The sequence below is a fragment of the Oncorhynchus clarkii genome, chromosome 20 (genome assembly GCF_045791955.1).
Source record: "Oncorhynchus clarkii lewisi isolate Uvic-CL-2024 chromosome 20, UVic_Ocla_1.0, whole genome shotgun sequence".
Lineage (NCBI taxonomy): Eukaryota > Metazoa > Chordata > Actinopteri > Salmoniformes > Salmonidae > Oncorhynchus > Oncorhynchus clarkii.
The window spans coordinates 36,980,254-37,124,432 of NC_092166.1; the positions used below are offsets into that span (position 1 = coordinate 36,980,254).

Genomic DNA, 144,179 nt, shown 5'->3' on the forward strand with positions numbered 1-144,179 from the left:
ACAGGGGGTACCGGTACAGAGTCAATTTGGAGGCTATTTACAGGGAGTACCGGTACAGAGTCAGTGTGGAGGCTATATACAGGGGGTACCGGTACAGAGTCAATGTGAAGGCTATATGCAGGGGATACCGGAGTACTATATACAGGGGGTACCGGTACAGAGTCAGTGTGGAGGCTATATACAGGTGGTACCGGTACAGAGTCGTGGAGGTTATATACAGGGGATACCTGTCAGTCAATGTGGAGGCCGGTACAGAGTCATGTGGAGGTCATATACAGGGTGTTATGTACAGAGTCAATGTGGAGGCTACAGAGTAGGTACAGAGTCAGTGTGGAGGCTATATACAAGGGGTACCGGTACATACAGGGGGTACCGGTACAGAGTCAATTTGGAGGCTATATACAGGGGGTACCGGTACAGAGTCAGTGTGGAGGCTATATACAAGGGGTACCGGTACAGAGTCAATGTGGAGGCTACATACAGGGGGTACCGGTACAGAGTCAGTGTGGAGGCTATATACAAGGGGTACCGGTACAGAGTCAATGTGGAGGCTACATACAGGTGGTACCAGTACAGAGTCAATGTGAAGGCTATATACAGGGGGTACTGGTACAGAGTCAATTTGGAGGCTATATACAGGGGGTACCGGTACAGAGTCAGTGTGGAGGCTATATATAAGGGGTACCGGTACAGAGTCAATGTGGAGACTATATACAGGGGGTACTGGTACAGAGTCAATGTGGAGGCTACATACAGGGGGTACCGGTACAGAGTCAATGTGTAGACTATATACAGGGGGTACTGGTACAGAGTCAATGTGGAGGCTACATACAGGTGGTACCAGTACAGAGTCAATGTGAAGGCTATATACAGGGGGTACCGGTACAGAGTCAATTTGGAGGCTATATACAGGGGGTACCGGTACAGAGTCAGTGTGGAGGCTATATACAAGGGGTACCGGTACAGAGTCAATGTGGAGGCTACATACAGGGGGTACCGGTACAGAGTCAATGTGGAGACTATATACAGGTGGTACCGGTACAGAGTCAATGTGGAGGCTACATACAGGTGGTACCAGTACAGAGTCAATGTGAAGGCTATATACAGGGGGTACTGGTACAGAGTCAATGTGGAATATATATACAGGGGGTACCAGTACAGAGTCAATGTGGAGGTTATATACAGGGTGTTATGGTACAGAGTCAATGTGGAGGCTATATACAGGGGGTACCAGTACAGAGTCAATGTGGAGGCTACATACAGGGGGTACCAGTACAGAGTCAATGTGAAGGCTATATACAGGGGGTACTGGTACAGAGTCAATGTGGAGGATATATACAGGGGGTACCGGTACAGAGTCAATGTGGAGGTTATATACAGGGAGTACCGGTACAGAGTCAATGTGGAGGTTATATACAGGGTGTTACGGTACAGAGTCAATGTGGAGGCTATATACGACGGGTACAGGTACAGAGTCAATGTGGAGGTTTTATACAGGGTGTTACGGTACAGAGTCAATGTGGAGGCTATATTCACGGGGTACCGGTACAGAGTCATTGTGGAGGCTATATACAGGTACCATACAGAGTCAATGTGGAGGCTATATACAGGGGGTACCGGTACAGAGTCAGTGTGGAGGCTATATACAGGGTGTTACGGTACAGAGTCAGTGTGGAGGCTATATACAGGGTGTTATGGTACAGAGTCAATGTGGAGGCTATATACAGGGGGTACCGGTACAGAGTCAATGTGGAGGCCTTATACAGGGGGTACCAGTACCAAGTCAGTGTGAAGGCTATATACAAGGGGTACCAGTACCAAGTCAGTGTGGAGGCTATATACAGGGGGTACCGGTACAGAGTCAATTTGGAGGCTATTTACAGGAGGTAATGGTACAGAGTCAGTGTGAAGGCTATATACAGGGGGTACCGGTACAGAGTCAGTGTGGAGGCTACATACAGGGGGTACCGGTACAGAGTCAATTTGGAGGCTATATACAGGGGTACCGGTACAGAGTCAATTTGGAGGCTATATACAGGGGGTACCGGTACAGAGTCAATGTGGAGGCTACATACAGGGGGTACCGGTACAGAGTCAATGTGGAGGCTATATACAGGGGGTACCGGTACAGAGTCAATGCGGAGGCTATATACAGGGTGTTACGGTACAGAGTCAATGCGGAGGAAAATATACAGGGTGTTACGGTACAGAGTCAAAGCGGAGGCTATATACAGGGTGTTACGGTACAGAGTCAATGTGGAGGCTATATACAGGGTGTTACGGTACAGAGTCAATGTGGAGACTATATACAGGGGGTACCGGTACAGAGTCAGTGTGGAGGCTATAAACAGGGAGTACCGGTACAGAGTCAGAGCGGGGGTACAGGTTGAGGTCATTTGTACATGTAGGTGGGGGTGTAGTGACTATGCATAGATAATAAACAGTGAGTAGGAGCAGTGTACACACAAATGGGGGGGGGGGGGGGGGGGGGGGGATCAAGCAGTTTTATGGCTAGGGGGTAGAAGCTGTTAAGTAGCCTTTTGGTCCTAGACTTGGCGCTCCGGTACCACCATAAAGGTTAAATTAAAAGATTGTTACCTCAGCCACCACATGAATGACCCTTTGTGTACTGTAGTAATTCATTAGGGGCACTACATGAATATATGCGTACTATGCTGAGAAAGCATGATGGTAGGCCTAACTCTAATCAATTTTACTAAGCATAATTAGTCACTTTCAGAAACAGTGGCGGTCGATGCTTATTTCTATTACAGCATATTGGATGACTAGTTCATATTCCATTCACCCAGCTCAATGTTACATCGATAGGCATAGGCTACTAATTGATACTCTAATTTCCCCTATACCGATCATGAGGTTGCTACAACCTAGCCTACAAATTAAAGTTTATAACGTAGGTGCACATGTCAAGAGACATATTGGGGTAATCCAGGTGACAAATTGACACATTCAATACTACCTTGCACACACTTACCTGCATCTAGCTGATCTTAGACCAGTTCGGCGTACAGAAGTTAGTCTTAAATGCTACGTCCGACTTTGGGGTCAGAATTGACACCTGTTGCACCAACCATAAATAGGACTAGTCCCAGCTAAGTCTGGCGTAGGCAACACGCTCATGAGACTTGATGCTTCATAATGATGGTTTCTAGGCAGTGGCCATTACTAGGCTGTTACCAGTTCTAAACATTGCGAGGCAGGCCGATTTGCCCACCACTTAGCAAAGCCTACCACGATGTATGCACGTTTTCTTAACCACAGCTAGATGGATCGATCAATGATCACTGTGGAATGAATATCACTGAATGACAAAAATATTGGAATAAAGTAGGCTAATGCCATTGAAGGCATTTATCATATTGTTGCTTACTGAAACTCCCAAAGCCATCCAACCGTTTTAAATACTTGAAGCTTTATACTTTAGCCATGTGTGGTCAACCAGTTCATGATTGGGACAGTATTTTCTGCTTTGAGACAAGCATGGGGACTCGTCATGATAAATCAATTAATGTCACATTTTAGTTTTCATTAAATCAACATTTTGATATTGAGATATTTGTGAAAATGTTAGCCAAATTGAGTGTTGATGATGTTAGTCTTTATTATCAGAACTCTGTGCTAGCAGGCTAGCTAACTATTTAGCCTACTGTAGTAATACAGGGGATTATTTTGCTCATCACTCACTTAGTAGCCTAGGATATATCCCGACTAAAAGCCCTCTGATAATCAATACATGTGACTTTGTTTCACTGAATCTCCGTCAGCTCAGCTATTAGTTTGCTAATATCTGATCAGACACATTTAGCATGCTATGTAGCATAAATCAGGTGGATGATTTTGCTCTAGACTCACATACTTTTGAAAATCTAAATTGCTATTATTTTCTGTGCATGTCATGAAAGCCTGCTCCCTACTAAGCGTAGAATCTGGGGTGTAATCATTAGTCCACACAGTTGCAAAATATTCTATTAAAACAAGAGTTTCTATTTGACAAATTCACGTAGGTCCCTCCACCTTTCGCTCCATTTAAGTAACATTTTGCAATCGAATGGCGGAATGAATACACAATAGGACCATCATTAAGTTTGCTGACAACAGGATGGTGGTAGGGCTGATCAACGACGATGAGACAACCTATAGGGAGGAGGTCAGAGACCTGGCAGTGTGGTGCCAGGACAACAACCTCTCCCTTAATATGAGCAAGACAAATGAGCTGATCGTGGACTACAGGAAACGGAGGACCGAGCACGCCCCCGTTCACATTGACGGGGCTGTAGTGGAGCGGGCCGTGAGCTTCACGTTTCTCGGTGTCCACATCACTAAGGATCTATCATTGTCCACATATACAAATCAAATCAAATCAAATGTTATGTCACAAGCGCCAAATACAACAGGTATTACAGTGAAATGCTTACTTACAAGCCCTTAACCAACAATGCAGTTTTAAGAAAAATACGTGTTAAGTTAAGAATAGATGAGTTAAAAATGGAGGTAATATGTACATGTAGGTAGAGTGACTGCATCGAAGTGTATGCATTAAAGTGACTCTGCATAGATAATAAACAGAGAGTAGCAGCAGTGTAAAAGGGGAGGGGGAAATGCAAATATTCTGGGTAGCCATTTGATTAGCTGTTCAGGAGTCTTATGGCTTGGGGTAGAAGCTGTTTAGAAGACTTTTGGACCTAGACTTGTGCGGTAGCACAAAGTACAGTCCATGACTAGGGTGTCTGGAGTCTTTGACAATTTTTAGGGCTTTCCTCTGACACCGCCTGGTATAGAGGTCCTGGATGGTAGGAAGCTTGGCCCCAGTGATTTACTGGCGTGAGAAGGTATGGCAATAAATAGGCCGAAGTAGCAAAGTAGTTACAATTTAGCAAATTAACACTGGAGTGATAGATGAGCAGATGATGATGTGCAAGTAGAAATACTGGTGTGCAAAAGAGCAGAAAAGTAAATAAAAACAATATGGGGATGAGGTATTTAGATTGGATGGGCTATTTACAGATGGGCTATGTACAGCTGCATCGATCGGTTAGCTGCTCAGATAGCTGATGTTTAAAGTTATTGAGGGAAATATAAGTCTCCAGCTTCAGCTATTTTTGCAATTTGTTCCAGTCATTGGCAGCAGAGAACGGGAAGGAAAGGCGGCCAAAGGAGGTGTTGGCTTTGGGGATGACCAGTGAAATATACCTGCTGGCGCGCATGCTACGGGTGGGTGTTGTTATCGTGACCAGTGAGCTGAGATAAGGCGGTGCTTTACCTAGCATAGATTTATAGATGACCTGGAGCCAGTGGGTCTGGCGACGAATAGGTAGTGAGTGCAAGCCGACCAGAGCATACAGGTCGCAATGGGGGGTGGTATATGGGGCTTTGGTGATAAAACGGATGCCACTGTGATAGACGGCATCCAGTTTGCTGAGTAGGGTGTTGGGGGCTATTTTGTAAATTACATCTTCAAAGTCGAGGATCGGTAGGGTAGTCAGTTTTACGAGGGTTTGTTTGGCGACGTGAGTGAAGGAGGCTCTGTTGCGAAATAGGAAGCCAATTCTAGATTTAATTTTGGATTGGAGATGTTTAATATGAGTCTAGAAGGAGAGTTTACAGTCTAGCTAGACGCCTAGGTATTTGTAGTTGTCCACATATTCTAAGTCAGAACCCAGAGTAGTCCAGAGTAGTGATGCTAGTCGGGCGGGCGGGCAGCGAATGGTTGAAAAGCATGCATTTAGTTTTACTAGCATTTTAAGAGCAGTTGGAGGCCAAGGAAGGAGTGTTGTCTGGCATTGAAGCTCGTTTGGAGGTTTGTTAACACAGTGTCTAAAGAAGGGCCAGATGTATACAGAATGTTGTCGTCTGCGTAGAGGTGGATCAGGGAATCACCCGCAGCAAGAGCGACATCATTGATATATACTGAGAAAGGAGTCGGCCCGAGAATTGAACCTTGTGGTAACCCCATAGAGACTGGCAGAGGTCTGGACAACAGGCCCTCCGATTTGAGACACTGAACTCTATCTCAGAAGTAGCTGGTGAACCTGTGAGGCAGTCATTTGTGAAACCAAGGCTATTGAGTCTGCCGATAAGAATATGATGATTGACAGAGTCGAAAGCCTTGGCCAGCTCGATGAAGATGGCTGCACAGTAGTGTCTTTTATCGATGGCGGGTATGATATCGTTTAGTACCTTGAGCGTGGCTGAGGTGCAACCGTGACCAGCTCGGAAACCGGATTACACAGCGGAGAAGGTATGATGGGATTCGAAATTGTCAGTGATCTGTTTAACTTGGCTCTCAAAGACTTTAAAAAGGCAGGGCAGGATGGATATAGGTCTATAACAGTTTTGGTCTAGAGTGTCACCCCTTTTGAAGAGGGGGATGACTGCGGAAGCTTTCCAATCTTTAGGGATCTCGGACGAAATGAAAGAGAGGTTGAACAGACTGGTAATAGGAGTTGCAACAATGGAGGTGGATCATTTTAGAAAGAGAGGGTCCAGGTTGTCTTGTCCAGCTGATTTGTACGGGTCAGGTTTTGCATCTGCTATCTGGATTTGGGTGAAGGAGAAGCTGGGGAGGCTTGGGCAAGTAGTTGCGGGGGGTGCGGAGCTGTTGGCTGGGGTTGGGGTAGCCAGGAGGAAAGCATGGCCAGCCGTAGAGAAATGCTTATTGAAATTCTCGATTATTGTGTATTTATCGGTGGTGACAGTGTTACCTAGCCCCAGTGCAGTGGGCAGCTGGGAGGAAGTGCTCTTATTCTCCATGGAATTTACAGTGTCCCAAAACTTTTTGGAGTTAGAGCTACTGGATGCAAATTTCTGTTTGAAAAAGCTAGCCTTAGCTTTCCTAACTGACTGCGTGTATTGGTTCCTGACTTCCCTTATAAGTTGCATATCGCGTGGACTATTCGATGCTAGTGCAGTCTGCCACAGGATGTTTTTGTGCTGGTCGAGAGCAGTCAGGTCTGGAGTGAACCAGGGGCTATATCTGTTCTTATTTCGAATTTTTTTGAAAGGGATATGCTTATTTACAGTTGGGCAAAAAAATATTTAGTCAGCTACCAATTGTGCAAGTTCTCCCCAAGTTCTCTAAGATGAGAGAGGCCTGTAATTTTCATCATAGGTACACTTCAACTATGGCAGACAAAATGAGGGGAAAAAATCCAGAAAATCACATTGTAGGATTTTTAATGAATTTATTTGCAAATGATGGTGGAAAATAAGTATTTGGTCACCTACAAGCAAGCAAGATTTCTGGCTCTCACAGACCTGTAACTTCTTCTTTAAGAGGCTCCTCTGTCCTCCACTCGTTACCTGTATTAATGGCGCCTGTTTGAACTTGTTATCAGTATAAAAGACACCTGTCCACAACCTCAAACAGTCACACTCCAAACTCCACTATGGCCAAGACCAAAGAGCTGTCAAAGGACACCAGAAACAAAATTGTTGACCTGCACCAGGCTGGGAAGACTGAATCTGCAATAGGTAAGCAGCTTGGTTTGAAGACATCAACTGTGGGAGCAATTATTAGAAAATGGAAGACATACAAGACCACTGATAATCTCCCTCGATCTGGGGCTCCACGCAAGATCTCACCCCGTGGGGTCAAAATTATCATAAGAACGGTGAGCAAAAATCCCAGAACCACATGGGGGGACCTAGTGAATAACCTGCAGAGAGCTGGGACCAAAGTAACAAAGCCTACCATCAGTAACACACTACGCCGCCAGGGACTCAAATCCTGCAGTGTCAGACGTGTCCCCCTGCTTAAGCCAGTACATGTCCAGGCCCATCTGAAGTTTGTTAGAGAGCATTTGGATGATCCAGAAGAAGATTGGGAGAATGTCATATGGTCAGATGAAACCAAAATATAACTTTTTGGTAAAAACTCAACTCGTCGTGTTTGGAGGACAAAGAATGCTGAGTTGTATCCAAAGAACACCATACCTACTGTGAAGCATGGGGGTGGAAACATCATGCTTTGGGGCTGTTTTTCTGCAAAGGGACCAGGACGACTGATCTGTGTAAAGGAAAGAATGAATGGGGCCATGTATCGTGAGCTTTTGAGTGAAAACCTCCTTCCATCAGCAAGGGCATTGAAGATGAAACGTGGCTGGGTCTTTCAGCATGACAATGATCCCAAATATTGGCAACGAAGGAGTGAAGGAGTGGCTTCGTAAGAAGCATTTCAAGGTCCTGGAGTGGCCTAGCCAGTCTCCAGATCTCAACCCCATAGAATATCTTTTGAGGGAGTTGAACGTCTGTGTTGCCCAGCAACAGCCCCAAAACATCACTGCTCTAGAGGAGATCTGCATGGAAGAATGGGCCAAAATACCAGCGAAGACTTACAGAAAACGTTTGACCTCTGTCTTTGCCAAAAAAGGGTATATAACAAAGTATTGAGATAAACTTTTGTTATTGACCAAATACTTATTTTCCACCATAATTTGCAAATAAATTCATTAAAAATCCTACAATGGGATTTTCTGGATTTTTTCTTTCTCATTTTGTCTGTCATAGTTGAAGTGTACCTATGGTGAAAATTTACAGGCCTCTCTCATCTTTTTAAGTGGGAGAACTTGCACAATTGGTGGCTGACTAAATACTTTTTTTGCCCCACTGTAAGATGGTGAGGAAATTACTTTTAAAGAATGACCAGGCATCCTCGACTGACGGGATGAGGTCAATATCCTTTCAGGATACCCGGGCCAGGTCGGTTAGAAAGGCCTGTTCACAGAAGTGTTTTTGGGAGCATTTGGCAGTGATGAGGGGTGGTCGTTTGACCTTGGACCCATAGGCAGTGAGGCAGTGATCGCTGAGATCCTGATTGAACGCAGCAGAGGTGTATTTGGAGGGCAAGTTGGTCAGGATAATATCTATGAGGGTGCCCATGTTTACGGATTTAGGGTTGTACCTGGTGGATTTGTTGATCATTTGTGTGCGATTGCGGGCATCTAGCTTAGCTTGTAGGACTGTCGGGGTGTTTGTTAACATATCCCAGTTTAGGTCACCTAACAGAACAAACTTTGAAGATAGATGAGGGGCAATCAATTCACATGGTGTCCAGGGCACAGCTAGGAGCTGAGGGGTTTGGGATGAGTTATACTGCAGAGTGAAGGAAAAGCAGCCAACAAGGGCTCAGCATATGTGGGAACTCCTTCAAGACTGTTGGAAAGCATTCCTCATGAAGCTGGTTAAGAGAATGTCTAGAGTGTGCAAAGCTGTCATCTAGGCAAAGGGTGGCTACTTTGAAGAATCTCAAATATAAAATATATTGTTTAACACTTTTTTTAAGTGTTAGTACATGACTCCATATGTGTTATTTCATAGTCTTGATGTCTTCACTATTCATCTATAATGTATAAAATAGTAAAAATAAAGAAAAACCCTGGAATGAGTAGGTGTCTGAATTTGACTGATACTGTACATACATTGCCTTGACTTAATCCACATGTTGTGTTAAAGCCTGAATTCAAAGTGGATTACACAGTTTTCGTATCTCACTCATCTACACACAATACCCCATAATGACAAAGTGAAAACTTGTTTTTAGAAATTTTACAGAAATATCTAACTTACGTAAGTATTCACACCCCTGAGTCAGTTCTTTGTAGAACTGTAGGTCTCTATCAGCTTTGAGTCGTCTTGGGTATGTCTCTATCAGCTTTGAGTCGTCTTGGGTATGTCTCTATCAGCTCTGAGTGGTCTTGGGTATGTCTCTATCAGCTTTGAGTCGTCTTGGGTATGTCTCTATCATCTCTGAGTGGTCTTGGGTATGTCTCTATCATCTCTGAGTGGTCTTGGGTATGTCTCTATCATCTCTGAGTGGTCTTGGGTATGCCTCTATCAGCTTTGAGTGGTCTTGGGTATGTCTCTATCATCTCTGAGTGGTCTTGGGTATCTCTATCATCTCTGAGTCGTCTTGGGTATGTCTCTATCATAACTTTTTCAATGTTTCACTATTTTAATTGGTATGAAATTCACTTAGTCAATTCACTTTATTGCCAGCAATATTCCACCCTGCATACCACTACTGGCTTGCATCTGAAACTAAGCAGGGTTGGTCCTGGTCAGTCCTTGGATGGGAGACCAGATGCTGCTGGACGAGGTGTTGGAGGGCCAGTAGGAGGCACTACTATTCAATGGAATATTAAAATATTCCAATGCCCCAGGGCAGTGATTGGGAGACATTGCCCTGTGTAGGGTGCTGTCTTTTGGATGGGATGTTACACGGGTGTCCTGACTCTCTGAGGTCATTAAAGATCCCATGGCACTTATTGTAAGAGTGTCCTGGCTAAATTCCCAATCTGGCGCTCAAACCATCACGGTCACCTAATAATCCCCAGTTTACATTTGGCTCATTCTTCTCCTCTCCCCTGTAACTATTCCCAAGGTCGTTGCTGTAAATGAGAACGTGTTCTCAGTCAACTTACCGGGTAAAATAAAACATTTATTAAATAGTAGGATGATCCTCCACTGGCAATATTTCATCAGCCATTAACCAGTGTGCTTTGGAGTGATGATGGCCAGAATCAACATGATATTCTGTACATCATCTGACTCTGAAGATCTTCCCTCAGAGACCAGGCCATTCCCCAAACGATTTAATTAAATGTCATATTGCATTCCGTCTTTGTTGTTCATTTGGTGAAGCCTGGACTTGATTCATCTGACTAAATGAACCAGGCACGAAGGCTACACTCCAGCCCACTAAACTTAATGGTCTTTAAATATAAATAAAATGCATTAGTGGAATGATGAGGTATTCCAGCCTAATATATCGATGCAATTCTTGATTTCAGTCCATGCTCGAACTTCTCCAACACAATACTAACTTATTACATTGGCTCTGTACTACTGTACTCCACTCCCATCTAAGTGGCATGTTACCATGGAGTTCAGTTCATGTGTTTGAGAAAGTATTGATTTTTAAATGAAACATGGAAGGTCATGTTGGCTTTGCCTCCATCTGGATAGCTTTAACAATCCAGGGCTGGAAAAAATAATTTTACTGGATGTTGAGAGAGGATTGCAGAAGAATACTTTTAGCAAGGTGATTAGATGTTTGTTAGGTTTAATGTGTGTCTAATATTGACCCGTTTGTAAGTTAGGCTACCAAAGTTCCTGAAACTTCATATCATAGTTATGACACTGTGATTACAGATTAGTACAACTAGTCAACTTTAGACGACCTTGGATGTGTCTGACTGAAACATCGTTTACATAACTATATATTAATCTCCCTCTCCTGTCCCCAAGCATGGAGATCCCCAGTATCCCACGGCTGGCAAAGCTGTCATCAAGGGGTCGTCCTCCAAAACAGGCCCACCCCCAGGAGACTGCCAGGACCACAGCTACAGCCCCTGAGAACAACAAACACAGTAAGTGACCTCTGATCACAACCATGCACAGTCACTGTGCACAGGCTTTGTTTCAGCACAGCTCTCATGAGAGCGTTTGGAAGGGAGAAGGGCATTCATTGACACGGCTGAGTTGGGCGGTAAAAAGGGCTGAGTTGACAGGAAAAAAAGGAGGAACGTGGAACATTATGACTAAATATGGAGTGAGGGGAGGTGAGGGGAGGGACACAAGCCTTCTGGAATGTCTGATGAAGGATAAGAAGGTGCACAAGAAAAAACAGGAGAAAAATGTTTTCTCCCAGAACTTTTGGAAGGGCTACAAGAAAGAAATTGAACGTGAGGATGTACCTGCGGTGAGCACCAACGAGTTCAAGCCTTGTCCTGGTGATGACCAGGATGATTCTGGTCCAGTGGGAGTGAGATTTGTGGAGAGAATGGATCCTTGTATTCTGACTGATCCATATGTGGTGTCAGGTTGGTTGGAGAAGAGGTTGGGAACTGGTGAGTTGGTGAAAGTAACTCGGAAGTGAACTTGAGGATTTATTGTGTTTCTTCTGTCCAGAGGGCGCGCTGTACCACACGACTAGGGACAAGAACTGTGAATTGCTCTCCGGAGCAGGGCGCTGTTGAAAGGAGTGGTAACGGGGGTGTCATTAAGTGTTGAGGTGGATCAGCGGAAATGTGTCAGTGCAGCCCGCAGTTTGGTGCTATGCAGACCCAGTGGAGAGCGTGGTGAAGACATTGTCTGTCTTGCTGAGTTTTGATGCAGAGTGTTCGCCCGACAAGGTCAAGTTAGGATGTCAGTTATCCCATGAGAGATTTTGTTCCGAAAATACTACTGTTTTAGGTACCAAGCTTATGGTCATGTTGCAGGAGTGTATAGGAGGAAGATTCTTAGATGTGAGTAGTGTGCCAGAGGGCATGAGACAAAGAAATATGTAGTATCCGTGGAGAAAATTGTGTTTGTTAGATGTGGGGTTACCCATGTGGCCAAAGATCGGCGATATCTGGTGAAAGAAAGGTAGGTTGAGTTTGCCAGGTTAGTACAGAAAGTGTTGTATGCTGAAGTAGTGAAGGGGGTGTTAGAGGAAGATGGGTACAGGGTGAGGGATCCTGAGGATTTCTGTAAGTAGGCAGAGACCAATAGAGAGTGGTGGGAAGAATATGTGACCAACCAGCTCAAATCAGTCTTATGTAGCAACATTTGAAATTGTGTTTTTTACATTGGATAAAAGAAGAGACTGAGCTACAAAATCGTATATCATACACTACAGGGAAAGTCATTTTGCTTTGAAAGTTGGATAAACTTGTAAACTCACTTTTGAGAAAATGGCCTTTGAATATTTTGCTACTACAACTGGAGAACCCTTTTTTGTCTACACCCATTCAGCATCGTTCACACCCTTTTAAGCTTCAGCCTCACCCATCCTCTTTAAGGGTCGATCCGAGCGTTCTGTACTAACAACAGAAGTCAAGCACCCAAGTTAACTTGCTAACATTGGCTAGCTACATTGGCTAGCTACGAACACCCCACTCTGACCATTTTACTCACCGTAGCAGAGCTGGTTAGGCTGTTTTCATGTTATCCAGAACATTGGTGACTGTAACTGTGCTGCTGGAAAGAATGTAATTACGCTTTTTTTGACACCGGCCATATTCAACGGAAGTTGAGCATTTGTAAATTCATCAGTTATTCTGCACTCTGGTACACTCAGACGAGAGGTCTCTGAAATCGGAGTAGATGGCCAGACTAAATTTACGAATGCACCCAAGATGGTTACTTGCATAGTGGAGTCTTTTGTTAAGACGTACTGTAGCTAGCTAGGTAAACAATGAGCCATAATATCAACTCATGACGTTACTACCCTGCATGAATCTGCAGGTAGCTAAACAACCAGGTTCAATGTTGGCTAGCTAACATTAGGCTATAGCTAGCCATGCAAATAGCTCTGAGATACGAATAATAAGATACACGAAATGTTAGCTAGCGAGCCAGCCAGCTAAAGTTAGCTAGCTTGATCAACAATGAACCATAATCCCAACTCATGACGTCACTACCCTGCATGAATCTGTAGATAGCTAACCAACCATGTTTAATGTTAGCTAGCTAACATTAGGCTATAGCTAGCCATGCAAATGGCTCTTTCTGTTAAAATTAGAAATGTGTCATATCTAAAAAATGTAGCTAGCTAGACTATCTTACCCGTATACATAATTCATGGACGAATGCATCTGCCGGATGCCATATTTGCCCTTTGTTTGAAGATGTAATCCGGAGACAGGTGTGTTCTCCTTAGCTATCATACTCGAATTCCACTGATTCCTCGGTCCTCCAGAAACACTTATGCAGTTTTAATACACAATAAAAAAATGTAAAGCCATGTTAGACTGGATTACCTACACATACTGACCAGCTCAAATATACAGAAACGTGCTATATGGCAGACCAATCCAAACGCATCTCTCGGCATGTCCAGCCCACTCATTATCTCAGCCAATCATGGCTAGTGGGAAGGTTGGTTACTTTTTCTGTGGCTAAACCAACTAGGCTCGTAATTTAAAGATTGTATTCGTATTTACAGATGTCATACAAGTTTGTTATTAAGGCACATGAACGTTTATGTTCGAGAAGGCATTTAAAAACGCATTTTGATAAAAGTTTACGTTCAAACGGTTCTCCTGTGAAGTGGTGACCTGCAACATATGCCTATTTTCCTGAAACGGGTCACATATGTGCTTCAGTAAGGTGGGTTTCTTAGTATTCATAGCCTTGGTAGTCAACTGTACTGCAGAAATGGAACGTAAGTCACAGAAAATAGAGGTCGTGGTGGCAGCTGCAGAGAAGTACTTGGGATTGCGAGGTTTTACTGCAGAGGAGTTGCAGGGGGTGTTGAGTGGTAGTGTTGTGTCCTCCCAGACTGTTGACCTGGAGTAGGATTAGTGAGGGTTAAATGGTGGAATGAGGTGGTGTTTTTTGTTTGTTGTTAGGACTAATAGTTGGCAGGGTAATTTTCCTTCTTCACAATTTTGTTCTATCGTATCTTAAAGTATAATTGATTGTACTGTAGGTGGCGGCAATTCACCAATAAGTGTAGTCTGCCATTAAACCTTAAAGAAGAAGAAGACAGTTTTCATGATGTGAAAGGGTCCTGCTCCAGATGGACAGTTTGATGTTACCCCATTAGACATATTGTTGATGTGAATGTGTTCTGATATGTTATATAGCTAGTTATTCAGAAGTGATAATAAAGTGAATCAGTTGTTGAAGTGAAGCTTTTGGTTCACCTGGGTCCTATTTGGATATTCTATCAGTCAGTAACCTATCCGTTTGGATAGTGAGCAAGTCTGGATGGAGTAGACTGTGGAATCTAATTCCTATCTAATAAATCAAAAGATCATGATGACTGCTAAAACAATAAGACACACTTGGAAAACCAGGCCTTCTCTAATATGAACCAGTTGTTTGGTTGCTACAACACAGTGTCTCAGGCCAGACCAATGAGAGTCCACCAGGTTCCTACACGTCCTAGGAATATTTATTTATGTTAATAATATTCAGCTATGTAACGTTACTGTGTGTGTGGGTGTGAGCATGCTCCTCATGATGTCTAACTGCTGTTTGCCATAGTGAGAGGTCTAATTTTGCAGGACAGATTTTGCAATTGGGAAAAAGGGAAAAATAGTTTCCCTATGTAATGTTACTGTGTGTGTGTGTGTGTGTGTGTGTGTGTGTGTGTGTGTGTGTGTGTGTGTGTGAACTTCAGCCAAAGCATTACTAAAGAAATGGAAAGCATGACAATACAGTAGTGTATGGTCTTGGGTAGTAATTAGATTAATTTTCTTGATCATATGCACTTACATTGGAGTTAGTGATGGCATGGAAGCAAGGCATTGAGGGGAGTGTGTGTGTGCGTTCGTGTTGTGTGTTTATTTTTAGGCTTGGGCCGTTTATACTGTATACCGGGGGGGGGAATTCTTTTAACTATAAGTTAAGTATAACTATAAGAAATCTAAGATGTGTCAAATAAATGATATCAGATCAGGGCTCCCGCTATGCATTTGGTTTGCTAATTGTCTAGATGTCAAGATCAAGCTTCTTGGTTACAACAGAGACATTCAATCCTCTCCTGGATCAAGATCCTTGTTGTCTAAATTGTTTGTGCGCCCCTTGTGTGCACATTGGGTTATACGTTTGGTAATGATGGAGTGTGTGTGTGTCATGAGAATGAGGCTGTATGTCCTTATTCCCCCTCCCTGGAAATGTAATGTATACTAAAATAAGCAGTGAATACAAATGATGGTCCAAAATGACCGACACATTATATTAATCCATAATAATACATAAACTCGGCAAAAAAAGAAACGTCTCTTTTTCAGGACCCTGTCATTCAAAGATAAATTGTACAAATCCAAATAACTAAACAGATCTTCATTGTAAAGGGTTTAAACACTGTTTCTCATGCTTGTTCAATGAACCATAAACAATTAATGAACATGCACATGTGGAACGGTCGTTAAGACACTAACAGCTTACAGACGGTAGGCAATTAAGGTCACAGTTATGAAAACTTAGGACACTAAAGAGGCCTTTCTACTGACTCTGAAAAACACCAAAAGAAAGATGCCTAGGGTCCCTGCTCATCTGTGTGAACGTGCATTAGGCATGCGGACTGCAGATGTGGCCAGGGCAATAAATGTCAATGTCTGTACTGTGAGATCCCTAAGACAGCGCTACAGGGAGACAGGACGGGACAGCTGATCATCCTCTCAGTGGCAGGCCACGTGTAACAACACCTGCACAGGATCGGTACATCCGAACATCACACCTGCGGGACAGGTACAGGATGGCAAGAACAACTGCCCGAGTTACATTAGGAATGCACAATCCCTCCATCAGTGCTCAGACTGTCCGCAATAGGCTGAGAGAGGCTGGACTGAGGACTTGTAGGCCTGTTGTAAGGCAGGTCCTCACCAGACATCACCGGAAACAACGTCACCTATGGGCACAAACCCACCGTCGCTGGACAAGACAGGACTGGCAAAAAGTGCTTGTCACTGACGAGTCGCGGTTTTGTCTCACCAGGGGTGACGGTCGTTAAGATTTGCGTTTATCGTCGAAGGAATGAGCATTACACCAAGGCTTGTACTCTGGAGCGGGATCGATAAGGAGGTGGAGGATCCATCATGGTCTGGGGCGGTGTGTCACAGCATCATCCTACTGAGCTTGTTGTCACTGCAGGCAATCTCAATACTGTGCTTACGGTCACCACGGTGGATGTATGTAAATCATTCTCTGCTTCTTCTTATTTTGAACTGATAGGAGTTCAATCTAGTGTGGTCGTCTGCTGTAATAGCCGATCCGTCACAAGGATTGATGGGTTGTGCATCCCAAGATGCCGTTCCCCAAACCACTGTTGTACTGCGCTGCTGTTTGTCTGTTTGTGGCCCGCTTGTTAGCTTGCCCGATTTTGCCATTCTCCTTTGACCTCTCTCATCTACAAGCTGGCACCGATGATCATACCACGATCATACCACGCTTAAAGTCGTTTAGGTCAGTAATTTTACCCATTCTAATGTTTAATCGAACAGTAACCGAATGCCTCGATGAATGTCTGCCTGCTTTAAGAAGCAATCCACGGCCACGTGACTCTGTAGGAGCGATACATTTTTGTGAACGGGGTGGTGTACCTAATAAACTGACCAACAAGTGTACACTAACGGTCAAAAGTTTTAAAACACCTACTCATTCAAGAGTTTTTCTTCATTTTTTACTATTATCTATAGTCGTGGGCAAAAGTTTTGAGAATGACACAAATATTACTTTCCACAAAGTTTGCAGCTTCAGTGTCTTTAGATATTTTTGTCAGATGTTACTATGGAATACTGAAGTATAATTACAAGCATTTCATAAGTGTCAAAGGCTTTTATTGACAATTACATGAAGTTGATGCAAAGAGTCAATATTTGCAGTGTTGACCCTTCTTTTTCAAGACCTCTGCAATCCGTCCTGGCATGCGGTCAAATAACTTCTGGGCCACATCCTTACTGATGGCAGCCCATTCTTACATAATCAATGCTTGGAGTTTCTCAGAATTTGTGGGTTTTTGTTTGTCCACCTGCCTCTTGAGGATTGACCACAAGTTCTCAATGGGATTAAGGTCTGGGGAGTTTCCTGGCCATGGACCCAAAATTTCAATGTTTTGTTCCCCGAGCCACTTAGTTATCACTTGCCTTATGGCAAGATGCTCCATCATGCTGGAAAAGGCATTGTTCGTCACCAAACTTTTCCTGGATGGTTGGGAGAAGTTGCTCTCGGAGGATGTGTTGGTACAATTCTTTATTCATGGCTGTGTTCTTAGACAAAATTGTGAGTGAGCCCACTACCTTGGCTGAGAAGCAACCCCACACATGAATAGTCTCAGGATGCTTTACTGTTGGCATGACACAGGGCTGATGGTAGCGCTCACCTTGTCTTCTCCAGGACAAGCTTTTTTTTCCAGATGCCACACAATCGGAAAGGGGATTCATCAGAGAAAATGACTTTACCCCAGTCCTCAGCAGTCCAATCCCTGTACCATTTGCAGAATATCAGTCTGTCCTGATGTTTTTCCTGGAGAGAAGTGGCTTCTTTGCTGCCCTTCTTGACACCAGGCCATCCTCCAAAAGTCTTTGCCTCACTGTGCGTGCAGATGCACTCACACCTGCCTAATTCCATTCCTGAGCAAGGTCTGTACTGGTGGTGCCCCGATCCCGCAGCTGAATCAACTTTAGGAGACGGTCCTGGCGCTTGCTGGACTTTCTTGGGCACCCTGAAGCCTTTTTCACAACAATTGAACCGCTCTCCTTGAAGTTCTTGATGATCTGATAAATGGTTGATTTTGGTGCAATCTTACTGGCAGCAATATCCTTGCCTGTGAAGCCCTTTTTGTGCAAAGCAATGATGACGGCATGTGTTTCCTTGCAGGTAACCATGGTTGACAGAGGAAGAACAATGATTCCAAGCACCACCCTCCTTTTGAAGCTACCAGTCTGTTTTTCAAACTCAATCAGCATGACAGAGTGATCTCCAGCCTTGTCCTCGTCAACACTCACACCTGTGTTAACGAGAGAATCACTAACATGATGTCAGCTGGTACTTTTCTTGCAGTGCTGAAATGCAGTGGAAATGTTTTTGGGGGATTCAGTTCATTTGCATGGCAAAGAGGGACTTTGCAATTAATTGCAATTCATCTGATCACTCTTCATAATATTCTGGAGTATATGCAAATTGCCATCATACAAACTGAGGCAGCAGACTTTGTGAAAATTAATATTTGTGTCATTCTCAATGCTTTTGGCCATTGCTGTACATTGTAGAATAATAGTGAAGACATCAAGTCTATGAAATAACTTGTATGGAATCATGTACTAACCAAAGAACTGTTAAACAAATCAACATACACTACTGTTCAAAAGTTTGGGGTCACTTGGAAATGTCCTTGTTTTTTAAAGAAAAGCACCATTTTTTTGTCCATTAAAATAACATGATATTGGTCAGAAATGCAGTGTAGACATTGTTAATGTTGTAAATCACTATTGTAGCTGGAAACGGCAGATTATTTAGGGGATATCTACATAGGTGTACAGAGGCCCATTATCAGCAACCATCACTCCTGTGTTCCAATGGCACGTTGTGTTAGCTAATCCAAGTTTATAATTTTAAAAGGCTAATTGATCATTAGAAAACGCTTTTGCAATTATGTTAGCACAGGTGAAAACTGTTCTGATTAAAGAAGCAATAAAACTGTCTAATTAGACTAGTTGAGTATGTAGAGCATCAGCATTGGTGTGTTTAATTACAGGCTCAAAATGGCCAGAAACAAAGAACTTTCTTCTTAAACTCGTCAGTCTATTCTTGTTCTGAGAAATGAAGGCTATTCCATGCGAAATTGCCAAGAAACTGAAGATCTCGTACAACGCTGTGTACTACTCCCTTCACAGAACAGCGTAACCTGGCTCTAACCAGAATAGAAAGAGGAGTGGGAGGCCCAGGTGCACAATTGAACAAAAGGACAAGGTCATTACTGTGTCTTGTTTGAGAAACAGATGCCTCACAAGTCCTCAACTGTCAGCTTCATTAAATAGTACCCGCAAAACACCATTCTCAACGTCAATAGTGAAGAGGCGACTCCGGGATGCTGGCCTTCTAGGCAGAGTTGCAAAGAAAAATCTATCTCAGACTAGCCAATAAAAAGAAAACATTAAGTTGGGCAAAGAACACAGACACTGGACAGAGGAAGATTTGAAAAAAGTGTTAGACAGACGAATCTAAGTTTGAGGTGTTCGGATCACACAGAATAACATTTGTGAGAATCAGAAAAAATGAAAAGATGCTGAAGGAGTGCTTGACGCCATCTGTCAAGCATGGTGGAGGCAATGTGATGGTCTGGGTGTGCTTTGGTGGTGGTAAAGTGGGAGATTTGAACAGGGTAAAGGGTATCTTGCAGAAGGAAGGCTATCACTCCATTTCGCAACGCCATGCCATACCCTGTGGACGGCGCTTAATTGGAGCCAATTTCCTCCTAAAACAGGACAATGGCCCAAAGCACAGCTCCAAACTATGCAAGAACTATTTAGGGAAGAAGTAGTCAGCTGGTTTTCTGTCTATAATGGAGTGGCCAGCACAGTCACCGGATCTCAACCCTATTGAGCTGTTGTGGGAGCAGCTTGACCGTAAGAAGTGCCCATCAAACCAATCCAACATGTGGGAGGTGCTTCAGGAATCATGGGGTGAAATCTCTTCAGATTACATCAACAAATTGACAACTACAATGCCAAACCTTTGAACTTTAGTGCATATTTTATATTTGAGATTCTTCAAATAGTCACCCTTTGCCTTGATGACAGCTTTGCACACTCTTGGCATTCTCTCAACCAGCTTCACCTTGAATGTTTTTCCAACAATCTTGAAGGAGTTCCCACATATGCTGAGAACTTGTTAGCTGCTAGCTTGTTAGCTGCCAGACTATTCCCAAACCATCTCAATTGGGTTGAGGTCGGGGGGTTGTGGAGACCATGTCATCTGATTCAGCACTCCATCACTCTCTTGATAAAATATCCCTTACACAGCCTGGAGGTGTGTTGGGTCATTGTCTTGTTGAAAAACAAATGATAGCCCCTCTAAGCCACAACCAGATGTGATGGCGTATCGCTGCAGAATGCTGCACAGTCCTTTGAGTCACTACGGTCAACAGTTCTTGTGACTCTTGGTTCACATGTATCTGTAGATAGGCCTGACATATGTCTATCTTACTAAACGTTTGTCCTCCATCTAAACCAGAAAAGAGTTAGTCAATTGAGGGGTAGTAGATATTTTTCAGCAGTCAAGACTGGGTTAATGGTGACTTTGAAATCACCACAGAGTCTGAGTGAGACATATTTTTTTATGACTGGAAGAACGGGTTCCATTCACTAACATTCACTGGATCCAATTCTCCACTCTCCACTGGTCTGTTTCACTAACATTAACTGGATCCAATACTCCACTAGGCTGTTTCAATAACATTAACTGGATCCAATACTCCACTCTCCACTAGTCCGTTTCACTAACATTAACTGGATCCAATACTCCACTCTCCACTAGTCTGTTTCACTAACATTCACTGGATCCAATACTCCACTCTCCACTAGTCTGTTTCATTAACATTCACTGGATCCAATACTCCACTAGTCTGTTTCAATAACATTAACTGGATCCAATACTCCACTCTCCACTAGTCTGTTTCACTAACATTAACTGGATCCAATACTCCACTCTCCACTAGTCTGTTTCACTAACATTCACTGGATCCAATACTCCACTAGTCTGTTTCAATAACATTAACTGGACACAATACTCCACTCTCCACTAGTCTGTTTCACTAACATTCACTGGATCCAATACTCCACTCTCCACTAGTCTGTTTCACTAACATTAACTGGATCCAATACTCCACTCTCCACTAGTCTGCTTCACTAACATTCACTGGATCCAATACTCCACTAGTCTGCTTCACTAACATTCACTGGATCCAATACTCCACTCTCCACTAGTCTGTTTCACTAACATTCCCTGGATCCAATACTCCACTCTCCACTAGTCTGTTTCACTAGCATTCACTGGAACCAATACTCCACTAGTCTGTTTCACTAACATTCACTGGATCCAATACTCCACTCTCCACTAGTCTGTTTCACTAACATTCACTGGATCCAATACTCCACTCTCCACTATTCTGTTTCACTAACATTCACTGGATCCAATTCTCCACTCTCCACGAGTCTGTTTCAGTAACATTCCCTGGATCCAATACTCCAAAAGTATGTTTCACTAACATTCACTGGATCCAATACTCCACTAGTCTGTTTCACTATTATTCACTGGATCCAATACTCCACTAGTCTGTTTCACTAACATTCACTGGATCCAATACTCCACTCTCCACTAGTCTGTTTCACTAACATTCACTGGATCCAATACTCCACTCTCCACTAGTCTGTTTCACTAACATTCACTGGATCCAATACTCCACTAGTCTGTTTCAATAACATTAACTGGACACAATACTCCACTCTCCACTAGTCTGTTTCACTAACATTCACTGGATCCAATACTCCACTCTCCACTAGTCTGTTTCACTAACATTAACTGGATCCAATACTCCACTCTCCACTAGTCTGCTTCACTAACATTCACTGGATCCAATACTCCACTAGTCTGCTTCACTAACATTCACTGGATCCAATACTCCACTCTCCACTAGTCTGTTTCACTAGCATTCACTGGAACCAATACTCCACTAGTCTGTTTCACTAACATTCACTGGATCCAATACTCCACTCTCCACTAGTCTGTTTCACTAACATTCACTGGATCCAATACTCCACTCTCCACTATTCTGTTTCACTAACATTCACTGGATCCAATTCTCCACTCTCCACGAGTCTGTTTCAGTAACATTCCCTGGATCCAATACTCCAAAAGTATGTTTCACTAACATTCACTGGATCCAATACTCCACTAGTCTGTTTCACTATTATTCACTGGATCCAATACTCCACTAGTCTGTTTCACTAACATTCACTGGATCCAATACTCCACTCTCCACTAGTCTGTTTCACTAACATTCACTGGATCCAATACTCCACTAGGCTGTTTTACTAACATCCACTGGATCCAATACTCCACTCTCCACTAGTCTGTTTCACTAACATTCACTGGATCCAATTCTCCACTCTCCACTAGTCTGTTTCACTAACATTCACTGGATCCAATACTCCACTAGTCTGTTTCACTAACATTCACTGGATCCAATATTCCACTCTCCACTAGTCTGTTTCACTAACTTTCACTGGATCCAATACTCCACTCTCCACTAGTCTTTTTCACTAACATTCCCTGGATCCAATACTCCACTAGTCTGTTTCACTAACATTCACTGGATCAAATTCTCCACTCTCCACTAGTCTGTTTCACTAACATTCACTGGATCCAATACTCCACTAGTCAGTTTCACTAACATTCACTGGATCCAATTATCCACTCTCCACTAGTCTGTTTCACTAACATTCCCTGGATCCAATAGTCCACTAGTCTGTTTCACTAACATTCCCTGGATCCAATACTCCACTAGTCTGTTTCACTAACATTCACTGGATCCAATACTCCACTCTCCACTAGTCTGTTTCACTAAATGTCACTGGATCCAATTATCCACTCTCCACTAGTCTGTTTCACTAACTTTCACTGGATCCAATTCTCCACTCTCCACTAGTCTGTTTCACTAACATTCACTGGATCCAATTCTCCACTCTCCACTAGTCTGTTTCACTAACATTCCCTGGATCCAATACTCCACTCTCCACCTGTCTGTTTCACTAACATTCACTGGATCCAATACTCCACTAGTCTGTTTCACTAACATTCACTGGATCCAATTCTCCACTCTCCACTAGTCTGTTTCACTAACATTCACTGGATCCAATTCTTCACTCTCCACCTGTCTGTTTCACTAACATTCCCTGGATCCAATACTCCACTCTCCACCTGTCTGTTTCACTAACATTCACTAGATCCAATACTCCACTAGTCTGTTTCACTAACATTCACTGGATCCAATTCTTCACTCTCCACTAGTCTGTTTCACTAACATTCACTGGATCCAATTATCCGCTCTCCACTAGTCTGTTTCACTAACATTCACTGCATCCAATTATCCACTCTCCACTAGTCTGTTTCACTAACATTCCCTGGATCCAATACTCCACTCTCAGCTAGTCTGTTTCACTAACATTCCCTGGATCCAATACTCCACTAGGCAGTTTCACTAACATTCCCTGGATCCAATACTCCACTCTCCACTAGTCTTTTTCACTAACTTTCACTGGATCCAATTATCCACTCTCCACTAGTCTGTTTCACTAACATTCACTGGATCCAATTCTCCACTCTCCACTAGGCTGTTTCACTAACATTCACTGGATCCAATACTCCACTCTCCACTAGTCTGTTTCACTAACATTCACTGGATTCAATACTCCACTAGTCTGTTTCACTAACATTCACTGGATCCAATTATCCACTCTCCACTAGTCTGTTTTACTAACATTCACTGGATCCAATACTCCACTAGTCTGTTTCACTAACATCCACGGGATCCAATTCTCCACTAGTCTGTTTCACTAACATCCACGGGATCCAATACTCCACTAGTCTGTTTATCTCAATTTCATATTTTGGTTCTATGGCATATGGGACAGGTCTAGCTTTGAAGCATTTTGGCTTGCTGTCTGGTTTCATGGTCAGTTTAACTTTTATGTCCTTCATACTGCCAAGTTCTCGTTTGAACAAATCCGCTTGTTTCCTCAGTATCCCTTGTAGGTTTGTGTCCTCTTTTGCAACCATGTGAATTTCCTACCAGTCTAGTTTGGTCATTTCCAGCCATGTGTGTCCTAGCAATGCTGGATGGTTTCCTTTCACAATGTAGAGCGGTATCTTTACCTTCTGTTTGTTGAGCTCCACCGTAACAATCACGCTTCCTCTCACTGAAGTGTGTCCACTTGCATCCGTACTGCGTTTCCATCCAGTAGCGGTGTCACCCAGTGCCCGTATCCATTGTCTGAAATGGACAAAACATGCAAAGATTCTTCCCCTTCAGACAGGGTATCACTTTGTTCATCCTCTATGTGCTCCATTTTATGCACTTTCCTTTTGTGCTCCCTGAAGTCGCTTTTCCTTTGTTCAGTACTTTTGTTTGATTGTGTCTTTTTGTTTTACATGCACGTTCGATGTGACCCTTTTTCCACAACTTCTGCAGTCTAAGACTAAGTCTTTGCACCAACACTCCTCTGCTTTGTGACCTGGTTTCCCACAGCGATAGCGTGGCTTGCCACGTCCTGCCTGGTTTTTTAACTCCGTAGACACCATATGCACTTTGGTCGATGCACTTAGCTGTTGTGCGTCTTTATTTGCCATTTCCATTGACGTACTCACTTCTATTGCTCTCTGCAATGTTAAGTTACTCTCAGTCAAAAGGCGTTTCTGAATTGCCTCGCTGCGCATGCCACACACTAACCTATCACGAATAGTGTCACTCATTGATCGCCCAAATTCTCAGTGTTCAGATAACTGTTTCAATACAGCCACAAACTGGGATATTGATTCCCCCTCCTCTTCATTTCTCTTATGAAACCTGAATCTCTCTACGATTATTACTGGTTTGGGAGAATAATGTCCTTTTTAAGGTAGTCACAATTTCATCATCTGATTTATCCCCAGGTTTTTCAGGCATTACTAGGCTGCGCAGTAGATTGAATGTTTTTCCTCCAATAACAGTCAAAAATGTTGGCCAAACGACTTGGCACAAAGTACTGTGTACGTTCTGTGTAAGAACTCCAACAACTCCATTGTTCCACAGATTCATCAAATGTTCCAATATTTCCAATCAATGCAGACATGTTCAGTGTATTTTTCTTTCTCACACTTTTCAGATGGTCCCTTACTCCCAGACCCCTTTTTTTCCCCTTTTAACTCATGCTGACTTCACTTTCTCCCGCAGTGAAACTCTTCCTATCCCTCAAGGCTCTAGTTGTCATGACATCAAAGGCTAGCTAGCATCACTCGACTGGCTAGCTCCACGTTGTTTTTGCATCTTTCTACGGCGTATTACTTATAGACGTCAGCCGATTTCAAGTTTTCATAACAATCGGAAATCTGTATTTTTGGACACCGATATATATATATATATTTTTTTTTTTACACCTTTTTTATTTAACTAGGCAAGTCAGTTAAGAACACATTGTTATTTTCAATGACGGCCAGGAACGGTGGGTTAACTGACTTGTTCATGGGCAGAACGACAGATTTTTACCTTGTCAGCTCGGGGATTCAATCTTGCAACCTTACGGTTAACTAGTCTAACGCTCTAACCACCTGCTTTACATTGCACTCCACGACGAGACTGCCTGTTACGTGAATGCAGTAAGCCAAGGTAAGTTTCTAGCTAGCATTAAACTTATCTTATAAAAAAACAATCAATCAATCAATGATAATCACTAGTTATAACTAGTGGTTGATGATATTACTAGTTTATCTAGCGTGTCCTGCGTTGCATATAATCGATGCGATGCGCATTCGTGAAAATGTACTGTCGTTGCTCCAATGTGTACTTAACCATAAACCTCAATGCCTTTCTTAAAATCAATACACAAGTATATATTTTTAAACCTGCATATTTAGTTAATATTGCCTGCTAACATTCATTTATTTTAACTAGGGAAAATGTGTCACTTCTCTTGCAACAGAGTCAGGGTATATGCAGCAGTTTGGGCCGCCTGGCTCATTGCAAACTCTGTGAAGACTATTTCTTTCTAACAAAGACAGCCAACTTCACCAAACGGGGGATGATTTAACAAAAGCGCATTTGCGAAAAAAACACAATCGTTGCACGACTGTACATAACCATAAACATCAATGCCTTTCTTAAAATCAATACACAGAAGTATATATTTTTAAACCTGCATATTTAGCTATAAGAAATCCAGGATAGCAGGCAATATTAACCAGGTGAAATTGTGTCACTCCTCTTGCGTTCATTGCACGCAGAGTCAGGGTAAATGCAACAGTTTGGGCCGCCTGGCTCATTGTGAACAAATTTGCCAGAATTTTACGGAATTATGACATAATATTAAAGGTTGTGCAATGTAACAGGAATATTTAGACTTATGGATGCCACCCGTTAGATAAATACAGAACAGTTCCGTATTTCACTGAAAGAATAAACATTTTGTTTTCGAGATGATAGTTTCCGAATTCGACCATATTAATGACCTAAGGCTCGTATTTCTGTGTGTTATTATGTTATAATTAAGTCTATGATTTGATAGAGCAGTCTGACTGAGCGATGGTAGGCACCAGCAGGCTCGCAAGCATTCATTCAAACAGCACTTTTGTGCGATTTGCCAGCAGCTCTTCGTTGTGCTTCAAGCATTGAGCTGTTGTCGACGTCACCGGCTTTCTAGTCACCACCAATCCATGTTTCAGTTTAGTTTTGTGTATTACACACACCTGGTTTCAATTCCCATATCATGTTCCTTATTTAACCCTCTGGCATACATTTCTGTTCTGTCCGTGATTGTTGGTGTCTTAAGTGGTTGTTGTATGTGCTAGTGTGTATGTATGTTTCTATTTGACATTTTTGCTTGACTTTTTTTTGAGTAAACTCCGTTGTGTTCAAAACCTGTGTCCTGTGCCTGACTCCGCTACATCTCTGCACCCAATCTCTGACAGCTGTTTATAACTTCAAGCCTATCAACTCCCGAGATTAGGCTGGTGTAACCAATGTGAAATGGCTAGCTAGTTAGCGGGGTGAGCGCTAACAGCGTTTCAAACGTCACACCCATCTGAGTGGTTGTTCCCCTTGCTCTGCAAGAGTAACGCTGCTTCGAGGGTGGTTGTTGTCGATGTGTTCCTGGTTCGAGCCCAGGGAGGAGCGAGGAGAGGGACGGAAGCTATACTGTCACACTGGCAATACTAAAGTGCCTATAAGAACATCCAATAGTCAAAGGTTAATGAAATACAAATGGTATAGAGAGAAATAGTCCTATAATTCCTATAATAACTACAACCTAAAACTTCTTACCTGGGAATATTGAAGACTCATGTTAAAACCTCTTACAACCCACTTTTTTCCATTTCCGCCTGAAGACATACCCAAATCTAACTGCCTGTAGCTCAGGCTCAGAACCAAGGATATGCATATTCTTGATTTCATTTGAAAGACAACACTCTGAAGTTTGTGTAAATGTGAATTGAATGTAGGAGAATATAACACAATATATCTGGTTTAGATAATACAATGAAAAAAACATACATATTTTTATTGTTGTATCATCATCTTTAAAATGAACAAGACAAAACAAACATTCAGATAGGATGATGGGGACAATTTCAGTGAAAAACATGAAGGCAACAGTACTTGTGCAATGTTTCAGAATGATAACTTCCAAAATGAGTGTGCTACATGACATTTATCATGAAGTCACCCAGGTGCCCCACACAAGTAGCCAAATTTACCCAAGTGACCAAATTGTTGAAGTTATACATTGTTGAATGAAATAACTATATACAAAATACCAAAATGGTATTCTAACACACACACCCAAAAAATGGAGAAAAAACATGAAAAAAAAGATATACATTTATAAAATAACACTTTCAATATTTGGAAGATCCTCAGTCCTCAGTCCTACACAATATTGTGCAGCTGATGCCAGGTGTCATAGCAGTCTCTTTCTGCTGTAAAGCAGAGGGTCACCAAGCATGTGGTGCAGGTGATGGGGGACTTCATTTTGCAAAGAACACAGCGACGCCTCCATGCTGTGCCCTTTTGACCCTGAGGCACATCCATACCTGCAGAAATACATTTAGGCAGATGAACACCACTTGTGGCAGGAGCTGGATGAACCAGCTTCAGTGGGGGATGGAAACCTTGGCCCTGGGGGCTGCCATTCGGAGTCAGTGTCACTGTGAAAGAAAATTTTCAGTTAGAATAGTTTCACATATGAGCCCTGTATCAACAGGTATAATAAACAGATATATATATATATATATATATATATATATATATATGAGTACAGGGAACATAAGGTTGAATATATTATTATAGACCTGCTAGATCTACTGTCTCATTTATATTATGACAAACCAGCTAGATCTACTGTCTATTTTATATTACGACATTTCAGCTAGATCTACTGTCTCTATTATATTATGACAGACCAGCTAGATCTAATGTCTTTATTATATTACAACAGACCAGCTGTATCTACTGTCTCCATTTGACTTTGGCCATTGTTGTGGGCCTGCCATCCCCTCAACAGCCTCAAATAGGCTATTTCATGTGAGGGTGGGGTGGGGTGGAGCGGCAAACACACGCATCTCACATTTCATGACATTACATTTTTATATATTGCTACTAACAAATTTAAAAATCACATTATATTTTATATTATTAATTTCAAACAATGGCATTAGCATGAGAAGAACTTACCAGTCCAAAACAATGTCCTCTCCGTTCAAAAAATATTCCTCCATTTGGGAATCAAAGCTATGCTAGCTAAATGAATCGTCCTCCAACAATCTCTGTTTCTTCTAAAATTGTGTGTACATCTATATCTAGACTTAGATTTAGCTTTCCCTGACTTAGTCGCCTGATTGATATATAAACAGCTGAAGATGTGCTTCACCAAACATGCGTAACATGCGTTGCACCTTCCGGTATGAAACTTCAATGGCGAATGACCCTCTTTACGCCAGAGTTTACTACATGGGTTGGTCTTCCAATACATAAACATTACATATTGCCGTTTACCTCAGCACATGGCTATCGACCAAGCTAGATTTCAAGACGATCAGTGGTAGTTGGGTTAAAATACAGTCAATCAACGAAACAGCGGTCATATCATTGGTGCACAATGATGTCATGACTTGTCTTCAAATCGGTTTCTTTAAGTCAATACGTCCCGCGAAATGACCCATCACGTTTGGTTGTGTTACAAACAAACCAGTTGATTGTAATGAAACCAAACATGAGTGGAAAAGTCACGTTTAGTGTGTGTATTTACATCGAATTTGTCGTCGAAAATGGAATGAGACGGAAATCACGACACAAGCGGTTCACAAAATGTTTCGTGTTAGGCTATAAAAATTAATTTTATCAAACAAAAGACCATTCATTGTGTAACAATGAGCATTGGGATTGCAAACAGAGGAAGATCGTCAAAGGTAAACTATTTATTTTATTGCAGTTTGTGATTTTGTTATGCCTGTGCTAGTTGAAATAGTTGTTTTTTATGGGGCTCTATCGGTGCGCAGAGAGGTTAAAAGGAACCACCAGCTTTCATATGTTCTCATGTTCTGAGCAAGGAACTTAAACGTTAGCTTTCTTACATGGCACATATTGCACTTTTACTTTCTTCTCCAACACTTTGTTTTTGCATTATTTAAGCCAAATTGAACATGTTTCATTATTTATTTGAGGCTAAATTGATTTTATTGATGTATTATATTAAGTTAAAATAAGTGTTCATTCAGTATTGTTGTAATTGTCATTATTTCAAATAAAATAAAATGTCCGATTAATCGGCAAATCTCTTCTTATTATTGGTGTCCTTGGTAGTGGTTTCTTTGCAGCAATTCAACCATGAATGCCTGATTCACACAGTCTCCTCTGAACAGTTGATGTTGAGATGTGTCTGTTGAACTCTGTGAAGCATTTATTTAGGCTGCAATTTCTGAGGCTGGTAACTCTAATGAACTTATCCTCTGCAGCAGAGGTAACTCTGGGTCTTCCATTCCTGTGGCGGTCCTCATGAAAGCCAGTTTCATCCTAGCACTTGATGGTTTTTGCGACTGCACTAGAAGAAACTTTCCATGTTCTTGAAATGTTCCATATTGACTGACGTTCATGTCTTGAAGTAATGATAGACTGTCATTTTTCTTTGCTTATTTGAACTGTTCTTGCCATAATATGGACTTGCTCTTTTACCAAATAGGGCTATCTTCTGTATACCAATCCTACCTTGTCACAACACAACTGATTGGCTCAAACGCTTGAGGACGGAAACAAATTCCACAAATTAACTTTTTAGAAGGCACACTTGCTAATTGAAATGCATTCCAGGTGACTACTTCATGAAGTTGGTTGAGAGAATGCCAAGCGTGTGAAAAGCTGTCATCAAGGCAAAGGGTGGCTATTTGAAGATATATTTTGATTTGTTTAATACTATGGTTACGTGATTGTATTATTTCATAGTTTTGATGTCTTCATCTATTATTCTACAATGTAGAATAGTGAAAAACCTTGTAGGCGTTCTAAAACTGTTGACCGGTAGTGTATATTTATTCATTATTGTTTCACTCCTCATTTCCCCCGGCTGCTCCCCCCAAGAACCCTGCCCCCAACCACCAATGGACATTTATCATTTCTACAGTTGTAAATGTGTATATTTATTATTATTATTGTTTCATTCACTTGTCTTTGCTTTTGACCTGCTCTGTTGGAGCTCGGAGCATAAGAATATCACTGTACCCTGTGCATGTGACTAATATTCTCATGTAATTGAATCAAAAAAATCTTAAATAGTTGCTATATCGGCTAATTGATCATTACTGCGTAGGTTGTTGGCCAGTAAACGAGTGGGACGAGTCTTTTTTGATGGATGTCAAATTAGGCTCTCTGTCAGTTGCATTATTTATTTTAAACCTTTGTGGCATCCCATAGAGTTCAAGGGTTGTTGACTGAATTTGTATTGATCATTATGAATTCATTTAATTCACTGTGCATCACAGCTGGATAGGCTGTCCATGCCATAAACAACTAGTTGGTCTTGAATATCTCCTCCAGCACATACAGTAATTGTCACTTTAGTATCTGTTTATAAGGACACACCTCAGATATTGCCAACACTCCCACCTCAGCGCAAGCATTTAAGACAGGTAAATTACGAATCCTGGTGCTAGGGTTTGAAAATTGGAGATCGGTGGCTTTAACAGTGCTGGCTTGACACTGGCCGAGAATAGAGCCCTCAGGCTCAAATTATTGTGACAAGAGTCCCACACCTGGTTATCCCACATCACTGGGAATCAGAGCCAGAATGGGAAAGTGAGGGAAGGAGGGAGGGAAAGAGAAGGGTGGGAATCAGAGCCAGAATGGGAAAGGGAATGAGGGAGGGAAAGAGAAGGGGGGAATCAGAGCCAGAATGGGAAAGAATGGGTAATAAGAATTTGTTCTTAACTGACTTGACTAGTTAAATAAAGGTCAAATAAAAATAGTGTTACCACATGGTTTCTGGAGATTTCCTGTGAATACCAAAGGACAACCAGTAGAATAATACTGTATTAATGTCTTGAACACTACTGTATACCGTAGCCAAGCCAATGGAACCTGTCTCAGGCAAAGCGTTCAGTAAATGTCTGGAGGTGATGGGACTTATTGAACCTCATTATACTCCTAACAGTGTTTCCATTGATGTTCTCTCAGCTGTAGCTACTATAGTGGCTGTTCACAAACTGCTTATTGTCCCCAGACACTAGCCTGGATACACACTGAATTGGTACATTTCACTGATATTGTGAAGTGAATTAGAACAGTTTGGATACAGGCTACCCAGACACACATTTTAGATTATGTTGTCACTTTTATATACAGGAAACAAACGTTTAGGACAAACCATCAAATAACGTCATAAGTGCAGTATAGGGTGGGTGAGACATTCCATACATCCTATGTTTTCCCAGAGGCCCAGTGGTTTTCCTCTTGTTTTTATACTGTAAATGTAAAACAAAGTGGGATTCATTTAGTAACAGAAGCAGCATGGTGCTCTCATCATCCTCATTGAGAATAAGTGGTGTGGTTGGGTTGTCACTCGGCCATACCCGACACACAGCTACCAGGACAGGATGTGGTCAGAGAGGGTGTCTGTGCCTGCATGCCAGAGTCATGGGAATAGGGTGTTAACCAGGGAAAAGGGTAGCACCATTAGAGCTGTATGGCCAATACGATGATGACATGAAATCATAGGATTACCTCAAAAGGCAGGGAGTCTGCTTTTTGGAAAGTATTTTAACAGAGTCTCTTGACTATGGCATAGAAGTTGCATTTAGGCACAAATCTAAGATCAGCTTTCCCTCACCAAATCCTAACCTTAACCATTAAGGTCAGGGAAGCAAAACTGTCATTAGATCAGCGTCTAGGGGCCACATCACCCTACTTTTGGGCCCCAGAGCAGACAGTCTGTTCGTCTGGTGCCCCCTGTGCGGTGGGACGCTGGTTATGCGGGGGTGGCAGTTCAACAGTGACAGGACTGTCAGGCTACCAACCCTCATCTCCAGCCCACCACACACAGACTCTGCTGACCGAGCATCTCTTTTATAGCAACTCTCTCTTTCTGCCCCTTAATATTTCCCTTTCTCTTTCTCCCTGTGTCTCATTATCTCTCCTCTCTTTCTACTCTCCCTCATCTATCTCAAAGCCTTTCTCCTCTCAACTCTCTTCCTCTCTTCCTGGTGAGAACACAAAGCTACAATCGATTTGAGTTATAGGTTGGTAATGTTTGTTTTGGGGAGAAATGTTATTGTTGTTTGGTGTTGCTGAGTTTCTATGACAACCCTTTGTCTTCTCATAATCCCTGATGCCAAGATGAGGGGATGGAGGAAGTGGGGAGGAAAGGAGGGAGGATGATTTGTGAGCCTTATTCTAAAATGTATTAAATCAGTTTTTTTCCCCCACATAATACCCCATAACGACAAGGCAAAACCAGGTTTTTAGACATTTTAGCAAGTATACAGACCCTTTACTCAGTACTTTGTTGAAGAACCTTTGGCAGTGATTACAGCCTCAAGTCTTCTTGAGTATGATGCTACAAGCTTGGCCCACCTGTATTTGGGGTGTTTCTCCCATTCTTCTCTGCAGATCCTCTCAAGCTCTGTCAGGTTGGATGGGGCACGTCGCTGCACATCTATTTTCAGGTCTCTCTAGAGATGTTTGATGGGGTTCAAGTCCGGGCTCTGGCTGGGCCACTCAAGGACAATCAGAGACTTGTCTAAAGCCACTCCTGCGTTGTCTTTGCGGTGTGCTTAGTTAGGGCTGAGCGATAAATCAATATCAATAAATATTGAGGTAATTACTTCCCTTAACGATTTAAAAACGTTTAGATTCATTTTTGATAATGTCGATATAGAATAATTAGGTACAGCAGTCCATTTCACCTCTGACGCAGCAGGAACGTGCGGAGAAGTGACAATATGCACGTGGAGAGGTATACGCCCACTAAACACTTAGCACCTCACGTGAGTAGCCACTATTAACCACGAAAAATGATTGATGTAGGCGAAAACATTGGCAGTGATAGCCATGGAGAAGGAGCAGCTTTCAATGAAAAAAGTATTGATTAAAATGGGTTAAACTGTTTCAGTAATTTGGAAGTGGTTTGGCTTTTTGAAGTCTGACAAAGAGCAGAGCAGTGTTTGGTGCAAATTGTGCCGTAGACAGGTGGCTACGAAGTCTGGTAATACGACAAACCTTTTTCAACATCTGAAGCAAAATCACTCTTTGGAACATGCAGGAAGTTTGAGTTTGTGCCACGGTATTGATAAACGCCCCTCAAGCACCAGCCAATCTAGGGAAATTTGAGTTTGCTCCACGGTATTGATGAACGCCCCTCAAGCACCAGCCAATCTAGGGAAGTTTGAGTTTGCTCCACGGTATTGATGAACGCCCCTCAAGCACCAGCCAATCTAGGGATGTTTGAGTTTGTGCCACGGTATTGATGAACGCCCCTCAATCACCAGCCAATCTAGGGAAGTTTGAGTTTGCTCCACGGTATTGATGAACGCCACTCAATCACCAGCCAATCTAGGGAAGTTTGAGTTTGCGCCACGGTATTGATGAACGCCCCTCAAGCACCAGCCAATCTAGGGAAGTTTGAGTTTGTGCCACGGTATTGATGAACGCCCCTCAATCACCAGACAATCTAGGGATGTTTGCCCGAAGCAGTCAATACTGACATCGAAAAGACGAAGACATCACAAACGCTATTATGTATTGCATTGCTAAGGACATGGGGCTTTGGTGACAAAACGGATGGCACTGTTGACTACATCCAATGTGTTGAGAGTGTTGGAGGCTATTTTGTAAATGACATCGCCAAAGTCGAGGATCGGTAGGATGGTCAGTTTTATATGGATAGGCCAGACGTAAACCATTCCTCAGTAAAAGTGTAACGCTCAATGAGTGTATAGGTGTGGAGTCAGGCGCAGAGAGCAAAAGAATGCGGGAAAAACACTCTTTAATGTCCAGAAATAAATCACAGGAACAAATAATGTGAAAAAATAAAGGACAGCGAGAAACCCGAAAAGCAAACACAAACCACTCGAACACATACATACGAACAAGCCCGCACAAACAGAAGCGGGCTGAACGAACTTACAGTGCCTTGCGAAAGTATTCGGCCCCCTTGAACTTTGCGACCTTTTGCCACATTTCAGGCTTCAAACATAAAGATATAAAACTGTATTTTTTTGTGAAGAATCAACAACAAGTGGGACACAATCATGAAGTGGAACGACATTTATTGGATATTTCAAACTTTTTTAACAAATCAAAAACTGAAAAATTGGGCTTGCAAAATTATTCAGCCCCTTTACTTTCAGTGCAGCAAACTCTCTCCAGAAGTTCAGTGAGGATCTCTGAATGATCCAATGTTGACCTAAATGACTAATGATGATAAATACAATCCACCTGTGTGTAATCAAGTCTCCGTATAAATGCACCTGCACTGTGATAATCTCAGAGGTCCGTTAAAAGCGCAGAGAGCATCATGAAGAACAAGGAACACACCAGGCAGGTCCGAGATACTGTTGTGAAGAAGTTTAAAGCCGGATTTGGATACAAAAAGATTTCCCAAGCTTTAAACATCCCAAGGAGCACTGTGGAAGCGATAATATTGAAATGGAAGGAGTATCAGACCACTGCAAATCTACCAAGACCTGGCCGCCCCTCTAAACTTTCAGCTCATACAAGGAGAAGACTGATCAGAGATGCAGCCAAGAGGCCCATGATCACTCTGGATGAACTGCAGAGATCTACAGCTGAGGTGGGAGACTCTGTCCATAGGACAACAATCAGTCGTATATTGCACAAATCTGGCCTTTATGGAAGAGTGGCAAGAAGAAAGCCATTTCTTAAAGATATCCATAAAAAGTGTCGTTTAAAGTTTGCCACAAGCCACCTGGGAGACACACCAAACATGTGGAAGAAAGTGCTCTGGTCAGATGAAACCAAAATTGAACTTTTTGGCAACAATGCAAAACGTTATGTTTGGCGTAAAAGAAACACAGCTGAACACACCATCCCCACTGTCAAACATGGTGGTGGCAGCATCATGGTTTGGGCCTGCTTTTCTTCAGCAGGGACAGGGAAGATGGTTAAAATTGATGGGAAGATGGATGGAGCCAAATACAGGACCATTCTGGAAGAAAACCTGATGGAGTCTGCAAAAGACCTGAGACTGGGATGGAGATTTGTCTTCCAACAAGACAATGATCCAAAACATAAAGCAAAATCTACAATGGAATGGTTCAAATATAAACATATCCAGGTGTTAGAATGGCCAAGTCAAAGTCCAGACCTGAATCCAATCGAGAATCTATGGAATGAACTGAAAACTGCTGTTCACAAATGCTCTCCATCCAACCTCACTGAGCTCGAGCTGTTTTGCAAGGAGGAATGGGAAAAAATGTCAGTCTCTCGATGTGCAAAACTGATAGAGACATACCCCAAGCGACTTACAGCTGTAATCGCAGCAAAAGGTGGCGCTACAAACCATTAACTTAAGGGGGCTGAATAAGTTTGCACGCCCAATTTTTCAGTTTTTGATTTGTTAAAAAAGTTTTAAATATCCAATAAATGTCGTTCCACTTCATGATTGTGTCCCACTTGTTGTTGATTCTTCACAAAAAAATACAGTTTTATATCTTTATGTTTGAAGCCTGAAATGTGGCAAAAGGTCGCAAAGTTCAAGGGGGCCGAATACTTTCGCAAGGCACTGTATATAACCCCACCCTAATAACAAAACAAGAAACAGGTGAAACCAATTAGACAAAAACAAACGAACACAGAACAAAGGATCGGTGGCAGCTAGTAGACCGGCGACGACGACCGCCGAGCGCCACCCGAACAAGAAGGGGAGTCACCTTCGGTAATATTCGTGACAAAAAGGCACATTTCAGCCCGCTTTGAGTTTGCCAAAAGGCAACTAAAGGACTCTACAGACCATGAGAAACAAGGTTCTCTGGTCTAATGAAACCAAGATTGAACTCTTTGGCCTGAATGCCAAGCTTCACATCCGGAGCAAACCTGGCACCAACCCTACGGTTAAGCATGGTGGTGGCAGCATCATGCTGTGGGGATGTTCTTCAGCAGCAGGCACTGGGAGACTACTCAGGATCAAGGGAAAGATGAACGGAGCAAAGTACAGAGAGATCTTTGATGAAAACCTGCTCCAGAGCACTCAGGACCTCAGACTGGGGCGACGGTTCACCTTCCAACAGGACAACGACCAATAGGGCTGGGCGATATGACAAATCAATTATCACAATATCTATATATTTTTTCATTTGATAACGATAATTATCATAATATTAATCAAATAATGTTTAAAAGGTGCAGATCTGCTTCAGACTTGAGAATGTGTAATGCCTGAACAAACCACTAGGCAGGTAGCGTAGCGGTTAGAGCGTTGGGCCAGTAACAGAAAGGTTGCTAGATCAAATCCCCGAGCTGACAAGGTAAAAATGTGTTGTTCTACCCCTGAACAAGGCAGTTAACCCACTGTTCCCCGATAGGCCGTAATTGTAAATAATAAGTTGTTCTTAACTGACTTAAATAGTTAAAGGTGAATTTAAAAAAATCCACAGAGGAACTCTGGAGCTCTATCAGACTGACCATCGGGTTCTTGGTTCTCCCTGACCAAGGCCCTTCTCCCCTGATTGCTGAGTTTGGCCGTGCGGCCAGCTCTAGGAAGAGTCTTTGTGCTTCCAAACTTCTTACATTTAAGATTGATGGAGGCCACTGTGTTCTTGGGGACCTTCAATGCTGCATAAATGTTTTGGTACCCTTCCCCAGATCTGTGCCTCGACACAATCCTGTCTCAAAGCTCTACAGACAATTCCATCGACCTCATGGCTTGGTTTTTTCTCTGACATGCACTGTCAACTGTGTGGGACCTTACAGGTGTGTGCCTTTCCAAATCATGTCCAATCAATTGAATTTATCACAGGTCGACTCCAATCAAGTTGTAAAAACATCTCAATGATGATCAATGGAAACAGGATGCACCGGAGCTACATTTCGAGTCTCATAGCAAAGGTTCTGCATACTTATAAGGTATTTCTCTATTTTATTTTATTTTTTATTTTTCTAAGAAAGTCGCACACTCCATGTATAAACTCCCAGCAACTTTTATTTTTTTTATCCCTTTTTCTCCCCAATTTCGTGGTATCCAACTCTATCTTGTCTCATCGCTACAACTCCCGTACGGGCTCGGGAGACACGAAGGTTGAAAGTCATGCGACCTCCAATACCAAGCCGCACTGCTTCTTAACACAGCGCCCTCCAACCCGGAAGCCAGCTGCACCAATGTGTCGGATCAAACACCGTGCACCTGGCCACCTTGGTTAGCGTGCACTGCGCCCGGCCCGCCACAGGAGTCGCTGGTGTGCGATGAGACAAGGATTTCCCTACTGGCCAAACCCTCCCTAACCCGGACGACGCTAGGCCAATTGTGCGTCGCCCCACGGACCTCCTGGTCGTGGCCGGTTACCCAGAGACCCAGAGTCTCTGGTGGCACAGCTGGCGCTGCAGTACAGCACCCTTAACCACTGCACCACCCGGGAGTGTGTATTTTATTATCAATACATTTGCAAAAATGTATAAACCTGTCATTATGGGATATTGTGTATAGATTGATGAGGAAAAAAAGGTAATTGACTCCATTTTAGAATGAGGCTGTTATGTAGTAAAATGTGGAAAACGGGTCTGAAAACGTTCCGAATGCTCTGTATTTGACTCGGTGTATTTGAGAATTTTTTTATATTTTCCAAGTGTATTTCCAAATACATTCAAATATTCAACTACTTGTCTTTTCAAAGGAAAACTATCTGAATATTTACTTCAAATGTATGTAAAAGTAAATGAGATTATTTGAAATAGTATTTGAGCCCAGGTCTGGTACATTGATAATAGGAAAGGGGAAAGCTAGGGAATGCCATAAACCAAAATGTGTCTTCCTCTCTGAATCAGACATTCACATCATCGGCACTCAAGGGCAGAAAGACAGATTTTTACCTTGTAGGCTCAGGAATGATCCAGCAGCGCTCCTACCCGCCAGGCTACCTGCCGCCATTATGTAATAATATGTTTGTAGAAAAATATAATTCAGTTGAAGTCGGAAGTTTACATACACTTAGGTTGGAGTCATTAAAACTCGTTTTTCAACTACTCCACAAATTCATTGGTAACAAACTATAGTTTTGGCAAGTCGGTTAGGACATCTACTTTGTGCATGACACAAGTAATTTTTCCAACAATTGTTTACAGGCAGATTATTTCACTTATAATTCACTGTATCACAATTCCAGTGGGTCAGAAGTTTACATACACTAAATTGACTGTGCCTTTAAACAGCTTGGTAAATTCCAGAAAATGATGTCATGGCTTTAGAAGCTTCTGATAGGCTACTTGACATCATTTTTTGTCAATTGGAGGTGTACCTGTGGATGTATTTCAAGGCCTACCTTCAAACTCAGTGCCTCTTTTCTTGACATTATGGGAAAATCAAAAGAAATCAAAAGAAATCAGTGCTACCAAATACTAATTGAGTGTATGTAAACTTCTGACCCACTGGGAATGTGATGAAATAAATAAAAGCTGAAATAAATCATTCTCTCTACTATTATTCTGACATTTCACATTCTTAAAATAAAGTGGGGATCTTAACTGACCTAAAACAGGGAATTTTTACTAGGATTAAATGTCAAGAATTGTGAAAAACTGAGTTTAAATGTATTTGGCTAAGTTGTATGTAAACTTCCGACTTCAACTGTATGTATGTAATGATTAATAACCTGAACAACATCTAGTTAAAGCCATTTAGTCTTGATCCTAATGTATGTAATGAATAATAACCTGAACAACAGCTAGTTAAAGCCTTTTAGTCTTGATCCTAATGTATGTAATGAATAATAACCTGAACAACAGCTAGTTAAAGCCTTTTAGTCTTGATTCTAATGTATGTAATGAATAATAACCTGAACAACAGCTAGTTAAAGCCATTTAGTCTTGATCCTAATGTATGTAATGAATAATAACCTGAACAGCAGCTAGTTAAAGCATTTTAGTCTTGCTCCTAATAATGTAGTAGACCTACTTGGTAAACTGTCTAGGAATTCATCTCTCTCAGAGCAATGTGGGGTTTATTTTGCTTCAACAGCTCCTATGTGGTGTCCACAAAACACTGTAGGCTGATAGAATCAACAGAACTTAGATAGAAAAGGTTTATCTTTCATAACTGTAGAATGATGTGCTCTAGAATCAATGTCCTAAGAGCCCATTCAGAATGCACAATTACACAGCAGAAATCATTGAGTATTGGGTTTTCTGTTGATTCTGCCGTTTTTAGTGTGACATACCTTCTTTGGTAACAAGATACCCCCACAACTGAGCTTGGCTATTTGTGGATTCTTGGCTCAAATAGAATGCTTTGTAATGAACTTTGTGCTATCGAATGGAGAAGTAGTGTGTGTGTGTGTGTGTGTGTGTGTGTGTGAGAGAGTGTGTGTGAGAGTGAGAGTGAGAGAAAGAGGGCCTTCAGCCAGAGTGGAAAAGTGAATGTTTCTGGGCTACCTGAAGTGACTGTCTGAGCAGCTGTAATGTTAGTGTGTTCCTACTGTCTGAAAACAGGCCAGGGAGCGACAGATGTCAGAGAGAAAAAAGGAGAGAGAGAGATAAAAGAGGGGGAGAGAGCAGGAGAGACGGGGAAGAGGTGGGAGACAGACAGAGAGGATTGTTATAATATGTCAGAGGGAAAAGGAAGGAGATGGGGAAAGAGAGGATCAAGAGACTAGGCAGGTTTCCATGACCCAGGTTTATTCGACAGAAAATCCTAGCAACGCGTGTAATGGAAACGGCAGATATAGGAGACGTTTTCTAAAGATCACATTTTTATCCGTTGGACAGGATTTTTCTTTTGTCCAACTTTCTTTATTGCGACAAATGATGACGATAAACTGTGTTCTGTCCATGCTGGCTTTCTAAATGTTGACGACCAGGAACATTTACCGGAGGAGCTGATGGAAACAGCTCTAGTGACAGGACGGTTGCTAGAAGAGAAAGAAAGAGGAAGTGAAGTGTATAGAAAGAAAAGGTGTGAAGAATTGGTGTCCAGCTGGAGAGAGAGTGAGAAGACAACTGTTAGGCCCAGCTGTTCCACACAGCCTCGTCACTATGAGGCTAGAATGACTGACTGTACTGTGTGAAACAGTAGATCCACATATGATTATAATGTACCGTACTGTATGTACATGCATCAGTCGCAGATATGCTCTTTGCTGGGCTTGGGAGTGAGCCATTTGTTCTAAACTGTCTGAGTGTCTGTTTACAAACTTCTGAGTCCAGACAGACAAAGGCTCCTATGTGTCAAAGGGAAAACAAGGGGTTGCTTTCTGTTATAGCAGTGTTGCTGTGGTGTGTGTATTTCCTAGTCGCTGTGTTTTTAACTATTTATTGCACCGTAACAAGTCAAATCAGACAGCTGTGTGTGTGTGTGCTCAGGGAAAGTGGTAGCAGGCGGCGTAACTAGGGACACATGGGTTAATTGAGATCATAAGGCAGCTGGCAATGCTCCTGGGGCCTGACTCCTTTTTTCTCCTCCACACCAATGTTGTCTTCTCTCATCTCCCCTCCTCCTCTCTGTTCATACCTTCCCTTTTCTTTCTCCTCACTTCCTCTATCCTCTCTTCTCTCATCTCCCCTCCTCCTCTCTGTTCATACCTTCCCTTTTCTTTTCTCCTCACTTCTCTTCTATCCTCTCTTCTCTCATCTCCTCTCTGTTCATACCTTCCCTTTTCTTTTCTCCTCACTTCTCTTCTATCCTCTCTTCTCTCATCTCCCCTCCTCCTCTCTGTTCATACCTTCCCTTTTCTTTTCTCCTCACTTCTCTTCTATCCTCTCTTCTCTCTCCAGAGATGTTGAGCAATGTGCAGCTGCAGCCTTAGACAGCTGGGAGGGTAGTGTGTGTCTGGTGTGTGAAAGTAGGCATTGTGTTTTGACGAAGATGGTGAGTGTGTGTGTATGAGTGTGTTTGTATGTCAGTGTGTGTGTGTTTTAGCTCTGTTTGTGTGTGTGTGTGTGTGTGTGTGTGTGGGGGGGAGGGAGGGAGGGGGGTTTCATCAGGAAATGGTGGTAGGTAGTAGCTAAGAGAGGTGGGTCTTATTCCCATAGCAACAGGAACATCTCTTACCCAATAATGAAATTCATTAATTATAACATTTTTTTTAAGAGGCCTTTATTTTCCAAGACAGCAATTAAAATGCTCAATTTCCTCCCAGCTCAAGAGCTGCACCGTTTGAATGAATCACCTCTCCTGCTGCAACACACACCCTTTCCACTGTTTATGTGAGGTGGGTGTGCGTGAATGGGTGTGTATGTAGCATATTAGTGAGAGGGTGCCTGTGTGTGAATGGGTGTGTATGTAGCATATTAGTGAGAGGGTGCCTGTGTGTGCAAACAGTATTCGACAGCAATAGTTGAGAGAGCTAATGGGCAAATGTTTTTGCACAAAGAATATCATCAGTTTTTCTGCATCATTACCATCAGTACCCAATCAAAGCTGACATGTTTATCCTCCTTGTGTTTACTGAGAGGAAAATCCCTGTGCTGTCAAGTGGTGTTTCAGTGTAAATAATAATCACATGAACTCAAATCAGTTCAACTGAAATCCTCTAACCCTGTTTCATCTCATTCTCTTCAGTTAAAGACTCAATCATGGACACTCTTACTGACAGTTGTGGCTGCTTCTTGTGATGTATTGTGTTGTCTACCTTCTTGCCCTTTGTGCTGTTGTCTGTGCCCAATAATATTTGTACCATGTTGTGTTGCTATTTTTAATCCCTGCAACCATCACCTTTTGCCTTTTGGTAGGCCGTCATTGTAAATAATAATTTGTTCCTAACTGACTTGCCTAGTTAAATAAAAAATCTTCTGTAATGCTTTCAGACAGAAAATGGCCCAGATCTAGATGTGAGCTCTGCGTTCATAGTACAGTCAAGGAAATCTTCTGTAATCCTTTCAGACAGAAAATGGCCCAGATCTAGATGTGAGCTCTCTGTTCATAGTACAGTCAAGGGCTGTTATTTGATTCAGGACTGTCAAGCTAGTGGACGTTGAGTAGGTGACTGTAGGGCTGGGTGGTATACCGTATTTTACTATATACCGGTAGTGATGCACGGACCGGTTTGGGTTTTTACTTTACCTTCTATAACGGTATTTGAATGTTTGGTTTGTTAAATGTGATACGCTGTGTGTAACGTCCATCTTTATAGTTAACTCTGCTACTTGAGTCATCCCTCTCCTCTGTCTCTCTCTCTCTCTCTCTCCACGGCGCTTTCCACACAGACCTAGTCCCACCCCGTCACTCAAGGAGTGCATTTGTTGTTGCTTGTCCACGAGATACTTGTGATCAGTCTGCATGGTCAATGCAGCACATGGAGACACTTGTGATCAGTCTGCATGGTCAACGCAGCACATGGAGACACTTGTGATCAGTCTGCATGGTCAATGCAGCACATGGAGACACTTGTGATCAACATTGATCAACAATGTTGATGACAACGATGTTTCCACTTTGATCTTAATATAAATCCACTTGCGTTCTATAATTACAATATTAGTTTGTGTTTCTTACATCTGCAAACAGCTAGTTTGTAATTTCTTAGCAAGTTAAGCTACATCGTGTTAGCCACTAATGCTAATCACTAGTTAGCTGGCTAGCAAACGTAGCTAGTTAATACAACCTGATACCAGTACTGGCAGAGGCCTAAATCAGCATGTTGTTTGTGCAACAGTATCTTCTATATTAAAGAGGAATAGGCGAGGCATGAATATGTTGGCTACATTAATAAAGATTTAATGTAGCCAAAAACTGTAGGGTCCCCCTAGGAAACACTGAACATCACTTTGGTTCCTACCCTATCACAATAACTTGTCCATGGCGTTTTCATTCGTTGTCATGCCAAACAACACTGTGTTCAAAGTGTCCACTATTATATTCTAACTATAGAATTATAATAAACATATTTACATGATTCCTAAAGGTCACAAGTGTTTTGATCTAAATCGCAATTGCAACATTTGTTTAAAAATAAAGCCTAGTATTTTTGCCCATAACGTGGCAGTGTGGAAATTATCTCAAATGAGGGCAGGAAATGCAGGAAATTATTTTAGGTTGAAGTTGAACAGTATAAACCAATCAGAATGGAGAAAGACCCATTTTGAAATCATTTAGAATATATGTGTTTCCACCCTAGGGTCACACACAAATCATAAAGCACATGTATAATTGTATTATTCAAAATGTGAAAAGGTGACTGGATGTAATTGTCAGGATCTTTAGACTGGAACTAGCCTGGGACATGGTTGGATGGACAAAGTAGGACAGGCGAGTCTCCCATTCTCCATCCTCTCTTCCTTTTCCTCTACATCCTCCCCTCTGTCTCTTTCCTCACCTCCTCTACACTCTTCCCCGTCTGAATGGTGGTGTATCTGTTAGAGTGCATTGTGTAGGTCTCCCCCTTTGACCCCATCCTCCCCCATCCCGCTCACCTCATACTATAGTGTAGCATAATGGAGTGTAAGGAGGGCTGATAGAGCAGAGATGGAACTGTGGTGGCGAAAAGGAGAGACGTAATGAACCTGCCTTCCCTCCTTACCTAGGCAGAGGGGGACGAGAGGGAGAGAGAAGGAATGAGAGGTAAAGAGAGAGTGTCGGGAGTGGGAAAAGAGAAGGAATGAGAGGTAAAGAGAGAGTGTCGGGAGTGGGAAAGGAGAAGGAGAGCGAAGGAATGAGAGGTAAAGAGAGAGTGTCAGGAGTGGGAAAAGAGAAGGAATGAGTGGTAAAGAGAGTGTCGAGAGTGGGAAAAGAGAAGGAATGAGAGGTAAAGAGAGAGTGTCAGGAGTGGGAAAAGAGAAGGAATGAGAGGTAAAGAGAGCGTGTCAGGAGTGGGAAAGGAGAAGGAGAGAGAAGGAATGAGAGGTAAAGAGAGAGTGTCGGGAGTGGGAAAAGAGAAGGAGAGAGGAATGAGAGGTAAAGAGAGTGTCGGGAGTGAGGAGAGAGAAGGAATGAGAGGTAAAGAGAGTGTCGGGAGTGGGAAAAGAGAAGGAGAGAGAAGGAATGAGAGGTAAAGAGAGAGTGTCGGGAGTGGGAAAAGAGAAGGAGAGAGGTAAAGAGAGTGTCGGGAGTGAGGAGAGAGAAGGAATGAGAGGTAAAGAGAGTGTCGGGAGTGGGAAAAGAGAAGGAGAGAGAAGGAATGAGAGGTAAAGAGAGAGTGTCGGGAGTGGGAAAAGAGAAGGAATGAGAGGTAAAGAGAGCGTGTCGGGAGTGGGAAAAGAGAAGGAATGAGAGGTAAAGAGAGTGTCGGGAGTGGGAAAAGAGAAGGAGCGAGAAGGAATGAGAGGTAAAGAGAGTGTCGGGAGTGGGAAAAGAGAAGGAGAGAGAAGGAATGAGAGGTAAAGAGAGAGTGTCGGGAGTGGGAAAAGAGAAGGAGAGAGAAGGAATGAGAGGTAAAGAGAGAGTGTCGGGAGTGGGAAAAGAGAGATGAGGAGAAAGTGATGTTAGCGGTATATGTCGAGAGAGAGAATCCTCTATGTTCTTTGTCAGAGGTTGTGGTGATGTATAGGGGATTTATTTGGCTCATCAAATGGCCTTTACACACACACTCACACGCTGTTGCACTCACACACTGACACGCATGTATACGCACACACACTCACACAGCTAAACAGTCTTAATCCTGCTGCCATAGCTGCACCTACACTGTTTATTGTATATTGACTTGACTATTGCTCTGTTGCTAAGTAGGTATTTTCCAAGCATGTGAAAATTAATCTGTGCCCCTGTGACCAAGACTATGAAGTAGGGCTGAGAATGGCCAGGGACTTTCAGAAATTTGGGGTCACTTAGAAATGTCCTTGTTTTTGAAAGAAAAGCACATTTTTTGTCCATTAAAATAACATCAAATTGGTCAGAAATACAGTGTAGACATTGTTAATGTTGTAAATGACTATTGTAACTGGAAAAGGCAGATTTTGTATGGAATATCTACATAGGCGTACAGAGGCCCATTATCAAAAACCATCACTCCTGTGTTCCAATGACACGTTGTGTTAGCTAATCCAAGTGTATCATGTTAAAAGGCTAATTGATCATTAGAAAACCCGTTTGCATTTATGTTAGCACAGCTTGTCCTGATTAAAGAAGCATTAAAGAAGCAATAAAACTGGCATTCTTTAGACTAGTTGAGTATCTGGAGCATCAGATTAGAGTGTTAGAAGGTCAAAATGGCCAGAAACAAATAACTTTCTTCTGAAACTCGTCAGTCAAACTGGCTCTAACCAGAATATAAAGAGGAGTGGGAGGTCCCAGTGCACAACTGAGTTATTTTAATGGACCAGAAAATGTGTTTTTCTTTCTAAAACAAGTACATTTCTAAGTGACCCCAAACTTCTGAACATGGAGTGCAACTGGATCGATTTTCCACCAATCACTACTATCAAGTGTTTTCCATCTATGGTTTGTTCTACAGTAATTGGTACAAAAACATACATTTTTCTGAGGGGGGGGGTTCTATGCCTGTGAAAGGAGGGAGCTGTGTGGGTTGTGAATTAAACCAATGATACAGTAAATAGTTATCTGACTAAACCCTGTTATCTCTCTCTCAGGTACACCCTGTAGTGAAAGAGGGGAGGGAAAGAAGAAGGGGCGTCCTGAAGAGCAGGAGCTCAGGAGTATCCCTGTAAGTATCTACTATCCCTTCCAATCCCTACTTCCTATGTAGGAGTGTGTGAAAGGCATGTGTATATCATCTAGCTCCCTCTCTGCAGGCTAACATGATGGTCCAGTGGAAGGAGGAGTTTAAGAAGAGGTCCAGGGTAACGTGTCCTGGCTCAGGCTGCTGGTTAGAGTTCCCCAGCATCTACGGTCTCAAATACCACTACCAACGCTGCCAGGGGGTAAGACACCACATCATCTCTCTCCTCGCCCACATCGTCCCTCCTCACCCCCTTCGTCTTTTCCATCTGTCCCCCACTATCTCTGATATATTTATTGCACCTGTTGAATTAGATTTTGTACTTTAGATGCATCAATATCTTTCTCCATTTGACCTCCTCCCTCTTTCTTCCTATGTCTCTCAGGTGACCCTAGCAGAGAGGTTGAGTCATGGCTGTCCGGACTGTAAGGCGGTGTTTGCCACTAAGGTCAGCCTCCAAAAGCACAAGCTGTGGAACCACCCCATCGAGACCAAGGCTGAGCCCAAACTACACAAGACCCCTGTGAAGGGGACCGCCAGGAAAAGGTGACATGAGTCAGGGATTTTCACCGCAAGACATACAGCTTACCTACATACTGATTAGATTGTACCAATGTGTCTTCTCTGTCCAGGCCTATGGAGAACACACCACTGTCGCCTGTGTTCTTCAAAGTCAAAAAGACCCAGGAGGTGTCTAGTCCCTCCCAGAACGGGGAGTGTGCCCCCCAGAGGGGAGAGAGGAAACAGCACCCACACCCCCAGCCCCCTCAGCAGCAGGCTGACACCTCCCCCAACACCTCGGAGGGCAGCGAGAGCGAAGATGAGGGGAGCAGTCTACTCCCACCATACCCCAATGAAGACCATGAGAGGACAAGGCACAGTAAGATTCAAATATGTTGATGAATAGGATCTTTTTGTTAGAGCCCGACCGATCTTATCAGCCAATATTAGCCTTCCACAGAAATATCAGTCTTTATTCCACAGATATATATATATATATATATATATATATATATATATATATATATATATATATATATATATATATATGGCATAATACGCAAATAAACAAAGTCAAAGATGGCCCAGAAAATATCAACTTTGCTTGGTCACTTTTCAGCATATTACAAATGTGCTTGTTACAGTGTCTACAAGAACTGGAGCACATGACTTGACAAGTTGTTTACAGTTTTTGACCAATCACAAAGGAAATAAAAATGTTATCACCTCACAGATCATCAGCTGACTACAAGTCTACTGCCTAGCCTAACTCTAGTGTGAAAGCTGAACAGGGTTGCCAGAAATGGTTGAAACTATTTTAGTGGGGTTTGTGAGGGTGTAGGGTTTTCAGGTGCATGGGGGGTGGAAATGGGGGAAGGTATCGTTGAGGGTTATGATAGAGGAAATATTACTATGGGGGATTTACCAGTAAATGGGGGGCAAACACAGGAGAATAAGTTTATAAGATTAATAAAAATGTAACCCCTGGGCTCCATTTCTGAAATAAAACAAAAAGAGGGCATCTTTGAGAAGCATTTGGTAGACTTCCATATTGGCATTACCAGAGAATTTAAATCCTTTTTTGTAATAACATAGTATATGGGATTGATTTTAATAAATTTGGCTGAATTAATTTGATTAATATTATGGTGTTTCTATTCTGAGAACGGATGGATGTAATGGAAAATATGGCGCTGTACAACGTAACGGTGTGCTCTTAAATTAAATATGTATTGGCTGAGCTCATAAGATAAGAGTAGGGCTGGGCGATATGGCCAAAACATTATATCACAGTATTTAAAAAAAAAAAAAGTTGTGAGTAGTGAGTGATCCTATTGTGCTTTATGAGTAGTGATGTGATCCTAGGGTGCTTTATGAGTAGTGAGTGATCCTAGGGTGCTTTATGAGTAGTGATGTGATTCTAGGGTGCTTTATGAGTAGTGAGCGACCCTATGGTGCTTTATGAGTAGTGAGTGACCCTAGGGTGCTTTATGAGTAGTGAGTGACCCTAGGGTGCTTTATGAGTAGTGAGTGATCCGAGGGTGCTTTATGAGTAGTGAGTGATCCGAGGGTGCTTTATGAGTAGTGAGTGATCTGAGGGTGCTTTATGAGTAGTGAGTGATCCTAGGGTGCTTTATGAGTAGTGAGTGATCCTAGGGTGCTTTATGAGTAGTGAGTGATCCTAGGGTGCTTTATGAGTAGTGAGTGATCCTAGGGTGGCAACACATACACTCTAAGTGATTTTGCCAATTTAAGTCTTTCTCCATTCTTATTATTTTCTACTGTTCAATTCAACTTCAACCAAAACAAATGTCAGCACTTTTATCATGTCTGCATTTCATGCACTCAATTGCAGAGGTGGAAAAAGTACCCACTTGTCATACTTGATTAAAATTAAAGATACCTTAATAGAAAATGACTAGTAAAAGTAAAAGTTAACCAGTAAAATACTACTTGTGTAAAAGTATTTGGTTTTAAATATACTTCCGTATCAAAAGTAAATCATAAAACATACTTAAGTATCAAAAGTAGAAGTATACATAATTTCAAATTCCTTACATTAAGCAAATCAAATGGCACCATTTTCTTTTCTTTTTTTTACGGATAGCCAGGAGCACACTCCCACACGCAGACATAATTCACAAAATAAATATTTGTGTTTAGTGAGTCCTCCAGATCAGAGGCAGCAGATGACCAGGGATGTTCTCTTGACAAGTGCGTGAATTGGACCGTTTTCCTTTCCTGCTAAGCATTCAAAATGTAATGAGTACTTTTAGGTGTCAGGGAACATGCAGCGGAGTAAAAAGTACAGTATTTTCTTTAGAAATGTGGTGAAGTAAAAATAAAAGTTGTCAATAATAAAAATAGTAAAGTACAGGTAACAAAAAAATTACTGAAGTAGTACTTGAAAGTATTTTTACTTAAGCACTTTACACCACTGCTCAATTGAGAACTTCCACACTGCCACGTAGGGCTGGACGATGTGGGCAAATAATCTAGGACTTTTAACAAAATGTTGCAATTGCAATTTGACTTGCGAATTTGAGCAAAACTGTTGGAATCATGGAAATAGTATAACTATTCTACTTCAATATTTAGAATATAATAGTAGGAACTTTAAATGCAGTGTTGTTTGACATGACAACGAATTAAAATGCCAGGGAGAAGTTATTGTGACAGGGTAGGAACTAAAGTGTTGATATGTGTTTCCTAGTAGACCCTATAAGCTTTGGCTACGTTGCGTGTTTTCTCTTAGCTACTTCATGTAGCTAACATAGTCTTGCTTTGCATATTCCTCTTTGATTTAGAATATACTGTTGCACAAACAACATGCTGATTTAGTTCTACACCAACACTGGTATTATCAGGCTGTATTAGCTAACTATGTTTGCTCTTACTCAGTACATTTATTAGCTAGCTAGCTATTTATTAGCATTATCGGCTAACAATTAGCATATCACATGTTTTAGGGCAACTTGCTAAGAAAAGACAAAATAGCTGTTTGCTGATGTGAGAAACACAAACTACTAGTGTCATTACAGAACGCTAGTGGATTTATATTTTTATTTTTATTTATTTTACCTTTATTTAACCAGGTAGGCAAGTTGAGAACAAGTTCTCATTTACAATTGCGACCTGGCCAAGATAAAGCAAAGCAGTTCGACAGATACAACAACACAGAGTTACACATGGAGTAAAACAAACATACAGTCAATAATAACGTATAAACAAGTCTATATACAATGTGAGCAAATGAGGTGAGAAGGGAGGTAAAGGCAAAAAAGGCCTTGGTGGCAAGGTAAATGCAATATAGCAAATAAAACACTGGAATGGTAGTTTTGCAATGGAAGAATGTGCAAAGTAGAAATAAAAATAATGGGGTGCAAAGGAGCAAAATAAATAAATAAATTAAATACAGTTGGGAAAGAGGTAGTTGATAGGGCTAAATTATAGGTGGGCTATGTACAGGTGCAGTAATCTGTGAGCTGCTCTGACAGTTGGTGCTTAAAGCTAGTGAGGGAGATAAGTGTTTCCAGTTTCAGAGATTTTTGTAGTTCGTTCCAGTCATTGGCAGCAGAGAACTGGAAAGAGAGGCGGCCAAAGAAAGAATTGGTTTTGGGGGTGACTAGAGAGATATACCTGCTGGAGCGTGTGCTACAGGTGGGAGATGCTATGGTGACCAGCGAGCTGAGATAAGGGGGGACTTTACCTAGCAGGGTCTTGTAGATGACATGGAGCCAGTGGGTTTGGCGACGAGTATGAAGCGAGGGCCAGCCAACGAGAGCGTACAGGTCGCAATGGTGGGTAGTATATGGGGCTTTGGTGACAAAACGGATTGCACTGTGATAGACTGCATCCAATTTGTTGAGTAGGGTATTGGAGGCTATTTTGTAAATTACATCGCCAAAGTCGAGGATTGGTAGGATGGTCAGTTTTACAAGGGTATGTTTGGCAGCATGAGTGAAGGATGCTTTGTTGCGAAATAGGAAGCCAATTCTAGATTTAACTTTGGATTGGAGATGTTTGATATGGGTCTGGAAGGAGAGTTTACAGTCTAACCAGACACCTAAGTATTTGTAGTTGTCCACGTATTCTAAGTCAGAGCCGTCCAGAGTAGTGATGTTGGACAGGCGGGTAGGTGCAGGTAGCGATCGGTTGAAGAGCATGCATTTAGTTTTACTTGTATTTAAGAGCAATTGGAGGCCACGGAAGGAGAGTTGTATGGCATTGAAGCTTGCCTGGAGGGTTGTTAACACAGTGTCCAAAGAAGGGCCGGAAGTATACAGAATGGTGTCGTCTGCGTAGAGGTGGATCAGAGACTCACCAGCAGCAAGAGCGACCTCATTGATGTATACAGAGAAGAGAGTCGGTCCAAGAATTGAACCCTGTGGCACCCCCATAGAGACTGCCAGAGGTCCGGACAACAGACCCTCCGATTTGACACACTGAACTCTATCAGAGAAGTAGTTGGTGAACCAGGCGAGGCAATCATTTGAGAAACCAAGGCTGTTGAGTCTGCCGATGAGGGTGTGGTGATTGACAGAGTCGAAAGCCTTGGCCAGATCAATGAATACGGCTGCACAGTAATGTTTCTTATCGATGGCGGTTAAGATATCGTTTAGGACCTTGAGCGTGGCTGAGGTGCACCCATGACCAGCTCTGAAACCAGATTGCATAGCAGAGAAGGTATGGTGAGATTCAAAATGGTCGGTAATCTGTTTGTTGACTTGGCTTTCGAAGACCTTAGAAAGGCATGGTAGGATAGATATAGGTCTGTAGCAGTTTGGGTCAAGAGTGTCCCCCCCTTTGAAGAGGGGGATGACCGCAGCTGCTTTCCAATCTATGGGAATCTCAGACGACACGAAAGAGAGGTTGAACAGGCTAGTAATAGGGGTGGCAACAATTTCGGCAGATAATTTTAGAAAGAAAGGGTCCAGATTGTCTAGCCCGGCTGATTTGTAGGGGTCCAGATTTTGCAGCTCTTTCAGAACATCAGCTGAATGGATTTGGGAGAAGAAGAAATGGGAAGGCTTGGGCGAGTTGCTGTTGGGGGTGCAGTGCTGTTGACAGGGGTAGGAGTAGCCAGGTGGAAAGCATGGCCAGCAGTAGAAAAATGCTTATTGAAATTTTCAATTATGGTGGATTTATCAGTGGTGACAGTGTTTCCTATCTTCAGTGCAGTGGGCAGCTGGGAGGAGGTGTTCTTATTCTCCATGGACTTTACAGTGTCCCAGAACTTTTTTGAGTTAGTGTTGCAAGAAGCAAATTTCTGCTTGAAAAAGCTAGCCTTGGCTTTTCTAACTGCCTGTGTATAATGGTTTCTAGCTTCCCTGAACAGCTGCATATCACGGGGGCTGTTCGATGCTAATGCAGAACGCCATAGGATGTTTTTGTGTTGGTTAAGGGCAGTCAGGTCTGGGGAGAACCAAGGGCTATATCTGTTCCTGGTTCTAAATTTCTTGAATGGGGCATGTTTATTTAAGATGGTTAGGAAGGCATTTTTAAAAAATATCCAGGCATCCTCTACTGACGGGATGAGGTCAATATCCTTCCAGGATACCCCGGCCAGGTCGATTAGAAAGGCCTGCTCGCTGAAGTGTTTCAGGGAGCGTTTTACAGTGATGAGAGGAGGTCGTTTGACCGCTGACCCATTACGGATGCAGGCAATGAGGCAGTGATCGCTGAGATCTTGGTTGAAGACAGCAGAGGTGTATTTAGAGGGGAAGTTGGTTAGGATGATATCTATGAGGGTGCCCGTGTTTAAGGCTTTGGGGAGGTACCTGGTAGGTTCATTGATAATTTGTGTGAGATTGAGGGCATCAAGTTTAGATTGTAGGATGGCTGGGGTGTTAAGCATGTTCCAGTTTAGGTCGCCTAGCAGCACGAGCTCTGAAGATAGATGGGGGGCAATCAGTTCACATATGGTGTCCAGAGCACAGCTGGGGGCAGAGGGTGGTCTATAGCAGGCGGCAACGGTGAGAGACTTGTTTTTAGAGAGGTGGATTTTTAAAAGTAGAAGTTCAAATTGTTTGGGTACAGACCTGGATAGTAGGACAGAACTCTGCAGGCTATCTTTGCAGTAGATTGCAACACCGCCCCCTTTGGCAGTTCTATCTTGTCTGAAAATGTTGTAGTTTGGAATTAAAATGTCTGAATTTTTGGTGGTCTTCCTAAGCCAGGATTCAGACACAGCTAGAACATCCGGGTTGGCAGAGTGTGCTAAAGCAGTGAATAGAACAAACTTAGGGAGGAGGCTTCTAATGTTAATATGCATGAAACCAAGGCTATTACGGTTACAGAAGTCGTCAAAAGAGAGCGCCTGGGGAATAGGAGTGGAGCTAGGCACTGCAGGGCCTGGATTCACCTCTACATCGCCAGAGGAACATAGGAGGAGTAGAATAAGGGTGCGGCTAAAAGCAATAAGAATTGGTCGTCTAGAACGTCTGGAACAGAGAGTAAAAGGAGGTTTCTGGAGGCGATAAAATAGCATCAAGGTATAATGTACAGACAAAGGTAAGGTAGGATGTGAATACAGTGGAGGTAAACCTAGGTATTGAGTGGTGAAGAGAGAGATATTGTCTCTAGAAACATCATTGAAACCAGGAGATGTCATTGCATGTGTGGGTGGTGGAACTAATAGGTTGGATAAGGTATCGTGAGCAGGACTAGAGGCTCTACAGTGAAATAAGCCAATAAACACTAACCAGAACAGCAATGGACAAGACATATTGACATTAAGGAGAGGCATGCTTAGTCGAGTGATCAAAAGGGTCCAGTGAGTGGAGAGGTTGGTTGAGGGTCACGGCGATTTAGACAGCTAGTCAGGCCAACCGGTAGCAAGCTAGCATAGGATGGAGTCTGTTGTTAGCCACCTCTTGCGTTCGGTCAGTAGATTAGTGGGGTTCCGTGTGGTAGAGGGGATTAATCCAAATCACACAACAACAACAAAAATAAGAACAATAGATATAGTTATAGAGGCCCGAGAAGAAAACATAATAATAATAAAAATAAATAAATTGTCCGATTGTCTATTCAGATAGCAGCCGGTAAGACAGCTAACGGTTAGCGGGCCGCAGATGGGCGTTCAGGTAACGTCGCGACAGAGGAGCCAGCCGGATCTCATTCAGGTAGATAACGTCGGCAGTCCAGTTGTGAAGGCCCGGTGGGGCTCCGCGTAGGCAGTGAAACGGGTCCAGATAGGTGACTGCAGCCCAGGAGTGAATGGTGGAACTCAGGAGTGATTGACGGAGCTGGCTAGCACCGGAACAATCGATGTTTGCTCCGGAATCGACGAAAGCCGACTGTCACACGGATAGCAGCTAGCTAGCTGTGAGATCCGGGTATGAATGTCCAGAGAGCAGTTGAAATCCAGGGACATGGAGAGAAAATTGGTCCGGTATGTTCCGTTCAGAGCCGCGCTGCGCCGTACAAAACTGGCGATAGATTTTCGATGGATTTTCGAGCTAAAGGATAGCTGATGACCACAAACCGTGGTTAGCTGAATACTAACGATTTGCCAGTAAAGAAGCTAACTAGCTTCTGATTAGCTTCTGGATTAGCTTCTGGGCTAGCTCCTGGCTAGCTTCTGGCTAGTTTCTGGCTAGCTTCTTGGAGTTTCTGGCTAGCTTCTTGGAGGATTACAGATCTGAGGTAAATAATACTTTTTTATAAATATAAATTGGTGAGGCTGGTTGCAGGAGAGTGTTTAGAAGATGAGTTGATGGAAAATAAAAATAAAATGTATGTGAAAAAAGTTGTAAATATATATATATACAGGACACGACAAGACGAGGACAAAAGACGTCTGAACTGCTATGCGATCTTGGAGGACAATATTAAGAAGCAACGTGGAAACATCATTGTTGTCATCAACATTGTTGCATGTGCTGCATTGCCCATGCAGACTGAATGCAAGTGTCTCCTGGTTGAGTAACGTCAAATGCGCTCCTTGAGTGACAGGGGGTGGGACTAAGTCTGTGTGGAAAGCGGCATAGAGAGAGAGAGCGGAGAGAGATGACTCAAGTAGTGAAGTAAACTATAAAAATGTACATTACACACGCCGTTAATAAACCGAACATTCAAATACCAGTATAGAAGGTAAAGTAAAAACCCAAACCGGTCCCTGCATCAATACCGGTATATCATAAAATACGGTAAAACACCCAGCCGTAATTCAGAGCATTGTCAGTTTTTAAATTCAGACCGTTTCGCTCTCGAAGCGCACACTAGACGTTCGGGCTGAGGAGTAGGGTTGATTTGAACGTTCTGGCCTTACAACTGCAGTCAAGCACCCAATCTAGTGTTGGCTAGCTTGCTAGATACTTCCAGACACAAATGAGACCACTGTGACCATTTTACTCACCCTAGCAGAGCAGTTTAGGCAGTTTTCGTGTTAACCAGAGCGTTGGTGACTGTGCTGCTGGAAACAATTTAATTACGTGTTTTTGCTGACATTTACTGGCACAGGTCATATTCAACAGGTGTTGAGTGCTGGTAAATTCATTATTCTGTGCTCTGGTACACTCAGCCTAGAATGCTCTGAAATCGGAGTAGCCAGAGCGAATTTACGAAAGTGCCCAAATGTCCATTGAGAACGCACAACGAGTATACCATTTAGCTAAGCTAAGAATGATGGGAATTATCAAGTCAATAAACGTTGGGTAGTTAGATAGCCTATTGTTAATATACTGGAAAGTTTGATATATAATTACTAATGTTAGGTAGCTAACATACCGGTACATAAAAAATCAACAACAACAAAAAATCCAATGTTATTTGTCACAAACACATGGTTAGCAGATGTTAATGCGAGTGTAGCGAAATACTTGTGCTTCTAGTTCCAACAATGCAGTAGTAACCAACGAGTAATCTAACCTAACAATTCCAAAACTACTACCTTATACACACAAGTGTAAAGGGATGAAGAATACAGTGGGACAAAAAAGTATTTAGTCAGCCACCAATTGTGCAAGTTCACCCACTTAAAAAGATGAGAGAGGCCTGTAATTTTTTATCATAGGTACACTTCAACTATGACAGACAAAATGAGAAGAAAAAAAATCCAGAAAATCACATTGTAGGATTTTTTATTAATTTATTTGCAAATTATGGTGGAAAATAAGTATTTGGTCAATAACAAAAGTTTATCTCAATACTTTGTTATATACCCTTTGTTGGCATTGACAGAGGTCAAAGGTTTTCTGTAAGGTTTTCACACACTGTTGCTGGTATTTTGGCCCATTCCTCCATGCAGATCTCCTCGAGAGCAATGATGTTTTGGGGCTGTTGCCGGGCAACACGGACTTTCAACTCCCTCCAAAGATTTTCTATGGGGTTGAGATCTGGAGACTGGCTAGGCCACTCCAGGACCTTGAAATGCTTCTTACGAAGCCACTCCGTTGCCCGGGTGGTGTGTTTGGGATCATTGTCATGCTGAAAGACCCAGCCATGTTTCATCTTCGATCGTTTTTCAACCAGTCCACAAATTTCTTGTTGATTAACAAACTATAGTTTTGGCAAGTCGGTTAGGACATCTACTTTGTGCATGACACAAGTAATTTTTCCAACAATTGTTTACAGACAGATTATTTAACTTATAATTCACTGTATTACAATTCCAGTGGGTCAGAAGTTTTACATATGTGTATTGACTGTGCCTTTAAACAGCTTGGAAAATTCCAGAAATGATGTCATGGCTTTAGAAGCTTCTGATAGGCTAATTAAAATATGTTGAGTCAACTGGAGGTGTACCTGTGGATGTATTTCAAAGCCTACCATCAAACTCAGTGCCTCTTTTCTTGACATCATGGGAAAATAAACAGAAATAAGCAAAGACCTCAGAAAACAATTGTAGACCTCCAAAAGTATGTTTCATCCTTGGGAGCAATTTCAAAACACCTGAAGGAGCCACATTCATCTGTACAAACAATAGTACGCAAGTATAAACACCATGGGACCACACAGCCGTCATACCGCTCAGGAAGGAGACACGTTCTGTCTCCTAGAGATGAACGTACTTTGGTGCGAAAAGTGCAAATCAATCCCAGAACAACAGCAAAGGACCTTGTGAACATATTGGAGGAAACAGGTACAAAAGTAACTATATCCACAGATAAACGAGTCCTATAATCGACAAAACCTGAAAGGCCGCTCTGCAAGAAGAAACCACTGCTCCAGAACCACCATAAAAAAGCCAGACTACGGTTTGCAACTGCACATGGGGACAAAGATCGTAGTTTTTTGAGAAATGTCCTCTAGTCTGATGAAACAAAAATATAACTGTTTGACTATAATGACCATTGTTATGTTTGGAGGAAAAAGGGGGAGGCTTGCAAGTCGAAGAACACCATCCCAACAGTGAAGCATGGGGGTGGCAGCATCATGGTGTGGGGGTGCTTTGCTGCAGGAGGGACTGGTGCACTTCACAAAATAGACGAAATCATGAGGAAAAAAAATTATGTGGATATATTGAAGCAACATTTCAAGACATGAGTTAAGTTAAAGCTTGGTCGCAAATGGTCTTTCAAATGGACAATGACCCCAAGTATACTTCCAAAGTTTGGCAAAGTGGCTTAAGGACAACAATGTCAAGGTATTGGAGTGGCCATCACAAAGCCCTGACCTCAATCCTATAGAACATTTGTGGGCAGAACTGAAAAAGCGTGTGTGAGCAAGGAGGCCTACAATCCTGACTCAGTTACACCAGCTCTGTCAGGAGGAATGGGCCAAGTTCACCCAATTTATTGTGGAAAGCTTGTGGAAGGCTACCCGTAACGTTTGACCCAAGTTCAACAATTTAAAGGCAATGCTACCAAATACTAATTGGGTGTATGTAAACTTATGACCCACTGGGAATGTGATGAAAGAAATAAAAGCTGAAATAATTCATTCTCTCTATTATTATTCTGACATTTCACATTCTTAAAATAAAGTGGTGATCCTAACTGACCTAAAACAGGGAATATTTACTAGGATTAAATGTCAGGAATTGTGAAAAACTGAGTTGTATTTGGCTAAGGTGTATGTAAACTTCCATCTTCAACTGTAGATGATAATTACAATTATCAATAATACTTTAGATACTCACTACTACTATACGAAGAAAGATTTATAAAGCCTTATATGAAGTAGACATTGCGTTATTGATACAATGAGGGGTGTAGAGAATAGCGTAAAAATGCAACAATCAGATTCTAGAACAGCAGCATAGAATTCTGGTACCGCGTGCAAAAATAACTCACGCTGTATGGGCCGTTATTAATACTTACTCATCAAAAGGTTAACGTTAGCTGGCTAGCTAGCCAGCAAGGTAGTTAGGCTCTATCTATCAAGCCAGCAAGGTAGTTTGCCTAGTTAGCTAGCAATCTGTGCTACTTAAGTGCAAACACTGGACTGGCACCAAAGTGAACACTTATCCTTGATAAAAAAGAATGCTGTTACTGTCCGGCATATCCGCGGGAAGTAGCACCCCCTGATAAATCACAATTAAAAAATATTTATACCTGAATAAAAATATTATGACCCTAGCAAAAAACTTGTCAGCCTCCCTAAAATCGCTATCTGACCCAAAAATCCCATATCGGTCGGGTTCTAGTTTTTGTTGCATTGTGAGGGTGAAGTTAGAAGTTCAGTGGACATGGGGGCCCATGTGTTTGACGGTTTATTGCTCTCTGTTCTCTTCTTGAGCCAGGACGGAAGCAGAAAACTCCTAAGAAGTTCACTGGAGAGCAACCCTCTATCTCAGGGACGTTCGGACTGAAAGGTAGACCCTCAGCTTATCTCTTCTCACAGCTTCTCTCACTCATGCTTGAAGTAAAATTAGGGGGAACTCACTCACCAGACCACTACTGGGTCATTTTGGTTGACTACACTCTTAGATAAAGAGGTGCGATTGATAACCGCAAATGGGTTCTTTGACTGTCCCCATAGGAGAACCCTTTGAAGAACCCTTTTTGGTTCTAGGTATAACCCTTTTTAGTTCCACGTAGAACTCTTTCCACATTGGGTTCTACATGGAACCCAAAATAGTTCTTCCTGGATCCAAAAAGGGTTCTACCCGGAAACAAAAATGGTTATCCTATGGGGACAGCCAAAAACCTTTTGGAACCCTTTTTTTCAAAGAGTGTTGGCATCTGAGAGTTCCCCATCCACTTTGTTTGTCTTAGTGATAGTGGCCCCTCTCTCTCTCTCTGTTAATGTGTTTGAACTGTCGAGGTATTCATATCACGACTCAGTGAGTCTGTCTCATCCTCTCATTCTGACACATTTTCTATCTTAACACCACTTTTCTCTAAGCTCAGTGACTCACACAGCACTGCACATGACTTGACTCTCTTTCTATATGTTTCTCATATCCTCATCTCTCGTTACAACTCTCTCCCTCTTGTTCATTTCTATTGTTCATGAATCAGCATTTCTCCTTATGTACTCCTCTTAGTCAGCATCATCCTCTCTCTCTTTCCCTCCCTCTCTCTATCATTTTACATCCACACTCATTTCCCCCCATGAAATGCAGCTGATAAATAAAGGGTATTACTCTGTCATTCTCCTGGTGTCATACTGGTGTCATACTGCTCAGCCTAACTTAATCTCTCCAGTTCCAGCTTCTATTGAACTTCAACTCTGACTGTAAATGTCATGAGCTCTGATGACCTTTTTCACTTCACTGAACCTGACCCATGTACATATGCACTCATATACACACCACTGGGGGCAAATGGAATGGCATCAGAAACATTGAAACTATGGAAACCATGTGTTTGATGTTGTTGATACCTTTCCACCTATTCTTCTCCAGCCATTACCACGTGCCCGTCCACCCCAATTAAGGTGCCACCAACATCCTTTGGTACACAGTCACACACTCTGTATGTTCCAGGTATGAACAAGGTAGAGGAGAAGTTGAAGGCTGGTCGTGTGAAGAGATTAGAGGGGGGTCTGTTCAGCGAGGAGCTCCAGAGGAAGCACCCTGGTCCAGCCTCCAGGAGAGATCTACCACCCCTCACCTCTGGTACTAATATGGCTGTTCTGGACTACTTGTGAATTTATGTTTTTTGACGAGACAAATTCCATCTCCCAAATGATTCCCTGGTACACACGTGAGACCACTTTGTGTGATACATTTTCACAATATAAAGTATTGATCGATTGGATGATTTTTTTGGTTGATTGTAGGCCGTCATTGTAAATAAGAATTTGTTCTTAACTGACTTGCCTGGTTAAATAGAGGTCACATTGGTTGGTTGATTTATTGATATATCCTCCTGGTACTCCAGCAGAGGCACAGTGGCAGCATGCCATCTCAGAGCGGGGGGAGGTGGTGTGTCCTACCTGCTCCATTGTCACCAGAAAGACCATCTCGGGCCTCAAGAAGCACATGGAGATCTGCCGAAAGGTGAGTCAATCAAAACAGAGGGTGTTTGGACCAGCTATCTAAATACATCTAAACAGTGCCAATCTTTCCCTTTCATTTGAGATTACAGCCTACATATTTACCTTACTGCTTGTAGCAGGATCCACACAATATACTGTCTCTGTTCAACTTCTGAAGTATGAATACATATGACAGAGTTTGATTTGGGGTGAACTGTCTTTAGCCTCCCTCTTCACCATTTATATCCACTCTAGACACAGTGCCACATCTGGCTTTATTTCCTCTATTTAAAGGATTGTGTTTCACACTCACTGTTGAAACTCTTAAACCCCAATATATCAGTTGACACTTGCCCTAAATAATAATAATTTTCTGTATAATATTATACTTGGTACTATGCCACATCTGTTCTGGATTCTAGCCCACTCAAACAATTGTGCTGAATACAAAAACTGACTTGCCCTCTGAGTCAATATCAGTTGCCGTATGTTTTTATAGCAACATCAAGATCAAGGGTGTCAAACTCTTTCCATGAAGGGAAAGAGACCTAGACACTCAGGTGAGGGGAGTTCCTAACTAATCAATGACCTGACTCCATCAATAAAGTACAAGGGAGGTGTGAAAACCTGCAGACACTCGGCCCTTGATGGAGATATTACTGTATCGTATATGTTGCTGTGTATAAGAACAATATATAACGTTTTGATGGTTTATGTATCATTCCAAAATGTTATATACAATTTGTTTCATCTGATATTTGCATTTCTTCATCTGAAATTAATGTTCATGGGTCCCTTTATACAGTTGAAGTCGGAAGTTTACATACACTTAGGTTGGAGTCATTAAAACTCGTTTTTCAACCACTCCACAAGTTTCTTGTTAACAAACTATAGTTTTGGCAAGTCGGTTAGGACATCTACTTTTTGCATGACACAATTCATTTTTCCAACAATTGTTTACAGATTATTTCACTTAGAATTCACTGTATTACAATTCCAGTGGGTCAGAAGTTTACATACACTAAGTTGACTGTGCCTTTAAACAGCTTGGAAAATTCCAGAAAATTATGTCATGGCTTGAGAAGCTTCTGATAGGCTAATTAAAATAATTTGAGTCAATTGGAGGTGTACTTGTGGATGTATTTCAAGGCCTACCTTCAAACTCAGTGCTTCTTTGCTTGACATCATGGGAAATCAAAAGAAATCAGCAAAGACCTCTGAATTTTTTTTGTAGAGCTCCACTAGTCTGGTTCATCCTTGGGAGCAATTTCCAAACGCCTGAAGGTACCATGTTCCATCTGTACAAACAATAGTACGCAAGTATAAACACCATGAGACCACGCAGCCATCATACTGCTCAGGAAGGAGACGCTTTCTGTCTCTTAGAGATGAACGTACTTTGGTGCGAAAAGTGCAAATCAATCCCAGAACAACAGCAAAGGACCTTGTGAAGATGCTTGAGGAAACCGGTACAAAGGTATCTATATCAACAGTAAAACGATTCCTGTATCGACATAACCTATAAGGCCGCTCAGCAAAGAAGATGCCACTGCTCCAAAACCTCCATAAAAAAGTCAGACTACGGTTTGCAACTGCTCATGGGAACAAAGATCGTACTTTTTGGAGAAATGTCCTCTGGTTCGATAAAGACCATTTAAATTTGGAGGAAAAATGGGGAGGCTTGCAAGCCGAAGAACACCGTCCCAAACATGAAGCAAGGGGGTGGCAGCATCATGTTGTGGGGGTGCTTTGCTGCAGGTGGGACTGGTGCACTTCACAAATAGACGGCTTCACGGGGAAGGAAATGATGTAGAAATATTGAAATTATAATTACATAAAAATTCTGTGAATATATGGAAGCAACATCTCAAGACATCAGTCAGGAATTTAAAGCTTGGTCGCAAATTGTCTTCCAAATGGACAATGACCCCAAATATGTTTCCAAAGTTGTGGCAAAATCGCTTAAGGACAACAAAGTCAAGGTATTGGAGTGGCCAACACTAAGCCCTGACCTCAATCCTATAGAACATTTGTGGGCAGAACTGAAAAAGTGTGTGTGAGCAAGTAGGCCTACAAACCTGACTGTTACACCAGCTCTGTCAGGAGGAATGGGCCAAAATTCACCCAACTTATTGTGGGAAGCTTTTGGAAGGCTACTCAAAACATTTGACCCTTGTTCAACAATTTAAAGGCAATGCTAACAAATACTAATTGAGTGCATGTAAACTTCTGACCCACTGGGAATGTGATGAAAGAAATAAAAGCTGAAATATATCATTCACTCTACTATTATTGTGACATTTCACATTTTTTAAATAATGTGGTGAACCTAACTGACCTAAGACAGGGAATTTGTACTGGGAATTAATGTCAGGAATTGTGAGAAACTGAGTTTAAATGTATTTGGCTAAGGTAAGCTTCTGTATGTGTATGGTTGTTCTCATACTTTTAAAACATTTACTTACGCGGTGCTTTAAAGGGAAGCATTCTACAAGGTAATTTAAGTAAAACTATCTGTACAAACCCCACATATATGATCAGTTTTTTTTCTCCATACAAACATTTCCTCTTTGAATATTTAGATTTTGGATGCTATGATTTTGTTGCTAATTTGGGTCTAGGTACCTCCATTGAAATTGCCATGGTAACGACACTAGCTGAAGCATCATTGGCTGGACAGAATGATTTTTAACTTTGATTTAACCCTTGTGTAGTCTTAACATTCTGTATTACTTCCCTTGTCCTCAGGGTAAAAAATGACCCGCTGTCAGTAAACCACAAAAATATAGCAGCTTAATTGAATTTTAAACCCCAAATCTATTTTTCATTAAGAAACATCCTGTAATTTGTCACAGACTTTGTGAATATCGGGATTTTCCCTCTTCACAATGCAGAAAAACTGCATATAGTGTGTGGACACCACTCATTTTATTACAACACACCTGTCATAATTGTTTTCTTTACTAAAGTAGAGGTTTATTATAATTACTATTATTGCTAAAGGTACTGCATAAGTGTCAACATGTTTTCTTGTTGCAAGATATAGCCTTGTATAGCAAAAATGTGCAGAAAGTAGTTTTGAATGCATTTTATTGAAGGGAAACAATAAGTCTTGAACTTTTTGGCAACATAGTGATATATTCTTATATATTGTACAATGAGGAATTCAACTACAAAATGCTAGTCTTCTCCCATTGTTTTAACCATTGCCCCCATCCACAAGGTGTATAAACAACAACAACAATAAAAAATAATAAAAGATAATAGATACAAAAACATGAAGAACATAACTCAATCAACTCTAATTGGCACACATAGGACAGTATGCAAATGTATTTTGCAGATGTATTTGTTTTGAATTGGCAACTCCTCTTGCTTGCCCCAGCTGCAGCCTCTGGTGGAAAAGGACAAGATTCAGCCCCCTGAACAGCTTTCACAAGTGCTGTTGAGGCTGCTGTGCGAGGGAGGCACTCCCTTCTTTGAATGTGTGAGGTTACAAGTGCCTTTCCCAGCTGCTCTAGGAACACCCTCTTCTTGTTCCGCTTATCAGGCATCCAGGTAGGGTTGATCTTGTTCCATATCACTAAGGCATTGTATGAGGACACATCAATGATGTTATAGAAGTTGACCAGGGGCCAGCGGGAAGTCATCCTCCTGCAACTGTAAGCTCCAATCACCTTGTCCAAGTTGTCCACACCTCCTTTGTTGTGGTTGTAGTCCAGGATGATGGCTGGCTTCCTGTCCTCACGATCACTGATCTCAGCCGTTTTGTGCAGTGTGCTCAGAGGGACCACATTCTTGTTCCTCTTTGGGAGGAACAAGGTGGGGGTGAAGGCAAACTTTGATGAGAAGGTCCTCCTTGTTGCGGGGAGTGCAGGGGGAGCTCAGGCTTGTTCTTTCTATCTGTGCCAACCATGGTGATATTCCTCTTCAGGAGCTGCTGGCTGAGGTCATTAGAGGTGAAGAAATTGTCATGTGACATTGTGCCCTCTCAGTTCATCTTTCACATCAAGCACAACCCGCATCCCCTGGCTCTTCTCCGGGCCTCCACTGGTCGGCTTCCCTGTGTAGACTTGGATCTTCCAGGCGTATCTGGATTGTGCGTCACAGGCCACCCATATCATGATGCCATACTTTGCTGGCTTGCAGGGGATATACTGCCGGAAAGGACAGCGACCTTATGACAAAAGAGATTACTATCAGTAATTAGTTTCAGAGTCACATAAAACAATCACATAAATCAATGATTTTACAGCAATACATAATACAATGAACAGTGAAAATGGTAAATTTACAGATATGAAAATAAAAATGTATTACAGAATTTAACTAGTTGCTCATCCACTGTTACTTCAGGCCCCTGGTTATAGAGGTATGGCAGACACTCCACCCACTTCTCCCAGACCTCTCTTATGGCCGCCAGTTTGTCTCTCACACATCTTGCAGGTCTTGACTCACCGTTGACTCAAATCGTGGCATTATTGAGAAAGTGTGAAAGACTTTCAGTGGCATCGTGGCATGGAAAATCACCCTTCCACTCTCTGCATCCCAGAGACTACATGTAGCCTCGCCTCGGGACTTATACACACCCGCTAATATTAGCAGCCCTATGTATACACGCAGGTCAATCTCATCCATCCTTTTCCAGTTGTCTCCATGTTTACGGAAACCCTGCAAATGCCATCGATTTTTTTCTATGGCCGGCGTGATGAACATGTAGAATGTTGAGGTGATGTCCTGGGCAACTGCATGTCTTGTGGGCCCTGGGGTCATCCTTATGACATTTTGTGCTGCCTTCCTGCCCTGGTTGTCATATGGTGACAAGGACCATGTTATTTGACTATTTTTTGACAAAAATGTCTCTCCTTCAGCTTGGGGGATTTCTTCTTCATCTGAGAATGATGCATCGTGCTCTGGGTTGTATTCTTCCAAATCTTCTTCTTCAGATACCTCCTCTTCTAAATCATTGTTTCCTTATTCCTCCTGGACATCTGAAAAAATCAGATCTCTGACCTATTGGGCACTGAAACATGCACTCATGGCTTCAGCAAAGAGGGAACTGGGAGGACTGTCATCTGCACCACCTTTATACCCTCGGACTGCATTCCCCATTAGTAGACAATGCTTTCAAGAAATGTTTATTTTGTCAGATTGTTTTTATTTTGTCTGTGAACTCGAGTCATGTGTGGGGTCATGGAGGGGAGATGCTGCTCATGCACAAGAACGTTTTAGTTTTGTCTGTGTTCAATCAGTAGAACACATCTCAATTTCTCATTGTGTGTGTGTGTGTCTTTGTGGTTTTTGTGGTGTGTAAATGATTTTAAAAGCTGCCTTGTCACAGATGACCCTAAGACAGTCTTTGTACCCTGGTGGTGTACTGTACAGCTTCCATGGAAATATGAACAAAGGCTTTCACTTTTTCTAATGTTGGGGTCACTCTAGGAAAAGTAATCAAATTTCAAGTAGAAAACATATCATTTCGGGGGTTTTCTCTGCTGTTTAACATAGTGGCGAGTCATTTTTGACCCTTAAGCCAACACAAGGGTTAAGATTGCAGTAAAGGGAGTGAAAGCTCTCACTTCTCAATATTCATCAAAATTACCATGAAATGCAAGATGTATTTGCATTGAACCCTTGATGTCCATTGTAGAATATAGCTAAGCCTTTTTTAAACTCCAGAGTAGCCTAAACAATAGTCACTTTTACTATTGCAGTAACCTACCCCTCCAGTTGGCTATTCATAGGTTGTACCTCCGTCACTCGGTCGCGTTATGCCATTGTTAGGAACGTTCTCAAGTCGCCATAGTGGTGCCCTAAAGTTGCTAATTACTATTTAGTCTAAATTACACTATAGTCAAATCAAATCAAATTTATTTATATAGCCCTTCGTACATCAGCTGATATCTCAAAGTGCTGTACAGAAACCCAGCCTAAAACCCCAAACAGCAAGCAATGCAGGTGTAGAAGCACAGTGGCTAGGAAAAACTCCCTAGAAAGGCCAAAACCTAGGAAGAAACCTAGAGAGGAACCAGGCTATGTGGGGTGGCCAGTCCTCTTCTGGCTGTGCCGGGTGGAGATTATAACAGAACATGGTCAAGATGTTCAAATGTTCATAAATGACCAGCATGGTCAAATAATAATAAGGCAGAACAGTTGAAACTGGAGCAGCAGCACAGTCAGGTGGACTGGGGACAGCAAGGAGTCATCATGTCAGGTATTCCTGGGGCATGGTCCTAGGGCTCAGGTCCTCCGAGAGAGAGAAAGAAAGAGAGAATTAGAGAGAGCATATGTGGGATGGCCAGTCCTCTTCTGGCTGTGCCGGGTGGAGATTATAACAGAACATGGCCAAGATGTTCAAATGTTCATAAATGACCAGCATGGTCGAATAATAATAAGGCAGAACAGTTGAAACTGGAGCAGCAGCACGGCCAGGTGGACTGGTGACAGCAAGGAGTCATCATGTCAGGTAGTCCTGGGGCATGGTCCTAGGGCTCAGGTCCTCCGAGAGAGAGAAAGAGAGAAGGAGAGAATTAGAGAACGCACACTTAGATTCACACAGGACACCGAATAGGACAGGAGAAGTACTCCAGATATAACAAACTGACCCTAGCCCCCCGACACATAAACTACTGCAACATAAATACTGGAGGCTGAGACAGGAGGGGTCAGGAGACACTGTGGCCCCATCCGAGGACACCCCCAGACAGGGCCAAACAGGAAGGATATAACCCCACCCACTTTGCCAAAGCACAGCCCCCACACCGCTAGAGGGATATCTTCAACCACCAACTTACCATCCTGAGACAAGGCTGAGTATAGCCCACAAAGACCTCCGCCATGGCACAACCCAAGGGGGGGGGCAACCCAGACAGGATGACCACATCAGTGACTCAACCCACTCAGGTGACGCACCCCCTCCAGGGACGGCATGCGAGAGCCCCAGTAAGCCAGTGACTCAGCCCCTGTAATAGGGTTAGAGGCAGAGAATCCCAGTGGAAAGAGGGGAACCGGCCAGGCAAAGACAGCAAGGGCGGTTCGTTGCTCCAGAGCCTTTCCGTTCACCCTCCCACTCCTGGGCCAGACTACACTCAATCATATGACCCACTGAAGAGATGAGTCTTCAGTAGAGACTTAAAGGTTGAGACCGAGTTTGCGTCTCTGACATGGGTAGGCAGACCGTTCCATAAAAGTGGAGCTCTATAGGAGAAAGCCCTGCCTCCAGCTGTTTGCTTAGAAATTCTAGGGACAATTAGGAGGCCTGCGTCTTGTGACCGTAGCGTACGTGTAGGTATGTACGGCAGGACCAAATCAGAGAGATAGGTAGGAGCAAGCCCATGTAATGCTTTGTAGGCTATAGTGCCTGGAAATACGATGACATTGCTAAAGTAGTCAAATATCTAGTAGGAAATCTTTGCCAGCATTATCATGTCATCAAATTAGTTTCAGACAGATGGTAATGTTGTCATTAGCTAGCAAAGTTTGTCAAAAATAGCTAGAAATGCTCATGTTAGCTAGCTAAAATCCAGTGACCCCCCCCAAAAAAAATATTTGCCATCTAGCTAATGTTATACTACATCTAAACTCAATTTGGCAACATCAAAATGACAAAAGGTTTTCCTAGTAATTATTTGCCTCCTGTTGAATGTCATCGTATTTCAAAGATACTTTAATGCACGTTTGATTAAATCTTCATCAGTGCTCTTTGACAATCCATTGAGTAGAATGCTCAGTCCAAAACGAACATTCAAAGCAATATTGTGACGAAACATGCAACCCATGAATAGGCTTAAGCCTATTAGCTGGCTCTTGTCTGTGGATGGGTGGATCCATATTGCTGTTGAATACCGGTGAGCAGACTTCCCGACAAAGCTTCTTCCCGTTTCCAGAGCAAAATTATGCAGCAGTTATGTTCATAAATGACCAGCATGGTCAAATAATAATAATTGCAGGCAGAACAGTTGAAACTGGAGCAGCAGCACAGCCAGGTGGACTGGGGACTGCAAGGAGTCATCATGTCAGGTAGTCCTGAGGCATGGTCCGAGGGCTCAGGTCCTCCGAGAGAAAGAAAGAAAGAGAGAAAGAGAAAATTAGAGAGAGCATACTTAAATTCACACAGGACACCGGATAGGACAGGAGAAGTACTCCAGATATAACAAACTGACCATAGCCCCCCGACACATAAACTACATAAACTACTGCAGCATAAATACTGGAGGCTGAGACAGGAGGGGTCAGGAGACACTGTGGCCCCATCCGATGACACCCCCGGACAGGGCCAAACAGGAAGGATATAACCCCACCCACTTTGCCTAAGCACAGCCCCCAAACCACTAGAGGGATATCCTCAACCACCAACTTACCATCCTGAGACAAGGCCGAGTATAGCCCACAAAGATCTCCGCCACGGCACAACCCAAGGGGGATTGAATACTTGTCCCCAATAGAAACCTTAATTTAGGCCTACTTGGTCTCAGTGCAACCATTTACTGTGGTATAACCATGTCACATCCTGAAAACATAGCCTATAAGTGTCCATCAACAGGTCTCAGTGCATCCATTTACTCTCATTTTGTGACACTATGGCTTGGCTGTGAGTTACATTTTTAATTGGTCACATCGGTGCGAGCTTAGCCGGTCACTTCAATCAAAGCTTTATAGATTTGGGACGGCTGAATGTACTACTTAACTGACTGGGAAATGTTTGAAAGGAGAGCGTGCGCAATGGTGTGATAACATCTGATGGTGATGATGCATTTCTACATTTTCACGGTGACAGGATGCACCGGACAGGCAGGGAACATAGCCCAACTGTTTCAAAAGAGTTAGAAAACCATTCGAGAAATAGAATGACCTGCAAACAACTTGAGCAACAAGCATTACAGGCCATCACAAATCAACATTCCAAAATGTTTCTGAACAAAATAAAAATGCAGATTTACAGTCACAGTAAGCTGGTGCTCTAGAACCCTTTTAAAATGTGTTTCATACCAAAATGTGCTGTATCTGGAACCATGTATTTAGAGAGTTGGGCTATTGCATTTTCGGCATTATGATAGTTTTACATGACACTGCATTATTCTATTTTACACACTTAATCAAATCCTTATTTTATTAAGTTAACCCCTGGTCAGATGTGGTGATTGACAGCTGGCACTCTCAGCTATTCGCGTTGGCTAGCTAGCTAGCGTTACGTTAGCTTTGAGCTCTTGTGTATCATGGTCCTTTTGATTATGGATCAAATCGACAGTTTATTGGCGCCTGGGGTATCTGTTCCTGTTGGCCCAAAGTGGAACATTTCTAAGCAAGCTCATGACAAGGATAGAGCCTAGATCCAGTGACACTTAGGTGAAGGGAAACAACCTAGGCTAGTAGCCTACCCACTGCAGAAAAATATTGGGCTGTATCACTCCAAAAATAAGAATCAATCCATCCTTGACCGGCAAATGAATTCCGAAAAACGTTCAATGTCCTTATTAGTCCTTACATCCTTTCCTACGGTCTATATATTTAAACTAAAACATCTTCCCTCGATTTATCCCAGGGTTTCCCAAAGTTGGCCCTGCCCAAAACCAAAACGTGCACCCAGGGGAGGCCCCAGGAAACCCAGATTTATCCAACCGAACAAACCTGTAAAACCCACATACAATTCTTCCCGAAAGTTAATTAAATGTCCTAAATGAAAACACATCTTATACACTGCTCGGCCTCTCAACCTTGGCTAAATTGATTATTTAAATGTTTATTTGTGTATTGATACTTTATTACGTGTGACTGTTTAAAACCCAATTGGGATACTTTTTCTATTGGACTTCTGTTGTTTGAAGTGGATATTTAGAGTTTTGCCACAAAACATGATTATTTGTCTCTTGAAAATAAAATTACCTTGCGATATACTTCAAACAAAATGATGTCTGTCTTTTCACAAGGCCATGTCATGATGAAAAAATAACATCTCTTTCACATATTTTAATTAATGTGCCATTTCTGAAAATTGATATACAGTTGAAGTCGGAAGTTTACATACACCTTAGCCAAATACATTTAAACTCAGTTTCACATTTCCTGACATTTAATACTCGTAGAAATTCCCTGTCTTAGGTCAGTTAGGATCACCACTTTATTTTAAGAATGTGAAATGTCAGAATAATAGTAGAGAGTGATTTATTTCAGGTTGTATTTCTTTCTTCACATTCCCAGTGAGTCAGAAGTTTACATACACTCAATTAGTATTTGGTAGCATTGCCTTTAAATTGTTTAACTTGGGTCAAATGTTTTGGGTAGCCTTCCACAAGCTTCCCACAATAAGTTGGGTGAATTTTGGCCCATTCCTCCTGACAGAGCTGGTGTAACTGAGTCAGGTTTGTTGGCCTCCTTGCTCACACACACCTTTTCAGTTCTGCCCACAAATGTTCTATGGGATTGAGGTCAGGGCTTTGTGATGGCCACTCCAATACCTTGCCTTTGTTTTCCGTAAGCCATTTCGCCACAACTTTGGAAGTATACTTGGGGTCATTGTCCATTTGGAAAACCCATTTGCGACCAAGCTTTGACTTCCTGACTGATGTCTTGAGATGTTGCTTCCATATATCCTCATAATTTTTCTTCCTCGTGATGCCGTCTATTTTGTGAAGTGCAGCAGTCCCTCCTGCAGCAAAACACCCCACAACATGATGCTGCCACCCCCATGCTTCACAGTTGGGATGGTGTTCTTCGGCTTGTAAACTTCCCCCCTTTTCCTTCAAACATAACGATAGTCATTATGGCCATACAGTTCTATTTTTGTTTCATCAGACTAGAGGACATTTCTCCAAAAAAGTACTATCTTTGTCCCCATGTGCAGTTGCAAACCATAGTCTGGCCTTTTTATGGTGGTTTTGGAGCAGTGGCTTCTTCCTTGCTGAGCGGCTTTTCAGGTTATGTCGATATAGGACTTTTTTTACTATGGATATAGATACGTTTGTACCTGTTTCCTCCAGCATCTTCACAAGGTCCTTTGATGTTGTTCTGGGATTGATTTGCACTTTTCACACCAAAGCACGTTCATCTCTAAGAGACAGAAAGCGTTTCCTTCCTGAGCAGTATGATGGCTGCGTGGTCCCATGGTGTTTATACTTGCGTACTGTTGTTTGTACAGATGAACGTGGTACCTTCAGGCGTTTGGAAATTGTTCCCAAGGATGAACCAGACTCGTGGAGGTCTATAATTTTTTTCTGAGGTCTTTGCTGATTTCTTTTGATTTTCCCATGATGTCAAGCAAAGAGGCAATGAGTTTGAAGGTACGCCTTGAAATACATCCACAGGTACACCTCCAATTGACTCAAATTATGTCAATTAGCCTATCAGAAGCTTCTAAAGCCATGACATAATTTTCTGGAATTTTCCAAGCTGTTTAAAGGCACAGTCAACTTAGTGTATGTAAACTTCTGAACTGGAATTGTTATACAGTGAATTGTAAGTGAAATAATCTGTCTGTCAACAATTGTTTGAAAAATGACTTGTGTCATGCACAAAGTAGATGTCCTAACCAACTTGCCAAAACTATAGTTTGTTAACAAGACATTTGTGGAGTGGTTGAAAAACAACCTAAGTGTGTGTAAACTTCCAACTTCAACTGTATCATGTTTTGGGATATAACTCTTCATTTGCTTTTTATTCATTTGGACTGCTTTCTTTAATGCAGTTGTAACCTCTTCATCGGGTTCAGGCCACTAGCGTACTCTGGGGAGGCTCGCTGTTAGATGCTTCTCTCTGAGGACCCCTCGGGCAGGTCCAGGGGGCCAGTAGACGCAGAGTATTGATTGGAGGGCTGGAGGAATTATACTGTGGCTGCATCTCAATACTCTGAAGTAGCTTCCTCTCCTTTAACTGTACCAATCTGAAAACACAGGCTACAGGCTGTAGGTCAAAACAATCAGGAAAGGACACAAGGACAAGAAGCCAATTTAGACTATTGAGGTATTCTAGAGCTAAGACAGTAGGTGCTTATGGCCTGTTGGACAATGTGACTATAAAAGTGACAGTTGTGCCATTAAGGAGTCAGTCACTGTAAAATCTTCATTAAAAGGCCTTCTTTACAGTTATTGGTCTTGATGATTACCTGACAAAGACCATTATAGGTGAAATGTTCCCGTGTCATTAACTCATGTGAAGGTCATTCTGGGGAACAGTGAGCAGAAAGACCAAGACCTGCCAGTGGATACAAGATATTCATAAGTTAATAGGAATGAATGACCTTTGAGTTACTGTGTGACCTTTGTCCTTTAACCCTGCAGCTCCAGGATGCCCTGAAGTGCCAGCAATGCCAGAAACAGTTCAGGTCCAAGGCCGGACTCAACTACCATACAATGGCTGAGCACAGCAGCAAGGTAAACACACACAAATAAAAACATACGCACAAACAAACACGAACACACACACAACCAAAGTTGATTGATCTACTGATCCCCTAGTCAGAAACTCTCCGATCTGAACGTAACCATTGGAGTTTAATTTGCAACATGTTACAGTGGAGGGAGCTCTGTTGTGAGTTCCTAGCAAGTAGGCGTGAGGGATTGATTTGGGATTGTGGGTGGCATGGCAGACAATTGAAGGGTTCTTCTCCTGACCTCTATTTTTTGGCTGTTTTATAGCTCATCTCATGCTTTTGTTCACATTTTGCCATTTTAAAAGTAACTTCCTGCTAATCTACACATTTTAGGAAGGGTCCCAGTCCCCTGCATGCCCGTTCGGTAATCCGGCCCTGGTCAAACAGGTTACACCTCTGACCCAATGACCCACTACACCACTACCTACCTAGAACTGTTGAGTGACCAATATAGACACCTCTGACCCAATGACCCACTACACCACTACCTACCTTACCGTAGTCTGACTATAACAAAGGCTGGTTCAACAGCAACCCAAGCCCTTACCGTAGTCTCACTATAACAAAGGCTGGTTCAACAGCAACCCAAGCCCTTACCGTAGTCTCACTATAACAAAGGCTGGTCCAACAGCAACCCAAGCCCTCCCTTACCGTAGTCTCACTATAACAAAGGCTGGTCTAACAGCAACCCAAGCCCTCCCTTACAGTAGTCTTACTATAACAAAGGCTGATCCAACAGCAATGCATGTCTTTTTTATCCCAGCAATTTTATAATATCATTACATTTTACATTTATTTATTGTTGCTGTTGTTTAAAAATGTTAATTTTATTACAACCAAACTAATTAAAATGATTCATCTAACTTCCTGGTTGTATGGTGACAAATCAGTGCATGCAATGCAACTCCTTGAGATATGTGAATAGGATCTGATCTCTAAAATGATTCACCTTACTTCCTGGTTGTATGGTGACTAATCTGTGCAATGCAACTCCTTGAGATATGTGAATACAATCTGATCTGTAAAATGATTCACCTTCCTTCCTGGTTGTATGGTGACTAATCTGTGCAATGCAACTCCTTGAGATATGTGAATAGGATCTGATCTTTAAAATGGTTCCGATTATAAAACACATTTGGGAGCTTTATAACGGTGAGTGGACATTCTCCATTTCTCTTTATATTGGATCCAGCTACTGTGAAAAGTTTGGAGGTGCGTAAAACCCTCCATAGTCTGCGTTATTATTTTAATATTATATGCCCACAGGGAGAAATGATGAGGCCGGTCAGTGTATTTCAAGTATTTAAAAGTTTTTTTCTTTGTTTAGAATTTGATTCAAATTATTTGTTCGCTTTGTAGGCCTCATCATAAATTAATTGAATCTTGCTTTTTAACTATGTTTGGCATGTCCATGCTCAGCCATAATGAAATGTACAACAGGCCTAGCCCTTATCAGTGTGAATGCTATTGAAGCCATTCAATTACTTGGAACAATGTGGACTGTAAATGGGTTCAAGTTAACGTATTTAGCAAAGAGGGGATAGGACTACATTTTGATATTTAGTTTCTGTAAGCCATTTAACAAGCTATAACGGGCTAACATTGGAATTGGAGTTGATTCCAAGGCAATACATATAAGACCGTAAATACACAACTTGAAGCAACCACGTATTGCACTGTGGAACAGGTTCTGATTGGCCAGTGAGGGGCCAAGCCTTGACACACCCACAACCTGTCGATTCATGAATACCCAACCCTTTCGCACCAAGTGCTCCAATAATTGTAGTTGTGAAAATAGCTAAAATATTTCTGACACACCCCTGAACCTATAGCGCTACCGCCTGCGCTTAGATTTACCATTGTGTTTGGTTTGTTAAAATAGAGCCCCAAGTGTCTACCAGACCCTAAAGTAGAGTGGGTTTTCACTTCTGACCAGTATGGACTTCAACACCCTACCGAGTGCTTGTGTCTGGTTTCCCCTGTCAGAAAAAGCACCTTGTTTCTTGTGATGGATGGATTGTGTGAATGGAACTAGTTTCAGGAACGGGCAATTTTAGACAGTGTCTCTCTTTAAAAAAACATTTTAATACACAACGGTGTCCATGGGCCGGATCCGGACTGCAAGTGGTTTGAGTAAAAACATTTTTATTTGTATTTTATTTATTTTTCTCAAGGAAATGTTTTATTAATGAACATTGAAATGACTAAAATGAACTTGAAACTGATATTGGACCCACATTATGGAGCTACGTTTATAATCACTCTGCCCAGCTTGCTAACGGTCATCAAGTGAAAAGCTAGACAGTCAGGGAGCATCAAAAATTATAACAGCGTTGGATAAAGAACAATTTTTTGCAAATTTTGACGGCAAGTAAATATATTGTAAAACTTCAATTAAATGCAAAGTCTCAAATAGCCACCTATCCCTTTTAATAGCCAGGGATCAGCACACGTTTCAGCATATAAACGTCCTGGGGACCTGGACAAATGTCGAACACTGAAGTCTATCTGCAGTGACCCCGTTGCAACTACGGGGGATACACGGCACTACGAGGCACAACAAATGAATGGTACTGGAAATAAAATCGGGGGTGTATGATAGGCAGCCTAGTCTTTGCAAGTCTGATCTGCAATAGATGTGTTATTATGGGTATACTGGTAATACTGGTCACAATAAACATTGTGGTAGTCTTTTCAACATTTTATTGAGCCAAGGTTGTGTGCATTAAGGAAATGGAAGCCTGGCTCAAACAGAAGAATGTCTCTTATAAGCAGCGGTTGTGTTCAGTGATTGAAGCGAATAAACTCTCGGCTATTCATTGAAGTAATTCATTTAGAGTGCGGCCCTCCGGACCTCGGTGAAGACCGAATGCAGCCGTGGTCCAAAAGTAATTTGACACCACTGTTCTGAAAGATGGATTTCTACTGTTGTTCTTTTTGGCCCAGCTGAAGTTATGATTGTTATGTCCCATTACATTATGCTGTTAACTTCCTCAGTAGAGAGGTTCGTCAAGATATCAACATGGCCCTCCCTCCTGCATTAGTGGAATGCTGCTCCATTAAGTTTGTTGAATAATTCAAAACTACGATCTCAAAAAGTATAATTTTATGTTTAGCAGAAACTCGTATCCAGAGCAATTCAGGTTAAGTGCCTTGCTCAAGTAGCGAGGCTCATTAATATATCAACAAACCTCTCTCTATCTCTATCTCCTCCTGCATTAGTGGACACACATCTCTATCTCCTCCTGCATTAGTGGACACACATCTCTATCTCCTCCTGCATTAGTGGACACACATCTCTATCTCCTCCTGCATTAGTGGACACGGCGACTTGATTTGACAGATTTTTCACCTAGTCATCTCAGGGATTCATTAATATATCAACAAACCCCTCTCTATCTCTATATCTCTGTCTCTATCACCTAGTCATCTCAGGGATTCATTAATATATCAACAAACCCCTCTCTGTCTCTATCACCTAGTCATCTTGGGGATTCATTAATATATCAACAAACCCCTCTGTCTCTATCACCTAGTCATCTCGGGGATTCATTAATATATCAACAAACCCCTCTGTCTCTATCACCTAGTCATCTCGGGGATTCATTAATATATCAACAAACCCCTCTCTCCTGCATTAGTGGACACTGCGACTTGATTTGACAGATTTTTCACCTAGTCATCTCGGGGATTCGAACCAACAACTTTTCATGTTTTTCCTCCCGCCCCATCCTAAAATATTAATGTCTCCTCTGTGTGTGTGTGTTAGAGTCAACTGATTATGATTTTTCAACGCCAATACCGATACCAATTTATTTGAGGACCAAAAAAAGCCGATACCGATTAATCTGCCTTTTTTTTTTTCTTTTTTTTGTAATAATGACAATTACAACAATACTGAATGAACACTTATTTTAACTGAATATAATACATCAATAAAATCTATGTAGCCTCTAATAAATAATGAAACATGTTCAATTTGGTTTAAATAATGCAAATACAAAGTGTTGGAGAAGAAAGTAAAAGTGCAATATGTGCCATGTAAGAAAGGGAACGTTTAAGTTCCTTGCTCAGAACATGAGAACATATGAAAGCTGGTGGTTCCTTTTAACATGAGTCTTCAATATTCCCAGGTAAGAAGTTTTAGGTTGTAGTTATTATAGGACTATTTCTCTCTATACCATTTGTATTTCATTAACCTTTGACTATTGGATGTTCTTATAGGCACTTTAGTATTGCCAGTGTAACAGTATAGCTTCCGTCCCTCTCCTCGCTCCTCCCTGGGCTCAAACAAGGAACACATCGACAACAGCCACCCTCGAAGCAGCGTTACCCATCGCTCCACAAAAGCCACGGCCCTTGCAGTGCAAGGGGAACAACCACTCTAAGTCTCAGAGCGAGTGACGTTTGAAACGCTATTAGCGCGCACCCTGCTAACTAGCTAGCCATTTCACATCGGTTACACCAGCCTAATCTCGGGAGTTGGTAGACTTGAAGCCATAAACAGCTGTCACGTTCTGATCTTAGTTCCTTTGTTTTCTCTTTTGTTTTAGTATGGTCAGGGCGTGAGTTGGGTGGGTTGTCTATGTTCGTTTTTCTATGATTTTCTATTTCTGTGTTTGGCCTGGTATGGTTCTCTATCAGAGGCAGCTGTCAATCATTGTCCCTGATTGAGAACCATATTTATGTTTTTCGATTGTGTTTTGTGGGTGGTTGTTTTCAGTCTTTGCGTGTCTGCACCAGACAGAACTGTTCCGGTTGTTTCTTTGTTGTTTTGTTATTCAGTGTTCAGTTTACTTTATTAAAAAGATGAACACATACCACGCTACGCATTGGTCCTCACCTTCTTCCCACGACGGCCATTACAGAACCACCCACCAAACAAGGACCAAGCAGCGTGGTATCAGGCAGCAGCGAGATCTGGACTATGTCATAACTTGGGACGAGATAGACAGGTGGTCGGTCGACCCAGGGAGAGTGCCGGAGCCCGCCTGGGATTCTCTGTGAGGAGGGATGCCGGCGAATGGAGTTGGCACGGCAATCAAGGAAGCCCGAGAGGCAGCCCCAAAAATGTATTGGGTGGGGGCACACAGGGAGTGTGGCGAAGTCAGGTAGGAGAACTGCGCCAACTCCCCGTGCTTACCGTGGAGAGAGATGGACCGGGCAGGCACCGTGTTATGCCGTGAGGCGCACTGTGTCCCCGGTGCGCAGGCATAGCCCGGTGCGGTACATAGCAGCACCTCGTAGTCTCCCATCTGTCCTGAGCTGCCAGTCTCCCGTCTGTCCTGAGCTGCCAGAGTCTCCCGTCTGTCCTGAGCTTCCAGAGTCTCCCGTCTGTCCTGAGCTTCCAGAGTCTCCCGTCTGTCCTGAGCTGGCAGAGTCTCCCGTCTGTCAGTGTTCAGTTTACTTTATTAAAAAGATGAACACGTACCACGCTGCGCATTGGTCCTCACCTTCTTCCCACGACGGCCGTTACAATGTGACTTTGTATGCCAGAGGGTTAAATAAGGAACATGATATGGGAATTGAAACCAACCAGGTGTGTGTAATACAGACAAAACAAAACGAAACTGTAACATGGATCGGTGGTGACTAGAAAGCCGGTGACGTCGACCGCCGAACACCCGAACAAGGAGAGGGGCCGGCTTCGGCGGAAGTCGTGACAACAGCTCAATGCTTGACGCACAACGAAAAGCTGCTGGCAAATTGCACAAAAGTGCTGTTTGAATGAATGCTTTGCGAGCCTTCTGCTGCCTACCATCGCTCAGTCAGACTGCTCTATCAAATCATAGACTTAATTATAACATAATAACACACAGAAATACGAGCCTTAGGTCATTAATATGGTAGAATCCGGAAACTATCATCTCGAAAACAAGATGTTTATTCTTTCAGTGAAATACGGAACCGTTCCGAATTGTATCTAACGGGTGGCATCCATTAGTCTAAATATTCCTGTTACATTGCACAACCTTCAATGTTATGTCATAATTACGTAAAATTCTGGCAAATTAGGCGGCCCAAACTGTTGCATATACCCTGACTCTGCGTGCAATGAATGCAAGAGGAGTGACACAATTTCACCTGGTTAATATTGCCTGCTAACCTGGATTTCTTTTCGCTAAATATGCAGGTTTAAAAATATATACTTCTGTGTATTGATTTTAAGAAAGGCATTGATGTTCATGGTTAGGTGCACATTGGAGCAACGATACGCACCGCATCGATTATATGCAACGCAGGACACGCTAGATAAACTAGTAATATCATCAACCATGTGTAGTTATAACTAGTGATTATGATTGATTGTTTTTTATAAGATAAGTTTAATGCTAGCTAGCAACTTACCTTGGCTTACCAGGCTCCTCGTGGAGTGCAATGAAATCAGGTGGTTAGAGCGTTGGACTAGTTAACTGTAAGGTTGCAAGATTGGATCCCCCGAGCTGACAAGGTGAAAATCTGTCGTTCTGCCCCTGAACAGGCAGTTAACCCACCGTTCCTAGGCCGTCATTAAAAATAAGAATGTGTTCTTAACTGACTTGTTAAATAAAGAAAAAACGGTGTCCAAAAATACAGATTTCCGATTGTTATGAAAACTTGAAATCGGCCCTAATTAATCTGCCATTCTGATTAATCGCTCGACCTCTAGTGTGTGTGTGTGTGTGTTCCATTCAACCTTGCCATCATAGCTGATTTGTTTACATCTAAGAGGAGTTATGCCCTCTGTACAACTGAAGTAAAACTGTTTAAGACCTTTGTCTTCAGTCTCTGCTCATTACATTCTGGTGCAGTAGAGACGTTCATTAAGATATCAACATATCTATCCTTTGTTAGTGGAATGGCTCTCCAATTAAGTTTGTTGAATAATTCAAAACCACTGTCTTAAAAAGTATAATAAAATATTAATGAACTAACATGTCCATAACACTTTCATTTGTGTTTGTGCGTGTCTGTGTGGGTGTATGTGTGTGTGCTTGTCCTGAATTACCTGCAGAAGTGGCATCCTTGCTAATCTGTACCCAGTGTATGTCCTCTGGTCAAATGGCTGAGCATTGTGGGAAAACACAGCAGCAGGATGACACAGTGACAGAGGTCACCTGCTGGCTTTGACCTTGTTGTTGTAACTGCCACTGTGATACACTACCTCTGATGTTTCTCTCTCTAGTACCGCCCCCTCTCTTTCTCAGTCTCTCTCTCCCTTCCTCTCACACTCTCACCACATTTCCATATCGTTCTTTCCCACTCTCATTCTTTCTCTCTCATTCTCTCACCCCTTTCCTTCTCTCTCGTGTCTGATATAGGTTTTAAGGAGAAATGCTGGTGGTTCTGCTGTGTCCCCTCGTGAATCTAAGGCTGGCGGGAGTGTGTGTTCTCTAGCCTCAGGGCCTGACTGTGACATGATTCTCTTTGCTTTGCTTTAGTGTGGGAATTACATGTATTCCTCTGATCTACCATCTTATCTCCCTCCTTTCCCTCGCAGACTAAGGATGTATATCAATCTCAATAGTCTGTAGATCTGTACAGATCTAAAAACACAAGAGAAACCAAATTGGTGGATGCTAATTTAGGCCATTAAGATGCACCCGAGCGTGTATCCACAGTTGCATTTCAATCCAGAGAGTTGTTCTCTCAATATCTGTGACCCACCACCTGGATTCCTGGAAGTTGGAAGTTTACATACTTAGGTTGGAGTAATTAAAACTCGTTTTTCAACCACTCCACAAATGTATTGTTCACAAACTATAGTTTTGGCAAATCGGTTAGGACATCTACTTTGTGCATGACAAGTAATTTTTCCAGCAATTGTTTACAGACAGATTATTACACTTATAATTCACTTTATCACAATTCCAGTGGGTCAGAAGTTTTCATACACTAAGTTGACTGTGCCTTTAAACAGATTGGAAAATTCCAGAAAATGATGTCAAGGCTTTAGAAGCTTCTAATAAGCTAATTAAAATCATTTGAGTCAATTGGAGGTGTACCTGTGGATGTATTTCAAGGCCTACCTTCAAACTCAGTGCTTCTTTGCTTGACATCATGGGAAAATCAAAAGAAATCAGGCAAGACCTCAGAAAAAAAATTGTAGACCTTCACAAGTCTGGTTCATCCTTGGGAGCAATTTCCAAATGCCTGAAGGTGCCACTTTCACCTGTACAAACAATAGTATGCAAGTATAAACACCATGGGACAATAGAGCCGTCATACTGCTCAGGAAGGAGACGCGTTCTGTCTGCTAGAGATGAACGTACTTTGGTGTGAAAGGTGCAAATCAATCCCAGAACAACAGCAAAGGACCTTGTGAAGATGCTGGAGGAAACGGGTACAAAGGTATCTATATCCACAGTAAAACGAGTCCTATATCGATATAACCTGAAAGGCTGCTCAGCAAGGAAGAAGCCACAGCTCCAAAACCGCCATAAAAAGCCAGACTACGGTTTGCAACTGCACATGGGGACAAAGATCATACTTTTTTGGAGAAATGTCCTCTAGTCTGATGAAACAAAAATATAACTGTATGGCCATAATGACCATCATTATGTTTGGAGGAAAAAGAGGGATGCTTACAAGCCGAAGAACACCATCCCAACCGTGAAGCAAGGTGGTGGCAGCATCATGTTGTGGGGGTGGCAGCATCATGTTGTGGGGGTGCTTTGCTGCAGGAGGGACAGGTGCACTTCACAAAATAAATGTCATCATGAGGGAGGAAAATTATGTGGATATATTGAAGCAACATCTCAAGACATCAGTGTCTGTCATGGTTGCCTTTTAGTTTGAAGATGTGATCCAGAGTCAGGTGTTTTATACAACAGCCTTCTGTGTTCTCTTTTCGACTCTTTTGGTAATCATCTCTCTGCTTCCACCGAGCATTCCATTGATTTCAAAACTCGGTCAACAACACTGTTGATCGCCGTTTCTTCCCCATCACTGTCATCAGAAGACCCTACAATGTCTGGTTCAGTGAAAATGTTTTTACCTAAATCAGGGATTTCCTTATTGTCTGATTCATTTTCAGAGCCAGAGACCCACTCTCTGGTGAGACAGACATACATAAAGAGTTTTGATCAAATAATAAAACAAACAACATTTAAATGCCTCTCTTGTGAAGTAGTGACACTTAATCACTGCCCAAATCTGTAGCCCCCCTCCCCTTTCCTCCTCTCTCTGGCTGTGCTGTGCAGTCCGCTGCTCTTTTTATCCGGCATGTGTTTTTTGATAAACACCTTAGTTTGACAATTGTCATAACATGCATAGAGTAACGGGATTGCCATGAAACCGTTTAATGATCCTGGCATCGCCCAAAATCACATTTTCCAGGCCTGGTTTAGGAGGGGGAGGTGTTTTGAGGGGACACTGGTACGACGCTGTGTTTCCCCCCTTCAGGCTTTGGGGAGCGAGGACCAGATGGGGGACGTGCAGTTGGAGAGAGAGGTGCTGCGTAGAGTGCTCAAACAGACGGGACGAATCAAGTGTCCTAAGGAGGTATGTCTCCTCCAACTGGGCACAGACGTCAGTTCAATGTGTAGTTTGGACATGGAATCGACGTTGATTCAACACGTTTTTTTTCTTTCTTTCTCTCTTTTCTCCCACTTCTTTCTCTTGCTATCTTCTCCAATTGTATTCGATTTTCTTCTCTATTCATGCTGAACTCCCCTCCATCTCCCTTTACCTCGCACGCTCTCTCTTTCTCCCTCCTCTCCTCTGTCTTTCTTGTTATTCTGCCCAAACATACATCACCACTGTGTTATCAATTCCTCACACTACGGTGCAGAGAGGGGAAGAGGCAGGGCTGCTGGAGACAGAGACATTTACAATAACCTCTCTTCGTCCATGGACATGTTCAATCTTTCCTCCACTTCTGTCTCATTCTTATGTCAAACAACCACAAAAAATGGTTGGTCATCTCTCCTGAGAAATATATGTTTATGTTAATAAGACTATATAAAAAACGTTAGATGAATAATAGACCCAATGTGATGGTTGCCTTCGTTAGACAAATCCATACTCCGCTCCACCAACCTGATTTCCAGTCTAATGTGAATGTTCTATTTCTCCCTTTTTAAATGTTGCCCACACACACACACACACACACACACACAGAGCTGCTCAGCCCATTTTTTCAGTCTGATGGGATACCAGTACCATCAGAAGCGCTGTGGCAGAGAGCTATCAGAGGAGGACAAGCCTGTGTTTCTGTGTCAGCACTGTGGGAAGACCTACCGCTCTAAGACTGGCAGAGACTACCACCTCTGCACTGAACACCCCACCACTAACAACAATACCAGCGGCAGAGGAGTAAGAGAGAGCTGAACGTTTACTATTGGACATAAATACAACACATTTTCCAAAAAGTAGTAGCATTAGTCACGTAAACACAGAAATAAACAAATGGCACATTGGATTCCTAATTTTAAAAATAAGTGGTGCTTTTCTTTTATGACTAGTGTGTCTTGAAATGTCCTATATGCTGTTAATTATGGAAATGAGTTCCATCTGGTTCGTTCAGCAATTCCTGTGGCAGAAATGTATGATTGATTGAATCGCTGTGAATCCTCTTCTCATTGGTCTTTGACTGGGCTGTGTCCCTCCTCTCTTCCAGATGAGAACAGAAGAGGGACAGCCTGCAGGAAGGAGGGAACAGAACCACATGGAGAGAGAGAAGGATGGGAGAGAGAGGGAGAGAGAGAGGAAGGACAACGAAAAGGGTCAGGAGTTGTCTGCGGGTAGGGAGAAGGATGGGAGAGAGAGGGAGAGAGAGAGGAAGGACAATGAAAAGGGTCAGGAGTTGTCTGCGGGTAGGGAGAAGGATGGGAGAGAGAGGGAGAGAGACAGGAAGGACAACGAAAAGGGTCAGGAGTTGTCTGCGGGTAGGGAGAAGGATGGGAGAGACAGGAAGGACAACGAAAAGGGTCAGGAGTTGTCTGTGGGTAGGGAGAAGGATGGGAGAGACAGGAAGGACAATGAAAAGGGTCAGGAGTTGTCTGCGGGTAGGGAGAAGGATGGGAGAGAAATGGAGAGAGAGAGGAAGGACAAAGAAAAGGGTCAGGAGTTGTCTGTGGGTAGGGAGAAGGATGGGAGAGAGAGGGAGAGTGAGGGGCTGGGGGAGGACTTTGAGAGGACTCCTAGTGGTAGGGTGAGACGTCGGTCTGCCCAGGTAGCAGTGTTCCACCTGCAGGAGATAGCAGAGGATGAACTGGACAAGGACTGGGGCACCAAGCGAGACGACCTGGTACCGGACAGCAAGAGGGTAAGACATACACAGGTACATACACACATACAAACACATTTAACATGTGGTCCCTGTCTTCCTCCCCCAGTTGAACTACACTCGTCCTGGTCTTCCCATTTTCAGTCCCAAGCTGCTGGAGAGCTGGAAGAACGAGGTCAAAGAGAAGGGCTTCATCTGCTGCTCCAACGGAGTAAGAACCTCTGGACAACATGTTCTGTACATTAAACCAGATAAATCCTGTATTTTAAGTAATCCAGTTGCTTTTATACATTTCAGCACTGTCAATTCTGAGCTCAACAAGTTAATGTTTTATAGGCAGAGTTTATTATTGCTGTGTCTGAGTTATTGTTCCTCTCTGTTTTCAGAGCTGTGAAGCTGTTTACTCCAGTGTGTCCGGACTCAAAGCTCATCTAGCCAACTGTAACCAGGTAGGACCTTAAAAGGATTCAAAAATATCTGACCCTGTATCACTCTGTTGAGTTCAGGGACAACTTGTACCTACGCTTGACTGGGGTATGCTTCTGTGTGCTGCAGGCAGAGGGCGATGCAGGGAAGTACACCTGCTTACTATGCCAGAAGGAATTCAGCTCAGAGAGTGGTGTCAAATACCACATCAGCAAGACTCACTCTCAGGTGAGACAGACATACATAAACAGTCCTTTACAGGTGGGCCTGATAGACCCACTCTCAGGTGAGACAGACATACATAAACAGTCCTTTACAGGTGGGCCTGATAGACCCACTCTCAGGTGAGACAGACATACATAAACAGTCCTTTACAGGTGGGCCTGATAGACCCACTCTCAGGTGAGACAGACATACATAAACAGTCCTTTACAGGTGGGCCTGATAGACCCACTCTCAGGTGAGACAGACATACATAAACAGTCCTTTACAGGTGGGCCTGATAGACCCACTCTCAGGTGAGACAGACATACATAAACAGTCCTTTACAGGTGGGCCTGATAGACCCACTCTCAGGTGAGACAGACATACATAAACAGTCCTTTACAGGTGGGCCTGATAGACCCACTCTCAGGTGAGACAGACATACATAAACAGTCCTTTACAGGTGGGCCTGATAGACCCACTCTCAGGTGAGACAGGTGGGCCTGATAGACCTACTCTCAGGTGAGACAGACATACATAAACAGTCCTTTACAGGTGGGCCTGATAGACCCACTCTCAGGTGAGACAGACATACATAAACAGTCCTTTACAGGTGGGCCTGATATACCCACTCTCAGGTGAGACAGACATACATAAACAGTCCTTTACAGGTGGGCCTGATAGACCCACTCTCAGGTGAGACAGACATACATAAACAGTCCTTTACAGGTGGGCCTGATATACCCACTCTCAGGTGAGACAGACATACATAAACAGTCCTTTACAGGTGGGCCTGATAGACCCACTCACAGTTGAGATGTTCACTCATTCAGACACACATTTTAAAACACAGATGAGACGTTCACTCATTCAGACACACAGTTTAAAACACACAGATGAGACGTTCACTCATTCAGACACACAGTTTAAAACGCACAGATGAGACGTTCACTCATTCAGACACACAGTTTAAAACACACAGGTAGATGTCATCCACTTGTAGTAACATGCAGTTGAATGTTTTCCCCTCAACATGATCATGTTACAGAACTGGTTCCGAGCCTTCAGCCACATGTTGCCCAGCAGCAGCAGCATCAGCAGCAGGAGCAAACCGCCAGACTACCAAGGGAAAACGGAGGTCAAGAACAGAGCCACCATGGGAAAGAAGAGAGGCCGCAAGCCCAAAGAGCGCCCCCCTGAGGCCACCCCCGTCCAAACAAACACTTTTTTCAGCACCACCCAAAACTCAGCCCCCACCCTGAACATGGGCCAGACCCCGGTCCCGACAGAGACAGGAAACCCAGGGAGCCTGACGCTAAACAGACAGCCCAACCAACCCACCACACGGAGGAGTAGGCCCAAGTGGGTGCCCCCTCCCTCCGAGTAGCTCTGCTTTCAACCCAAGAGCCAGAGAGGCTATGTCTATCTATCCACATTACGCCAGTAAGCTCAAGGATGTTTTGGATACCTCAAGGACTGGCGGACAGAGAACAAAACTAAAAACAACTGCACTCAGATCTTTGTGTTTTAAATATACTGTATACAGTTTGTGTCTCCTGGTATATGTTGATATGTTTATTTAGTTTCCTCCATTCCATTTCCAAGCATAATTTCAGTTAAACTATTGACAACAGGGGTTCATTGTTATCAACGTTATAGTCCTACTCTGTGTAAAAACATATTTTTTCTAAACAAAAGTAGTATTTCAAATTAATGTTGGCATTTTCCCTCTACATGTCTTTAGTTTCATGTTGTGATTGAGAGATTTTTCAAATTATATTCTATTAGGATAGTGAGGTGATACTATATCTATCTATATACAGTATATAGTCAAAGCAATGACGTCATCCCTCTTTTTTCAAGGCAGGAAGGTCAAATTTGGTCTAAAGCGATCACTCCTTTTCATTTTTGTTGTTTTACACTTTAACGTCTTTTGTTTGTTTTATTGTGTCAGCTGAATGTCGAAGTAGAGAGGTTGTTTTGATCAGTCTACATTGCAATATGCTAATTAGATGTTGTCTCTTTGTTTTCTTTGTCTTTTCTTTTCAAAGTAGTGAAAGACCACATACATCATACATCAAATCACTGTGTCCTAATGCTCTGGCTATGTACTTAGTCTTTGTTTCAATTACACTGAAATTTAGGAAATTAGCACCATTTTCACAAAATGATATGAGATTTTATCGAATCTTGGTGACAGTAATTAGACCTTGGGACATATGATTGGGGATGTTAACACAAACATTGACACTAAAATCTATATCTACACTCAAGCAATGTAAACAGAATATCCACAAAGTTTGAAGATGTGTAGATTTAGTTTAAGATAGGTTTCGCCATTGGACCTCATAGTCTGAATTAAATGTGGGAATGTTGTAGTAATTGTTCCCATTAAAATGGACAAAAATTCTCAAGCTAGAATTTTCCTAGGACTGTCTGGGAGTCGGGAGAGGAAGACTGAGAGGTTTGGATCTCTCTTTGTTTGTGGTGTATTAACCAATTTAGCCTTAAAAAAAATAAAATAATTAAGTTTAAGTTACTTTAATCTTTTAGGAAACATAAAAAGTAAAAACCTAAAATGAAGGCTTAGATGTTGTTATGTATATGGACATATTCCCGGTCATTAAAACCACTTGTCTTGCACTTTAACCCCTTTCCTCTCTTCCCCCCATTTTGTCTTTTTGCACATGAAGAGCAGAGAAAAAAAACTTGACGCTCCGGGAAGAAGATGCCCTTGGACACAGATTTATAAATCAGCCTAAATGTTTACCTTAAGAATGATGGGTAAAGACACAAAACTGGCCGTAGATCAGCTTCTAAGGGGCAGCTTCCCCCTACTCCAACCTAAACCTCCTATATGGAGGGTTGTAACCCAGGACTGTAAAATGAAACTGTGGTGTCCAGAAACAAGAACATTTAGATCTCTGTGTCCCGCTTTCCGACAGGATTCAATGAGTAGATAACAGGGCCACCTAACTAAGCTGATCCTCAGAAATGATAGACATTTTAGGCTGTTCTGCCAGTCAACTATTTCACGTAAAAGGAAATTACATTTAAATGAAATGTCTTTAATTTATGAAAATGCTAATGTGCAATCAGCTCATTTTAATATTGTATCCATAATACATACTTAAAGCAGATACTTGAATTCACAAAACAATTGTAATAATTTGATTTAAGTAAAATGTCATGAAATGTTTAATGTATATTTATATCAATGGAGCAGAATAGCTCTCTCAAAGCAGCAGACCTCTTTTATAATCACTTGTGTATATTATCTAGTTAATCTGAAAGTGGTGGCAGTTTGTGAAAAGGTTAAGTTGACATGGTTACTCTGCTTGTTCATACAGAACAGTTTTTCCAGAAATGCTATTACTTTGTAATGTATATTTCCTACAAATACAGGTGCTAAGCTCATACAGTAATGCAACAAATCTTAACCATTATTTAAAAATAATGTAAATATCACATTTACATAAGTATTCAGACACTTTACTCATTACATTGTTGAAGCATCTTTGGCCGCGATTACAGCCTCAACGCTTCTTGGGTATGACGCTACAAGCTTGGCACACCTATATTTGGGGAGTTTCTCCCATTCTTCTCTCCAGATCCTCTCAAGCTCTGTCAGATCGGATGGGGAGCGTCACTGCAAAGCTATTTTCAGGTCTCTCTGGCTGGGCCGCTCAAGGACATCCAGAGACTTGTCCCGAAGCCACTCCTGCATTGTCTTGGCTGTGTGCTTAGGGTCATTGTCCTGTTGGAAGGTGAACCTTTGCTCCAGTCTGAGATCCTGATCCTGATCCCGTTCATCTTTCCCTCAATCCTAACTAGTCTCCCAGTCCCTGCTGCTGAACAACATTCCCACAGCATGATGCTGCCACCACAATGCTTCACTCTAAGGATGGTGTCAGATTTCTCCAGATGTGACGCTTGGCATTTAGGCCAAAGAGTTCAATCTTGGTTTCATCAGACCAGACAATCTTGATTCTCATGGTCTGGATAGTCCTTCACATGCCCTTTGGCAAACTCCAAGCGGGCTGTCATGTGCCTTTTTCTGAGGAGTGGCTTCCGTTGGGCCACTCTACTATAAAGGCCTGATTGGTGGAGTGCTACAGAGATGGTTGTCCTTCTGGAAAGTTCTCCAATCTCCACAGAGGAACTCTAGAGCTCTGTCAGAGTGACCATCGGGTTCTTGGTCACCTCCCTGACCAAGGCCATTCTCCCCCTATTGCTCAATTTGGCCGGGCGGCCAGCTCTAGGAAGAGTCTTGGTGATTCCAAACTTCTTCCATTTAAGAATGATGGAGGCCACTGTGTTCTTAGGGACCTTCAATCCTTCAGACATTTTTTTGTACCTTCCCCAGATCAATGCCTCGAAACAATCCTGTCTCGGAGCTCTTATTTTGACTGTTTTTACATTGTAGAATAATAGTGAAGACATCAAAACTATGAAATAACATTTGAAATCATGTAATAACCAAAAAAGTTTTAAACAAATGAAAATATATTTTATATTTGAGATTCTTCAAAGTTGAAAGCTTTGCACACTCTTGGCATTCTCTCAACCAGTTTCATGAGGTAGTCACCTGCAATGCATGTCAATTAACAGGTGTGCCTTGTTAAACGTTCATTTATGGAATGTCTTTCCTTCTTAATGAGTTTGAACCAATCAGTTGTGTTGTGACAAGGTAGGTTTGGTATACAGAAGATAGCCCTATCTGGTAAAAGACCAAGTCCATATTATGGCAAGAACAGCTCAAATAAGAAAAGAGAAACTTCAGTACAACATTACTTTAAAACATGAAGTTCAATCAAAATATAAAATTTCAAGAACGTTGAAAGTTTCTTCAAGTGCAGTCACAAAAACCATGAAGCACTATGATGAAACTGTCTCTCATGAGGACCGCCAATGGAAAGGAAGACCCAGAGTTACCTCTGCTGCAGAGGATACGTTCATTAGAGTTACCAGCCTCAGAAATTGAAGCCCAGACACATCTCAACATGAACTGTTCAGAGGAGACTGTGTGAATCAGGCCTTCATGGTCGAATTGCTGCAAAGAATCCACTACTAAAGGACACCAATAATAAGAAGAGAGTTGCTTGGGCCAAGAAACACGAGCAATGGACATTATGGACTGGCTGAAATGTGTCCTTTGGTCTAATGAGTCCAAATCTGAGATTTTTGGTTCCAACCGTCGTGTCTTTGAAAGATGAAGAGTAGGTGAACAGATGATCTCTGCATGTGTGGTTCCCACCGTGAAGCATGGAGGAGGAGTTGTGATGTTGTGGAGGTGCTTTGCCGGTAATACTGTTTGATTTATTTAGAATTTAAAGCACACTTAACCAGCATGGATACCGCAGCATTCTGCAGCGATACACCATCCCATCTGTTTTGCGCTTAGTGGGACTATCATTTGTTTTTCAACAGGACAGTGATCCAAAAACACACCTCCAGTCTGTGTTAGGGCTATTTGACAAAGAAGGGGAGTGAGTGCTGCATCAGATGACCTGGCCTCCACAATCACCCGACCTCAACCCAACTGAGATGGTTTGGGATAAGTTGGACCGCAGAGTGAAGGAAAAGCAGCCAACAAGTGCTCAGCATATGTGGGAACTCCTTCAAGACGGTTGGAAAAGCATTCCTCTTGAAGCTGGTTGAGAGAATACCAACAGTATGCAAAGCTGTCATCAGGGCAAAGGGTGGGTACTTTGAAGATATAAAATATTTAACACTGTTTTGGTTACTACATGATTCCATATGTGTTATTTCATAGTTTTGATGTCCTCACTATTATTCTACAATGTAGAAAATAGTGAAAATAAAGAAAAACCCTTCAGTGAGTACAGTTGGTGTGTCCACACTATGGACTGGTACCATATATTCATACTTCACCCTATCAGTCTTCCGAGATGATGTGGAGAACACATCCTGTTTGAGCGTAGAATACAGCAGCAACTGCAAAAATATGTTTACACCATATTTTGTTGTAATTTACTCATTTAATGGCCCTTTTTTTTCACCTACCCTATTTTTTTCTTAGTCAAATCAAATCAAATTTATTTATATAGCCCTTCGTACATCAGCTGATATCTCAAAGTGCTGTACAGAAACCCAGCCTAAAACCCCAAACAGCAAGCAATGCAGGTGTAGAAGCACGGTGGCTAGGAAAAACTCCCTAGAAAGGCCAAAACCTAGGAAGAAACCTAGAGAGGAACCAGGCTATGTGGGGTGGCCAGTCCTCTTCTGGCTGTGCCGGGTGGAGATTATAACAAAACATGGTCAAGATGTTCAAATGTTCATAAATGACCAGCATGGTCGAATTATAATAAGGCAGAATAGTTGAAACTGGAGCAGCAGCACAGTCAGGTGGACTGGGGACAGCAAGGAGTCATCATGTCAGGTATTCCTGGGGCATGGTCCTATGGCTCAGGTCAGTTGAAACTGGAGCAGCAGCACAGTCAGGTGGACTGGGGACAGCAAGGAGTCATCATGTCAGGTATTCCTGGGGCATGGTCCTATGGCTGGAGCAGCAGCACAGACAGGTGGACTGGGGACAGCAAGGAGTCATCATGTCAGGTATTCCTGGGGCATGGTCCTATGGCTCAGGTCAGTTGAAACTGGAGCAGCAGCACAGACAGGTGGACTGGGGACAGCAAGGAGTGATAACAATAGTTAGTTGAAGTCCATCAAATGCCATGGGATGTTGAAATACGTTATTTTAACAAGTTTGATAATGCACATTAAATGTTGATTTTCGGGACACAATTATTGAGAATCCATTTGTCGATATCTAAGGATCAACAAGGAGGCGTATCTGTGTTTGTTTCTCTATTTAGTGCACTTACTACCCCTTGAAATAGGAGTGTTGTCGCCTGAGCTTTTTAGTAGTCTGGACTGTGTGTGGTGTGACTTTTGTACCTGAGGAGTCTATAGGCTAAGATGTCTTCCTTTTTTTCACAAATTCTATTTTTAATGTTTTATCTTACAAACATTTACAATTTCAACAAGTTTTAGATAAATCTTTGTTCTGAAAATGTACCATAATAGACTGGATACAAAACATTTGGTGATTGTTTATGGTGAGGAGAATACTTAGTTATGTTCTAAATGAGAAAATGTTTTTCCTATGTTGAAGTTGATCTGATCAGAAGCTATATCCTATAACTAGGGAGGCACCACACCTTTGAATCTGAACTGTTAAAAAAAAATTTTTTTTAAGTGTTGTTTACCTGTGCATTATTACCCCTCAACTAATTAATAAAAATGTTGTTGACTAAGTTTGACTGTTGCCATTATATATACAGTACTACACGATTCTATATGCGTTATTTCATAGTTTTGATGTCTTCACTATTATTCTACAATGTAGAAAATAGTAAAAAATAAATATAAACCCTTGAATGAGTAGGTGGCCAAACTGTTGACTGGTACTGTATATAATACTGTACATGAATCACATGACATGACAGTGTCATGTACCTCAACCAGTAATGCGGGGCCGTCACATATTTTATTCCCTGCCACCAGTGGTGTAAAGTGCTTAAGTAAAAATACATTAAAGTACTACTTAAGTAGCTGTCTGGGGTATCTGTACTTTACTATTTATATTTTTAACAACTTTTACATTACTACATTGCTATAGAAAATTCTGTACTTTTTACTCCATACATTTTGTCTGACACCTAAAAGTACTCTTTACATTTTGAATGCTTAGCAGAACAGGAAAAATGTAAAATTCACACACTTATGAAGAGAACGTCTCTGGTCATCCCTACTGCCTCAGATCTGGTCACTAAACATAAATGCTTCCTTTGTAAATGATGTCTGAGTGTTGGAGTTGGACATCTGATGGCTGTCAAAAAAAGTCTTAAAAAAGGAAATAGTGCCGTCTGGTTTGCTACATATCAGGAATTTGATGTATATCATTGACTTCTACGTTGTACTTTTACTCAAGTATGACAAAGGAGTACTTTTTCCACCACTGTACTTAAGTACATTTAAAATCAGATACTTTTAGACTTTTAGTCAAGTAGTATTTTACTAGGTGACTCACTTTTACTTGAGTCATTTTATATTAACGTATCTTTACGTTTACTCAAGTATGACAATTGAGTACTTTTTGCACCTCTGCCTGTAAATCACCAATCCACAAATGTAAATCACCAATCCACAAACAAACACCTTTTGATTTGTATTTGTAAATCGAGGGCTTAAGGAAAATGACTATCATAAAGATTTGCACACAGGAGAGATATGGCAGACCTGCAACTCCATATTTGGAAGCCTTTAGGTCACCTGACTTTTGACAGGGATTTGACGACAAGAAAAAGACGAGAAGTTCTCACGCATAGAAAGCGATTTCTATTCATAGTAAAAATGTTTGTACCCATAGAAAGCGTGTTCTATAAATCGCTGGTAGCCTCTCTTTCCGCTATGTTGATGCCCGCCATTCAATGCTGCAGAAATTATAGCATGGTAACCATAATATGTTAACCATATGGGTAACCACAGTATGTATGTATGTATGTACAGTGCCTTGCGAAAGTATTCGGCCCCCTTGAACTTTGCGACCTTTTGCCACATTTCAGGCTTCAAACATAAAGATATAAAACTGTATTTTTTTGTGAAGAATCAACAACAAGTGGGACACAATCATGACGTGGAACGACATTTATTGGATATTTCAAACTTTTTTAACATATCAAAAACTGAAAAATTGGGCGTGCAAAATTATTCAGCCCCCTTAAGTTAATACTTTGTAGCGCCACCTTTTGCTGCGATTACAGCTGTAAGTCGCTTGGGGTATGTCTCTATCAGTTTTGCACATCGAGAGACTGACATTTTTTCCCATTCCTCCTTGCAAAACAGCTCGAGCTCAGTGAGGTTGGATGGAGAGCATTTGTGAACAGCAGTTTTCAGTTCTTTCCACAGATTCTCGATTGGATTCAGGTCTGGGCTTTGACTTGGCCATTCTAACACCTGGATATGTTTATTTTTGAACCATTCCATTGTAGTTTTTGCTTTATGTTTTGGATCATTGTCTTGTTGGAAGACAAATCTCCGTCCCAGTCTCAGGTCTTTTGCAGACTCCATCAGGTTTTCTTCCAGAATGGTCCTGTATTTGGCTCCATCCATCTTCCCATCAATTTTAACCATCTTCACTGTCCCTGCTGAAGAAAAGCAGGCCCAAACCATGATGCTGCCACCACCATGTTTGACAGTGGGGATGGTGTGTTCAGCTGTGTTGCTTTTACGCCAAACATAACGTTTTGCATTGTTGCCAAAAAGTTCAATTTTGGTTTCATCTGACCCAGAGCACCTTCTTCCACATGTTTGGTGTGTCTCCCAGGTGGCTTGTGGCAAACTTTAAACAACACTTTTTATGGATATCTTTAAGAAATGTCTTTCTTCTTGCCACTCTTCCATAAAGGCCAGATTTGTGCAATATACGACTGATTGTTGTCCTATGGACAGAGTCTCCCACCTCAGCTGTAGATCTCTGCAGTTCATCCAGAGTGATCATGGGCCTCTTGGCTGCATCTCTGATCAGTCTTCTCCTTGTATGAGCTGAAAGTTTAGAGGGACGGCCAGGTCTTGGTAGATTTGCAGTGGTCTGATACTCTTTCCATTTCAATATTATCGCTTGCACAGTGCTCCTTGGGATGTTTAAAGCTTGGGAAATCTTTTTGTATCCAAATCCAGCTTTAAACTTCTTCACAACAATATCTCAGACCTGCCTGGTGTGTTCCTTGTTCTTCATGATGCTCTCTGCGCTTTTAACGGACCTCTGAGACTATCACAGTGCAGGTGCATTTATACGGAGACTTGATTACACACAGGTGGATTGTATTTATCATCATTAGTCATTTAGGTCAACATTGGATCATTCAGAGATCCTCACTGAACTTCTGGAGAGAGTTTGCTGCACTGAAAGTAAAGGGGCTGAATAATTTTGCACGCCCAATTTTTCAGTTTTTGATTTGTTAAAAAAGTTAGAAATATCCAATAAATGTCGTTCCACTTCATGATTGTGTCCCACTTGTTGTTGATTCTTCACAAAAAAATACAGTTTTATATCTTTATGTTTGAAGCCTGAAATGTGGCAAAAGGTCGCAAAGTTCAAGGGGGCCGAATACTTTCGCAAGGCACTGTATGTATGTATGTATGTCCAATGTAATCGAAACCCGAGACTACTATATATTCATCACGTTCATCACCCAAATAGTTGAATTAGCTGGCCACTGTGATAGCACCACTAAATGTGAAGGATATGTCATACATTGTAAGTGATTATAATCCATCCGCTGTCTCATGTTGCACAGACGATGAGCATTAAGGAGACAAGTAGTCCTGAGGCCTCTAACCATTTCCCCAGGAGAGGCATGCAAAACGTAAAGGACGGGTGTAGGATATTGGATCAGGCCTTGTAACATTATTGCTTCCGTCCCTCCCCTCTCCCCAACCTAGGCTTGACAATCTGCACACAGACAAGATACCCTCGAAACATCGTTACCCACCCAAGGGGAACACCTACTTCAAGGTCTCAAAGCCAGTGAAGTCCTCGATTGAATTGCTATTAGCGCAATTCAAGCTAGAAATTTCACACCAGGTTACACTCACCCCCTTCTTTCCTGCAGAAACCATTGATCAGGGTCAACAGCATCAATGGGATTTAATGGGATCAACCATTTTTCTGCCACTACAAATCGCTTTCTACCGTGAGAACTTCTTGTCTACACGTGAAAACTTCTTGTCGACACGTGAGAACTTCTTGTCGACACGTGAGAACTTCTTGTCGACACGTGAGAACTTTTTGTCGACACGTGAGAACTTCTTGTCTACACGTGAGAACTTCTTGTCGACACGTGAGAACTTCTTGTCGACACGTGAGAACTTCTTGTCGACACGTGAGAACTTCTTGTCGACACGTGAGAACTTCTTGTGAGAAAGTGAGAAAGAACTTCTTGTCTACACGTGAGAACTTCTTGTCGACACGTGAGAACTTCTTGTCGACACGTGAGAACTTCTTGTCGACACGTGAGAACTTCTTGTCTACACGTGAGAACTTCTTGTCGACACGTGAGAACTTCTTGTCGACACGTGAGAACTTCTTGTCGACACGTGAGAACTTCTTGTCGACACGTGAGAATTTCTTGTCGACACGTGAGAACTTCTTGTCGACACGTGAGAACTTCTTGTCTACACGTGAGAACTTCTTGTCTACCGTGAGAACTTCTTGTCGACACGTGAGAACTTCTTGTCGACACGTGAGAACTTCTTGTCGACACGTGAGAACTTTTTTTTTTTACCCCTTTTTCTCTCCAATTTCGTGGTGTCCAATTGTTGTAGCTACTATCTTGTCTCATCGCTACAACTCCCGTACGGCTCGGGAGAGACGAAGGTTGAAAGTCATGAGTCCTCCGATACACAACCCAACCAAGCCGCACTGCTTCTTAACACAGCGCGCATCCAACCCAGAAGCCAGCCGCACCAATGTGTCGGAGGAAACACTGTGCACCTGGCAACCTTGGTTAGCGCGCACTGCGCCCGGCCCGCCACAGGAGTCGCTGGTGCGCGATGAGACAAGGACATGCCCTCCCTAACCCAGACGACGCTAGGCCAATTGTGCGTAGCCCCACGGACCTCCCGGTCGCGGCCGGTTACGACAGAGCCTGGGCGCGAACCCAGGGACTCTGGTGGCACAGCTGGCGCTGTAGTACAGTGCCCTTAACCACTGCGCCACCCGGGAGGCCGTACGTGAGAACTTCTTGTTTACACGTGAGAACTTCTTGTCGACACGTGAGAACTTCTTTTACTCTTTATTTTTATTTTTATTTTGTTTTTCTATTTCCAACGGGACATTTAATTGTATTTTACAAATGATAACACATACAGTATATAGTGAATGTAAATGTACAGAGCTTTCTGGTACTTAGACTGTAAGGAAAACAGGAAGAGACATGCAGAGAAGGAAACAGGAAGAGACGCCGAGAAGCGGCTAAAAACAACGCTACGGTACAGGTCTTTCAGTGCAGTTCTCTTGTCACGCTTCAGCCTCGGAAAAAAATGTGTTTGTAAGTTCAATTCAAGCATTTAGCGAGTGATGATAATCTTGTTATTGATAGAATTGCTTACTTATCAATTTTAGTTGGTTGCATTTACTCACACAAATTGCCTTGCCTTTCATGTATGTCGTTAGCTGTATTACTTTGCTCGTGCGTCATGCAAACAAATTGTAAAACATATAATACTGAAGTGTTGTTACTGTTTCTAGTGTAATATGCTTTGATATTGTATAGAGGTGGTTGCACATTATTAGAGTAATTAAAGGAGTTAGCCAATTACCATATGAGTAACAATTAACTATATGGTTTGGCATCATGTCAGATACATGGTACCTTGACACGAGCTTTGAATTTATGCAACTTCAACTTGAAATGTATAATGTATGTATGTCGATGTGAATTGACTACTAAAGTATATTCTTTTCTGTATTTTGCAGTTTCACAACATAAACGTTTTCAATATATTCATTCAAGAAAAGTTACGTCTTAGGAGTTTTATTGAAGAATTAGTTGTTAGCTTTTTGCCTAGTTTTGCATGGGAATGCAATTCAAAATCAAAAGAAATCAGCCAAGACCTCAGCAAAAAAATTGTGGAACTCCACAAGTCTGGTTCATTCTTGGGAGCAATTTCCAGACGCCTGAAGGTACCACGTTCATCTGTACAAACAATAGTACGCAAGTATAAACACCATTAACCACACGGCCGTCATAACGCTCATGAAGGAGACGCGTTCTGTCTCCTAGAGATGAACGTACTTTGGTGCGAAAAGTGCAAATCAATCCCAGAACAACAGCAAAGGACCTTGTGAACATGCTGGAGGAAACCGGTACAAAAGTATCTATATCCTGTCACACCCTGACCATAGTTTGCTTTGTATGTTTCTATGTTTTGGTTGGTCATGGTGTGATCTGAGTGGGCATTCTATGTTACATGTCTAGTTTGTCTATTTCTATGTTTGGCCTGATATGGTTCTCAATCAGAGGCAGGTGTTAGTCATTGTCTCTGATTGGGAACCATATTTAGGTAGCCTGTTTGGTGGTTTGGTGGGTGATTGTTCCTGTCTCTGTGTTTGCACTAGATAGGGCTGTTTAGGTTTTTCACATTTCTTGTTTTGTTAGTCTATTCTTGTATAGTTTCTTTATTAAAGAACCATGAATAATAACCACGCTGCGTTTTGGTCCACCTCTCCTTCAACTCAAGAAAACGTAACATATCCACAGTAAAACAAGTCGTAGATCGACATAAGCTGAAAGGTCGATCAGCAAGGAAGAAGCCACTGCTCCAAAACCGCCATAAAAAAGCCAGACTATGGTTTGCAACTGCACATGGGGACAAAGATCGTACTTTTTGGAGAAATGTCCTCTGGTCTTATGAAACAAAAATATAATTGTTTGGCCATAATGACCATCGTTATGTTTGGAGAAAGAAGGGGGAGGTTTGCAAGCCTAAGAACACCATCCCAACCGTGAAGCACAGGGGTGGCAGCATCATGTTGTGGGGGTTCTTTGCTGCAGGAGGGTAAGGTGCACTTCACAAAATAGATGGCATCATGAGGGAGGAAAATTATGTGGATATATTGATGCAACGTCTCAAGACATCAGTCAGGAAGTTAAAGCTTGGTCGCAAATGGGTCTTCCAAATGGACAATGACCACAAGCATACTTCCAAAGTTGTAGCAAAATTGCTTAAGGACAACAAAGTCAAGGTATTGGAGAGGCCATCACAAAGCCCTGACCTCAATCCTATAGATACCTTGTGGGCAGAACTGAAAAAGCATTAGCAAGTAAGAAGGCCTACAATCCTGACTCAGTTACACCAGCACTGTCAGGAGGAATGGGCCAAAATTCACCCAACTTATTGTGGGAATCTTGTGGAAGACTAACTGAAATGTTTGACCCAATTTAAACAATTTAAAGGCAATGCTACCAAATACTAATTGAGTGTATGTAAACTTCTGACCCACTGGGAATGTGATGAAAGAAAAACAAGCTGAAATAAATTATTCACTCTACTATTATTGTTGTGGAATTTCCTGTATTACCAAATCATGAGAGAGCAAACCACACACAAGTCAGTGTTATCATAAAGTCCCATCTTTAATTATATGAGCTTCACCATAGCCCTGTGACTCTCAGATCAATTCAGTGTCCATAAATTAATTCTGAGAGTGCTTACAAAACAGTCCTTAGTATCATTTATAGTCATTTATATCATTTGGTCTCCTAAACTGAAGTTCCTATCTCGTTCTTGGTACCACTTAGAACCAAAACATTACCCCATCCAATGGCATATATCAATTGTCAATTAGATAATTAGATACTCCCATGAAAAATACAACCCCTCCTGGACAAGCTTCCAGAGAGAAGAGTGACTGGCACACAGACATTGTGGAGCCACCCAACTGGTTCCCCATTAATCACACCATCCCTTCACATGATTTAGGAATAGTTACAAACACATTCACAGATAAGACTAACCCGACCTCTCCCCTCTCTGGGCCCAAGTAATTATCCCACATAAGCATACTTGTAAAAATTAATAAAACATCTTATTTATCAATGTTACCACATTATTCTGACATTTCACATTCTTAAAATAAAGTGGTGATCCTAACGGACCTAAGACAGGGAATTTTTACTAGGATTAAATGTCAGGAATTGTGGAAAACCTGGGTTTAAATGTTTTTGCCTAAGGTGTATGTAAACTTCCGACTTCAACTGTATGCTTGGATAGGATGACAGCTTTGCGCAAGAGCGACAAACACTTTGTGTCCTGGGCACCTCACTGCATGGGAGGCCCCTTTCTCGTCAACGGTTGTCATGGATTGTGGATTTTTTTTTATATATTGGCCTATAGCCTCTGGGGTCCTAAGGGCTCCGTTTCTCTCTGTTGGTGTTGCATGGAGTAGCCCGGTGGCTGAACCGATTCTGACAACATCCCGATAGAGCCATGTTTCTGTGAAAGAGAATGTTACAATCTCTGATTTCTCTCTGGAAGGCAACCCCTTGCTCGAATTTCAACTACCTTGTTGTCAATAGACTGGACATTGGTGAGTAGTATACTCTGGAGCGGTGGGCGATGTGCACGTCTATGGAGCCTGACCAGGAGGCCGCTCCATCTGCCCCTTCTGCGGCACTGTTGTTTTGGGTCAGCTTCTGGGATTAGGTCCATTATCCTGGGTGGTGGTCCAAACAGAGGATCTGCTTCGGGAAAGTCGTATTCCTGGTCGTAATGTTGGTAAATTTACGTCGCTCTTACTGTATATCCAATAGTTCTTCCCAGCTGCATGTAATAAGACCTCTTCCTCAGCCAATGCAACTAGGCAGAGCTAGGCTAGCCACAGCCAAACATCTACACCGACGTCACACGAAGAGTTGACTGTATTGCGGGACTACTGGTCATTTCGTGTCCTCCTGTCCACTAAAAGTGGGGCGCGTACTCTGGTGGGCTGTTGGGGTAGGTTCCTTGTTACTTGTCAATCATTTGCTTATTGGCGAAATCCGCAATCAGAAAATATCTTTAAGTAAATCAATCAAAAACCTTCATTAATGCAATTGAAGACAGAAGTTGACAACGGGAACATAGCACGCATGTTTGAGTAAATTCTGCACAATAGGAAAGGGTCCAAGTTGCTTTAATATACTTACAGTCAACCCCTAGTGATGTAACTGCCTACATCAACACCTTCTACTCATGAGATCAAGCCCATGCATATACAGTTATACAAACTTGCAGGAGAGAACAATAGTTCCAGTGTTTTCTAAGGGCTCAGCAGTAATTTTCCACTCCCCAAGTTACTTTATAGTGGTATGGCTGACTTCTCTCTTATCTCTGTCACTTGCAGGGTTCTGTGTCTATGAATCTCTTTTAGCCTTGAGGCGCTTTCTCACAGACACCCTGTTTTGACTGCAATAACACACATCTCGCAGACCATTTCTTATAAGAAGCAGAGACTAGAAAAGAACATTGGAACAATATTAGACCTTGTAATGCATATATATATTGCTAATCTGTAGCCCAGGACCCTATAAATGTAGTGGGGGAGCAGTCTTATAGCCCTTCCCCTTCTATTAATACAACATAAGCAAAATCAATTATTATAATACATCAATCATTTGGTGCAGCCCCTATCATGACCCCAAGGTGAACCCCCATCTGGGCCATACAGAGAACTTTTCCTCTCCCCTCACTCACACCCCTTTCTTTGCCATCCTGCTGTAGGGGAACCGCTTGAAATCTCTCCGGGTACTCATTGACTCTGGGGCTGATAAGATATTTTGGACGCTATCCTGGTCTCCTTGTGCACAGTCTTCCACTCGTCACAGGTCTTCCCTCATCTGATGGCAACACCGCCATCCTGACAGTAGTGGACCGGTTTTGCAAAGCCGCCCACTTCATTCTCCTCCTCAAGCTACCCTCTGCCAAAGAGATGGCCTAGCTTATGATGCAGCACGTCTTCTGGATCCATAGACTCCTGGTGGACATGGTCTCTGACCGGGGTCCTCAGTTCTCATCTTCGTTCTGGAAGGCATTCTGCACACTCATTGGGTCGTCGGCCAGCCTGTCCACTGGGTTCCACCCTCAGTCCAAGGGCCAGTCAGAGTGAGCCAAGCAAGACCTGGAAACGACTCTTCACTGCCTTGTCTCCGCCAACCCCACCACCTGGAGCCAGCAACTTGTGGTGGTTGAATACTCCTGCAACACCCTCCCCTGCTCTGCCTTTGGGCTCTGCCTTTTCGCATTTCGAGTGTTCCCTGGGTTATCAGCTCCCGCTCTTCCCGGAGGAAAAGGTCGACATACCCTTGGCACAGATGTTCGTCCACCGCTGTCGCTGTACCTGGAAGAGAGCCCGGTCGGCTTTTCTCAAGACTACCTGCCTTGCTCCCCGGTATCGTCTTAGGCAGAGGGTATGGCTGTCCACTCGAGACCTGCCCCTCCGGGTGGAGTCCGGCAAACTTTCCCCCATTTTGTCTTCTGTTGCCCCGTACCCTCCGTATACATCCCACTTTTCATGTGTCTAGGATTAACTGCTTATGGGCAGGTGGGACGGTAGCATCCCACCTGGCCAACATCCGGTCAAATTGCAGAGCGTGAAATTTAAACTATAGAATTATAAATTTTTCACTTTCATAAAATCACAAGTGTAATACATCAAAATAAAGCTTAACTTCGTGTTAATCCAGCCGCTGTGTCAGATTTAAAAAAGGCTTTACGTCGAAAGCACACCATGCGATAATCTGAGGACAGCACCCCGCATACAAAAGCATGAAAAACCTATTTCAACCAGGCAGGTGCGCCACGAAAGTCAGAAATAGCGATATAATAAATGTCTTACCTTTGATCTTCTTCTGTTGGCACTCCAAAAGGTCCCAGATACATTACAAATGGTCCTTTTGTTCGATAATGTTATTCTTTATATCCATAAAAACTCAGTTTAGCTGGTGCGCCTCAGTTAATAATCCACCCAATTTCCTTCCATCAAAATGCATACAAAATGAATCCCACACATTACTGATGAACTTTTCCAAACAAGTCAAACAATGTTTATAATCAAACCTTAGGTACCCTAATACATAAATAAACAATACAATTTAAGACAGAGAATCATTATTGTCTTTACCGGAGAAAAAATACCAAAGATTGCGTTCTCTTCCACGCGCTTGGAAACACTTCAGCCAAAATGAGAGCCACCTAGAAAAACTACAATTTCTGGCTCATTTTTTCAAAAACCAGCATGAAACTCTTTCTGAAGACTGTTGACATCTAGTGGAAGCCCTAGGAACTGCAATCTGTGAGGATTTCGCCTTATAATAAAAGTGACAGCCATTGAAAACAGTGGTAGGCTGAAATTATTTGGGGGGGGGGGGGGGGTGGTTTGTCCTCGGGGTTTTGCCTGCCATATCAGTTCTGTTATACTCACAGACATAAATTTGAACAGTTTTAGAAACTTTAGTGTTTTCTATCCAAATCTGACAATTATATGCATATCCTAGCTTCTGGGCCTGAGTAACAGGCAGTTTACTTTGTGAAAATACTGCCCCCTACCCAAGAGAGGTTAAACCTATGTCTTACAGCCTTTTGTCTCCTGTTTCTAGGCCTACCTCTCTTCCCCGTCTCATCGACGGTCAACCGGCGTACACGGTGAGGCACCTCCGGAAGGTTCGTCCACGGGATTCCAGCACTGATCACGGGTCCGTCATCAAAAGAAACAGCCGATCATTGACTGCCAATGCCTACTGACTGTCAGTACTGTGTGTTAATCAATGTAGCAGGATATACAGTTGAAGTCGGAAGTTTACATACACTTAGGTTGGAGTCATTAAAACTCATTGGTAACAAACTATAGGTTTGGCAAGTTGGTTAGGACATCTACTTTGTGCATGACACAACTAATTTTTCCGACAATTGTTTACAGACAAATTATTTCACTTATAATTCACTGTATCACAATTCCAGTGGGTCAGAAGTTTACATACACTAAGTTGACTGTGCCTTTAAAAAGCTTGAAAATTTTGAAATTAGTCTTTAGAAGCTTCTGATAGGCTAATTGACATAATTTGAGTCAGTTGGAGGTGTACCTGTGGATGTATTTCAAGGCCTACCTTCAAACCCAGTGCCTCTTTGCTTGACATCATGGGAAAATCTAAATAAATCAGCCAAGACCCCAGAAAATGAATTGTAGACCTCCACAAGTCTGCTTCATCCTTGGGAGCAATTTCCAAACGCCTGAAGGTACCACGTTCATCTGTACAAACAATAGTACGCAAGTATAAACACCATGGGACCACGCAGCCGCCATACCACTCAGGAAGGAGACGCATTTTGGTAACGTGATATTACCGTGGTACCAGTGATCATACTTTTTGGAGAAATGTCCTCTAGTCTGATGAAACAAAAATATAATTGTTTGGCCATAATTACCATTGTTATGTTTGGTGGAAAAAGGGGGAGAAGAACACCATCCCAACCGTGAAGCATGGGGGTGGCAGCATCATGTTGTGGGGGTGCTTTGCTGCAGAAGGGACCGGTGTACTTCACAAAATAGATGGCTTCATGAGGGAGGAAAATTATGTGGATATATTGAAGCAACATCTCAAGACATCAGTCAGGAAGTTAAAGTTTGGTCGCAAATGGGTCTTCCAAATGGACAATGACCCCAAGCCTACTTTCAAAGTTGTGGCAAAAGGGCTTAAGGACAACAAAGTCAAGGTATTGGAGTGGCCATCACAAAGCCCTGACCTCCAATCCTATAGAACATTTGTGGGCAGAACTGGAAAAAGCATGTGCGAGCAAGGAGGCCTACAAACCTGATTCAGTTACACCAGTTCTGTCAGGAGGAATGGGCCAAAATACCCCCAACTTATTGTTGGTAGCTTGTGGAAGACTACCCAAAATGTTTGACCCAAGTTAAAACTGCTTATGGCTAACGGGATCGACTTGACAACAGCCAGTGAAAGTGCAGGGCGCCAAATTGAAACAACATAAATCTCATAATTAAAATTCCTCAAACATACACGTATTTTACATTTTAAAGATAAACTTGTTGTTAATCCCACCACAGTGTCCGATTTCAAAAAGGCTTTACGACGAAAGCACGCCAAAAGATTTTGTTAGGTCAGTACCTAGTCACAGAAAAACACAGCCATTTTTCCAGCCAAAGAGAGGGGTCACAAAAAGCAGAAATAGAGAAAATGAATCAATAATCTTCACCAGATGACACTCATAGGACTTCATGTTACACAATACAGGTATGTTTTGTTCGATAAAGTTCATATTTATTTCCAAAAAGTTCAGTTTACATTGGCGCATTACATTCAGTAATGTTTGGCTTCCAAAACATCCAGTGATTTTTCAGAGCCACATCAATTTACAGAAATAATCATCATCATAAATATTGATAAATACAAGTGTTTTGCATGGAACTTTAGATAAACTTCTCCTTAATGCAGCGGATGTGTCAGATTTAAAAAAAGCTTTACCGAAAAAGCACACCATGCAATTAGCTGAGTACGGCGCTCAGGAGTTGTTTCTACACCACTGAACAGGAATGTTTCAGATGGGACCCTTCTGATAGAAGAGACTCCTTCAGTAACTATAGTCAGTTGAACCTAATACTAATACATTCAATCTCTAAAGATATAAATCCAAGCTCTTCTCTGTCCTGGCGCCCCAATGGTGGAACCAGCTTTTACTTGAAGCTAGAACAGCAGAGTTCCTGCCCATCTTCCGAAAACATCTGAAACCCTACCTCTTAAAAGATGATCTTAAATACTCCCACTGCACCCACCCTCGTTTAAGAAACCCGGCACTTCCCACCTCCTGACTGACCTGGCTCTATGCCTGTGGGCTGCTTTTCTGCTGAGATTGGCAAGAATAAAGTATACATTTTGCTCCTCATGCTTTCACTCACACCCCACAGGCGGCAGGTGTACAGAAGGTGTTCCCTCACCATGTCCTTCTCACTTCATTCTATTCTGCCTCCCATAGACACTCGGTACGCTCTACCTCTGGCCTCAATCAGTTTCACCTCATGTCAATCTTTACCAGCTAAAGCCTCTACCAGTCCCTTGTGTTCAGCTATAGTTGGTATTTGTGGGTAGTATTTACCAGTAGTCAGTTCAGGCACTCACCTCTCATCCCAAGACCAATCTACACTCCACCCCCTATAATTTTTTGGGGAACAGTATAGTCTTAAGGGCATGGGTATTCAAATCATACCCTACATGGCCCGGTGCCTGCTGGTTTTCTGTTCTACCTGATAATTAATTACACACACCTGGTGTCCCAGGTCTAAATCAGTCTGCTTAGAGGCGAGCCATGGAAAAATGCAGTGGAACTGGCTTCGTCCAGAGTTGAGTTTGAAGGCTTTAGGGGTTAATGCATAGCAGCTCTCACAATTTTATTTAACCTTAACTTGGTCCAAGACCATGGGGAGTTATGACAAATGTTTATCTGTTCACAAAAAAGGAGAACAGTTAGTGTCCGCTAACTTTCCCTTTGGTGAACGGACTTCCTGTATAGAGAGGTCTGCTGCTAATCGTTCAAGAGTTGTTCCTACCGCCTCCCGAGTGTCGCAGGTACTTCTTCCACCACTGTTTGACACACCTTTTCTTACTTCCACAAAGCATTCCAGGATGTATGCAACGAGCATGCCCATTTCAAACAATACAGAATTAAGGGAAGAGAGAACCCTTGGTTCTCAGATGAACTAGCTGCAATCATAAGGAAACTGAATGCTGTGTGGGCTAAAGTAAGAAGGTCTGATTCAGCTGATGATTGGATGGCTTTTAATCACCTTCGGAATCAGGGCATGGCTATGACCCGAAAGCTGAAACCAGAACACTACCTCAAATCTACTACTGATAATCTGAATAATCCTTCTACATGTTGGCAAGTAGTGACGTTTTGAGGACAAAAATGATGCACAGCTCCCTAGACAACTGGTTGTCTCAAAAGGTGGTAACTGAGAGAACATGTATTCTGAACTATTTTACTCAACAATTTCTTGATGAAGGTGTATTTTTTGATAGGGTTAAAGGTCAACATGTGAAATTAACTGTGAAATTAACTGACACTCCTGAGCACTCCTTCTCCTTCTCGCCCTTCCCTGTCTCAGAGGTCCATAGAGCACTGAATGATGTCAACATTATCAACTGGCCCTGATGATCTAGATCCCCGCCTGCAGACATTAGCTCCCCCTTTAACATGCATCTTTAACCCTAGAATGTAATGAAATCCCCAGTTTGTGGAAATCAGCATTGGTCCTACCTCTTTTGAAAGGAGGTAATCCCACTCTACTGAATAACCTTCAACCCATATCTACGTTGTCTATTCTGGAATTGGAGTCCCTAGTCAATAAGCAGTTTAAGGCCTACCTCCAGGAAAACAATATTTTGAGTGGCAGGCAATCAGGTGTCAGGTCTGGCCTAAGCACTGTCACATCAACTTTTAAGGTTTTAAATAATGTTTAATGTACCCTGGACAGGAAGCTGCGTTGTGCATCTCTATTCATAGACTTGTCAAAGGCAGTTGACACCATACTGTCTTGGTGCAGAGAGTGTTGGGATTACGGGTCATGCTTTGGAGTGGTTTGTGAACTACCTATCAAATGCCTTTTTTACCCAGGCAGACGGTTGTAAGTCGGACAACATAGTGTTGTGCTCGGGAGTGCCTCAAGGATACATGTTAGGTCCCTTGTTGTTTATTATCTATATCCACAACATTGAGAGACAAATTGAGACAGCTGATGTATATTCTTATGCGGTTAACACTGTTCTCTAGTCAAGTGACAGCAGTTTAACTCTGTTCTCTAGTCAAATGGCAGAAGTTTAACACTGTTCTCTATTCAAGTGACAGCAGTTTAACACTGTTCTCTAGTCAAGTGGCACCAGTTAAACCCTGTTCTCTAGTCAAGTGGCAGCAGTTTAACACTGTTCTCTAGTCAAGTGGCAGCAGTTTAACACTGTTCTCTAGTCAAGTGGCAGCAGTTTAACTCTGTTCTCTAGTCAAATGGCAGAAGTTTAACACTGTTCTCTATTCAAGTGACAGCAGTTTAACACTGTTCTCTATTCAAGTGGCAGCAGTTTAACACTGTTCTCTAGTCAAGTGACAGCAGTTTAACACTGTTCTCTATTCAAGTGACAGCAGTTTAACACTGTTCTCTATTCAAGTGACTGCAGTTTAGCACTGTTCTCTATTCAAGTGGCAGCAGTTTAACACTGTTCTCTATTCAAATGGCAGCAGTTTAACACTGTTCTCTAGTCAAGTGACAGCAGTTTAACTCTGTTCTCCAGTCAAGTGACAGCAGTTTAACTCTGTTCTCTAGTCAAGTGGCAGCAGTTTAACTCTGTTCTCTAGTCAAATGGCAGAAGTTGAACACTGTTCTCTATTCAAGTGGCAGCAGTTTAACACTGTTCTCTAGTCAAGTGGCAGCAGTTTAACTCTGTTCTCTAGTCAAGTGACATCAGTTTAACTCTGTTCTCTAGTCAAGTGGCAGCAGTTTAACACTGTTCTCTAGTCAAGTGGCAGCAGTTTAACACTGTTCTCTATTCAAATGGCAACAGTTTAACACTGTTCTCTAGTCAAGTGACAGCAGTTTAACTCTGTTCTCTAGTCAAGTGACAGCAGTTTAACACTGTTCTCTAGTCAAGTGACAGCAGTTTAACTCTGTTCTCTAGTCAAGTGACAGCAGTTTAACACTGTTCTCTAGTCAAGTGACAGCAGTTTAACACTGTTCTCTATTCAAGTGGCAGCAGTTTAACACTGTTCTCTAGTCAAGTGACAGCAGTTTAACACTGTTCTCTATTCAAGTGACAGCAGTTTAACACTGTTCTCTATTCAAGTGACAGCAGTTTAGCACTGTCCTCTATTCAAGTGGCAGCAGTTTAACTCTGTTCTCTAGTCAAGTGGCAGCAGTTTAACTCTGTTCTCTAGTCAAATGACAGCAGTTTAACACTGTTCTCTAGTCAAGTGACAGCAGTTTAACACTGTTCTCTATTCAAGTGGCAGCAGTTTAACACTGTTCTCTAGTCAAGTGACAGCAGTTTAACACTGTTCTCTATTCAAGTGACAGCAGTTTAACACTGTTCTCTATTCAAGTGACAGCAGTTTAGCACTGTCCTCTATTCAAGTGGCAGCAGTTTAACTCTGTTCTCTAGTCAAGTGGCAGCAGTTTAACTCTGTTCTCTAGTCAAATGACAGAAGTTTAACACTGTTCTCTATTCAAGTGACAGCAGTTTAACACTGTTCTCTATTCAAGTGGCAGCAGTTTAACACTGTTCTCTATTCAAATGGCAACAGTTTAACACTGTTCTCTAGTCAAGTGACAGCAGTGACAAATGACAGAAGTTTAACACTGTTCTCTATTCAAGTGACAGCAGTTTAACACTGTTCTCTATTCAAGTGACAGCAGTTTAACACTGTTCTCTATTCAAATGGCAGCAGTTTAACACTGTTCTCTAGTCAAGTGGCAGCAGTTTAACTCTGTTCTCTAGTCAAGTGACAGCAGTTTAACACTGTTCTCTATTCAAGTGGCAGCAGTTTAACACTGTTCTCTAGTCAAGTGACAGCAGTTTAGCACTGTCCTCTATTCAAGTGGCAGCAGTTTAACTCTGTTCTCTAGTCAAGTGGCAGCAGTTTAACTCTGTTCTCTAGTCAAATGACAGAAGTTTAACACTGTTCTCTAGTCAAGTGGCAGCAGTTTAACCCTGTTCTCTAGTCAAGTGACAGCAGTTTAACTCTGTTCTCTAGTCAAGTGGCAGCAGTTTAACTCTTCTCTAGTCAAATGGCAGAAGTTTAACACTGTTCTCTAGTCAAGTGACAGCAGTTTAACACTGTTCTTCAGTCAAATGGAAGCAGTTTAACACTGTTCTCTAGTCAAGTGACACCTGTTAAACTCTGTTCTCTAGTCAAATGGCAGCAGTTTAACACTGTTCTCTAGTCAAGTGGCACCAGTTAAACTCTGTTCTCTATTCAAGTGGCAGAAGTTTAACACTGTTCTCTATTCAAGTGGCAGCAGTTTAACACTGTTCTCTAGTCAAGTGACAGCAGTTTAACACTGTTCTCTATTCAAGTGACAGCAGTTTAACACTGTTCTCTATTCAAGTGACAGCAGTTTAGCACTGTTCTCTATTCAAGTGGCAGCAGTTTAACACTGTTCTCTAGTCAAGTGACAGCAGTTTAACACTGTTCTCTAGTCAAGTGGCACCAGTTAAACTCTGTTCTCTAGTCAAGTGGCAGCAGTTTAACACTGTTCTCTAGTCAAGTGGCAGCAGTTTAACACTGTTCTCTATTCAAGTGACAGCAGTTTAACACTGTTCTCTATTCAAGTGGCAGCAGTTTAACTCTGTTCTCTATTCAAGTGACAGCAGTTTAACTCTGTTCTCTAGTCAAGTGGCAGCAGTTTAACACTGTTCTCTAGTCAAGTGACAGCAGTTTAACACTGTTCTCTATTCAAGTGGCAGCAGTTTAACACTGTTCTATTCAAGTGACAGCAGTTTAACACTGTTCTCTATTCAAGTGACAGCAGTTTAGCACTGTTCTCTATTCAAGTGGCAGCAGTTTAACTCTGTTCTCTAGTGAAGTGGCAGCAGTTTAACTCTGTTCTCTAGTCAATTGGCAGAAGTTTAACACTGTTTTCTATTCAAGTGGCAGCAGTTTAACACTGTTCTCTAGTCAAATGGCAGAAGTTTAACACTGTTCTCTATTCAAGTGGCAGCAGTTTAACACTGTTCTCTAGTCAAGTGACAGCAGTTTAACACTGTTCTCTATTCAAATGGCAGCAGTTTAACACTGTTCTCTAGTCAAGTGACAGCAGTTTAACTCTGTTTTCTAGTCAAGTGACAGCAGTTTAACACTGTTCTCTAGTCAAGTGACAGCAGTTTAACACTGTTCTCTATTCAAGTGACAGCAGTTTAACACTGTTCTCTATTCAAGTGACAGCCGTTTAGCACTGTTCTCTATTCAAGTGGCAGCAGTTTAACACTGTTCTCTATTCAAATGGCAGCAGTTTAACACTGTTCTCTAGTCAAGTGACAGCATTTTAACTCTGTTCTCTAGTCAAGTGGCAGCAGTTTAACTCTGTTCTCTAGTCAAATGGCAGAAGTTTAACACTGTTCTCTATTCAAGTGGCAGCAGTTTAACACGGTTCTCTAGTCAAATGGCAGAAGTTTAACACTGTTCTCTATTCAAGTGACAGCAGTTTAACACTGTTCTCTAGTCAAGTGGCACCAGTTAAACTCTGTTCTCTAGTCAAGTTGCAGCAGTTTAACACTGTTCTCTAGTCAAGTGGCAGCAGTTTAACACTGTTCTCTATTCAAGTGGCACCAGTTAAACTCTGTTCTCTAGTCAAGTGGCAGATGTTTAACACTGTTCTCTATTCAAGTAACAGCAGTTTAACACTGTTCTCTATTCAAGTGACAGCAGTTTAACACTGTTCTCTATTCAAGTGGCAGCAGTTTAACTCTGTTCTCTATTCAAGTGACAGCAGTTTAACTCTGTTCTCTAGTCAAGTGGCAGCAGTTTAACACTGTTCTCTATTCAAGTGGCAGCAGTTTAACTCTGTTCTCTATTCAAGTGACAGCAGTTTAACTCTGTTCTCTAGTCAAGTGGCAGCAGTTTAACACTGTTCTCTAGTCAAGTGACAGCAGTTTAACACTGTTCTCTATTCAAGTGGCAGCAGTTTAACACTGTTCTCTATTCAAGTGGCAGCAGTTTAACTCTGTTCTCTATTCAAGTGACAGCAGTTTAACTCTGTTCTCTAGTCAAGTGGCAGCAGTTTAACACTGTTCTCTTTTCAAGTGATAGCAGTTTAACACTGTTCTCTATTCAAGTGGCAGCAGTTTAACACTGTTCTCTAGTCAAGTGACAGCAGTTTAACACTGTTCTCTAGTCAAGTGACAGCAGTTTAACACTGTTCTCTATTCAAGTGACAGCAGTTTAGCACTGTTCTCTATTCAAGTGGCAGCAGTTTAACTCTGTTCTCTAGTCAAGTGGCAGCAGTTTAACTCTGTTCTCTAGTCAAATGGCAGAAGTTTAACACTGTTCTCTAGTCAAGTGACAGCAGTTTAACACTGTTCTCTAGTCAAATGGCAGAAGTTTAACACTGTTCTCTATTCAAGTGGCAGCAGTTTAACACTGTTCTCTAGTCAAGTGACAGCAGTTTAACACTGTTCTCTATTCAAATGGCAGCAGTTTAACACTGTTCTCTAGTCAAGTGACAGCAGTTTAACTCTGTTCTCTAGTCAAGTGACAGCAGTTTAACTCTGTTCTCTATTCAAGTGGCAGCAGTTTAACACTGTTCTCTAGTCAAATGACAGCAGTTTAACACTGTTCTCTAGTCAAGCGACAGCAGTTTAACACTGTTCTCTATTCAAGTGACAGCAGTTTAACACTGTTCTCTAGTCAAATGGCAGATGTTTAACACTGTTCTCTAGTCAAGTGACAGCAGTTTAACACTGTTCTCTAGTCAAGTGGCAGAAGTTTAACACTGTTTTCTATTCAAGTGGCAGCAGTTTAACACTGTTCTCTAGTCAAGTGACATCAGTTTAACACTGTTCTCTAGTCAAGTGACAGCAGTTTAACACTGTTCTCTAGTCAAGTGACATCAGTTTAACACTGTTCTTCAGTCAAGTGGCAGCAGTAGTTAGACTTTTAACAGCTTTTAACATCCATCAACATAATCTGTATGATCTGAAGCTCATTCTGAATTCATCTAAAACAAAATGCATGGTATTTACCAATACTAAACACTCTGATAACCTTGTCATTACTGCCTTGGCTAAATGCATGGAATTTACCCATAGTAAACACTCTGATAACCATGTCATTAGTACCTTGGAAGGACAATCTATAGAGCAAGTCAAAATGTTCAAATATCTGGGAGTTTGGATGAATGAGAAGTTGAACTTCACCAACCATGTAGAGAACCTTGTCAGGAAACTCAAGCTATGTATTGGGTTTTATTACTGGCACATGGTTTGTTTTTCCTTTGGCGCCAAAAAGGAGTTGATTCATTGTACTTTTCTCTATGTATTGGACTATGGTGATACTATTTATGTACAAGCCTGAAGCTCTACACTGAAGGCTCTTGACTCTGTGTACCATGCAGACCTTCGTTTTTTGTCACCAATCAGATCTATACAGTGCTGTTGGGTGGACATCACTAGCACCCCGCAGGCTCCAACGCTGGTATATTCTATTTATAAGGCCATTTTAGGAAAACTATCCTCTCTTCTAGCTTGAAATGAAAACACATACAAGCTCAGATCTCAGTCTTGTTTTATGCTACGAGTCCTGAAGAATTAGAACCAAGCATGGGAAACGGTCCTTTCATTACTCAGCCCCCTGGTCTTGGAATTCTCTCTATCTTTATACCCTGAGTGACTTTAAAAGAGAGAAAAGCGGATCCATGAGGGGATAAGATGTCAAATGAGATGGGGAGAGACGGACATAAAATACGCTAAATGTGTGTGAGCGAGTGTAAGGACAAGAGGAGAGGGATAGTGGCCAACCAAACACCATTAAAATAGTCATCAGCCTCCATCTTTACCTTAACCATTAGGGAGATTTGAAAAATGACTGACCAAGTAATAGTGATTTGGGAAAACTTAGTCAAACTCATGCTCAGTCCAATATCCATGGATAACCACGCTGCGATATCACACCTCTCATTATGGCTTCCCAGGCCGCATCTTGGCTCTAGAGTAGCACTGAACTGGCTGAATATCTATGACACTGTTAATTATAAAGTGCTTATGATTGAACCATGGAAGGAGGGGGTGGGAGAGTGCCAAATACCAGGGCTGGAGCTTTAAAGGCTGCCTAAGGTCCATGGCAATATGTGCACACACACACACACACCTCCTGGCACAGTCCTCACAGGATGGTCACAACATTTCCGTCCCGCCTACATTTAGTCAAATTAATTTTTACTATTTTCTACATTGTAGAATAATAGTGAAGACATCAAAACTATCAAATAACACATGGAATCATGTAGTAACCAAAAAAGTGTTAAACAAATCAAAATATATTTTATACTTTAGATTTTTCAAAGGAGCCACCCTTTGCTTTAATGACAGCATTCTCTCAACCAGCTTCATGAGGTATTCACCTGGAATGCATTTAAATTAACAGGTGTGACTTGTTAAAAGTTAATTTGTGGAATTTCTTTCCCTCTTAATGCGTTTGAGCCAATCAGTTGTGTTGTGACAAGGTAGGGTTGGTATACAGAAAATAGCCCTATTTGGTAAAAGACCAAGTCCACATTATGACAAGAACAGCTCAAATAAGAAAAGAGAATCAGTCCATTACTTTAAGACATGAAGGTCAGTCAATCCGGAAAATGTTAAGAAGTTTGAAAGTTTCTTCAAGTGCAGTCGCAAAAAACATGAAGCACTATGATGAAACTGGCTCTCATGAGGACCGCCACAGGAATGGAAGACCCAGAGTTACCTCTGCTGCAGAGGATACGTTCATTGGAGTTACCAGCCTCAGAAATTGCAGCCCAAATAAATGCCTCACAGAGTTCAGGTAACAGACACATCTCAACATCAACTGTTCAGAGGAGACTGTGTAAATCAGGCATTCATGGTCGAATTGCTGCAAAGAAACCACTACTAAAGGACACCAATAATAAGAAGAGACTTGCTTGGGCCAAGAAACACAAGCAATGAACATTAGACTGATGGAAATCTGTCCTTTGGTCTGATGGTCCAAATTTGAGATTTTTGGTTCCAAAAACACAGAGCAGGTGAACAGATGATCTCAGCATGTGTGATTCTCACCGTGAAGCACGGAGGAAGTGGTTTGATGGTGTGGGGGTGCTTTGCTGGTGACACTGTCAATAACTTATTTAGAATTCAAGTCACACTTAACCAGCATGGCTACCACAGCATTCTGCAGCGATACGCCATCCCATCTGATTTGGGCTTAGTGGGACTATCATTTGTTTTTCAACAGCACAATGACCCAACACACCTCCAGGCTGTGTAAGGACTATTTGACCAAGAAGCAGAGTGATTCAGTGCTGCATCATATGACCAGGTCTCCACAATCACCCAACCTCAACCCAATTGAGATGGTTTGGATGAGTTGGACTGCAGAGTGAAGGAAAAGATGCCAACAAATGCTCAGCATATGTTGGAATTTCTTCAAGACTGTTAGAAAAGCATTCCAGCTGAAACTGGTTGAGAGAATGCCAAGAGTGTTCAAAGCTGTCATCAAGACAAAGTATGGCTACTTTGAAGAATCTAACATAGAAAATATATTTTGATTTGTTTAAAAAATGTTTGGTTACTACATGGTTCCACATGTGTTACTTCATAGTTTTGATGTCTTCACTATTATTCTACATTGTAGAAAATATTACAAATAAAGGAAACCCTTGAATGAGTAGTTGTGTGTAGGTGTTCTAAAACTTTTGACTGGTACTGTACACTCTCACACACTTAGACCTTCAGGAGTTCCACTTAAATCAAATGTTGACTTAGCCCCCTAAACCATTATGATGTACACACTTAATATCATCACTGTCTAATGTCACTTCCTCTTCCTGTGTGTTTCATATCCTGGAAGGAGGAGACAACATGGTAGCCATAGACCGGATCGTACAGCACGTTTAGAGGATGTAAGAGTTCCTTGATGCACTCTCTGTGTATTTATCCAGCTTGACTGCTCTACATCTAACCAGAGTAGGACCATTTTACAAACCTCTACTAGCTCCACTGCCCCCTCTAGTGGAACAATAAAGCATTTTCTGTAATAGCACTGTGTTTCATAACTTCCTGAGAAAGATTACATTAAGTATTACCATGTTGAGCATGACCAGCGGCTTATTCAAATAAATGGCACTTTTCAGTTCATCTTCTAAAGTTGACCAAATTTAAATGGAATTGCTTTCATCCCTCATTACCAACGAAGGCAATGAGGCATTGTGTTGTTCTGGCCTGGTTTAGATCTTATCTGTTGGAAAGATATCAGTTTGTCTCTGTGAATGGTTTCCCCTCTGACAAATCAACTGCACATTTCGGTGTTCCTCAAGGTTCCGTTTTAGGACCACTATTGTTTTCACTATATATTTTACCTCTTGGGCATGTTATTCGAAAACATAATGTTAACTTTCACTGCTATGCGGATGACACACAGCTGTACATTTCAATGAAACATGATGAAGCCCCAAAATTGCCCTCGCTAGAAGCCGACATAAGGAAGTGGATGGCTGCAATCGTTCTACTTTTAAACTCGGACATAACAGAGATGCTTGTTCTCGGTCCCAAGAAACAAAGATATCTTCTGTTGAATCTGACAATTAATCTTAATGGTTGTAAATAAAACTGTGAAGGACCTCGGCGTTACTCTGGACCCTGATCTCTCTTTTGACGAAAGTTTCAAGGACAGCTTTTTTCCATCTACGTAACATTGCAAAAATCTGAAACTTTCTGTCCAAAAATGATGCAGAAAAATGTATCCATGCTTTTGTTACTTCTAGGTTAGACTACTGCAATGCTCTACTTTCCGGCTACCCGGACAAAGCACTGAATAAACTTCAGTTACTGCTAAATACGGCTGCTAGAATCCTGACTAGAACCAAAGAATTTGATCACATTACTCCAGTGCTGGCCTCCCTACATTGGCTTCCTGTTAAGGCAAGGGCTGATTTCAAGGTTTTACTGCTAACCTAACATGGGCTTGCTCCTACCTATCTCTCTGATTTGGTCCTGCCGTACATACCTACACGTACACTACGGTCACAAGACGCAGGCCTCCTAATTGTCCCTAGAATTTCTAAGCAAACAGCTGGAGGCAGGGCTTTCTCCTATAGAGCTCCATTTTTATGGAATGGTCTGCCTATCCATGTGAGAGACGCAAACTCGGTCTCAACCTTTAAGTCTTTACTGAAGACTCATCTCTTCAGTGGGTCATATGATTGAGTGTAGTCTGGCCCAGGAGTGGGAAGGTGAACGGAAAGGCTCTGGAGCAACGAACCGCCCTTGCTGTCTCTGCCTGGCCGGTTCCCCTCTTTCCACTGGGATTCTCTGCCTCTAACCCTATTACAGGGGCTGAGTCACTGGCTTACTGGTTGTCACGATTTCCTCCTCTTCCTCTGAAGAGGTGAAATAAGGATCGGACTAATACGCAGCATGGTAGGTGTCCATGGTTTTTAATAAGAAAAACTAAACATGAACACAAATACAAAATAATAAAGTGAACTGGCAACGAAACAGTCCCGTGTGGCACAAACACTGACACAGGAAACAATCACCCACAAAATACCCAAAGAATATGGCTGCCTAAATATGGTTCCCAATCAGAGACAACGATAAACACCTGCCTCTGATTGAGAACCAATCTAGGCAACCATAGACTTACATAAACACCTAGAATGAACACAACCCCATAAATCTACAAAAAACCCTAGACGGTACAAACACCCTGGATGAGACAAAAACCATACATCACCCATGTCACACAAAGATAACTAAGGCCAGGGCGTGACACTGGTGCTCTTTCATGCCGTCCCTAGGAGGTCCCTTTGACATCAGACATGCCACTCATCAGTTCTGTGTTTGACAGGTGAGTGAGCAGAACTTTGAGACACAACCTGCCCTTTGACATCAGACATGCCACTCATCAGTTCTGTGTTTGACAGGGTGTACCTTTCTCTCAGTTCTAGGTGCAGCAGGCAGTTGAATGTTGGTTTTCCCTCTTAAATACTTGATGGCTCCAACACACACTGCATTCTGTGTCTAAAAATAATCTACTGAGACATCCTTACTGACCCCTCCTCTCAGCCCCAGAGAGAGAGAGAGACCGAGAGCTATTGTCACAAATCGCATCTCAAACCACAGAAAAGGTTTCTATATCTACTACAAAAGGCTGAGTTTTTCCATTGAGTATGTCGGCCCCAGCAGATGAGAGAGAGAGGAAGTGCGTTTGGTATCTCTTTTTAGACACAGGATGTATTGGGGCCGTTGAGCTGTGAGTCGATCCTCTGTGCTTCACATCTGTATTTTAGAGACACAGTGAAGGTGTGACAGCCACAACCAGTGTGAGAGCAGCCCACACAATGGCGCAACCACTGAATGAATTACAGTGACATTGTTACTGAATAGACATGGTTGAACTATTATTTGTGAATTTATCAAAAATATTATTTGGCAATTTTACATGGAAAATGTTGTCTTGGTCTGAGGAACTGGGAAGATTGCTCACAGCGGGTTCAGCTGTCACACACATCATTGTCTCACATGATCCATTCTACATCCCTCTATTTACCGTATGTTGTCTGTTTTTATTTTCTTCATCTTTTCTGTTGTTCTTGTTGTTAAGCACCCATCACTAACACAAGAGAGGCTGCTGCCTGCAGACAGACTTGAAATCATTTACCATTTTAAATGGATCACTAGTCACTTTAATAATGTTTAGATATCCTACATTACTCATCTTGTATGTATATACTGTATTTTATACCATCAATTGCATCTTGCCGATGCCGCTCTGCCATTGCTCATCCATATATTTATATATAGAAATTCTTATTTAATTCCTTGTGTATTAGGTAGTTGTGGAATTGTTAGATTGCATGTTAGATATTGCTGCACTGTCGGGAACTAGAAGCACAAGCATTTCGCTACACTCGCAATAACGTCTGCAAACCATAGGTATGTGACCAATAACATCTGCTAACCATGGGTATGTGACCAGTAACGTCTGCTAACCATGGGTATGTGCCCACTAACTTATGCTAACCATGTGTATGTGACCAGTAACGTCTGCTAACCATGTGTATGTGACCAGTAACGTCTGCTAACCATGTGTATGTGACCAGTAACATCTGCTAACCATGTGACCAATAATGTCTGCTAACCATGGGTATGTGACCACTAACGTCTGCTAACCATGGGTATGTGACCAATAACGTCTGCTAACCATGTGTATGTGACCATTAACTTCTGCTAACCATGTGTATGTGACCAGTAACGTCTGCTAACCATGTGTATGTGACCAGTAACATCTGCTAACCATGTGACCAATAACATCTGCTAACCATGGTTATGTGACCACTAACTTCTGCTAACCATGGGTATGTGACCAGTAACGTCTGCTAACCATGGGTATGTGACCACTAACTTCTGCTAACCATGGGTATGTGACCACTAACTTATGCTAACCATGTGTATGTGACCAGTAACGTCTGATAACCATGTGTATGTGACCAGTAACATCTGCTAACCATGGGTATGTGACCAGTAACGTCTGCTAACCATGGGTATGTGACCACTAACTTATGCTAACCATGTGTATGTGACCAGTAACGTCTGCTAACCATGTGTATGTGACCAGTAATATCTGCTAACCATGTGACCAATAACATCTGCTAACCATGGGTATGTGACCACTAACTTCTGCTAACCATGGGTATGTGACCACTAACTTCTGCTAACCATGTGTATGTGACCAGTAATGTCTGCTAACCATGGGTATGTGACCACTAACTTATGCTGACCATGGGTATGTGACCACTAACTTCTGCTAACCATGGGTATGTGACCACTAACTTCTGCTAACCATGGGTATGTGACCACTAACGTCTCTTAACCATGTGTATGTGACCAGTAATGTCTGCTAACCATGTGACCAATAACGTCTGCTAAGCGTGGGTATGTGACCAGTAACTTCTGCTAACCATGTGACCAATAACATCTGCTAACCGTGGGTATGTGACCAGTAACTTCTGCTAACCATGGGTATGTGACCAGTAACGTCTGCTAACCATGGGTATGTGACCACTAACTTATGCTAACCATGGGTATGTGACCACTAACTTATGCTGACCATGGGTATGTGACCACTAACTTCTGCTAACCATGGGTATGTGACCACTAACTTCTGCTAACCATGGGTATGTGACCACTAACGTCTCTTAACCATGTGTATGTGACCAGTAATGTCTGCTAACCATGTGACCATTAACGTCTGCTAACCATGGGTATGTGACCAATAACGTCTGCTAACCATGTGTATGTGACCAATAACGTCTGCTAACCATGGGTATGTGACCATTAACGTCCTCTAACCATGGGTATATGACCAATAACGTCTACTAACCATGGGTATGTGACCATTAACGTCTGCTAACCATGGGTATGTGACCAATAACGTCTGCTAACCATGTGTATGTGACCAATAACGTCTGCTAACCATGGGTATGTGACCATTAACGTCCTCTAACCATGGGTATATGACCAATAACGTCTGCTAACCATGAATATGTGACCATTAACGTCCTCTAACCATGGGTATATGACCAATAACGTCTGCTAACCATGGGTATGTGACCATTAACGTCTGCTAACCATGTGTATGTGAACAATAACATCTGCTAACCATGTGAGCAATAACGCCTGATAACCATGTGAGCAATAACGTCTGCTAACCATGTGACCATTAACGTCTGCTAACCACGTGTATGTGACCAATAACATCTGCTAACCATGTGTATGTGACCAATAACATCTGCTAACCATGTGAGCAATAACGCCTGCTAACCATGTGTATGTGACCAATAACATCTGCTAACCATGTGTATGTGACCAGTAACATCTGCTAACCATGTGAGTAATAACGCCTGCTAACCATGTGTATGTGACCAGTAACATCTGCTAACCATGTGTATGTGACCAGTAACATCTGCTAACCATGTGTATGTGACCAATAACATCTGCTAACCATGTGAGCAATAACGCCTGCTAACCATGTGTATGTGACCAGTAACATCTGCTAACCATGTGTATGTGACCAGTAACATCTGCTAACCATGTGTATGTGACCAATAACATCTGCTAACCATGTGACCAATAACATCTGCTAACCATGTGTATGTGACCAATAACATCTGCTATCCACGTGTATGTGACCAATAACATCTGCTAACCATGTGTATGTGACCAATAACATCTGCTAACCACGTGTATATGACCAATAACATCTGCTAACCATGTGTATGTGACCAGTAACATCTGCTAACCATGTGTATGTGACCAATAACATCTGCTGACCATGGGTATGTGACCAGTAACGTCTGCTAACCATGGGTATGTGACCACTAACTTATGCTAACCATGGGTATGTGACCACTAACTTCTGCTAACCATGGGTATGTGACCACTAACTTCTGCTAACCATGGGTATGTGACCACTAACGTCTCTTAACCATGTGTATGTGACCAGTAATGTCTGCTAACCATGTGACCAATAACGTCTGCTAACCATGTGACCATTAACGTCTGCTAACCATAGGTATGTGACCAATAATGTCTGCTAACCATGTGTATGTGACCAATAACGTCTGCTAACCATGTGTATGTGACCATTAACGTCTGCTAACCATGGGTATGTGAGCAATAACGTCTGCTAACCATGTGTATCTGACCAATAACGTCTGCTAACCATGGGTATGTGACCAATAACATTTGCTAACCATGTGTATGCGACCAATAACGTCTGCTAACCATGGGTATGTGACCATTAACGTCTGCTAACCATGTGTATGTGACCAATAACATCTGCTAACCATGTGAGCAATAACGACTGATAACCATGTGAGCAATAACGTCTGCTAACCATGTGACCATTAACGTCTGCTAACCATGTGTATGTGACCAATAACATCTGCTAACCATGTGAGCAATAACGCCTGCTAAACATGTGTATGTGACCAATAACATCTGCTAACCATGTGTATGTGACCAGTAACATCTGCTAACCATGTGAGCAATAACGCCTGCTAACCATGTTTATGTGACCAGTAACATCTGCTAACCATGTGTATGTGACCAATAACATCTGCTAACCATGTGACCAATAACATCTGCTAAGCATGTGACCAATAACATCTGCTAACCTTGTGACCAATAACATCTGCTAACCATGTGTATGTGACCAGTAACATCTGCTAACCATGTGTATGTGACCAGTAACATCTGCTAACCATGTGTATGTGACCAATAACATCTGCTAACCATGTGAGCAATAACGCCTGCTAACCATGTGTATGTGACCAATAACATCTGCTAACCATGTGTATGTGACCAATAACATCTGCTAACCACGTGTATGTGACCAATAACATCTGCTAACCATGTGTATGTGACCAATAACATCTGCTAACCACGTGTATGTGACCAATAACATCTGCTAACCATGTGTATGTGACCAGTAACATCTGCTAACCATGTGTATGTGACCAATAACATCTGCTAACCATGTGAGCAATAACGTCTGCTAACCATGTGTATGTGACCAGTAACATCTGCTAACCATGTGTATGTGACCAATAACATCTGCTGACCATGGATATGTGACCAATAACATCTGCTGACCATGGATATGTGACTATTAATGTCTGCAAACCTTGGGTATGTGACCAATAACGTCTGCTAACCATGTGACCATTAACGTCTGCTAACCATGTGTATGTGACCAATAACGTCTGCTAATCATGTGACCAGTAACATCTGCTAACCATGTGACCAGTAACATCTGCTAACCATGTGACCAGTAGCATCTGCTAACCATGTGACCAATAACGTCTGCTAACCATGTGACCAATAACGTCTGCTAACCAAGGGTATGTGACCAATAACGTCTGCTAACCATGGGTATGTGACCAATAACGTCTGCTAACCATGGGTATGTGACCAATAATGTCTGCTAACCATGGGTATGTGACCATTAACGTCTGCTAACCATGTGTATGTGACCAATAACATCTGCCAACCATGGGTATGTGACCAATAACGTCTGCTAACCATGGGTATGTGACCAATAAAACACAATATGTCCTGATTTTACCCTTTCTCTCCCTGGTTGTTATGGTTACAGGGCAGACTCCGCCCACCAGGTCCAGACCCTGAGTGTTTTGGAGAGAACACCTTAGGCCAGGGGCATGCACACCAGCATCAGGTACAATACCCACTACATTTGCTGTTATTCTGGCCTCACTTTTTGACGTGACTGTAAGTTAACTGGCTAGCTAGCTAGTAGGGATAAGAACATTGCCAGCCAATATGGTAATGAACAGACCGAACGGCTGGGTCGCGTCTCTAGAAACTGAACCGATAGAACAAACAACCAGCCAGCTTGGGTAGAAACCCTAGATTTGTGCCTGGACTATATCAAGTGGAAAGATGAAATAGTTTGAATAAATAATGTTTTCAATGAAAATATATTATTTGAATATGTTGGTAACCCGTTGTATAAAAATGATAATATCGTCGAAGCCGGTGTTTGGAGGGTATATTTGCACGGCTTGCCGGCCCTTGACTTTGTCTTGAGTCTAACAACACCGTGCCAATATGTCCTCCTAACACCGGCTTCTCTGGCATCACCACTTAAATGTCCCAGGTCAGTAGCACACCACCACCAGGTACAGTACACTGGAGCCACATATTAAAGTTTTAGGACGAATACCACGTTAGCGCCTTTATTCTCAAAATGTTGGTGAGGTAACGATGCGAGACCGCTTCCGAAAACTCCCTATGAAATGAGCCGCCGTTAGCAAAAAAAACAGAGCAGCGAATTATTAAACCAACACTTTTAGAGATTAGTATTTGGGATTATAACGTCAAAGTCGGTACTGTGTTGTGGTGTTAACAAATTCCCTGTCTGCTTTTACTGGACATAGCTCATAGGTTTCAAAACCTGTCAGAAATTAACAGCACAATTCAGAAGCGTTAAATTCCGCATGGCTATGGAGGGGAAAGTGGAGCTCTCAGAACATTCAGACAGAAACCGTATTGGTCCAACTCTCTACATATATAGTATATGACTCTGCAATACACACTACACACTGTATAACTACTACTTCTATAACTAATGTGTAACTACCCACCACTACTAGTCAGGTACTGTACTAACATGACCCAGGTCAATGGCATCCACACCATCATCAGATACCAGTAATAATCACTGCACTACTCAGTATAAAGACTCAGTGACAGAGTCAGATCATAACACAGGCAGGTCAATGGTATCCACACCTTCATCAGATACCAGTAATAATCACTGTACTACTCAGTATAACAACTCAGTGACAGAGTCAGATCATAACACAGGCAGGTCAATGGTATCCACACCATCATCAGATATCAGTAATAATCACTGTACTACTCAGTATAACGACTCAGTGACAGAGTCAGATCATAACACAGGCAGGTCAATGAGATGCATAAACATGCTGTAGAAACATTAACTTCCACAGTGTGGGTTGATGTGACTTCATGGTCCATAGGGTCTCTTTCTATCTGACTGACCCCTAACCTCCTCTGCCCAGAAACAAAGAGACGAGCAGGGATGAATTCATCTTCTACTCTAAGACTGATGTGTCTGCTGATTGAGAGTGCTCTCTCCTTCCTCCCCTCACACACGTGTGTGTGTGTGTGTGTGTGTGTGTGTGTGGGTGGGCGGGGGGGTGGATGGAAACAGAGTGCAAGAGATGGAAAGACAGCATTAGAGGTCAAGATTGAGAGATGGAGAGAGAGAAAAATAAGAGAGAGAGAAAAAGAATAGAGAGAGCGGAAGGAAGAGCGAGACTGGTCTCTGGAGCAAGGAAACTGTCAATCCACCGCAGTGGAAAGTTCTCACAAACCAAAAAGACACACATACAGCAACTGCACAAACACACCAGCTAACTTGAATCGCACAGCAACTACAGTGTGCTAAAGTATGGTGTGTATGTACCACCTACTAGAGCTATAGGTGTAAATACAGTGCCTTGCGAAAGTATTCGGCCCCCTTGAACTTTGCGACCTTTTGCCACATTTCAGGCTTCAAACATAAAGCTGAGATAAGATATAAGATATAAAACTGTATTTTTTTGTGAAGAATCAACAACAAGTGGGACACAATCATGAAGTGGAACGACATTTATTGGATATTTCTAACTTTTTTAACAAATCAAAAACTGAAAAATTGGGCGTGCAAAATTATTCAGCCCCCTTAAGTTAATACTTTGTAGCGCCACCTTTTGCTGCGATTACAGCTGTAAGTCGCTTGGGGTATGTCTCTAAATGTGGGGGCCGCAAAGTTCAAGGGGGCCGAATACTTTCGCAAGGCACTGTAAATGTTTTATTGACTGAGTTCACCACTGACCATCAATCTGATCTAGTTTAGTGTGGCCAACACAGATCTGAGCTCATCCTCCCTTTCTCTCTCTTTCCACAGAGACATACAGTTTAGACACCGCAGGGAGAGGACTATGAAGGCAGAAGAGGAAGAGGTTTAGTTTCTTTATTTCTCTTCCTGTCTTTCTGTCCATCTCGCTCTAACTTTCTCATACCCATTCTCTCCAGTTCAGTCATCTAGTTCCCTCTGATCAGAAAATCTCTTTATCATCTAAATGAGCTCCCTCTAACCAGGTTTCCATCCAACCTTTTTATACGAGTAAAGTACATTGGATAAAAAATGTATGACAGGCCAAATTTCCAGAAAACGAAATATGCAAGGTGTCTTTTTGTGTCGGTAAATTGAATAATGCGAGAAACGTCGGTGGAAATACTTTTATGCGCAAATATTGATATAATACCCATCATACCGAAGTAAAGTTGGAGTCACGAGGTTGACATGTTGTGCGGTCCTCCCACTACAACTTGTCAGGGAAGCATGCAGTTTATTAGGCTACAGAATAAATAAGTGATGAACTTCACAGGGTGGTGATAATGCAAGGTGATGAGCTTGATGCTAATTTCCAATAAATATTGATGGTCTTCTTCGGGTGACAATGATCATCGAGGCTTGGCTGCTGTTTGACAAATATAAATAATATTGCTCTTTTGTTCATAATAATGTCATCATGGAGGCTACACAGTACGGGTGCTTTAGACAACAGCGAGCAGATACCTGCATAATGTCAGCTAGAGCACATGTGCCAATACCGGAATGGGCACACTGTACGACAGCAGATACCTGCATAATGTCAGCTAGAGCACATGTGCTAATACCGGAATGGGCACACAGTACGCCAGCAGATACCTGCATAATGTCAGCTAGAGCGCATGTGCCAATACCGGAATGGGCAAACAGTAGCCAGCAGATACCTGCATAATGTCATCTAGAGCGCATGTGCCAATACCGGAATGGGCACACTGTACGCCAGCAGATACCTGTATAATGTCAGCTAGAGCACATGTGCCAATACCGGAATGGGCACACTGCCATATAACCGGATGATAATGGTAAGAAAACATGATGGAAACCCATTCAGTTAAATGCTAAATGTATTTTGATGTGCACTACATCATGCACAGCCTTTTATCTGCAACAAGTCAATTTAATGGGAACACATCTCTGGTATTAAAATGTGCATATTGTTTTTATGCAGATTTTTTTTTAATATTCACGTGAAAATCTGTCACCAATTGGATGGAAACCTAGCTTTTTGATAACATCTTTAATCTATTATTAGATGTGTTTATTTGTCAGCCATTGTTATCATAATGAACAGTATACTATCTTGTACATGTTATTGTTCTTAAATGTATTTACTGTACTCAGTTTTCAGTCAGTGTAAATACAGTTGAAGTCAGAAGTTTACATACACTTAGGTTGGAATCATTAAAACTCGTTTTTCAACCACACAGTGTTGTACGAGATCTTCAGTTTCTTGGCAATTTCTCGAATGTAATAGCCTTCATTTCTCAGAACAAGAATAGATTGATGAGATTCAGAGGAAAGGTCTTTGTTTCTTGCCATTTTGAGCCTGTAATCAAACCCACAAATGCTGATGCTCCAGAAACTCAACTAGTCTAAAGAAGGACAGTTTTATTGCTCCTTTAATCAGGACAACATTGATACACCATCCAAAGTGTAATTGACTTCACCATGCTCAAATAGATAATTCATGTTTTTTTTGTTTAACCCATCTACTAAGTGGTGCCCTTCTTTGTGAGGCATTGGAAAACCTTCCTGCTCTTTGTGGTTGAACCTGTGTTTGAAATTCACTGCTCGACTGAGGGACCTTACAATTATCTGTATGTGTGGGGTACAGAGTCGCGGGAGTCCATGAAACATGTTATGTGACTTGTTAAGCACATGTTTACTCGGCCTGCCATAACAAAGGGATTAAATACTTATTGACTCAAGACATTTCAGTTTTACATTTTTTTATTAATTTGTAAAACAAATTCCACTTTGATATTATGGGGTATTGTGTGTAGGCCAGTGACCCCCCACAAAACAACCCAGATGACCCAGCAGACACAGATGCAGATCATTGGAGTCTTACAATGTTTAATAATCCAAAAGGCAGGCACAATGGTCAGGCAGTCAGGTACAGCGTCCAAAACAGGCAAGGGTCAAAACCAGGAAGACTAGAAAAAAAAGAGAATAGCAAAGGCAGGAGTACGGGAAAAATTCTGGTTGACTTGGACCATACAAGACAAACTGGCACAGAGAGACAGGAAACACAGGGATATATACACCAGGGATAATAAGCGACACCTGGAGGGGGAGGAGACAATTACAAGACAGTCCGGCTCTTCTCCAGGAACGGCGGGCAAACATCTGACCTCCTGCTCAGGGAAGAGTGGAGGCTGACACTCCATGGAGCGCTCGAAAGGGGAGAGTCCCGTGGCAGAACCGGGAAGTGTGTTCCGAGCATACTCCACCCAGACCAGTTGACGGCTCCAGGTAGTGGGGTTGGTTGAGACCAGGCACCTTAAAGGTGGTCTCCAGGTCTTGATTATAGCTCGCTTCGACCGACCGTTAGTTTGGGGATGGAATCTGGATGACAGGTTGGCCAACGACCCAATAAGGGTGCAGAATGCCTTCCTAAACGGAGATGAGAACCCCGGTCTGAAACCATGGATCCAGAAGACATGCTGCACCATGAGATGGGCCGTCTCCTTGGCAGAAGGTAGTTTGGGGAGAGGGATGAAATGGGCGGCCTTGTTGCCATCAGACAGAGTGAGCCCAGTGACAAAGTCAAGGCATGAGGTAGGGAGAATGGTTTCAGAGGTCGAGGGTGTGGCGGAGGAACTGTATAGGCAGGAGAGGGCGCCAGGCATCACAGTCTTTGACCCTGGGTGGTAGGAGATGGTGAAGTTAAATCTGGTGATTGGTTTTTATCTGGTTTTTATGGTCGGTCCAGACCAGGAATGGCTGTTCTGCTCCTTCCAGCCAGTGTTTCCACTCTTCCAATGCCATCTTCACTGCCAGGAGTTCTCGGGTTGCCTACGTCATAGTTCCTCTCTGCAGGATTGAGACGATGGGACAGGAAGGCACAGGGATGAAGCTTCTCGTCCTGGGCAGATTGCCGGGACAGGATGGCCCCCACTCCAACACCCGAAGCATCCACTTCCACCACACATTGACGCGAGGGGTTCGGATGGATGAGGATGGGTGCTGTTGTGAACCGATGCTTCAGGTCCACAAAGGCTTTGTCAACAGCCGGAGACAATTTGAACGGTACCTTGGGAGATGTGAGTGCCGAGAGGGGGGCCCCCAGGGTGCTGTAGTCCCGAATGAAAACAAAGAAACCATTGCAACTGCAACCTGGACATTAGTTGAGGCCAATCCACCACTGCTTTAACCTTTCCAGGATCCACCTGAACATTGCCCTCAGCAATGACATATCCCAGAAAGGTGATTGTAGAGTTGTGGAACTCACACTTCTCGGCTTCCACGAATAGTTGGTTCTCCAGGAAGCGCTGAAGGACCTGTCTGACATGAAGAACATATTCTTGTGCAGATCGGGAAAAAACAGGATTTCGTCAAGGTACACGAACACAAACCGGTTTAGCATGTCCCGAAGCACATCATTGACCAAAGTCTGGAAAACAGTGGGGGCGTTGGTGAGTCCAAATGGCATGACCTGGTACTCAATGTCCACTGGCTGGGTTATAGGCTGTCTTCCACTCACCCCCCTTGCGTATCTGAACCAGGTGGTAGGCATTTCGAAGGTCCAACTTGGAAAAGATGGTGAACCCCTGGAGAGGTTCAAACACAGGAGAGGTAGGGGGTAACGATTCTTGATAGTAATGTCGTTAAGTCCCCGGTAGTCAATGCACGGACGCAGGGTCTTGTCCTTCTTCTTCACAAAGACAAACCTGCGCTGGCAGGAGATGCAGACGGACGGACGGTCCCAGTGGCCAGAGACTCCTCTATCTACTCCTCCATAGCTTTGGTCTCTGGTCCGGACAGAGAATACAACCAACCCCGAGGTGGTGTAGTGCCTGGGAGAAGATCAATGGCACAGTCATAAGGACGATGCGGGGGAAGGGAAGTAGCATGTGCCTTACTGAACACGTCCATGAGGTCATGGTACTCAGTGGGGATAGCAGAGGCATCCACAGTCTTGCTAACGTCCTGAGGAAGACGACATGGGGAAGGCTGTGCTGCTTGAAGGCAGTGGGAATGGCAAAAAGGACTCCAGCCCAGGATGGAGCTTGTAGCCCAGACGGATGGAACATAAGGAGATGCAATGAGGAGGAACTGTATTGTCTCACTGTGGTTACCAGAAACCCATAATTGAACGGGCACAGTACTATGAGTGACTTCCCCTATAGAGCGGCCATCCAGTGACTTAACATCCATGGGCACAGTGGAAATACCAAGCTCCGAAGCTATCTTGGCATCCATAAGCCCCAGTCAATGAGCACTCAAAGAGACTTAGATTGGTCTCCCCACAGCACAGGAACAAAAAGGGGTGTGCAGGTGATGAGAATAAGGGAACTCCCAGTCTGACTCACCATAGCGCTGGTACCCACTAGAGACAAGGGTTTCCTTTTATTAACCATTATAAAATGTCCTAACATTTTAACAAGCGACACCAGGAGGGGGTGGAGACAATAACAAGGACAGGTGAAACTGATCAGGGTGTGACAATCTATTTTAAATTCAGGCTGTAACACAACAAAATGTGGGAAAAGTCAAGGGGTGTGAATACGTTCTCAAGGCACTGCACAAGTATGACATTAGTAAGAATATTTTTGAAAATGTTTTTATGGACTGACATACTGCCCACATGAAAAAATACTACAGTACTTAGTATATAACACTGTAGTATACTGTAGAATACTATCCTACACACCTCGATCATGTGTAGTGTGTACACATAGAATGTTAGCCTACATGGTGGTGTGTTGTGTCCTGCTGTTTACCTTTTCCGTTGCGTGGGAATTTCATATAAAGTAAAAAAGTGGGCACAAATGTCAATTCAACATCTGTTCCATGTAATTTCTTTGAAATGACGTGAAACAGTATCAAATCAAATCAAATCAAATCAAATTTTATTTGTCACATACACATGGTTAGCAGATGTTAATGCGAGTGTAGCGAAATGCTTGTGCTTCTAGTTCCGACAATGCAGTAATAACAAGTAATCTAACTAACAATTCCAAAACTACTGTCTTGTACACAGTGTAAGGGGATAAAGAATATGTACATAAGGATATATGAATGAGTGATGGTACAGAGCAGCATAGGCAAGATACAGTAGATGGTATCGAGTACAGTATGTACAAATGAGATGAGTATGTAAACAAAGTGGCATAGTTTAAAGTGGCTAGTAATACATGTATTACATAAGGATACAGTCGATGATATAGAGTACAGTATATACGTATGCATATGAGATGAATAATGTAGGGTAAGTAACATTATATAAGGTAGCATTGTTTAAAGTGGCTAGTGATATATTTACATCATTTCCCATCAATTCCCATTATTAAAGTGGCTGGAGTTGAGTCAGTGTCAGTGTGTTGGCAGCAGCCACTCAGTGTTAGTGGTGGCTGTTTAACAGTCTGATGGCCTTGAGATAGAAGCTGTTTTTCAGTCTCTCGGTCCCAGCTTTGATGCACCTGTACTGACCTCGCCTTCTGGATGATAGCGGGGTGAACAGGCAGTGGCTCGGGTGGTTGATGTCCTTGATGATCTTTATGGCCTTCCTGTGACATCGGGTGGTGTAGGTGTCCTGGAGGGCAGGTAGTTTGCCCCCGGTGATGCGTTGTGCAGACCTCACTACCCTCTGGAGAGCCTTACGGTTGAGGGCGGTGCAGTTGCCATACCAGGTGGTGATACCGTATTGATTCAACCAGTGTGAATTCCAATACATCAGTGATGTGATTTCCGCTCAAGGAATGACAAGTGGCAAGTTTGTTCACTGTTCGCAACCTTAATTTTAGGCAGGTTTTTACACCCTCAGCTGTTATTTTCTCACAAATGTTTAAATGATTCTAGTCACTATCAGTTTTTTAAAGCTTTTTGGTCTACTAAAACTTACATGCGACTTCTACTATCAAAATACGAACATCGTATTGAAAAATCACTTTGGTCTGATTGTGTTCAGATCTGGCTAACCACTTCAGGAGGTGGTCAGAGATGCATTGTGTACAGATTTCTTCTCAGTCTGGACTGGACACAATCAGGCTATCAAAATGCTATACAGTGGGAGACTACATTCGCACTCCTCCCACAAGACTCCAGAAAAGTGTTTTGGGACTGAGAGGCACCCTTTGTCACGACTTCCGCCGAAGTCGGCCCTTCTCCTTGTTCGGGTGGTGTTCGGATGTCGACGTCACTGGCTTTCTAGTCACCACCGATCCATTTTTCTGTTTCGTTTTGTCTGATTACACACACACACCTGTTTTACATTCCCTCATTACATTCCCTATTTAACCATCTGACATACATTTCTGTTCTGTCCATGATTGTTCATGTCGTTAGTGGTTGTGTTTGTGTTAGAGTTGTGTTGTATGTTCCTATTTGGAATTTTGCTTTATTCTTTGAGTACAACCCAGTTGGATTACTCTATACCTGTGTCCTGCGCCTGACTCAGTTTTCACTCTGCACCCAATCGCTGACACCTTTTCATTATAACGTTGGAGGAAATATGTTCCTAGCGTTTGAGGAAGGTGTTTTTTCTGGCCTCTTAAATGCCAGCCAGCTAGCTAATATTTACAAAAAAAATGTTTTGTTTGTCTAGAGTTATGCTAACCCGATTCCAATCCATTTAGCATTTATTGCTAGCTGTCTAGTTAGCTAAAGAAGTTGTTGTGTTATTATCATATATTGCCTATACCACAGTTTGAAGAATGCATAATGGCATTTCAATAAAGCATGGGAAAAGGGAATCCGGATACACTGTTGACACATTTAAATGTAGGGGTAGGTGCATGACGTGTTCAGAATTCCATGATCAGAACACAATGATCAGAATACTGAAGCTGCATTAATTGTTTAAAAAAATATATATATTTCACCTTTTTGAACCAGGTAGGCTAGTTGAGAACAAGTTCCCATTTACAACTGCGACCTGGCCAAGATAAAGCAAAGCAGTGTGACACACACAACAACACAGAGTTACACATGGAGTAAACAAACAAGCCAATAACACAAACAAGTCAATGGCACAGTAGAGAAAGGAAAGTCTATATACAGTGTGTGCAAAAGGCATGAGGAGGTAGGCAATAAATAGGCCATAGGAGCGAATCATTACAATTTAGCAGATTAACACTGGAGTGATAAATGAGCAGATGATGATGTGCAAGTAGAGATACTGGTGTGCAAAAGAGCAGAAAATAAAATAAAAATAAAAACAGTATGGGATGAGGTAGGTAGATTGGATGGGCTATGTACAGCTGCCGTGAACTGCTCAGATAGTTGATGTTTAAAGTTGCTGAGGGAAATAAAAGTCTCCAACTTCAGCGATTTTTGCAATTCGTTCCAATCACTGGCAGCAGAGAACTGGAAGGAAAGGCAGCCAAATGAGGTGTTGGCTTTGGGGATGATCAGTGAGATATACCTGCTGGAACGTGTGCTACGGGTGGGTGTTGTTATCGTGACCAGTGAACTGAGATAAGGCGGAGCTTTACCTAGCATAGACTTATGCATAGACTTATGCATGAACTGTTAAGTCTAGACACCGCCTTAGACTAGCCTAGTCTCTTCTTCTTTTGGTTCTTCTTCCAAGATTGTATTGGCGGACTTGCTGCCACCTACTGGGTGGGGTAAAAATGGAGATACTTTAACGAAAATATGCCTCTGCTTAGGAGACCTTCGACAGCATTGATCCTTCCTACTTTGACGTCCTTCACCCTAATAGGGCACTCAGGGAACTCTACGATTCCCATCACAATTGCAATACTGTGCATCCTCAGACTCTTCAACAATTATATTTAGTTTGCAAACACTTGACAGGTGTCCAAACCGTTTACATTTGTGACATTGAAGTGGCTTTGGTGCAAATATCCCAGCTTCTTCATCAAACATAAATAATACAGAAAGGCTTTTCTCTCATTCCCACATCCTGATCGACCTGCTAGCCTATCTGTGAGTGGCTCCTCCCCCTCCTCCCCCTCAAGCCCCACGGAGTGGTTAGTCAAAGATAGGCAGAAACTGCTTCTCCAATTGAAATAAGTCATTGATAATGTTTGCAGTCAAAGTCATGCACAGAAAATCTACATTTCGTGCCAAACTGCGCATGTGCAGGCCGTCAAATCAAAGGCACTACTTCGATAAAATGTTGAAAATTAAGACGTGCCAGTTTGTCACTTTCACGGGGTTGTAGTGATGACAGTTTCAGCTACTTAAGTCATTGGCTCCAATCAGGGTTTTGCATTTAGATTTTGAGAAAATGAACTACAAAGGACACATTTTTCTCTTCTCCCATTGACATGTCCTGGTCTGGTCTCACGATGTTACACATCTGGGCTTGTTTTGTCAAAAACATATACAGCTTTAGTCAAAATAATTTTTTTCGTAGCAGTTTTAGGAGAACTTACATAACCGGTTAGGATAATAAATGTAGCAGCTTGTGAGAATTAGGTTAAGATTAGGAAAAGTGTTAGGGTAAGAGTTAGTTCAAATTAAACAAAAAAACATTGCTGATGTTTCACCCCACCTGTTGTGAGAGGCGGTGCATTTACAACAAAAAACATAGCAACTTTTGAGACAAATTTGACAAAAGCTGTATCCCATGACCCTCTGGGTTTAGAAACTCAGTGGGTTATGCTGCGTTCAAACCACTGGGAAGTTGAAACTGGGAACTTGGAAATCTCCGACTTCCAACTTCAGTGCGTTCAAAAAACCGAGCGCTGATTTGAACGGTTTGATTTGAACGGTCATCCAACTCAGAATTCCAACTTGGGAACTCAGGCCTCTTTCTAGAGCTCTGACTTTCTGACTTTCTGACCTGATTTGACTTCGTATTTTTCAGAGTTCCCAGTTGTTTTGAATGCGGCATGAGTCCTCAAACTTGTGGTCGTTTCTGTTGCCCTGGGCACCGCCTCTCACACCGAGTGAGGCAAAAAATCAACACCTTATTCATGAAGGTTCCTCTTTCTGGGAAGGATTCTAGGCCTACTGTATGCTGGCTATCATATTGAGACTTTTACAACTGTTGTTGTCATGCTTAATTAGTGTGGCTTATTGTACTAATTATTTCAAACTTTTTATTATTATTCTTTGGAAATGTACACACCTACACCTTTAAACTTTAAAATATGCAGACTGATCTGAAAAGGTTTTGTCACACAACACAATGACACAGATGTCTGAAGTTTTGAGGGAGCATGCTGACTGCAGGAATGTCCACCAGAGCTGTTGCCAGAGATCTGAATGTTAATTTCTCTACCATAAGCCACCTCCAATGTGATTTTAGAGAAGTTCGTCCAACCGTCCTCACAACCGTTGACCACATGTATCCATGCCAGCCCAGGACTTCCACATCTGATTTCTTCACCTACGGGATCATCTGAGTCCAGCCACCTGTGCAACTGATGAAACTATGGGTTTGCACAATTGAAGAATTTCTGCACAAACTGTCAGAAACTGTCTCAGGAAAGCTCATCTGTGTGCTCGTCGTCTCACCAGGAACTGACTGCAGTTCGGCGTCGTAACCAACTTCAGTGGGCAAATGGTCACCTTCAATGGCCACACTGGAGAAGTGTGCTCTTCGTGGATGAATCCCGGTTTCAACTGTACCGGGCAGATGGCAGACAGCATGTTTGGCGTCATGTGGGCAAGCAGATTGCTAAAGTCAACTTTGTGAACAGAGTGCCCCATGGTGGCGTTGGGGTTATGTTATGGGCAGGCATAAGCTATGGACAACAAACATAATTACATTTTGTTGATAGCAATTTGAATGCTCAGCGATACCTTGTCGTGCCAATCATCCGCCGCCGTCACCTCATTTTTCAGCATGATAATGCACGGGCCAATGTCGCAAGGATCTGTACACAATTCCTGTAAACTGACAATGTCCCAGTTCTTCCATGGCCTGCATACTCACAAGATATGTCACCCATTGAGCATATTTGGGATGCTCTGGATCGACGTGTACATCAGCGTGTTCCAGTTCTCACTAAGAATCAGCAACTTTGCTCAGCCAATGAAGAGGAGTGGGACAACATTCCACAGACCACAGTCAACAGCCTGATCAACTTATATGCAAAGGAGATGTGTCGGGCTGCATGAGGTGGTCACACCAGATACGGACTGGTTTTCTGATCCACGACCCTACCTTTTTTAAAGGTATCTGTGACCAACAGATGGATATCTGTAATCCCAGTCATTTGAAATCCATAGAGTAGGGCCTAATTAATTCATTTCAGTTGGTTGAATTCCTTATATGAACTGTAACTCAGTAAAATCTTTGAAATTGTTGCATGTTGCATTTATATATTTTTTCAGTGTATGTTCTAACAATTCAAAAGGATTCAGTAACCACCTCAACCTCTTTCTATCTCAACTTTTACAAACAACTAACATTTGTACCACTTTCCCAGCACTTTAGACAAAAACGTAAAGGGTATTACATCTTGGTCTACTCCTCTGCTATTTAAATCTGGAATCAGAACAGAATTATCTACTACCAGTTGTTTTAGAAACTTGCATCAACTAATTTAGCTAGCTTCTCAAATCAAGTCAAATTGTATTGGTCACATACACGTGATTAGCAAAATGTTATTGCAGGTGTTTGGACCTTTTCAGAACTTTCAAATTCTAACGAATGGGGAGATAAGATTTATGCCACACAGCTCACTCCAACCCACTAAACTAACCTACCACTGTTTGTCTACATGTAGTTATCGTTTACCTTTACAACTAGTCTGTCTGCCTTGCACAGTAGTAAACACCCATCCAGCTTGCAGCGCTGATGTGAAATTCTATGATCGCCACCCACTAGAATCCGACTATAACATAGAAGTAGGATTGGATACAAGTAGGGCTGTGGCGGTCATGAGATTTTGTCAACCAGTATCTGTCATGCAAATAACTACAGTCTCACGGAAATTGAGCGTTAATGAACATAAACATGTTTAGCATCTCTGGTCTTCCACTCAAAGACTACAAGCATATGATGTAGACCTTTGATGTAGACCATCTACATTTTAAAAAGTCTAATAAATCCATTTAATATAGACCATCACAATATTCTGTGTTGAGCGGTTAACAAAGTGACCATTTGAAACCGGTCCTCCTATATGCTTAGTTTAGAGCTATTTATGCAACTTTAGTTGTCGTTCAGGCTATATGTTTTGGATTCTTTATATATTCTAAGGCTGCGCGATGTGACTAATGATGATTTGAAAAAGTCACATGACAGGCATGCGCTCTGCTCTGTTTCTTGCGCAGGCTGCACACACTTCATCAGTCTCTCATTGAAGGTTAATTGATGTCCAACCTCCAGTCGGTTGTAGTAATGCACCATAAAGTTGGTTGCCGACCGCCATATGAAGTCCAAAAAAGTAAATAAGAAGCCTGAGGAAGGAGGGGATTCGGTTTACCGTTTAATCTGTGGATTAATTGTTGGAGTAGAAGACCTTGTGCATTTCAGGTAAAATAATAACCCAATGTTTAAATCCCAGGACAAATTAGCTAGCAACAGCACGCTAGCTAGCTAAATTGCCATAAATGTTTAATGCTTTTCAACCTGTCCCCAAATTAATATAATTGGTTCAGAGTTTGTTTTGATATTTCAACCTACGTGTCCTGATTGTGTCTGGTGTGGGTGCTATGCCCAGTTTTGGTCAGCATGTTAGGCCTGTATTTCGAGCTTATACATACTATATACATTTTATGGAATCCATCTATTTTACAATAGTTGTATTTTATTTAATTACATCCGGTTGGATTTCTATTTGCCATATCTTTCAAACTGTGCTCTTTCCAAAAAGTTCTTAACATATGAACGTTTTACAGACACAGTATGTTTCACATTAGTTATCGTGTCATTAGTTGTTATTAGTTCCAACCTTCAGCTCCATTCAACCCCTCCCATCTACCTCTTAACAGCATCCATATTGGATTTATATTTGCCATACATTTTTCAACTGTGCTGGGATGTTCCACAAAAGTTAGGAACATTCCTATTCTCCTTGTTTCCACAGTAAATTAAAAATGATTTTTTTTGCTAAAAGTATTTATTATATTATTGATCGAGTGACTGGTCATCCAGTAGTGCTATCTGCAGGATCAATTCTTCAGCCATTCCTGGACCTGTGACCAAAACAAAGTTTTGAGAATGACACAAATATTAATTTTCACAAAGTTTGCTGCTTCAGTTTCTTTAGATATATTTTGTCAGATGTTACTTTGGAATACTGAAGTATAATTACAATAATTTCATAAGTGTCAAAGGCTTTGATTGACAATTACATGAAGTTGATGCAGAGTCAATATTTGCAGTGGTGACCCTTATTTTTCAAGACCTCTGCAATCCGCCCTGGAATCCTGTCAATTAACTTCTGGGCCACATCCTGACTGATGGCAGCCCATTCTTGCATAATCAATGCTTGGAGTTTGTCAGAATTTGTGCGGTTTTGTTTGTCCACCCACCTCTTGAGGACTGACCACAAGTTCTCAATGGGAATAAGGTCTGAGGAGTTTCCTGGCCATGGACCCAAAATTTCAATGCTTTGTTCCCTGAGCCACTTAGTTATCACTTTTGCCTTATGGCAAGGTGCTCCATCATGCTGGAAAAGGCATTGTTCAGCACCAAACTCTTCCTGGATGGTTGGGAGAAGTTGTGGAAGGATGTGTTGGTACCATTCTTTATTCATGGCTGTGTTCTTAGGCAAAATTGTGAGTGAGCCCACTCCCTTGGCTGAGAAGCAACCCCACACGTGAATGGTCTCAGGATGCTTTACTGTTGGCATGACACAGGACTGATGGTAGCGCTCACCTTGTCTTCTCCAGACAAGCTTTTTTTCCGGATGCCCCAAACAATCGGAAAGGCGATTCATCAGAGAAAATGACTTCACCCCAGTCCTCAGCAGTCCAATCCCTGTACCTTTGCAGTTATCAGTCTGTCCTTGATGTTTTTCCTGGAGGGAAGTGGCTTCTTTGCTGCCCTTCTTGACACCAGGCCATCCTACAAAAGTCTTCGACCTCACTGTGCGTGTAGATGCACTCACACATGCCTGCTGCCATTCCTGAGCAAGCACTGTACTGGTGGTGCCCCGATCCCACAGCTGAATTAACTTTGAGACTGTCCAGGCGCTTGCTGGACTTTCTTGGGTGCCCTGAAGCCTTCTTCACAACAATTGATCTGCTCTCCTTGAAGTTCTTGATGATCCAATAAATGGTTGATTTAGGTGCAATCTTACTGGCAGTAATATCGTAGCAGTGGAAATGTTTTTTGGGGATTCAATTAATTTGCATGGCAAAGAGGGACTTTGCAATTCATCTGACCACTCTTCATAACATTCTGGAGTATATGCAAATTACCATCATGCAAACTGAGGCAGCAAAATTAATATTTGTGTCATTCTCAAAACTTTTGGCCACGACTGTTCATATGGACAGTACCAAAACAAATGATCTAATGATTCTGCCTCTTCGCAGAAAAATCTGCAGAGCTGGGAAGGCTGTATCCCCCATATAAATAACATTCTGTTGGTTGCAAGAATTCTGTATAATAATTTAAATAAAAAAAATGTTGTCTTAAATCCGCCGTTGTTTTGCGTGTCAGTTCGTAAATCATGTGCCATTGAATTGGTACATCAAAAGTCTATTCCCAACTATTTTGCAATCTATATGGCACAGATGTCAATGTTTTGGTCCTTAAATGAAATTGGTACACTTTTTAATTTATCACAATTCCCTTTAAACAATTATGGTCTTTAATGGGCCGACAGACAAGTTCCTTACTTTCTCCCCCTTCCACTTCCCTCTTCCATTTTTTGTGGTAATGCTGCAATTAGTTGGTTGTAATTTTGGGTAGAGCAGACATTTCCATACGTTTTAGTTAGCTGCATGTGTGACATAACTCCAACAGTCGTATTTATTATATAATTTATGAAGATTATACCTTTTTTTTATCAATTACTATATTTGAGTTTAACCACACTATTTGTTGTATTATTTGTTTTGTCTTTTCTGGTGGATTACATTGAAATTGCAACCAACTTTCTATGACTTGTTTTAAAAATAACGATATTTGGGAGATTATTTCCTTTTCAAATAACTGAAAGTGAGACGTTGTAATCTGAATAAAGGGTAAAAGGCCTTTCTTGAACACTAATTTGCAAGAGAACCAGTTCGGATTTAAGTATAACTTTGTATGACTGACGCCTTTATTAAGAGGTCTAATGCTATAATATTTTATCATTTCTGCCCCCCGAATTCATATGCATTATATAAATAGGCACATTTAATTTTGTCTGGCTTGCCATTCCAAATAAATTTGATTTTATTTTCTCATAATTTAAAAAACTGTTTGCCAGGTTTAGGCAAGAACATAAGCAAATAAGTAAACTGGGATATGACCAAATAGTTAATCTGTAATGGTCCTAGGTGTAGCTGGTCTAGAGAGTCAGGCGCAGACAGCAGATATGAGTAATCAAACGTACTTTACTTCAAAAGGTAAAATATACAAAGTAACAAATCCACGTACACCATGAAAATACAAATAAACAATCACTCACAAAAACCATGGGGGGGGGGGGGGGGGCAGAGGGTTAAATAATGAACAGGTGATTGTGGGATTGAAAACAGGTGTGTGAAACAAAGACAAAACAAATGGAAAATGAAAAGTGGATCAGCGGTAGCTAGAAAGCCGGTGACGTCGACCGCCGAATGCCGTCTGAACAAGGAGAGGGACCGACTTCGGCGGAAGTCGTGACATAATCAGGATGATTTTTCCACAAACAGGCAGGTATTTTCCTTTCCATGGTAGGAAGATCTATTTTTGCTAAATCTCTATAAAAATGTATTGGAGTGAGATCATTTATTTATTTTGGGATACAGTTGAAGTCAGCGGTTTACATACACTGCGGTTGGAGTCATTAAAACTCGTTTTTCAACCACTCCACACATTTCTTGTTAACAAACTATCGTTTTGGCAAGTCGGTGAGGACATGTACTTTGTGCATGACACAAGTAATTTTTCCAACAATTGTTCACAGACAGATTATCCAACAATTGTTCACAGACAGATTATTTCACCTATAATTCACTGTATCACAATTCCAGTGGGTCAGAAGTTTACATACACTAAGTTGACTGTGCCTTTAAACAGCTTGGAAAATTCCAGAAAATTATATCATGACTTTAGAAGCTTCTAATAGGCTTATTGACATTATTTGTGTCAATTGGTGGTGTATCTGTGGATGTATTTCAAGGCCTACCTTCAAACTCAGTGCCTCTTTGCTTGACATCATGGGGAAATCAAAAGAAATCAGCCAAGACCTAAAAAATGGTAGACCTCCACAAGTCTGGTTCATCCATGGGAGCAATTTCCAAACGCCTGAAGGTACCGCGTTAATCTGTACAAACAATAGTACGCAAGTATAAACACCATGGGACCACACAGCCGTCATACCGCACAGGAAGGAGACGCGTTCTTTCTCCTAGAGATGAACGTACTTTGGTGACAAAAGTGTAAATCAATCCCAGAACAACAGCAAAGGACCTTGTGAAGAACCTGGAGGAAACAGGCACAAAAATATCTATATCCACAGTAAAACGAGTCCTTTATCGACATAACTTGAAAGTCCGCTCACCAAGGAAGAAGCCACTGCTCCAAAATCGCCATAAAAAAAAAAAGACTACAGTTTGCAACTGCACATGGGGACGAAGATCGTACTTTTTGGAGAAATGTCCTCTGGTCTGATGAAACAAAAATAGAACTGTTTGGTCATAATGACCATTATTAAGTTTGGGTGAAAAAGGGGGAGGCTTGCAAGCCTGAAGAACACAATCCAAATCGTGAAGCATGGGGGTGTCAGCATCATGCTGTGGAGGGACTGGTGTACTTCACCAAATAGATGGCTTCATGAGGCAGGAAAATTATGTGGATATATTGAAGCAACATCTGAAGCTTGGTCGCAAATGGGTCTTCCAAATGGACAATGACCCCAAGCATACTTCCACAGTTGTGGCAAAATGGCTTAAGGACAAAAAAGTCAAGGTATTGGAGTGGCCGTCACAAAGCCCTGACCTCAATCCTATAGACATATTTTGGGCAGAACTGAAAAAAGTGTGTGCGAGCAAGAAGGCCTACAAACCTGACTCAGTTACACCAGCTCTGTCAGGAGGAATGGGCCAATATTCACCCAATTTATTGTGGGAAGCTTGTGGAAGGCTACTCAAAACATTTCACCCAAGTTAAACAATTTAAAGGCAATGGTACCAAATACTAATTGAGTGTTTGTAAACGTCTGACCCACTGGGAATGTGATGAAATAAATCAAATCTGAAATAAATCACTCTCTACTATTATTCTGACAAACTGAGTTTAAATGTATTGGGCTAAGGTGTATGTAACTGTATGTAAATGTGAACAAGTGTATGTATACCGAGTATATCCACATGACCATCAGGCCATTTTATTGGTAAAGTAAAAGTAGTATTTTTTTGTAATCCAAATACATAATATAGTACATTTCTCATAATTTGTTTGTAATCCAGAGTGGTTAGAAAAAGTATCAAGATCCTCTATGTGGCTGTGGAGGGATTCAGGTTGTGGATTTAAAAGAAAACATGAATAATCAGCGTACCATGACACCTTTGTTTTTAAGCCCTGTATTTCTGATCCTTTGTTGTTGGATCTGATTTTAATAGCTAACATTTCAATGGCCATAATAAATAGATATGCTGATAGTGCTGTGCTCACTTGAACAGGAAGCTGGCGCAGCGGTCCTTCGTAGGCAAATTTTGTCAACAATGTCTAGCATTCTCTGGATTTATGGTGCTTTCGAAAAAACTGGGAACTAGGGGATTAAAACAAGGTTGAATCAATATTCAGGTCGTAGCTCTAGAACAGAACTAGAACTACAGAACTCTACATCAGGGGTGGGCAACTCCAGTCCCCCAGGGCCTGATTGGTTTCAAATTGTTTCTCCATCCCTAGTAAACACAGCTGATTAATCAAATTACATTCTAAACTGAAGATCATGATTAGGCGATTATTGGAGTCAGGTGTGTTAGCTGGGGCTAGGGCAAAGCTGTGTCACCAATCAGGCCCTTGAGGACTGGAATTGTCCACCCCTGCTCTAGAAAGAGGCTGGATTAACAATTCCTAGTTGGATGACCGCTCAAAACGTATTTTCCCAGTCGGAGCTTGTTTACTCCCAACTTCCCAATGGTCTTGAACTCACTGAAGTCAAGTTTTTGCAGTTCAGAGTTAACAGTGGTTTTGAGCACAGCACAAATCATGCTTCATTGACAGCATGGCCAATGTTGAATGTTTATCATTTTAAACTTGACCAGTCAGTATGAGGGAGTGTGAGAGTGATGACACCAAATTTAACACACCTGCTCCCCATTCACACCTGAGACCTTGTAACAGGAGTCACATGAACACCGGGGAGGGAAAATTGCTAATTGGGCCCAATTTGGACATTTTCACTTAGGGGTGTACTCACTTTTGTTGCCAGCGGTTTAGACATTAATGGCTGTGGGTTGAGTTATTTTGAGGGGACAGCAAATGTACACTGTTATACAAGCTGTACACTCACTACATTATATTGTAGCAAAGTGTCATTTCTTCAGTGTTGTCACATGAAAAGATATACTCAAATATTTACAAAAATGTGAGGGGTGGACTCACTTTTGTGATATACTGTATATATGTTTTTTTTTACATTGTTTGCAAACTGATATGTGGCACGTATTAATGCCAAAATAACATGCAAAGAAATGTGGGGCGAAAAACAGGTCGGCCCTGAATAACGGGTCGCCACTAGTCATATTTACCAAGAACAGCTGCAAATTCCCCCGAAATTACATCACTTTCCTTGCTTTGTCGAACAACACTATCATGAATCTAGCAAATACATGTTGTGGGTCAAATTGCATAATTTATTTAGTTCATAGCACAAATATTTCTTAGAATGTTTCTCACACTGGCTTTAGCGCAAGGGAGTTGCCTAGCAACACATGCCTTGGAGGAAGACAACATCTACATAGCACAAAAAATTCCCATGATTTGTGAATCTGACCATCAGGTTCTTGGTCACCTCCCTGACCAACGCTCTTCTCCCCCGGGCGGTCAGCTCTAGGAAGAGTCTTGGTCTTGTGTTCTTGGGGAACTTTAATGCTACAGACATTTTTTGGTACCCTTCCCCAGTGTGCCTCGACACAATCTTGTCTTGGAGCTCTACGGACAATTAATTCGACCTCTTGGCTTGGTTTTTGCTCTGATATGCACTTTCAACTGTGGGACCATAGATAGACAGTTGTGTGCCTCTCCAAATCATGTCCAATCAATTGAATTTACCACAGGTGGAAACCAATCAAATTGTAGAAACATCTCAAGGATGATCAATGGGAACAGGATGCACCTGAGCTCAATTTAGAGTCTTGTAGCAAAGGGTCTTAATACTTATGTTAGCAAGGCATTTCTTTTTTTAAATGTTTATAAATTTGCTAAAACTTCTAAAACCTGTTATCACTTTGTCGTTAGGGGATATTGTGTGTAGATTGCTGAGGATTTTTATTGATTTAATGAATTTTAGAATAAGGCTGTAACGTAACAAAATGTGGAAAAAGTCAAGGGGTCTGAATGCTTTCTGAAGGCACTGTATTTCAGTCTTCTGTAATTTAGACAGAGTGCAGTATTAGGTTGCAAACTCCAAATGTAATAAGTTTTATCTCTATATCTGACATGGTACAGGTGTCTTCTTTTTTGTAAGCCCATAACCATGTGTGTGAGGTGTATACTTTAGTTTTAAAGTAGATTTCTTTAAGACTACCAAGAAACACTGGGACCCTCAATTTTGCCCACTGCAGCAAAAGGTGAAATTAAGAGATTTAAGAAATGATTTGATCATTTTAAAAGGTAGCATAGGCTTTTAATATCACCATTGTTCCGTTTACGGTTATGGATTGGAATGTTTTTTTACTTGTTGAAATGAATTTATTGGACTGAAATCCATTGAAATGATTAATCTTGGTCTCAGCTTTTAAAATGCTGTTTTAATGATTTAATGATTCTGCACAATACATTTAAATTAAATAAACATGCATGCATACCAGTCATTTAGTTGAAATATGTCCTTGTGTAAATATGTGCAGATGAGTATGCAGATTATGAGCATTCAGCATCTATTGGCCCCTGATATTGCGATGTCATGGAAAATATACCACAACCAGAAACAGTCACAAACAGGAAAGAGAGGTGTGTGTCTGTGCATCTGTGCAAGGGGCGGGTGTTTCGTGACCCAACTGGCAGGGCCCTGATGAGTTCACAAAAGCAGCAGTAGGGTTTCTGTTAAGACCCCATAGCTAACCTGTGAGTCTACTCTCCTGTCTTCAACTGTTGCTTTCATTCTCGTCTTTGCAGTCAAACTCTAACCTGGCAAGAGTTCAAAAGAAGAGACAGTGAGTAGAAAATGATTCAAACATTTCTGAGATAAGGAAGGCATAGTGATTTGTAAAGTCTGTGTCGATGGTTATAGCAGTGGGCTAGCTGTCCATCACAAGGGCTGTCTGGGGTTCCTCTCTGTCTGGGGATCCAGGAGTCAGACGGTCTGTCATGTGGGTAAGTAGGGAGAGTCTCATTGACTTGAC

At 42.1% G+C, this 144,179-nt stretch overlaps 1 protein-coding gene across 5 annotated transcripts; it reads left to right on the top strand.

Moving 5' to 3' along the window:
- The first annotated feature begins 11,266 nt into the window (after positions 1-11,266).
- On the top strand, positions 11,267-87,248 carry LOC139376318 (zinc finger protein 512B-like). Of its 5 annotated transcripts, none has more exons than XR_011627902.1 (16): positions 11,267-11,387; positions 46,436-46,509; positions 46,598-46,726; positions 46,910-47,070; positions 47,157-47,404; positions 58,715-58,786; positions 59,903-60,034; positions 60,300-60,418; positions 72,669-72,761; positions 82,145-82,243; positions 82,862-83,056; positions 83,361-84,008; positions 84,114-84,180; positions 84,356-84,418; positions 84,525-84,623; positions 85,648-85,701. XR_011627902.1 is itself a non-coding variant. In XM_071118708.1 (16 exons), exons 1-16 carry the CDS (start codon positions 11,267-11,269, stop codon positions 85,984-85,986), a joined length of 2,694 nt encoding a protein of 897 aa, XP_070974809.1. In that variant the 3' UTR covers positions 85,987-87,248. The 5 variants fall into 5 exon arrangements, 4 of the variants coding, with proteins under 4 accessions (XP_070974809.1, XP_070974811.1, XP_070974810.1 ...); XM_071118708.1 differs by having other exon boundaries at positions 84,079-84,180; positions 85,648-87,248; XM_071118710.1 differs by lacking the exon at positions 82,862-83,056 and having other exon boundaries at positions 84,079-84,180; positions 85,648-87,248.
- The last annotated feature ends 56,931 nt before the right edge of the window (positions 87,249-144,179 follow it).

What these genes read in the sequence shown, in the direction of transcription:
- LOC139376318 (XM_071118708.1), top strand. Translation starts at nt 11,267, where the DNA reads ATGGAGATCCCCAGTATCCCACGGCTGGCAAAGCTGTCATCAAGGGGT. An exon ending in ACTACCAACGCTGCCAGGGG is followed by an intron (nt 46,727 to 46,909) that starts GTAAGACACCAC and finishes TATGTCTCTCAG; the next exon opens with GTGACCCTAGCAGAGAGGTT. An exon ending in GAATCAAGTGTCCTAAGGAG is followed by an intron (nt 82,244 to 82,861) that starts GTATGTCTCCTC and finishes ACACACACACAG; the next exon opens with AGCTGCTCAGCCCATTTTTT.